Genomic DNA, 117,500 nt, shown 5'->3' on the forward strand with positions numbered 1-117,500 from the left:
CTTAGTAGTTAGTTAAAGCAAGACTAAAAGTTTTTGTACCTTAAAATAATGCTTCCAAAATCATTTCAGTGGTTCATCAACTCGTAACTGGTCACTTCTGCGTTCACGTCGCAGCCTATATTGGCTATAACCGCACAATGTAAGTTTACCAGATTGGGTAGCGGATCTCAACAGAATGAGACATACAGTAAGAAACAAATCTGACTTTGATGTCGAACTCGCAATACATCATACTTTTGCAAAATCATGCAACATACTCTACCCTGTCTGTGGACATCGTTATTTGCTGGATAAACAAATAGGGTGCTTGCGACAGCAGAAACAAGTGCTTTAGTGTTGTTTTAGATTAAGAAGTACGTACTTTGGGCATTTGAAGTAACTGCACATGAATGATGGCTGTTTAGCTGATCAGTAGGTCAGTAAAATCGAAAAGAAAGTGTCTTTTGGACTGTTGATATCTTCAATCAGCTAAACATTTTTTTTTTGCATAAAAAACATTTACATTTTTTTTTTGTATATTTACATTTGGTTAAACCGCTGACAGTCAAAGCTCTATAGTAGCAGTGGTGGGTTAACATCTGCTGTGAAAAGAAATCACAAATCAGTGTGCTTCTCCAGAAGCTGTGTTACGGAAAATAGTACATTCTTAATCCTTTAGGGGAAAAAATGAATGCTTGTGTGTATTTGGTGCGTTGTGAAACGTTCCAGCTTCCATACTTCACTGGACAGATGTTGGTTCAAAGCCTCAGGCAACTTCCAAGAATTGTGTACCACTTTTGTCTATAGTCTGTAACAAACACAAGATATATCAGTCATTAGTCTTTTCCATCTGCAAATCAATGAACAGCGTTAACTGTAATCGAAGAACAGTCCCTTCCAAATACATTTTCAAATCCAAAATTCACTTCAAATGCTGAAAATACATCTAGAATGGCTGGATGGAAACATAGCTGGTGATTTGGTAAATCCCTAGAGATGGCTGCCATGCTGGTGTGGATGAATGTAAGTCTAACACGGGCTCTCTTTCTGTTCCTCTCAGTTGGACCCCCAGACCCTCCAGGGCAAAGACTGGCAGAGGACTGTCATTCCTATGAATGGGGTGAGTGCACCGCACCACACACACACACACACACACACACACACACACACACACACACACACACACACACACACACGACACACATACAGAAAGAGAGAGAGAGAGAGGGAGACACACACGCATCCTAAGGCACAAAATGTGGCCAATTAGCTCATGTCTCCAACTGTTTCTACGGATTAGCAATCTTAAGCAAGCTTAAATGCAGCTGCTCATGACATTTCAGCGCCATGCCTTATCATTTCCTATACATTATAAAGTACAGTCCATTTCTTATAGGCACTCAGGGTCACTCAGGTGCATTTGTATGCTGTGTTTCAGATTGAGGTGAAGCTGTCCATGAAGTTCACCAGCCGTGAGTTCAGCCTGAAGAGGATGCCTTCATGCAGGGAGCTGGGCGTGTTCGGGGTCAAGATCTCCGCAGTGACCAAGTGAGTAAAACACAACGAGGACAGAAATCGTCAAACGACACTGTGTCACACTTATTCACATGTCTTCATTAGTTAGGTGGCAGTTCCAGAATAAATAACTGTGTAGCAATAGTCTGTGTAGCAACACTCAATCCCCTCTGACTAACCACAGGGGGGTCATGGAACTGTGCTAGGCACCTGTGAGGAGTGTTAGCACCTGCTTAGGGCTTTTCTGTGCGAGTGGCCCGGTGTGCTGGCCTTAGGTGTCGAGTGATTGGCCGGCTCCGCGCCAGGCAGGTGTATCCCAGGAGTGCATGTGCCGGCCACTCACAGGGCCAGCTGGCCGGCGCTGATCTGATCCCATCCAAGCCGACAGCCCTAATCTGAGAGCCAAACAAAGCTACGGGGACGAGCACCAACCTCAGGCAACCCTGGCCTCCACCACCACCACCACCACCTCTGCACCACTCTCTGCCCCCACCCTACCCACTGCACTCATCACCTCCCTGAGCCTCTCAGGCCTGGATAATCCCCTCAATATTCCCATGCCACTCAGCCGCCTACTCTTATACCTCCACCCACCTCACCCCCACCTCTGTCCCCCCTCCCTGCCCAGGCAGGGCCCCTCTCTGTCAGCAGCTCCTGCTTCCCCAGTGTCTGTGGATAAGGGCCTGTGCGGCAGCCAAGTGCAACACAAGGCCAGTCACTTAGAGGCTCCGGGGCTAAAGAGAAGCTAATTGGCTGCTGTTAGCGGTCACATGGAAAATGATTAAATGGTGCTCTTCTGGATGTATTTGCACAGAACATGGTGTGTAAATGGAGTTTGCCTTGAGAGTTTTATAACAGAGAAACGGTACTATTTGAAAGGAGGCAATGTAGGAACGTAGAGATATGTTTTTGGATGTATGATTTTGTGTATGATCAAGTTCAAAGTGTGCGTTGCATACAGACAAGTTTGTGGAGGTGTGTGTGAGTGGGGGTGGGGGGTGGGGGTCTGTCTATCTGTCTGTGTGTGTGTGCGTGCACGCAGACTTTATAGTGTCAGTGTTTTGAAAGTGTATGTGAGAGAGAGAGAGTGTGTTGATGATTGACGCTAATGAAGATTGCTGGTAATGAGCACTTTAATAGTTTTAGAACACAAAGCTCATTAAGAGTGTAGAGACAACATGTCACTATCACCACCAACAAGAGCCGCACTTGTACCAAGGCTGTGTGCTGTCGAGCAGAAAAGGTTAAACTGTCCAACGGCCAAGAACGTGGCATTGTGCACTCCCGCACACACAGTGTGAGGTACTCTCTTAAGTATGTCTGCAATTAAGAGATGATCTTCTCCACAGTGCACAGTTGAATTCACACAGTGTCTATCTGAATTATTGTTGTTCATACAGACGTACTGTGGACAAAATAACAAAGCTGGATGTAGCGTATATTTTGTCAATAGGCTGCTCTGTCATTTGTTATGGATTAATGATATGAATCAAATCTGCTTTGTGACGCTAATTATCTGTGTGCAAATAAAAAGATAATCTACGTCTGTTCTGTTGAATTCACATGAATGCATGCAGTACAGTACATTCGCATACTGAACATACATACTGACTGAGAGATACAATTTTGATTAGTCTAACCGTACATTTTATACAGTAATTTCCTGTGTATTAGCCACATTGTGAATAAGTCGCAGGACAGTGTTTTATGCAAGTTAAAAGAAACAAAAACATATTAATGCCATATTAACTGCCCCGCGTGCATTAACCTCATAGCGGAAGAAATGCAAAGTCAATGTATAAGTCGTGGCTAATAGTTGAGAAATTACGGTAAGCATTAATAATGATTGTATTATCGTCTTCCCCTCCAGGCGTGAGCGATCCAAGGTGCCCTACATCGTGCGTCAGTGCTTAGAAGAGATTGAAAGGCGGGGCATGGAGGAAGTGGGCATCTATCGCGTCTCTGGAGTGGCCACAGATATCCAGGCCCTGAAAACAGCCTTCGACACAAGTGAGTGCCGCCTCCTATGTCTTTCACAACATTGCTTATTTCTAGTTACCTATGAGCCAATTGTGTAATAGGTAATAAAAACACATGAATGATATAGTCCAAAGGTGAATCGTCAGGAAAGAACACCTCACCCTCTCTTTTGCAATGTTTTAAGGCCGTTCTCACTGCCCAAAATCTTTTAAGTGTGTATTTATATGCGCTATGAATATCTCATATCCGGGGGAGCTGTGGCGTACGTCAGCAATCCCACTCCACATGTAGGGCCCAGTGCTCCTGAGGACCCAGCTTTGAGTCTGGCCTGAGGTCCTCTCTGTCCCACACCTCATCTCTCACCCCTGTCCATTTGCTGTGTCCACTCCACTGTACTGTCAATAAATACCTTTATAAAATATCATACGCATTCTGTTCAAGGTATGAGTACTCTATGTTGGAGTGCAGGCCTTTCATCTTTACCCACCAGATTCCAAATTTTTGTTTAAGAATTCATTGTGTTATTTTTTGAGAAATCACGTTTTGTGAAACCAGAGAGGCATTCAGATTCCTTAAACAGAGACGAATGTTCGTGGCCAACATGTTTGTCTAAACATATACATTTCAATGATTTTCTGTAAACATACCATCTAAATGGTAACCACCCATCCAACTCACAACATGTTCACTGAGAACAACCTCTTGTGGATTGCGGAAAATTCAAGATAAACAGAAAAGTGTAACGTTGCCCTCTTTCTCTGTGCCATCCTCTCCCTCACAGATAATAAAGATGTGTCGGTCATGATGAGCGAGATGGATGTCAACGCCATCGCTGGCACACTCAAGCTGTATTTCCGGGAGCTTCCGGAGCCTCTTTTCACTGATGAGCTGTACCCCAACTTTGCTGGTGGCATCAGTGAGTACCTCCCTGCCCTCTCCGTCTTGTTGCTGTTGTTTAGTATAATACTCTTGTACTGCAATTGACCATGACTATGACCATGCCTATGTAGTGTACTTCAACTGACCATAATCCTAGTCGCCTATACTTGATACTCAGTGGTGACTCCTAATAGAAGCCAGCTAGAGGAGCTAGATTCCTCAGAATTAAACAAATTATTAAGTGAACATTTCTATAAAAGTATAAGTGAAAAGCAAACATTACTAAGACATTTGACACCAGTGTATACTTCAACTGACCATGACCTTGGTTTCCAACACTTGTTGTTCCAACACCATGTTTCTCACATAGTGATTTCATTTGTCTGTGTGTGCAGCCCTGTCTGATAGCGTTGCCAAGGAGAGCTGCATGCTGAACCTGCTGCTCTCTCTGCCGGAGCCCAACTTGGTCACCTTCCTGTTCCTGCTGGATCATTTGAAGAGGTACCCACACCCCCCATTTCACACCACAACACAAACTGTAATACATAACTGGATGCAATTATACACAGATGGACACACACCATATATGCAAAGCACTTGCTGTGCACCACAACATGGTCATTCATTTAACATGCAGAAAAGTCCAGCTTTGACAGCATGAGCACACTCACTCACTCAAAGAAAAAATGTTTTTTTATGTATCCACGATATTCATGCGCCAACTATGGGCGTGGCCAATACACTTCAGCGTTCAGAAAGCCAGTTTTCTGTTTCCAGCCCAAGCTGTGTTGTATTGATTTTAATGTGATGGTAGATAGTGCCTGACGGATCCTGATAAGCTATCTAAAAGTAAACATAGCCTATATTTATTCTGCTGGTCATATATTGCATAGAATATCCATAATAAATGCAGAACTATATGAGACTGCATTAAGTTATAATGTAAACAGAATGGACAGAAGATGGAAGCCGGATGGAAGTAGGGTCTCATGAATAATGTGGATAGGTAGAGTATGTGTTGCTGCAGAACACTGTTAACTTATCTGCTTTTGACGCTTGTGTCCTCAGGATTGCGGAGAAGGAGTGCGTCAATAAGATGTCCCTGCATAACCTGGCCACTGTCTTTGGCCCCACCCTCCTGCGGCCGTCCGAGAAGGACAGCAAGATCCCCACCAACCCCACCCAGCCCATCACCATGGGAGACAGCTGGTCACTAGAGGTCATGTCGCAGGTAAGCCCTCCCTCACAGTGACCCATCATCTCTTTCTCCATAATGTCTCTTCCTCTCTCTAACTACTTAGTCACTAGTTTGTTGAAATGTGTGCGAGGCTATTTGATAAATCATGTTTCAACACTCCAATGTATGACTGACTCTCCCATTCTCTCTCAGGTCCAGGTTCTGCTCTACTTCCTTCAGCTTGAAACCATCCCCACCCCGGACAGCAAACGGCAGAGCATCCTCTTCTCCACGGAGGTGTAGAGCGAGTGGCACCAACCTCTCCAGAACAGTAACCGCTAGATCAGGACACAAGGCTGGAGCACTTGCTGTGTGTGGCCACTGGTGTATAAGAAACAAGAGGCACAAACAAACTTCTCTCCTGCTTTTTTTGGAAGGCGCCAGGAAAACTTGTCAACTCGGACTGTAAGTTCCAGCCATGGCCACCAGATGGCGCCAGTTACCTCTGCACAGACCAGAAGAGGGCAGTGCTATTTCTCCCTCCTCCTCTTCCTCCTCCTCTTGACCCATCAACATGCCCATACGCACCAATCTCTCTCCCCCTCCTGTGACAAACACACCGCCACCGTCCGTGTGTCCGTGCGACTCTTCACACCGCATACAGACTATGGGTCTCCCAACATCCAACTGTGGCCCCAGGCTGCTTCGGTCAGTTAATGTCCGCTGTACAGGATGCCGTCGCCTCCGTCGTGTGTCTAGAGTAGGCTACTCTCTCACAGGCTCTCACAGGGCCTTGCTGAGCAGCTCATCGTGGTGGCTAGTTCGTTGCGTTTTAGTCCCGTGTCCCTTCTTTGGCTTTTCTTTTCTGGTGTCAGTCCGTGTGATATTTCTTGACTTACTGTAAAAGATAACTGGCCGGGAAAAAAAAGAAGCACTGCTCTTTTGCCTCCAGCATTGTAGTTCAGTACTGTACAGTGACATGTCACAAGTACTGGTGATTATATTTTGCCAAAGGGAGAAATCTGAGGGTTTCTTTTTTTTTTCATTGATTTGTGATCTCATTGATTCCGAGGGTTTATACGAAGAATTCAGGCGCTGAAGAGATTATGATTATGTGTATGGTATGAGTAACTATGGCATCCCACTTCATCCATGGGCACTCATTTGTAGAAGTCTATCAGAGTCGTTAACTCTCGTTATTTTTTTTTTGACAATCATCTTTAATGTAATAGTAGAGTCCACCTCCCCCCCACCCAATATAATGAAAAAATCCTGCACCATTTTGCCATTGAGTTAATGCAGTGCGTACTTTGCCAGTTGCTTTTCTTTGGACACAGCGAGGAGTTTGACACCACCATGAGGAGCTGCCATGCACATAAGACCTCAAAAGGATGACAAGGGAGTGACGAGCACTTGGGAAGCCGCTCCAATTAGGAGCGCAGGCCTGAGTCATCCCATGCAGTTTTGTTTGTTGAGCTCAGCCCTGGAGTTACAAGCCATTGTGAATGGGCTGCACAGACCGGTGACAGACACAAATGGGAAACAGGAGAAATGTGTGTGTGTGTGTGTGTGTGTGTGTGTATGTGTGTTTGGGTGTCTGTGGGTGTGTGTATCTGTGTGTGTTTGTGTGCATGTTTTGGTTTGTGTCGTAGGGGTGCTGAACTCAGTACAACAGGAGGACGAACATTGTACTTTCCCATTGCTGAGTGTCGGCATAGCATTGATCACGTTTCCATTTTTTTGTCAGTTAATCTAAAGCAGTGTCCTTTGCTCTGTCATTTAGTTTCTTTGTCTTGCAGGACACACCATCCCCACACAGAGATGCCTGAACGTATAGGAATTGTTCCACTTTGTGTTCAGCCCCTTTCTTAGGAGGCTTCTGAATCAATGTTCAACACCATTGTTGGATTTCTGTGATGGTCCTGCCAAAATGTTTTGTATTTTTATTTTAGAAAGAAGAAAAGCATCAGAATTGTGTCTGTACATAAGCATAAAAGCGTTACTTTTGTTTTTCATTTTTATTGTGTTATCTCATTGATAATTTATTATTTGGGATTTATATGAGATTGTAATGAAGGAAGTGATGAATAAGCCTCATTCATCTGAAGGAACTAAGTGAGTTGAAAAAAGAAAAAACAGGACCAATCTCTTTATTGTTACATTATGTTCACCGTGAAGTTTCGACTGGTTGGAGCAAAACGCTCTTTCTCCTCACCTTTGGAGGGATTGCTGTTAAGGGGACAAAACCCTTCACCTTTCCCCTATAAGCGGCCTAGTCTGTTCAGAGTGTTGTGTCCTCTTGGCTGTCACTATAGCACCACACCGATGCATTCTGACAGAAGAGAGACTGTGCACTTACTCCAGGCAATGGGGAGCGAGGACCAGCAAGCCCCTGCTGTTCCATATGATTGGCACTTATGTGTGTCTGCACAGTAGATGTTCCCCCCCTGTCTATGGATGAGGGGCAAACGCAGAGGCCTGGTTGTGTAAAACTTGTATGTCTTGCTCTGTGTTACTTCAATACAATACAATACAGCAGTGCCTCTGTCATTGTGTAAGACGTTTTAAGTGTTTAAGTAATGCTGTATATTAGACAATACTCTTTTTGTCAATGATATGAGGTGTCCTTTTTAGACAGACAGAGAGAGAGAAGTTGGAGAAGAGAACTGGATGCTTCATTGAGTTTTTTTTCTTTCTTTCGGAGGACAGTACAATCTTTGGCCCCGTTAACCTCTTGCAGTCTCCTTACTGTGCCAATACAGTGTCATGCTGCTCGATCCTCTCCTGACAAATGAACTCAGTTATAATAAGTTAACACTCCCTCACTTGTCCTACACTGTTTGTAAAATTGGATTGGACACATGACTGTGTCAGAGCTCCTGATTGGACAGGTTTGTGAGGAGATGCTGTCATTGGTTACTGGACATCAGAAGGAACTGCCTGGAATAGTGTGATATAAGGAAACAAGAGAGGCTTTAGTGATTTGGTTTAACATGCAGGCATGTTTATTAAAGAAGCTTTTCTTTCTCTCTTCTGTTCTGTGTTTTCTTAAACGTGTTGTCCTTCTGTATGATGTTCTAATGACACAGAATAAACCTACTGTATATTCGCTACTGTAGGATGATTTAAAAACAAACCTGGAAATCATTTGAGGTAACATCTGCAACAACAAGATGGAAAAGGAAAGAGATGATAATTTTTTTTGGTTTGCATACTGTTCTGACAGCTGTTAAGATGAAAGAAATACTGAAAGATATCTTCATGCTTCATATCATACTTAAAATGTCACTTTTTTGTTTAGCAGTGAAACCAACTGTATACTGTTGGAGTGCATTCCAAAATATACATTTTGAAGGAAACGAGTCTCTGTATTTTTTTGTTCCCTAATTGTCTTTCAAGTCACTAACCTTGTGTTTTATTAATGTTTCTGTTGGAACTAAGAGATGATTTTAAAAAAAGTTTACTGAATATCCTGAAAAAATATCAAACATCCATACAGTGCGACTTAGGCCACTGCAATGTGCTGATGTCAATAACAACCTATACCCTGCCTTGTGAACTGAAGAGTGAATACAGTCAGTCCTAGCTGCACGTGCATATTTAAAAACTCATGAAAGGGGCGATGAAGCGTGTGTGAGAATGAAAGCCTATGCATTCATCATTCATCTGCAGGCCCTTTGATCGGGATAATTGGAGCCCATTGAGCGTGAAGGTGCAGCCCTTCATCTCTGGTCTTGGCCCTCTGGTCCATCTGGTTCCCTACCATCCTAGACCTGACCTCAACACATCCCGAAAAAGACAAGACTGTGGAGGGGAGCGAGCTGGGGTGATGTCCCCCTCCCTCTGCTTGGGTGTAAGCTTTAAAAATGTTCCCACAGTTCATACGAAACATTACGTTTGTCAAAACATGTCAGGCCACATGTCCCATGCCCTGACTCTTTCTTCACACATGACATGTCTGAGGGTGAGGAGGAGGATATGTCATGTACTGTATGAGGGATGAGTCATATGATTTCCTGCTAGTCGACTAAGTAAGGGAAACATGATAACAAATGTGTTTCTCTTCTGACAGTATGTTAATGTTTTAGAATATCTTGACCATGTAGACATTTCAGTATTCCCTTTTTCCCCCATCATTCATCTGGGAAATTATCATCAACAGACTAAAATCAATCTTTTGAGATTAAACATTAGTCTGGAGAGTCTGCACTGTATTTTTACTGCACAAGAGGCGTGATCAATGGGCATAGTTCAAATGACTGTACTCTTTGATAGTCCTTCAGCCAATCAGGCCAATGATCTGGGTGCGTCTGTGGATAAGCCCATTTGTCAGTTTATGTTTGAGTTTTGGGAAAGAGTGAGAAAATTACTCATTACTCAGTCCACTCAGTTTCCCGACAAAACCTTTTAATCAATGTAGCTACAGTATATTATGCATCATGTGCATATTACTAGAGTTTTTCAACCAGTGCTCTGTGGTCTGTAAAGGCTGCTAGTGGTCCCTGACGCTGCATATAGTTTCACGGTGGAAATCTTTTTTTTTTTTTTACTCAGTGGTGAAATTTACCCAATTCAGAATGGTAGTTAGACAAAAATCTCTGGTCCACAGACAACAGTTCTCAGACATAAACTGTGAGTGTATGATGTAGGCCCAGTGTGTGTGTGTGTGTGTGTGTGTGTGTGTGTGTGTGTGTGTGCGCACGTGCACGTGTGTGTGTTTGTGTGTGTGTGTTTATTAAATTAATCTAAACAGAATGCAGCACAGCCTTAACAGTCAGCAAAATACAAATGTTTGGATTTCCTAAGGATTTTACTCTTATTTCTATAGGCTAGCTTTATGAAACACTATTACTTTAAGGATGAAGAAGCTCAAGTTAGGAATTTCCTGGTGGTTATTAGAATTTGTTCCCCTAGAGTCCTATTCTGATGCGGTGCATTGCTTTTCTTCTGACAGTAGGCCTAAAGATAGTTCCACCGAATAATATTGCAGAAATAGAACCATTAACAAACTGTGACTAAGTGATGCTATTCCGGTAGTGTAAGTGGATATGAGTAGGCTACGTGTGCTTGTAGCTCTCCAGTGAATGATGTGCACATTCAAGACAATCCAGGACGAAGCTCATTAGCGATGGCTTTCAGGGAGTTCAGAGTCGATATCCCACAATTCCATGCGTTCTCACTACGATCAGAGAGGCGAACGCTCTAGAATTGGGAAACATTCCCTTCTCCGGGAGTCCTGTCAAGGGATGGGAAGCGTATGCTGTCGCCACCGGCCTGCCTGGGTGTATGCGAGTGTGGATTTTAACATCACAGCACCGCACTTTTGATCATATAATTCAAAGTGGATTCCTTCTGTGCGCGAAAGGGAACTAACTGAGGTAACGTAGATAAAATGCCTGTCTTGTGTTGTGCTTCTCTAGCTCAGTAACATTAGCTATCTGCTTTTCATGCTGGATGTAAAGTCCAGGCCCAGTGAAAGTGAAACAACCGCTTTCAACATTTTTGTGTAGGTTGTTTAACCCGTAGTATGGCTTACAATTAGGTTTGGCAGTTTTGTATTCAGTAACCTGGGTTGTGTATCGTTTCCCATTAGCGTAGATTTGCTTTGGCTAGTCAGTTGTCGTCGTGCCTAGTCTTTTCCTTCGTTTTCTCTCTGCCGGGTAACGTTTACGTTAAGCTAAAACTAAACGTTATCTGAATTGCTGATAAGGTCATTCAAGATTGTATATCCGATAGTCCTTGCTCTCTTTGGAGATAAATGATCATCCAATATACCTGTTCTCTGCAATTAAGTTACACCTTAAAGATTACAGCATGCACTTCAAACAGCACCACCCCTCTTTGTGGTTAAATCAAGATTCTTCAGGGCATGTTTTAGCAGTAACCTGTCCAATGTTAACCAGTATGTTACACAGGCTGTGTTGACACCGCACTTTTAAGCCCCTTTTGTGATAAGTTTATTCTGCTCGCCCTTGTGGCAACCCATGGTTCTGAGAAATATTTTGTAGACCACCCACTTGAGCCCTATAATAGACCAGCTGGTTTCCACACAATATTTTGCACTCTTTGGGTAAGAACTCTAGTCATTAAAACTTCACTGACATTAACACAATCAACGACATTGTATCAGCCTAGTTGGCTACATTCATGCATGATGCGTTCATTTGATTAGTGGAGCATCGTGATATCCCATAATATGGATAGCAGCACTGACAGCTAGCAAGCTAGTTTTAAACCTAAAACGTGAATGAGGCCTGTTTAGTAAACTCCCGTGTTGACTCGAAGAGTGCACACAGCACATTCCACCCCTGCACAATGTCCCAAAACATCCCAGGCATCCTCCTCCCTGTGTGGACAAACACAGGGGAGTCGTGGCCCCACTATTATTCCAGCTCATCCAGCATTCATTTCAGTTGGGACCCCGCCACATTCACTGTGGACTGAGTGACTGGGGTCATGTTTAGGGGCAAAGCGTGGGGTTGGGTGTCATGGGAGGCATTTGCCGAGGGTGTTGTGTCTGTGGCTCATGGCTGTATTATTGAATTACGAAGATGTCTGTTGAATCTTTTTAGACCCAGTGTGCTCTGTGTCTGTGTCTGTGTCTATGTAGCCATACTATTTTTGCGGTTTTGTCTTGGTTGTGTGTGTATGTCCATGTGTTTGATTGTTTCATAGTGGAGCATATGACACAGAGGCCTGCCTCCAACACGGACACTAGGAATGTCTTGGGGTGCTATTATATCAGCCCCAGCTATTTGTCATCCCTACTCATTCATTGGCACAGCTGTGTCACAGTGTCAAGGGTGTAATCCAGGAGCAGCAGGCCTGCCTGCCACATCATTCCACCGGACTGCCCAGTGAGGGTGGACTTTTCACGCGGCCCGGTTGACGCGCTGACTGTCCCATACGTCCGTCCATCCCACACTGTCCACATGAGGTTACTCCAGCGCTTTGGAGGTGTCTGGTGATACTTCCGTCTGGTCCACCAAACTGCTTCCAAGCTGAACCTCATGTCACCACCATGGGCATCTGTGGACACAGACTAATGACAAGCTTCGGCCCATTTGTGGTTTTGGCCTGCAGATGGTCTTCTCAGTGCAGACATGCCCTGTCTCCCTCTCTCTCTCTGTGTGTGTCTCTCTCTCTCTCTCTCTCTCTCTCTCTCTCTCTCTCTCTCTCTCTCTCTCTCTTTCGCTCTCTCGCTCTCTGTCTCAGTCTTGGTCACTCTTTGTAATTTCTGTCACACTAGCCACATTAGCCTGCTTCTCATGCCAGTACACCAACAGAGCTTGAGGAGTGACTGTTTCTGGCAGCCCAGCTAGCCGATATCAAATGCAATCACTGTGAAACCACAACTCTAGTAGGCTACCATGTAGACTAGGCCATCACTGCCTGATCATGTTGAGGACGTGCTTTATCGTAAGATTAGGATGGGCATTTGGAATTCTTCCAGTCTGAGTGTGTAGTATGTGAATGTCTGTTCCCCCCCTTTGCCAAAAGTGTGTTTATAGATTAGTGAACCCCCCTCTGGGAGCTTTGATTGAGATATCTGCTATTGGGTTTAACGAGGTCGAGCGGATGTAGTAGCTGGCTCACGCAGTGGGGGGAATCCTGACCCAGATGTGTCTCCTCCTCCCCCGGCGACGTCCACTCTTGGACAAACCCTTTTGATAACCGACCTCTTTGCTCGCTGATTTCCTCCTAATTTTTAATGGACTGTTTAATGGTCAAAAATGCAAAAGATTTGCCTAATGTTTGCTTTTAGTGTAAGTGTATTTGTCACAATATCTTAGGGAACTACACTCCCCATCTGAGAAATGGTAGCTCCGTTCAGAGGAAGGTCAGATAATGAACTGAGATGACGAAACACTAAAAGGATCAATTCCGTGTCAGTTTCTGTCTCAAAGTTAATGTCAGATATTGCAAAACAACATTGAGGGGCTTCAACCAAACCCTGATTAGCTCCATCTTCCCTGAGGTTAAAAATAAACATCATTGTCAACAATTTGATCTCTGAGCAAGATGAAGTAACTCTTATTTTGGAACACTGAGGGATGTTCTCATTCGTTCAGGACGGCACGTCCAGATACCTGGATCCCTTTAACCCTGCTCTTCTCAAAGGAATTTACCCGCCCAAGTCCAGGCTCCTGACTGACCCCTGCGCTCACACAGGGTCTTATCTTATGTAACATGACTTATGGCCTGTCTTCACCTGTCGTTGTCGGCGTTTATTTGGAAGAAAAAAAACACTTTTCTGGAGTCGAAAGTATGAGTGGCGCCAGCGTAGCATGGGTCTGTTTGATATTTGATGGGACGCTGATAACTGTGAAGGTTTCCTCCGCAGCAGGCCAATGAAAAGCATTCCTGGTTGAGGTCTGTTTTCCTCTCTGCCTGTAATTGATGGTTGTCTAGTCTGGTGGATGGGGCCCACGTGAAATTTCCATAGAGAAGGTAAAAAAGAAGGTATTAGGGGTGTGTGTGTGTGTGTGTGTGTTAGAGACAGAGAGAGAGAGAGAGAGAATGCAAGGTATGCATTGGAATGGTGCTTAGGTTATGTTTATGTTACTCCTGTGTATATGTAGGCTGTGCAGTATGGAATTGAGTAGAAAAGTCCTAGCCTAGCTTTTATGAAACAATAGCATCACCTGGCATTGGTATGTGAATTTGGTCCTAGTTTTTGGCAAAGTCAGAAGAGGCCCGCTGACTTCAGCATATAGGCTAAACGTTTTCCTCAGGGCCCTCTGAAAGGAGCATGGTAAAGGTAGCAGGGCTGAGTCATAAATAGCTCTCGCGGACGTGACTTTCATGCGTTATTGGCTGCCCTGAGACCGACCAGGCAGCACAGGTCGAGGGCGGACTGAGGGAAGTCAGGATGAAGGTCAACGTTTAGTGGGTCAGCAGGAAGTTCCATCTGTGGGCTCGTGGGCATTGCAGTGGCCCTCCCTGCCACTAACCCCCTAAACCTACACACTGTACAGCGTCTGTTTTTCCTGTTCTGTGAAACAAACAAGGCCCTGTTTAAGAAACCTTCCCCTGGTGTTGAGCAGCATTAGGCATCCCCCCCCCCAACAGTCTTGGGAGGAAAAGCAATTTGGCATGTCTGTCTCACCCCCGTAGTCGGCAAATAAACACACAAACCACTTAAACACATGTGGCACAGTCAGTAGCACAACGTCTGCTGTTTGTGAACTAGGCTAAGCTTGAAAGAAAAAACGTGTGTGTTCGTGACTGTGTAGAAGCCATGTGACTAGTATTGAAGCCGCTTGGGGAAATTATTTGTCAGTTGAACTTGTGGTGTGGAATGTGTAAGAAGGGAGTATTGCTTTGTGAAAAGACACATGCAGGGCCTCTGAATATTGGGGGTGTAAGAGAGACTGGGATGACTGTAGTTTTGTCACTGCTGGGTCCTCCACATGACTGCAGAGCTCCCCTTTTCAGGGAAAAAAAATCAAGAAAAGGTCCTCTCACTCATTCATCTTCATTTAGGGTCTTAGGCTTAATTGGAATTTCAGAGGCAGACCAGTGCGTTTCTATTGTGAAATGCTCTTTTTGTTCGGCCCATTCTTGACTGAATGGACTTATCAGTGAAGAGAATGGTCTGGGACCACTGTATAGTACACAATTAAAGTGAGACTGACGAGGAGGCCATATTATTTGTGTATTGGATGAGTGGACATTGGACCTTACAAACTCTCCTCTCTCTCTCTCTCTCTCTCTCTCTCTCTCTCTCTCTCTCTCTCTCTCTCTCTCTCTCTCTCTCTCTCTCTCTCTCTCTCTCTCTCTCTCTCTCTCTCTCTCTCTCTCTCTCTCTCTCTCTCTCAAACATGCACACAAGGTTGTGATTGCTCCGACCAAATGGAGTTCCTTTACAGCGCTCTCACACAAAGACCTATTAGGTGGTCTTTTTTCCCCCAGGAGTCAGCTCCAAAGTGTGTGTGACTGTGCGTGTGTTAATACCTGCTTAATGTTAGGTGTCGATATTTCAGTGGTCTTGGAATGTGAGCACTGGAATGTGAATTAGTGTCTGCTGTAAGTGTGTTAAGCTGTTAAAAACATGTCCGTATACGTGTGTGTGTGTGTGTGTGTGTGTGTGTGGGTGCGTGCGTGCGCGTTTGTGCAAATGAGGCAGATTGACGAAGAATGGACAATGCTTTGGACATTGCCTCAGCCAATGTTTTGGTCTTCTCCAGTGTAGCATAATAATCCTAATTCAGAGTGCGTGTGTGTGTGTGCACGTGTGTGTTTTGGGGCCTGAGTTAGGTGGAACTGATGTAGCGAGTGTGAAATTGGAGATTGTTTCAGCCAGTATCCGATTTAATGGTATGAACCAGTATCTGAGCAGTATCTGTACATGTATCTGATTGTTCTTCATTGCACCTGGCTATGCATCATCAGTATGTAGCCTTAGGCTATATGGCTTTGGGTTTGTGACCGATGACAGTTTTGCTAGAGAAATTTGTCCTTACTTTGTTGAGATACAGTAAGAGTATGTCTAAGAGTATGTCTTCACTCTTCAGTTGTACATTTATATTCTGAGTAGAATTGTATGCAAATGAGTGGGTGCTCGAGGTCATCAGTGATTGTATTGTATGTGTCATCATGATATCTGCTTGTAATCATTGTGGTTTTCATACAGTACATGTGTAATAGGCTTTGAATGTGAAACTGTGTGTGTGTGTGTGACTCAGTGTAAGGCCGTAGGTTCTGGCAGTGTTGTACCGGCTGCGGTAGCGTCAGCAGCACGTGTCAGCTGCCCAAACCTCTCAGCTGAGCAATGTTACCCCGAGCCCTTCCCGACCCGACTCCCTCTGAGCATCTAGAATCTCAGCTCTATTATGATTTTCCAGCCTGTTATTGTCTGCTCCAGCCTCATAGGGGGAAATACTACTGGCAGGCATCCTGCACTTACACGCTCAGACCTCTAACCAAAAGCCTAGAAAAGACCGAATCGTCCACATTTAGTCGGTCATTTCGTTGTGCTTTTATTTTCCGACGAGTAGACAGGTTGTCTGTTTATGGTCGTCCGTGTATTTTTCTCTGACTTCGTTTTCTCACGACTTGGCTGCGTCGGTTTCTCACGCGTCTCGACCTGTGTGAGGTCGACTGAGCCAAAATTTTTGAAAATTTGTTTTGTTACGTTTCGTCTTTGTTTTGTCTTCAGATCAGGCAGATCGGCTTCAAAGGGAGCTGGTAAAAGAGAGGAAGATAGACATTCCCAGTTGGATACGGGCGTGTATCCTACGAGGAGACTTCTGTGAGCCCTTGTGTTGTTTTGGCGCGTCGGGGGGAGGGGGGCAAATGTCGGCCCCCCTTTCTTGGGGGTAGCCGACGGCTCTCTGGTGGTCGGAAATGTGGACTTGAAGGCTCTGAGCTTCTGGGTAGCAATGCCAAGACACCAGTGCCCCCCCACCATCCCTTGAACTCTATTGTAATCTATCTACTCGCTGACGATCAACACATAGCCTAGATTCTAATTATGCATCACCCAGTGCTGTGTGTAGGGTGTCATACTTTTCTCCCTTTCTGTGTTTCTTTTTCTGTCTGTCCGTCTGTCTGTCTGTCCGTCTGTCACCCAAACACGCACAAACACACAGACACACATACTCTCTCTCTCTCACTCACTCTTCTCTCGCTCTCACACACACACACACACACACACACATACACTTGGCCCAATCCCAGCAGGCTGTGTGGAAACAGATTTGAAGTCTTGAGCATGCGAGCGTCCTTTCTCAGGGCACCAGTATCTGACCCCCTCAGGCAGCAACGGCCAGTCTGCCCCTAGCAAGCCTTTTAAGGCCACAGCCCAAGTGGCCTCCCCCCCCCCCCCTTCCCCCTCTCCCTCTCCCTCTCCCTCTCCCGCTCTCTCTCACTCTCACTCCCTCTCTTCCCCTCCGCCCATGATGAGGTGATAAGAGAAACAGCTCTGTCTGGCCTAAGACCCTCCAATCAGCTGGTTTGTGTGTGTTCAAACCGGCGTCAGTTTGACAGTTCCCTCACCCTCCGTGTGAATTATGAAAATACGTGAATGAGAGAGACCGAGAGAGCACGCGTGTTTGAAACAACTCCGTAGGGACTTGAGAGTGAACATTATCCTTCACTGGACTTACTTAAGAACTTAAAGAGCATACTATACTTTATACACCAGCAATAGAATGTGTTCTCCCAAGAAGAAACCCACTACTGCGGGGATGAGGTAAACTGCCGGAGAATTAAACAGATTGGCTTATAACCAAAGCAAATGCGAATCGGCACCGTAAGAAGTTTCTGTTGCCGGTGATAATGTTTTGTCTGTGTTATGTCTGCTTAGCAGTCATTGTACCTGACAGTTTGATTACTACTGTTTGTAAGCTGCCGTGTAATAAGTATTGTGGTCTGTTAAGCGGCTGCTTGAAGAGAAACTGTACACACAGTTGGGTCTGAATGACATTAGATACGCCTTTGATGTGAGTAAGTGTAGCGTTCATGGTTGCGGTTGTCTTTACCTACTCGGGAGTGTTTTATTTATGTTGGCCATGTTGTTAGTCCGTGGAATAGACAATGTACTTTACTGTAGACAGTATGAATTCTTTTTGCAGCACTAAGTCTATTGGCTATCACATCATTCCATATTGATCGTGCCTTAATCTGCTATTTTATCTGGGTATTGTTCTTTAATCAATCAGCCTGGTGCTGGTTGTTATGGTGATCGTGAATGATATGACTCCATCTAGTGGTGGTCTGCTGGACCAAAGCCAAGGTCCTCTGGACACTGACTAGAGGATGTGTGTTGCCAGATAAGTCAGTTGAGGATCAGGACACAAGTGAAGGCCAAGAGAAGCAGAATAATGCTTCTGTGCCAACACAGATAGACTGAGGCACTTCAACATCTGCCAGAGTAAATATAATGACCTGATCATTAACTATGTCCTGTTCTCAGAAGATCAAGTGTACTGTTTGAAGTTGTTATTTAAACGCATGCCGATCTTATCGTCGCAGTTATATAAACGGCGACTTTTTTTTGGTGATGTTTCTCCTCAGATTGCGCAGTAAATGTATCAGAAGTCTGGAACCCAGCATGAAAAAGGCGAGCAGGCCGGCGGCTGCTACCACCAAGGCAGCAGGGGGCGCTAAAGCACAGCAGGCCGAGAAGGGCAAAGCCGAGGGTGCTGCCAACAGCATGGGCACAGGGGGCAAGAGCACAGCAAAGACTGCAGCCGCGGGACCACTAGCTAAGGTACATTTACCCCTCTCTTGTTATAGTATTGTACTAGGGGTTCTGAGCCAATCGGTTAATTGCTTGTGTTGTGAACTGTCTCCTTCGGCAGACAAAAAGCAGTGATGATCTGCCTGCTGCTACCACTGGAAGTGGAACGGCCGCAGTAGGAACCAACACCGGCACCAAGACCAAAAGGGCAGGCAGCACCACGTCCAACCCCAGCAACCCAGAGACCAAGACTAGAAGCACCTCAGGTGTCTTTTCTCTCTCGGAGAATAGTTGCCTCTGATGATGGCAGTTATAGACATTGGCCGGGTTTCCCAGATTCGTTAAGAAGCTCTTAAGTGCTAAGAACTTCTTAGGAGCGCTCTAAGAACGTTCTAGGAACGCTCCTAAGAAGTTCTTAGCACTTAAGAGCTTCTTAACGAATCTGGGGAACGCGGCCCTTTTCTATAGAGACGTTTTGTTATTGGCAGAGTTCATTTTCTTGGTTAGATTTTTACAATATCTCCTTGAATTGTATTTGATTATTTGTTCTACTTCATTTTTTTGAAGGCTCGATGAGCAGACGCGGTCCATCGTCTCAGTCGAAAGAGGCCGGCTCCAGCCGCGAGAGCCTGAGGGAGCGCTCTCGAGCCGGCGCCGCCAAGAAGGCCTCGGGTCCGTCGGACCCCGCCGCCCTGCCCAAGCGCTCGCGCTGCCGCGTGCTGGCCGAGTCCGAGTCGAGCCTCATGAGCAAGTCGCGCTCGGACGGCCAGATCAGCCAGAAGGCCCTGCTGGAGGCCCGGGTCAAGGACCTCCTGGGGCTGGCCAAGAGCAAGGACCTGGAGATCGTCCACCTGAGGGGTGAGCTGCGCAACATGCACTCCCAGCTCGGGATGCTGGAGCCCGGGCCCGACGAAACCAACGAAGGTGCGGCCAGCGAGGAGCCCGGCGGCGATTTAGCCAACGGCGTCGACGTCGGAGACGAAGACGAAGTCCCGGCGGCGGCGGCGGCGAAGGCGGCGCCCGAGAAGGAGCCGGCGGGTCCGTTCAGCGCGGCCGACGTGGAGTCGACGCTGCTGCTGCTGCAGGACCAGAACATGGGCATCCGCGGCGAGCTCAACCTGCTGAAGAGCGAGAACCGCATGCTGAAGGACCGGCTCAACGCGCTGGGCTTCTCCCTGGAGCGGCTGGACAGCCCGGACAAGGGCCTGCGCTGCGCCTCGCTCAGCCCGGAGCCCGGCACGGTCAGCAGCAGCGGCGGACCGGGCAGCGCCGGCACCAGAGCCTCCTCGGCCGAAGGCTCGGCCCGGGGCTCCACGGAGGACCTGCTGGCCGACCACCACCACCGGCGTCCGCGTCCGCTCTCCCCGGAGGCGGGCGACAGCGAGGGCAGCGAGGCCTACCAGCCGGCGGTCACGTCCAGCGACGACGCGCTGGACGCCCCCTCGGGCTCCTCGTCCGAGTCGGAGGGCTGCGGCAGCAGCGAGGTGTCGGTGGCGTGCCTGACCGAGCGCATCCACCAGATGGAGGAGAACCAGCACAGCACGTGCGAGGAGCTGCAGGCCACGCTCCAGGAGCTCGCCGACCTGCAGCAGATCGCCCAGGAGCTGAGCTCGGAGAACGAGCGGCTGGGCGAGGAGCGCGCGCTGCTGGTGGACTCGCTGTGCCAGCAGGGCGAGCGGCTGGAGCTCTACGGCCGGCAGCTGGAGCTGTTCCGCGGGCTGCTGGACGAGCACCGCGTGCCGTACGCCGGCGGGAACGGCGACCCGAGCGACCCGGACGCGCCGCCGCCGCACAAGAGCGGGCGGTATCTCGAGCTCGAGCGGCGCTACGGCGAGCTGGTCGAGGGCGCGCGCTGCGAACGCGAGCAGCTGCTCGGCGTCCAGCAGCAGCTGAGCGGCGCGCTCAAGATGGCCGAGCAGGAGAACGCCGAGGCCCAGGGGCTGGCGGGGGCGCTCAAGGAGCGCGTGCAGCGCGCCGAGCGGGCCGCCGAGGCCGAGCGGAGGCAGCGGGACGCGGCGGCGGCCGAGCTGGAGGCCCTGCGGGCCGCGTCCGGCGCGGACCACGCCGAGCTGGCGCGGTGCCGCGGGCAGCTGGAGCAGGAGCGGCAGAGGGTGGCCCAGCTGCTGGCCATGCACGGCGCCGGCGAGAAGAGCGACGTCCGCCAGCTGCTGGACAGCGAGCGCGTGGAGAAGGAGCGCGCGGAGAGCCGGGCCGCGCAGCTGCAGGAGGAGCTCGGACACACCAGAGGCCAGGCCGCACAGCTCCGAGAAGCCATCAGCAAGGTGAGGAGGAGGAGGAGGAGGAGGAGGATGCCAGCAGACACACACCAGCACACACACTATACTCATACGCATACATATGCATCATGTTCTCTCCCACACATTCAGATGTTAAAGGAGAAACTCAGCGATTCTTCACATAATATGTCTGTTTCTCAAGGTCACTGAGAGCTGTCAGCACGACAGAAAATGAAAACGATCGGTTTTACCGAGCTTGAGTTACTGCAGCCAGCAGTTACAGCTTTCAGACAGCTACAATGTTACAGATTGGGGCATACTCATCCCCATGTTCCCTGTGTTCATGCCCCCAGAGTGTAGTGCTGTAGCTGCCTGGCTGCATTAGCTTTCTATGTGAAAAAGCACCAGATTTCACCTTAAGGTCTGGAGAAATACCTAAAATGGGAATCGGAAAACAAGAACCTGATATTGAACTGTAGAATCTGAGGATTGAATCAATTTCTGGAGTTATTGTACTCTTGAATTATTATATTCTTGACTTGACTGAGTTTTGAATTTGAATTAACATTGAGTGAAATTGTGAAATGTTGTGCAATAGAACCACCAGGCACCAGCCGGTAGCTGGTAAAATGTGAAAGTGGTTGGAACACAGAGTAATGATTTACTATTGAGCGAATATGTGAACTATTGGTGAATTTTATCATTGGCTGGTACATTTCAAAAAGTTCATTTCCTCCTCCGTTCCCCCCCCTCTCAAAGCTGGAGAGCGACTTCGGTGCGTTCCGCGGCGAGGTCCAGCAGCAGCTGGCCGAGCAGAAGCGCGCACTGGAGAAGCAGCGTCTGGAGCTGCAGGACAAGGACGCCGACATCGCCAACATGAAGGAGACCATCTTCGAGCTGGAGGACGAGGTGGAGCAGCACCGCACCGTCAAGCTCCACGACAACCTCATCATCTCCGACCTGGAGAGTGAGTCCTGCCGCCGCCCTCCTCTCTTTCGTCTCACCTCTCACTGATCTGTTGCTCTCTCCCTCCTCTGCTCTACTGTATCCCTCCTTCACGGAAGGTCACATGGGCATTTATGGAGAAAATGGCACCCACATTTTACATCTCTAGAAATTTCACATCTCTAGAACCTGTTTATTTGTTACTTTCTGTTGTCGTTTACATATACATTTGGCCACTAGAGGGTGCTATCTGACAGGCATCTTGTTGGGACGTATCAGTCTCTAGGTGCAGGTGAAGCTGATTGTTGTCTCTCTCTCATCTCCTTTAGATACAGTCAAGAAGCTAACAGACCAAAGATATGATATGGAGAAGGAGATCAAAATCCTCAATCGCAAAATACGGGTTTGTATGACTTTTTCACATTGATAAGCCAGGGCTTTTTGTTATGTGTAGCGTGATCAGGGTTTATAAAGTGTGTGTGTGTGTGTGTGTGTGTGTGCAGGAGGAGTCTGCCGAGTGGCGGCAGTTTCAATCGGACCTGCAGACGGCGGTGGTCATCGCTAACGACATCAAGTCGGAGGCGCAGGAGGAGATCGGGGACCTGCGGCGACGCCTGCTGGAGGCTCAGGACAAGAACGAGAAGATGAGCAAAGAGCTGGACGAGCTCAAGAACCGCAAGTACGACAACGAGTGTGTGTGTGTGTGTGTGTGTGTGTGTGAATTTGTTTATGTGCAGGGTACATATTTACACGCCAACGTAAAAAATGTCAGTGTTTGATTGACAATATGCAAATGTATGCATATAGCGGTGAAACTGCATGAATGTGTAGCCTACCGCAGGGTATGTTATAACTATAAGGGAGAGATTGATTGTGTGTGTGTGTGTGTGTGCGTGTGTGTGTGTGTGTTCCAGGCAGGATGAGGAGCGCGGGCGTGTGTATAACTACATGAACGCTGTGGAGAGAGACCTGGCTGCACTGAGGCAGGGTATGGGCCTTAGCCGCCGCTCCTCCACTTCCTCTGAACCATCGCCCACTGTTAAAACACTCATCAAGAGCTTCGACAACGCCTCACAAGGTGTGAACACACTCACACTCTCACACATTCTCTCACACTCTCACACACACACACACACACACACACACCTACATAAATGCAATCTCGGATGCAAGCACAGATTACTTGCAAATAGCAAGTATGAGATGCTCAGCAAAGCACAAGTAGAAGATGACAGCGGAAAACCATGCACACACAGTACTGTATATAGACACTGTGCAGCAGAGGTTTACTGATGATAATCTTGTCGTGTGTGTGTGTGTGTGTTTTCACAGGACCTGTCCCCGCTGTTGTCCCTGCCGTTGCCGCCGCGGCAGCAATTCCGCGTACCCCTCTGAGCCCGAGCCCTCTGAAGACCCCTCCGGCTGCTGCCGTCTCTCCGATACAGGTGAGCTCGAGGTCACAGGGGTCAAAAGGTCACGACCGATGTCACATACTTGACCTCTTTTTAAAAATGAAGAAGACAGATGTGATTTCAATCCTGACCTGCACATGAGCAAACATGCCAGTATAACTTCAGCACTGGTCTGTGTCTGCTTTAGCCATCTTGGCTAGGTAGTACAATAAGCAACACATTTGGACCACCAACATGGTCGCCGACATTAAAGGAAGAGCTCGACATTCTAATCCACTTTTCAAATTCACCGAAGTGGTTCTTAGATTACTAGTTCTACCGGTAAGAGTATTAACTGTCTTTTTCATTGTCTGCCATCATAAAAAAAAAACTCAGCAAAGAAAAGTGCCTCAGACAGACCAAGCCATGACCAGAATGAATGGGATGCCTGTAATGTCTTTGGTAAACGCTTGTTGATATTTGAACTCTGCAGCCAGAGTGGTGGAGGGACTCACTCGTGAAGTGTTGCCGTCTCTAGCCAGAGTCTGTTTTACTCCAGTTGACTGATGGATTTGAGCCACCAACACACATCTGGCTCATGGAACAATTACATTGCTATTTTTGTGAGGGAGTAGTCAGCCTGGCGCAAGCTAGCGAGAGGTTACAGTCAACTGGATGGCATCCGTTCCCTCTACTTGGAACTCAACCACACGCAGTGTCATAAGACAGTAAGCTACAGTGGAATCCCGTGTCCGTTCCCGTGATCTCTGCGGGCAGAAACCTGATGTATCATATGAGGTAGATGGTGTTATGAAGAAATGTAGTCTGGCATAAACCCTATTGATGGGGAGGAAGGCTGGCCCATTGTTTTTCAGGGAAATTCCATAAGTTCCTGGACTCGACTTCTGAGAGCGCATGAGAACAAATCGGTTGTTAACGGCTGCCGTAAGGTCCTCATAACGTTGATTTATGTCACAGGAGAGAGTATGCCTCTCTGTCGTGCAAGGCAGTTATGTGAGGTTGTTCATGAGTTGATTTCAGGTTTTCATCCTGCTGGTTGTGTGTTCTGATAATGTGACAAACTCCTCTCCATGATTTCACCTTTCTGTTTGTACGTCGTGTGATGAGGCTGTGACTGCGATCAAAGGGGAGTTTATGTGGCTTTGACGTCCTAATGGAGTTAGCAGATGGATGGGATGTGTGCTCACACACGTGCACGTCATCTACATACAATACTGTGGATGCCTTGGCTCCAGGGGTAGTCCCTCTGTCTGTCTGTCTATGTCGGTTTGTCTCTCTGCCTCTGTCTCTCTCTCTCTCTCTCTCTCTCTCTCTCTCTCTCTCTCTCTCTCTCTCTCTCTCTCTCTCTCTCTCTCTCTCTCTCTCTCTCTCAGCTTAATGATAATTATCTCTCTCTCTCTCTGTCTCTCTCTCTCAGCTTAATGATAATTATCTCCCTCTCTTTCTCTCTCTCTCTTTCTCTCTCTTTCTCTCTCTCAGCTTAATGATAGTTATCTCTCTCTCTCTCTCTCTTTCTCTCTCTCTCTCCCTCTCTGTCTGTCTCTCTCTCTCCCAGAGGCTAGCTTTGACACCACACAGACAAGCGGTGGGCTGTGCAGGGACTGAGACAAGCAGAAATGAGAAATGTTAGCGCGCGGTGTGCGTACGGGATTTCCCTCCCAACCAACCCCCCCCCACCTCTCTCTGGACGCTCCGTAGGCGGATGTCCTCTAGAGAGACTCCTCCTTCAGCGCGCAGCTCAGGCTTCATTTACAATGCAAGCGCACCTTTTAATGGACAAAACAGGATGTTTGTGCTGAAAAAGAAACATGCAGAGCGGGGTATTGATAGTTATTTTCAGGTCTTCATTCTCTTGTTTGTTCTCTATTCGAGTGGGGAGAGGACTGTGTTGACCATGCAGAATGTCAGGGTAGATTAGTGGCGAAACTGCACTCGTGGCAGCCTTTCTTTTGGTATCATTCATTGCCTCCAGGACACAGTCACACACATACCGTGCCAATATGGCATTCAGCTAGAATCTTAATTCATGACAGCCAATGGGTTTGGTCCGTGAATGAAGATGGTGCTCTACTGTGGGGGAAAATGTCTCCCAGGGAGATTGATATTCCCAGGAAGCGCTGCAGTCCTTCATGGCTGCTCCTTTGGATGGTCATAAAAGCCGTGCAGAGGAAAAAGCTTGACCTCTCTTTCATGAAGGTCACACAGGTTTATTAAAGATGAAATATTCAGTGGTATGTCCAGACCACCGTCTCCGTCATGTGTCTGGACTGTGGACTCGTATGTGAGGATGGCGGAGTAGGGGAGGAGGAGGAGGAGGAGGAGGAGGATGGACATATGAGAGGAAGGAAACGGGTTTTCCTTGAGATTCCATAGAGAGGAGAGATGGCCTCCTCCTCCATCTGACATAATCACGGAAGCCCACAGCATCCCAGAGGTCCAGTAGAACAGCATTACAGATCTGTCCTGCTATGTGTGATGGACCAAATAAAACAAACAACAAACACACACACAGAAAGCACATTCAAGCTGTTCCATGAACTTACAGCCATTAACATGCAGAACTGGTGTTTTATATCCCTTATATCACGTTGTTTACACTAAATGTTTACACCTGCATGTCTTCATCCTCAATCTGGTTAAATTCATCACTGTGAGACTTGGTCATTTTACGAGCGCTTCAAATACACACAGTGTCTGGAAATAGACGCTTCTTCCGCAAGGATGATGATCTACACATCCTTAATCTGTTTAGCGATTTCATTCGATTTCATTTGTCGTCGAGAGCCAAAAAACGAACAGACACTGGGACTCGCTGGATGTCTGTGCGCCCATCCAGTAAAGCCCAGAAGATGCCCTGTGGAGACAAACGCTTCGCATACCTCGGCGGAACGAGCGTCTGTGCGTAATTCAGTTAGGGAGTGTGTGTGTGTGCGTAAGAGTCCCAGAAGTCATGGTGCTCGACATGACCACAGGGCAATAAATCCCACTCATCTGAGCTGTGATGAATATGAGCATTGTGGATGCAAACAAGCGCTCCCTTATGATGGTGTGTTTGTAGCTGCGTTAGCCACAAGTAATTGACGCGTATTTTTAGGACTTTATTACTCAGATGATTGGACACTGTCGCACTTAGGGGAAAGCTGAAGGTCTTAAATTCAGTCCGTGTAAACCGCACCACTGTCTAGGAAGTTTGTTTGAGGACACTGCTGCGACCTTTGACCTCCATCTTGTTTGTGCTATGTGCTAATATCAGCTGATAAACGCAAGCTTTATTTCGTTCCAAAGAAAGGTTATGATATCTATGTGAAATGGTCTTGACCTGCGCTGTCTTGGTTTGCAGCGGCACTCTGCGACCACGCCCAAACCCCTCTCCTCTCTGGTGGACAAAAGACCAAGCTACTCCGACCTCAGTATGCCAGGTATGTTCCTCCCTGCACCCCACCGGGCCCCATCACACACACACACACACACACACACACACACACACGCACGCACACACACTGTAAAGCAGATGGGAATCTCTCTCAGGAATCTGAAACAGGTGTGTAGCAGACCTTGCCTCAGATCCTACACAAACCATACCATATGCAAGACTGTTTTTGGGAGGTAGGGTGAGTTCAGGAGGGCTTGGGGTTATATAAATATACCATATACTGAAGGTTTTGAAGTATTGGTATTGTCTTTACATTTGTCTCCTGTCTCCGTGCGTGCGTGCGTTTGGGTGTTCTGTTCCATTATTATGGACACACCAGCCTACCTGCAGGCCTCTTGGTTCCCCACTGTTCCAATAAAACATGAAACTAAAACCCAATATAGTGTACATCTGTGTGCATGTGTGTGTGTCTGTGTATATCTCTGTGTGTGTATATCCTTGTGTGTGTGTTTGTTTGTTTTTGTTTGTTTGTTAATGTGTGTGTGTGTGTGGTGTGTGTGTGTGTGTGTTAACCCATCAGGAGAGCACCTTCTCCGTACTTCACCGGGCACACGTTCAGGCTCAGCCCTCCAGCGGGTGCCCAACATTGACTCGTCCAAATCCATCTCAGGTGTGTGTACGATTGTGTGCCGTTTGTGTGCCATCTGTCGTTTGCTGCTGTTGGTATCAATGGCTGTGTTTCCATACACTCTATATCCCCCTTAAGGTCCATATTCTGGTTACAGCAGTATTCAGAATATGATGTTTCCATGTGCATCAGAAAAGGGGATATTCTTGTTTACATGTTAATCAGTATATTTGGAATAAATAGCCATGTGCAGTTGAGCTAGTATCTGCATCATGACCTTAACAGCCTCTGTCCCCAAATTTAATTCATGAAGATGAAATACAGGTGAAATTGGCCAGATTAGAGCCGTTAATGTCTTGCATTTTAGCCTTATAATTGGCCGCTTTGTGGCGATTCCTCATTTGTCAGATGTGCGCGGTGGTGCGCCAAACCTTCTTTGAGCATTACGATGCATTCACCCATTGTGAAATTCCTTCATGACTTATAAACGTTCAGGTTTTAATGCATAAATTTACATCAAACATCATCTTTCCTCTCTACAAGTGCAAACTTTTTGCCACACTTTTCCCTACGTTTGCCAAGTGTCAGAGCATCAAACCTACTGTAGCTACCTAAATTCCTTGCATGAACATGTTCAGACGGAATTTGATATTCTAAAAGGGGCATTTTCTGTCCAATGTGTTTACATTCCACAATATTCCAGTTAAAAGAGGCATTTATTAGGGGTTCGGAATATGAGCTTAATCCTGTTATGGCAGCTGGAATAAGGTGTTTACATGACTCATGCGCAGTCGGAATATTGTAATTATTCCAGAATATGGTGTACATGGAAATGTAGTAATTGTTGTCATTGATGTTTTGTCTCATTATAGCAGTTAAGTGGTGATTAGTGTCTCTGTGATTAGTGGGTTTCAGCTGTGTTTGTGTGTGTGCGTGTGTGTGCGTGTGTGCGTGTGTGTGTGTGTGTGTGTGTGTGTGTGCGTGTGTGCGTGTGTGTGCGTGTGTGTGTGCGTGCGTGTGCGCGTGTGTGTGTCTGCGTGTGTGTGCTCAGTTTGTTTGCTGACTCTCCTGTTGTGTTTCTCAGTGTCTCGGCGTAGCAGTGAAGAGCTGAAGAGGGACCTGTCCGTCACGGACAACAGCGGCTCCACCCCCCTGATTACGCTTGGACCCGCCTCCCCTCAGCTGTCACTCACCTCAAGCTCCTCCCCCACAGCATCAGTCACCCCCACAGCCAGAGGACGCTTAAGGTAAAGAACAAAACCACCCGGCCCTGTGTTATGGCTCGTTTCATTGGCCTCGGATATAGCTGCTGACAATTGCATCCGACACCCAAGTTGACTATGTTCCAGTTGTGATAAGTCAGAAGAACAAGTTTATAACCATGAGATGCAAATATGACAAAACTGCTTATAAACAATACAATGCAATACAATATGGCTTTCCTTTACGGTTGATGGGCGCAGGCATCTTGACATTTTCAAACTCAGGCTTGAATCATGAACATCCTCCCTAACAACAAACACAGTTTTGGGAGGAACTGTGTTTGCAGCATAACAAAATAAAACTCAATGGAGTGCAGTGCCTGAAGACATCCCAGACTGATGGTTTTGTTAAAGATGGGAACCCCAGATATGCAGAAATAGAAGCATCATTGATACATATGATGAAGTTATTGCCTGTGATTCAGTATTGCGGGTTGAATTGTAAAATTTGATGGAGTGTATGAAAGTGACCAAATCCAGTACAGAGTAGAATGTTGAGTCCTCCTCTGTTAGATTTACAGTCTCCGTCCCCGTTTGACTGACTCTGTCATACACATTGTTGTTCTCTCCCCAAATGCAGTGCAGGTCACAGAATTGTCAACCATTATTTGTGCAAAACAAAATCCTCAAATATAGTCATTTGCCGTTTGATTTTGCACTGTGAGTATTTGTACTCCGAAACGGTTGACACTCTTCTTCAGTGAACACATTCTGTCACTTCCGCTTTCTTTTCTCGTCACCTGTTCGTTTGCACTTTCTGCATGGCTGTGTTTCTGAGGTCTATATTTGTTATTGGTCTCTTCATCCTCTCTCTCTGTCACACTTGAGTGTCCTCTCCTGCCTCTGTAGGTCTCTCTCTCTGTGTTCTTCCTGCCTGACTTCCTGTCTCACTTCCTGTGTGGCACACCTGTTGCCCTGACTATTGGAGCTGCCCGTGTATCTACCTGTCTCTCTGCCTGCCAGCCTGTGTGTCTGTATGTGAGTCTTATAATCAGAGAGGGTTAAAGATGGTAATCAAGGATCTTTGTTATAATCTCTCCTTTTCCCGTCTGTGGGGGCCTGACGGTAATAGGTACAGTACCTGTTACAGTAAGTCTCAGTCTTATGGGCGCTGCATGATTGAGGTTTGTCATCGCGTCTTTACATTGAGCTGGCTGTAGGTACTCAGTGTTGCGCAACAGTAGGTGTCCAGTTTCTCGATGACGATGACAGACGTGTCATCGGAGCCCAGGAATGATGGGAAGGCAACTCGGGAGCTGAATGGCCCCCTCCAAGAGGGGACGAGGTGACCGGAACAAAAGCTCAGCTGTAGGCGTTTTTTAGAGATATGAAGAGAGAGAGAGAGAGAGAGGAAACAGTGCATCACTGTACCTGGCCAAGCGCAATCGCTGTAATTCGACCACGGCGGCCTCGGTCCAGTCTGGACGGACCAACTAAGCACAAACAAAGTGGTCAGTAAAGTGAGACCCTGCCTGGGGCCCTCTGGTCGTCATGTCCCTCTTGATGCCCCCCTAATGCCCCCTTCTCATCCTCTTCTCTTGCTCTCATCCCTTTTCTCCCGTCCCATTGTCTCCCTGTCTGTGTTATTGACATCTCTCCTCCGCCCACCCCCTCATCCGATGACGAGGCTAATGACGCATCTAGAGTGACGGCTGTGTTGAATATGCATCAGTGTACAGTACGCTTATCATCACTGCCATAGACCCCCCCCACACATACACACACACACACACACACATAACACACACACACACACACACAACACACACACTCCTCCTCCTCCAGACTCTCTACAGTCCATCTGGCAGAGGCGTAAGCGGTCCGTTGTGATAATGCTCCCGATAATTGGGTCATGTCACACTCGGAGTGCACCCTCGATCCAATAATTATGGGTTTGTTGAGGAAATTACTGGGGCTGTATTGATTGCTGATGTGGTGTTAGCGAGATTGTCGGTTAATCACTTTGTTTCTCTCTTTCTTTCTTTTGCTCTCTCTCTCTCTCTCTCTCTCTCTCTCTCTGTGTGTATGGTAGGGAGGAGAGGAAGGACCCCTTGGCCGCCCTGTCCAGGGAATATGGCGGCTCCAAGAGGAACGCTCTGCTGAAGTGGTGTCAGAAGAAGACGGAAGGCTATCCGGTATGCATCCCTCCTACACTCAAACATGACCCACACACACACACACACACACACACTTGCCCGCAGACTCATAAACTGCTCTTCACAAGCCCTCTTCTAGTCATTAAATATGTATGACAAAGAGTGCACCACGTGCACTTAACCATTGATATTCAAATGAGACATCGGGGGTTCAGTCAGTGCACTTGGACTACTGATCATAATCGAACACTTCCTCAAGCTGTAGTCAGGCCCGTACAAGATGACCACACGCACACACACACACACACACACACACACATGCCAGGAGAGAGAGAATGTAAAGAGCAGGCTGTGATGGACAGGGAGAATAAGAGTGATATTCTTGCCAGGCGAGCTGCAGACCACTTCCTTCCTCTCTCTTCTTCGCTTCCCTCTCTGGCCCCCGTAATGTGTTTACTGATCAGCCAAGACGGACGGGCAGCCCTGCCACGTTGCCATGGCTCCCATTGAGGCTGGCACCTACCAGGAAGTGTGCCAGATTTCACCGCCCGTCCACTCTCTCACACACACACACACACACACACAGCCACACACCAACCAACCCCAGGGGTCGGTCAGTGGCCCTAGTTCGGCCAATGGGGAGCGAGAGCGACTCATGGGGGGGTTCCCATGGGGTCATGGGAGAGAGATCTGCATTTTGGGTCACCTTTTCTAGGGAGAGGTATTTTTAGGTCGCCTCGTTCCACTTAAAAGTCACTACCCGGTGACTGGCGCCTTGAGGTCTTCCTCTGTTGTCCTTCTAAATGCACCTTTCTAGCCCGCTCCAAATCTTATAAGCTCTTTTGATCCAGCAGCATATACAGTACATCCCCCCTCTCTCTCTCTCTCTCTCTCTCTCTCTCTCTCTCTCTCTCTCTCTCTCTCTCTCTCTCTCTCTCTCTCTCTCTCTCTTTGTCTGTCTGTCTGTTTTCTGTTTCTTTTTGCCCCTCTCCGTCTCCCCCTCTCCTATGATGAATGGTAATGGCCGCGGTGGGATAGTGCTCGTTTGTCACCGGCCTGCCTAATGTGTTCATTACAAGTGCTCTGGCTGTGCGCATAGAGTGCTCTCTCTTTCTCTCTCTCTCTTTCTTTCTCTCTCTCTCTCTCTCTCTCTCTCTCTCTCTGTCCCTCTCTCTGTCTGTCTCTCTCTCCCCCCTCCTCTCTCGCTCCCTCTCTCTGAGTCACCACGCAATAGCACTCATCCAGGCCTCTCTCTTTCCTCTTCTCTTCCTTTCCTCCTCTTTTTTTTTTTATTTTTCTCACTTTTTTTTTTCCGTTTCCACATAGATGATCTTTCATGCGCTCCACGGGGCCTTTTCCTGCTTGTGTGCGTATACACACACACACACAACCGCTTCTCATTACCAGTCCCATCATCACCGCCACCAGAAGGGCGCAGTAGCCGCCGTGTGTGTGTGTGTGCGTGTGTGTGTGTGTGTTTGCGCGTGCACTCACATGTGTGCGTGCCTCTGTTGTTTGCATGACTCATTGACTCCGTAGCAACGCAGCGCCTTCTTCAGGGGCATTAGCGTGTTCCAAGAAGAGAAACTGGTCACTTGTAAAGGCAGGTGTTTTCTATTCTGCTTGTTATGGTTGTTTTTTTTGCCCCTTTTTATTATATGGAAAGTTGCCTGGCACTGGTCTCGATGCACTTGATGGCTATAGAGAGGTGAAGCTTAAAGGGTAATAAAGAATGAGATGGATTCTGAAAACATGCTCTTTCCACGGTGCAATTATGTTCGTTGCGCTCACAACAAGCGGCTAGTCGTAGTTAATACCCGACGAGGCGGAGTGCCCACTGTGGAAGGAAGGAAGGACACATTACTGTCCTCTGCTGATTTTCTGACCGCTCAGTTAAGGTCATGTGACCTCTCTCTCTGTCTCTGTCTCGCTTTCTCTCTCGCTCTCTCCCTTTTTTTCTCTCTCTCTTGCTCTCTCTCTCTCTCTCTGTCTGTCTGTCTGTCTCTCTCTCTCTTTCTCTCTCTCTGGGCCTATGGCTCTCATGCCTGAGACAGAATGTTGTTGAGTGTTGGAGTGTCTAGCAGTGCGTTTGGTGGAATGTTCCAGAACGTCAGAGAATGTCCATAGTACGCACTGTGCTGCCTGCTTTTATGGTTGCCATGATGAATACTCTCCGATACAAGCCAGCTCACTCAGATGAATCGTTTTGCATTTGCAGAAGAAGCTACTGCTGCTGATTCACTGCAGATGTTCGCTTTGTCACTGAAGGACGACGTGGAATGTTAGATTAGCCATTGCTGTGGGCATGTTGTATGTCTGTAATGTATGCATCTTCAGTGCTAAGGTGCCCCTGAATGAAGAGCAGGTACCCCCCCCCCCCCACATACACACACACACACACACACACTTATCGTATCTGTTTATTTCTTTGAAATTCTTAACTTTTAGACACTGCGGGATTATGTCACTGTCTCACTTGCAACATGAGAGCAAGACAAGACTGGCACCTCTGATTGGCTGTGGTCTGGCACCTCTTATTTGTGCGTGTGTGTGTGTGTGTGTGTGTGTGTGTGCGCATGCGCCCCGTGCCCGTGTGTGTGCGCGCCTGTGCCCGTGTGTGTGTGCCCTGTATGAAGCCATGAGCTCATCACCAGAGTGTGTGTGTTCTCCAAGGTCTGTAGAGTTTCTGCTGATATGCCTCAAGTCAGCCAGTGAGCCCAAACTCACACACACGTGTCAAGAGGGAGCTTACTGAATGAGGCCCTTGTGATTGTGATAACAGCATGAAGATGTTGCATTGTCTGTTGTCATGTCTCCATCTCTTGTCTATGGTGGTGGTTGTAGTGCCATTTACCATTTGTGGTTGGAGCCATTTTATTCTGATCAAAAAGTGAAAGTGTGTGTGTGTATGTGTGCACCTGTGCAGGTCTAACGCGGTGTGAAATAGGGGAGAGCGAGAGGTGTGAATTAGTCGAATCTCTCACTCTTGAATCTGTGATAACAAGATATTAGCATCCATCTGTGGGACGTTCTCTCTCTCTCTCTCTCTCTCTCTCGCTCTCTTGCTCTTGCTCTCTTGCTCTCGCTCTCTCACTCTTTCTCTCTCTCTCTGAGGAGCCTGCGCTGTGCTCAGTCTCACCGCGTGACTTGTGCTCTGCATCCCAGCTTGCCCGCTGATCTGGGATCAGCTCGTCGCCCTCACACACAACACAACACTCCCTCTGGCCCAGCCTCCATCCCCCCCCCCCCCCCCCCCCCCCTGCTGCTGCTGCTGCTTCATCGCGGCTGGAGCAATTTTCACCGTCCATTCCCGGTGGTGCTTGTCCCAGTGTGACTCTTCTTTCTCAGAGCTCTGGTGCTCTTCTCAGAAGGGAAATGTCACTAAGCACACTTGGCTTACCCCTGTCACCTTAAAATCCGACATGGGGGGAAAAAAAAGACTGGGTTGAGAAGAGACTCCGAGAACTCTGTGAGGCAAGGAAAACGAGGCTTACTATTCACAGGGAGTTTAAAATATTCAGAATGGTGAATACAGCAAAAAAAAGTGCCTCAAAAGATCTTATTAACTTATTCTTGACTACGCAACAATGAATAGAAAGGCCACAGTATGCACTCTTGCTTTAGATCCCTTCTCTTCAAGACGGCAGATATCCTGTCAAGCTTTAAGGACAATGTAGAATGGCTCTCTGGACACTAATTCATTAATAGTGATTGGCCAATAGGAATGCACTGAATCCGGCATTCGGTTTTGGATTCGGCCGAATGTTGGACTTTTTTGACGGGGTTTGGTTTCTGCCGAACCTTAGAACCTGTCTGGTCATTTAAATACTCCTGGCCAGCAGTCACATTTCATTTACTGTAATTCACACAGACAAGCATAACTTCTGGCAGCCATTACCGGTAAACTCTTTGTTCTCAGTATTAATATTTTAAGAATTTTGACTGAAAATAGGAGATATTCTCCTGTCAGTTTCTCATCCCTGCCACTATCAATCGATGTCTGTGAACTTGTTGAACATAACCGAGCACTTCCGTGCAGTAGTTGGCTCCAGACATAATCGTTTATAATAGCTCACGCTTCCATTAGGCAGCCATTATCATATAAGTCACTCTGCTCATGGCCCATGGGGAGCGTTCGGAGATCGGACCATCCTCCAGTCAAAGCCTGTTCATAAACTAAATGAATCTGCATGGAACGTGTCCCCTGCTGCACTATGACTGAACTATAAAGAGATGGCAGTGCTCATTGGCTTTTGGTATACGCCAAATCGTGTGTGTGTGTGTGTGTGTGTGTGTGTGTGTGTGTATGTGTGTGTGTCTGTGTATGTGTGTATATGTCATCAGTGCAGATGAATTGTCCTTGAGCAAACATGGCAGTAAAGAAGGATGTAAACATTACCAGACACACGTGCGCACACACACTCGCGTCACAAGCCACTCCTTACCAGTGAAACCTCTCCTGTCATTTGAGTGGTTGACCATGGGCAAACAAACACATATGGCTGTTGTATTTTCTCAGTTGTGTGGTCGGCGGCAAGTCAATGAAGTCCAGATAAGCATCCACTCTTATGTGTTATTGTCCCCCGAGCACAATGCCACACTGATCCAGCACCTCATTTGCCTGTCGGATCAACACAGAGCTCTATGCAACAAAGGATTTTAAGTGCTGATGGTTCCTTGTTTGGGCTTCATGTTATTCTCGTAATTCAGGTGGCTTTGTCAGACTCTGGGAAATAAATGTTGACAATAGCAATTCCGTCGTTACTACACAAGGCAAGTCATTCTCATCTGTCTGTTTCACAAACACAACACCGTAATTTGATGACGGCTGCTAATATGATTGTATACACTGATATATATACTCTTCTTTTCTCTGTTTCTCTTTCTCTTTCTCTCTTGATCTGTCTATCTGTCTATCTGTCTGTCTTCATTCTCCAGAATATCGACATCACTAACTTCAGTAGTAGCTGGAACGATGGTCTGGCGTTCTGCGCTGTCCTCCACACGTACCTCCCGGCACACATCCCCTACCAGGAGCTCACCAGCCAGGACAAGGTCAGGAGGCCGTCGCACATCACCCCATCACCTATCTCCCTTCACACTCAACCTCAGCCACAATCTCAGACCACACACACACACACACACACACACACACACACACACAGACAAAATATGTTTTATTTTGTCCAAAAACAGATCCTTTGAGTCGAGTCAAGTCAACTTTTATTTATAAAGCACATTTCATACACACACATTTCATAGAGGTTTCTCAATGTGCTTTACATAAACACAAGCAAACACACTGAGTGTCTATCTCCCTTCCGTTTCGTCCACAGAGGAGAAACTTCACCCTGGCCTTCCAGGCTGCGGAGAGCGTGGGGATCAAGTCCACACTGGTTAGTGTTCTACATCAGACCCTAGCTAAACGCTTAACTGCTAGAAGTATGCTCGACGCGTCCGACCTGTCGTGTGACAATGTGACGTCAAAATTACGTAATTTCCTGTGTCGCGCTCCAGATTTGAGCCTTGCGCTGATGTGTCGTGCACAGAAGATTTTATATCAACGGCGCACGACAACATTGCACAACAACTAGGAAGAGATTGAGCCAAGCTCACGGAGCCAGTGTCCTTCTATAGCCATCAACCACATACTGTAAACCACATTCAGGCATTATCAATATAGCCTATCCCACATCTTAAATAAGCCCATTAATTTTTTTAAACTGTAGTCATGAATAATGAGAATAATAGTCAGTTTGAGAAGTGGGAAGTTAACTTGGCTAGGCTGCAGCGAGAGTTGCCATTCGGATGACTGATTTGTTTACAGTTGTGAACTACATTGGATAAGTTAACGAAGTTACCAGTGAGAGTTGCAACAGGAGGAATTAAGGGGAAAGAACTAGGGCCGAGGCACATAAGCATTCCAGCAAAAGGTAACAAAGAGATTTATTTATCTTATTATCTTATTTATTTTAACTAAAGGATATCTGCTAAGACCTAAAAAAAATCTCTTTCCATTTAGGGAGATTACACAAACTCATCTCATTAGCTAGCTGCACACAACTTAGAAACTAGATGGTAATGTCCCCCAGTTGTGAATAGCAGCAAGCTAAGTCTGAAATATCATCAAAGAAGCTAGTTGCTACTGCCATTAACGTCAATGGATACCCTGCCTCTGTTCAGGAGAATACTGCAAATAGTGTCGCAATCACCACGCGCAAGTATACATGGTTACAACGTTCCCCGTGACGTCACATTGTCGCACGACAAGTCGGGTGCGCGGACTGTACCGGGACCTTGACTGCGATCCTATCCGCTGGTATTAACGACATGTTTAGGTGCTATGGAGGGTGCTGAGAGCGTGAGGTCTTTATTTGGGTATAGGGAAGGGGTGCGACTGTGTTCAAAGGAGAGCAGCCTTGAAAGTGTCGAGGTTTCATGGCCTTAAAAGACTATATGCTCAGGCCCAAACAGATAGGCAGAGTTATTTTGCAGTCGGCGTCTAGGAGACAGAGCTGAGGTTACCCTGGTCTTTGTTCCTGAGTGACACACCACTGTTCATCACTGTCATTCATCTGTTTTTTTCCCTCCTCTCTCTCTCTGCCCCATCCCTTTTTGTTTTGTCTGTCTGCTGTTTCTTCTCTTTCTCCATCCAATCTCATGTCTGTCTATCTACATCTCTCACTCTCTCTCTCTCTCTCTCTCTCCCACTCTCTCTCTCTCTCTTGCGCTCTCTCTCTCTCTGTCTATACTACCTATTTCTCAGGACATCGGTGAAATGGTGCACACAGAGAGACCCGACTGGCAGAGTGTCATGACCTACGTCACAGCCATCTACAAGTACTTTGAGACCTGAAGACCCTCCACCAACACCCCCACCCCTCCCAGCCTGGGCTTTTATTCAGAACCTCAGAGACGCCCAGCCCTCAAGCACACCCCTCTCCATGAAGGGGCCTACTACCTTACAAGACAAGAAACAAGTCAACGGCAAGAAACGATACCGAAACCATCCACGGGTTCAGCTTCCGCGGCGGTTGCGTGTGGCGTGTGTAGCGTCTCGCCTCCTCCTCCTCCTCCTCCTCCTCCTCAGACAACCTGAACTTCCTGCGCCCGTGCCGCGCTGTTGCACACAAGAGAACACTGCAGCATGCTTATCACCTGACCATCAGCACACTGCACCAAGACAGGCACTCTGTGCAGGCGTAGTGGTTTCACGACCACAGAGTGTGTCTGTGTGTGTGTGTGTGTGTGTGTGTGTGTGTGTGTGTGTGTGTGTGTGTGTGTGTGTGTGTGTGTGTGTGTGTGTGTGTGTGTGTGAGAGTTATCGTGTGCTATTCGAGTATGTATGTGCGATGTGAATATGACTACACAAACGGGCCTTTTTGTTATTTCCCTCCCAGCACAGACCCTCTCTCACTTCCTGTCTACCTAGGCTGCCTGTCCTCGTGCACCCTACCCACCACCACCACCACCACCACCACCAGCCTGTTTGGCCGACTTTCACACGCAACGCCCTCACAACTCACAACGCACACTATTAAGAAAAGAAAAGAAAAGAAAAAAAAGGACTGAACTCAACAGTGAAGCGCTGAGATCAGAGTTGCAGGCGTCCTCTTTTCGGTGCCAAACGAGCGCCGTGCCAGATGACCACAGGGGATCGCATTTTCCTCTCTGTGGCATCGTTGTGGTGATCGTGCCTTACCCCGACCCGTCAGTTCAGTCTCAGCTCATTGGGCACAACGTGCTTCCTAAATCCGTCAGACAGAAATAGATTTTTTTTTTTTTTTTTTTTTGTGGCAATAAGCTCATTTCTCTTTTTTTTTTTTCTCAGAGAGTGAGACACTGACGATTGTTTTGGTCAGCTGATGTTCCACCCAGTGCCAAATTAAGTCTGTGACGGCTCTGTTGAAATCATTGATACCACGGAAATGGTTGTTGCGCCTGTTGGTGTACTTGTATTGTGTATTGTATTTGCCAAGCTTTGAAGTCTTAACACTCCTCATTAGGCATCTAAAAGGGACTCTCTACTACACACTACAGTGACCACAACATATACCAAGTTCTCTATGTGTGTATGAAAACGAATGATTTCCATTACAATTGTATATACCAAGCACACTACCTAGTGGCTTTTTTTGTGCAATGTTCAAGCTACAGCTTAAGTGTTCAAATAGAACACATACCTTGGAATGATTGTCGCACACATTCTATGGGCTGTTGATCTTTCCCGTTTGCCTTTGTCCTACCACAATGCCTGTCACTACCACCCCCTGAGCTGATCAATTATGGCGGTCTTTAGCCTCTCAGTTCTACTGCTGTACCCTCAAAAGTTGCCATTACTTCACCTCGATGCTAAACTAGCCTTTCCTCTACACGTTAATCCTCTGAAATAACTTTGCTAAGTAATCTGATCACCCAAAACAAAGCTCCTTCATCAAGGCATTTTTTTCTCTCTCTAGCCTAGCAGTTATGCTGAAGCTCTGTGGGATTTCCATGATCACGCTCTCTCCACCAGCTCTCCACAAAACACTTTGGGAAAAAAAGGATTTTGAATCCCTGTTTGGCATTCCATTCCATCCCTCATCTCGGATCTCATGCTCCCAGATTTTAAAGCACAAGTAGGACGGAAGTGGACCAAGCGCTCTCATTTTTTTTGTCATTCTTTTGGCCATTTTCTCCTCTTTGTACTTCTCCACACCTAATGGAGTTTGTTTATCTTAAGTGCAGAGCTAGGCCAAAGCCCTATGAACTCATCCAGAAATACAAGAGGCACTAGCCTTGATTGGTTGTGATGAACTGCATCGCTGCACTATTGTGAACGCAATTGCATAGGCTGCACTATTCTAAAGTTTATTCTGGAGCTGGTCTTGAGAAATCGTACAAGTAGTACTCCGATGCGAGCGCACAGCAGCACCGAATCACGTGTACTGGTCTGTCGGAGAAGGACGCCTCAGACCTTTTTGCTCTCGGGTTGGATGCCTTATTCTACTGGTAATCTCTCTTGTCTAATGTGCTTTGAACCCCACTGACACAGACTTCCTGGATCCAGTGTTGAATAGGTTGTCCGTACAAAACAATGTAAACATTCTACAGAACAAATAATATCGGTTGTGCCAAACTCAATATTGTTCAAGAACTGTTCTCATTTTGGGCTTCACACGACATGGTTGAGATGATTGGTTTTCCCTTGAGATGATGGCTTTAAAATATCTACAGGGGGGGAAAGGCCACATGGAAAGACCTGGTATCATTCATATTGAAACTGATGATGCACAAGGGGAAGATAGTTCAACCTCAAGTTCAGATTGGGATCTCCACGCTATCTTGGTCCATCGCCTAGCTCACCCCGTATTGCACACAATCATGGGATCATGACCAAGCCCTTATGGTGACATTTCTGTAAGGACTCCTGATATTTGGGTGTCCCAAACCCAGTCATTTGTTTGTCTGACATTTGCAGATGTAAGCACATGATGTTTTTTTTTTTATTATTGCTATTATTATTATTATTATTTCATAAATGAACATGTTTGGACATATTGGCTTGAGAACAAAGGCATATGCTTTAAATGCTAATCTGCACCTCAAGATGAATTCAAAACTTCTAAGAGCAACAGATGGTAGGTTCAGTGATTTAGTAGACCCTTAACAAGTCATCTGACATGGCTGTGACTAAAATCTTCGGAGAGCTTGACAAAGAGAGTTTTCGGAGAGTGTTATGCGTATTTATATGAAATTTGTCTGTCTTTTCATGGCTTTGTGTTTCAAAGGAAACCCCAAGGCATGGATGTGAGGTTTTTTGTTGAGGTGTTTGATTTGTCAGAGGCTTGTGAGCATGTATGAAAGGGCAAGGAGCTCAAGCGAAACTGTGGTTCGTTAAACAGATAAATGAAGATAATTTGCCTCTGTTTAAACAATTTTTTAAAAGTTTACAGTTTTTTAGTGCTATTTACGCTGAGAATTATCACCCAATCCTTATCATGCCGTTTATTTGTGTCATTTTCAAATAAAACTAATCTACTGTATGTCAACATGTTGAACTGTTTTCACTCTCACTTTTTTCCCTGGATTAGTCCAGAGCCTGGACAAAGGTTGTTTGTTTCAGAGTCTGGGAGAATTTTGTTTATCCCCACCACAAATGGGGAAACACGGAAAATGTGAGGTTGCAGTCTGACAATTAGGGATAGGTGGTGTGGTCAGGTTGACTGGTGTCATATTGTATAGCTCTAAAATTATGATTTTCCTGTCAAAATGAACTTTGCATTTTTTCATTTCCCTTGATCAAAACAAACAAACAAAACAAATAGCCTCTTTTAGTTGACTGACTTGGATATATCAGAAGAGTTTCTCTTATTGAAGTTGGAGTGATTAGAATAAAAAATACACCCAGTGGTTATTTGCTTTTCTCAATTTCCTCTACATGAAACACCATCTATTCAGATGTTACGTCATTACTATTATGTTAGGGAAATTCTACTGATCGTCACAGATAAAAATTCTAAAAGAATTGTGTTGCAGTTGCAACAGTGGAAAGGCCAGTAGAATGAGTCCATGTTGGTCCTTTCAAAGGTAGCCAGGTAACCTAAACTCGGTGACACACCCATTCGCACAAGAGATTTCATCAGATGCAAAGCGTACTAATTGAATGTGTACCCGAACCTGAACCTACTATAATACTGCCATTGTTTGGAACAGAGATTCACTTCCAAGTTCAGGATGCCTGTAGGGCATTATCAGGTCTGCAGCAGATAATTTGGCAGTGTGGTGTCCTCAGCCAGGCCTTGCCATTGATCATTCCCTCAGCTGATATCCAACAGAGGTCTTCATTGTGATGGTCTTACTTAAACGACACCAGATTAATGTTGATTACTGGGCCAGTAAAGCAGATGAGGTTTAATCTGATCTAAAGATGCTAAAAGTCACATTTGTTTTACAGCCACACAATGGAAGAATCTTGTATATTGTAGGCCCATAGGCTAGAGATTATTATCCCAAAAACTTAAATGCACAGTTTCACTCTGAAATATTGAGGGGATTTAGTGAGTCTCAAAATATGGACTAGAGCAGTGATTCTCAAAGCCTATTCTGATCCGTGAGCAGATGTGGTCAAATCTAATGTTTCATATCAGTGTTTCTCAGAGGCCTACGCAAGTCCTCGGAGCTATATGGACTATAGGAATCTTATAGTATTTTGACACAAGAATATGGTAGCCTAATCTATAGGCTACCCAGTGAAAAAATATTATATAAATCCTACATTTTGAGACATAGGGCTAGGCAACTATAGTAAGTAAGAGGGTTATTACAGAGGTATTACAGAACACCATAGAAGTATACTCTGCCATGGAACTAGAAATCATACAGTATTCTGATTCATTTTTCATGAGGGGTGAGCGGTTCTCAATAACGGATTAGTGGCTTAATATAAGGTCAGTGAAATGCCCTTGAGCACCATTCTTTTTATTAAGATGGCAACAGGGACAATAAATAATGCCCAAATAGTTTGCTTTGCTTGTAAAGAATTGATTTGGCTGCAGTTTGTAGGCTGATACACTGTTGAAGTTGCAGGCCTTCTGTTTGTTAGTTAGTTTGTTTTTCCCCCCCCGTGATATTTACAGTTAGGCTATATGGTCCATGAGCTTTTTTAGGCCTATAATTGGGTGGCTAAGTGGTCCTTGGTCCGAGCAAGTTTAAGAAACACTGGTCTAGAGCACTACGCTAGGCTAAAACTAACAATGCGCAACATCATGCGAACGAGTTGCATATCAGACACAAATGAAACGTTGAAGCATCAGACAGAAGTCTATAGGTCTGACGACTATTTATGGAGAAAGTGTGATTAGGCGTACACTGTAAAACCTAATAAGTTAACTTTACTTGAAAAAATTGTGGAAACCGATTACCTGGAAAAAATTAAGTAAAGGAACTGATCTATTTAAGTTACAATAAGTTACTTGTTCAATTAAAAGAAACTAGCAAACAGTGAGTAGGCAATACTCAGTTCCCTTCAGTTGTGAAAATAAAAAAAACTAAGTTAAGTGTACTTTGAATACTGAAGTAAAGTGAACTTAGCTCAAATAAAGGCGCTTACCAAACTAAACTAAGTTCTCATAACTCAAGTACATGAGTAGAAAGCAATCAGCAATACTACATTTTTCAGAGTAGAGTGAACTCACATTACCTGCAATTGTAAGTTGTGTGAACTTGGATAAAATGAGGAAACCGATTACCTGGAAATACTTAAGTTTATTGAACTTGTGAGCAGTGAGCAATGAACAGCAGGCACACAAATACAACAAAGTTAAGTGCACGTTGAATACTGCAGGCACACAAATACAACAACATCACTGTTGACTCAGGATGTTACATTAAGGCTTGTGGAAAACACAATCAAGGGTAAAACATACCCAATATGTAGCAACAAAAATGTTCTTTAAAAAATCGGAAAAAAATTGCATGACTTTGAAAACTCAAAATTATTAACTAAACCAAAACATGGCACATGGTTTTTCACATGACTTATCAGACCAATCCGAAAACATAAATGGACTTTTGTCTGACAAATGGTTGACTTTCAAAACTCAAGATTATAAACTAAACCAAAGCATGGCACAAAAAAAACATGCTTTGGTTTATTCAACCATTTCTCCGTTTTATTCAACCATTTCTTCATTTTACAATCTTTCTGCATTAAATTGATTGGTCTGATCAGATATTACTATTATATCAAAACCAAGTTTTTAAACAACATACTGTAATAATGTTTATCAGACCAATCCAAAGACACCATGGTCTCACTCAAATGTTTACTATATTTTCTAAAAAAAAAAAAGAAGAAGAAAGAAACCTAGAAAATTCCCTGCCTGGAATGGGATGAACAAACTTGTGGAATTTCAAAAAGATCGTAAAAGTAGCATGGCACATGGAAACATAATCAACTTTTGTTGGAGAAATGGTTGACGTGACAACTTCTGCTTACATGCCCTGTGCTTATGAGCTCATGAGAGCATTTTTTAAGGTTTGCATTTTTGGACTGAGCTTGTTTTGCCCAATATCCAAAAGGATTTTCTGAATGAACTCAAATGAATACTTCATTGATGTGGGGTAGTCAAGGTGCAATGCATAAATAAGTCCAAACAAAAGACAAAACGCCTCTGGATATGAAGACAAGTCATCCAAGACTAGGTCACCCTCAAGAATTACCGCAAAGCTGGCAGGGTGCAAGTGCAGAGTAGCAGCATCTGGCTCTGGGACGACGGTAAGTATGCCCACTGGGACCTGGGCGAAGTCCTCTCCGGTGTCCGAGTCCTGCGTAGAATTCAACACAATACTGTGTGAGCCAATAGTCGAGGACAGAATAAATGAATTAGTGAAAACATGCATGAGATGATGAGTAAGCATGTGTGTGCAAGTCAGAGAGAGAGAGAGAGAGAGAAATCCATCAGTAAGCAAATGTGAGTAATTGTTGGCTATGTAGTAACTGTGATCCTAAGATGTCCAGCTGTCTTCACAAAAATAGCAGCGTGTTAAAAAGAAGTGAATAGGTGAAAATAAGGCCTATTATACACTATTGGCAAAAGTATTGAGTCACCTGCCTTGACCCCCATATGAACTTCAGTCACATCCTATTCTTAATCCATAGGGTTTAACATGACGTTGGTCCACTCTATGTAGCTATAAGAGCTTCAACTCTTCTAGAAAGGCTTTCCACAAGGTTTAGGAGTGTGTTAATGGGGATTTTTGACCATTCTTCCAGAAGTGCATTTGTGAGGTCACACACTGATGTTGGACGAGGGGACTGGCTCTCAGTCTGCACTCTAATTCATCTCAAAAGGTGTTCATGGCCACTTCCTGTTCCAACATGACTGTGTACCAGTGCACCAAGCAAGGTCCATACAGACATGGATGACAGAGTTTGGTATGGAAGAACTTGACTGGCCTGCACAGAGTCCTGACCTCAACCCAATAGAACACCGTTGGGATGAATTAAAGGGGAGACTGAGAGCCAGTCTCCTCGTCAAACATTAGTGTGTGACTTCACAAATGTGCTTCTGAAAGAATGGTCAAAAAGGCCCATAAACACACTCCTAAACCTTGTGGAAAGCCTTCCCAGAAGAGTTGAAGCTCTTATAGCTACAAAGGATAGAACAATGTCATATTAAGCCCTATGGATTAAGAATAGGATGTGACTGAAGTTCATATGGGGGTCAAGGCAAGTGACCCGATACTTTTGGCAATATAGTGTATTTGCACACTTACAAAGCATTGGAGGCATTCTATAGTCAATTCTCTATCAAACCTTTTCGTATTCTTCTTCATAAATCAGGTATATCAGTTCTAAGGTAGTGTTTGTGAAGAATATGTTAAAAGATACTTACAAAACATGTCCTGCAGAAGTCACTGTCATCATCTCCAAGAAACACTGGGAGACATCTCAGCACAACGGTCCGTGTCGCAGTGATGTTCTAGACAATTCCAGGGGGAAATTAGTATATTTCTTTACAGATAACAATTGCTTCAAATGCATTATCACAAAAAGGACAAATTGAATTCAAAAAGAACATTTGCGAAGCCTTTTAGAGAAGCTGAGCAGTAGAACATTTTGTCAATGTGATTGTATTGATACCGTCTACAGGATGGGAAATGACCATCACCTTAGTATCAATCTGGTGGAGAAAGCCTTCAAGAGATTGGCCCACTTCTCTTTTAGCCTTCAGCATTTGAATCAGGCTGGGCGTGTGACGGTCCAATGTTTCATAGAACTGTTGACGAAGGTTCTTGCTGGCAACTCTTGAGAACTCATCATAAATCTGTAAAACATACACAAACAACTTTAAGCAACAACATTTTAAGGGTATGACTAAGGTTGGTATAAACTTCACTTACAATAATTTATGCACAGTCTCTTACTTGAGTTTCCGTGAATAGCGCTGGCCAGCGCACCACCATTCTGGTCACAGGTGGTTGCTCCTCCACAATTTCCTTTCGTCTAAGTGCGAAGGTCTGATCCATCTTCTTCCTAATGCCAATCACATCAGGTAGGCTTTTCTTAGCTTCCATTTCCAGCTCACGCCTTATTGCCTCAAGAGAAACTTCATCCTCACCATCAGGGAAATTGGGCAAAAAGTTAGTCTCATTCCTTTTAGCCTTCATGATGTTGCGGCTTGGCGGATCGTCGTCTGGGAAATCCCTCCTCCTTCTGCAGCCGTTCAAAGTGACATCAGCCATTCCAGATCTCCTTAATTTGGTGCGGTAGTTTGCCATCTTAAACTTCAACCAATTCTTCCATCCACAATATCCCCTATAGTATTCAGGCTCCACCAAACAGGGGTGTTTCTTGACAAGACCAGCTGCAACTTCATCAAAGTGATAATCTAGGGGGTACGCCATATACTTATACATGGCCTCTGCAAGTTTTTCTAGGATTGCATGTTTCATGTCCCGAGACATTTGTAACAGAGTGCCATCTCTCATGTAGACAAGGTCACCTTGTCTTAGCCTGAAATTGATGTCCACAGAGAATTCTGGGATCTCAAATTCAGAAGGCCAAGGATCATGTCTGTGGTCTGTATCTTTGTTTCTTGGGCTCAGGATTTCTGTGCTGCATGTGCTCAACAAAGGTGATTGGTTGCGGGCTGGAGAATGGGCTAGATGACTAATGATCTTGATTGTAGATCGTTCTGGTAAGTCTGACATATCAGTCAGGTTGCACAGGGCATTACTAAACAGAGGATCTTCATATTGCAAAGTGAAATCATACAGTAGGCCCAATTTAGATTTCAGATCAGAGAGCAACGTTTCAACATTGCTTGGTTTTCCATCTAAGGTGACCTTTCTGATATCTTCATTAGTCACAATTACTCTAACATGCCATTTGTCTTCCATAATCCTGTAAAACAGAATATTTACATTGTGACATATTTACATTACAAATATAATGAGGTTGGCAATACAACATTTAACACTTAAGGGAAGATCTGGTGAGAAGAGATAATGTGCAGGACTTACAAGGCCAATGCCTTTCTTCTAATCTGATTCTGCGACAAAAGAAAAAAGAGAAAGGCTCATTACAACACTGATTAGTGATTACACTAATAATGGAACTAGCCCAAATATAATCTATAACATAGCTATTCATGGGTTTCATCGGGTCCCTTTCCACAGGTGTATTAATCAAGCACCATGCAGTCTGCATTGATAATCAAGTAGCTTGATTGTATACACCTGTGGAAAGGGACCTAATGAAACCCATGAATAGTAACAGCTTATTTCTACACAACGTGGCAAATGTGGCTTCATATGACCATTTAAGCACAGTAATTATAGGCTAAAAGCAAGTAAAATCCACAAGCAATTGACTGAACTCGACCAAAAATACAAATGACAAATGACACAAATGACAACTGTTGTATCTTTCCCCCCCTCTGGGAGTGGGAAGTTGAACAAGTTTGAGAATAGCTAAGCTAGATTGGGCTAACTGTTCAAATTTGAATACATCACAAAACGTTAGTATGATAATGTACGCAATTTACCTCCCTACGGTTTAGCACTGAAGTGACATTGCATGGTGCATTGCACGTATACAGCATTTAGCTGCCATAGACAGTAGCTGCGAGTAGGTGGATAGAAAACTATATTAACTGAACAATACGTTTAGTACAAATGTGCATTAGCCGCAACCAAAGGCAAACCGTCTTGATTTAGCATTTCTGATGTTGTTTGCCTTAAAATGCTAGCGTTTATTGCTTGATTGCTAGCTGCTAACAATCAAGCAATAAACGTTAGCATTTGAAGGCAAACAACATAGAAAATTGCAGTGCTACGTACTGTATGTTATTTAAAAAAGCGTGTTACTTACCAGCAAACCAACGATAGACTACTGCACCATCCAAGACACCATTTGAAGTCCAAAACCAAAATTGGCCGAAATGCACTGAAATTGTGGAGGGAAGCTCCTTGCCCAAGTCACAGTGCTAGTATGCACGAGCGCGAAATCAGCCTTGACGTCACCGTTGGTAGTGATTCAAATATCCCGTGCACCTGTTCAGTTTGCTGCTGTATGAAGTTGTTCATTTTATGTTTCAACCCTACCAATTTCCATGGACATGTTTACACAAATTTACAAGACCAAGAGTCTACTTAGAGTGAGTGGGCTCTGGCTGTCTTACGGTTATAGGTTGTGCGGTTAGAGTCTTTAAAACTGTAGTGAAATCCAAAAGCAAATGTCTTAGGCCTGTTAAAAGTTAAATAATCAAAACCAGCAAAATAGAAAGCTAGATGACCAACACTATCGCTATTATGATAGAATGGAATGGACTTGGGCTTGCACAAACTTTAGAAAATCAAGCAGCCTCCACGAATTTAGGATAGCCTATTTATTAAATAAAGTAAAAATTCAAAGCAGTTTGACATAGTTGGTAAAGCTTGAAATCAAATAGCCAATCGATCCTAGACCAACCTAAAGCCATTTGTAGGCTAATTGATTTGACTGAGAGCAGTCTAGCCTAGCAAATAAATTAGGCAAGTTCAAGTAGGCTAAATAGGATGTGAGTATATTTTACTCAATATTTAGGTGTCATGTTACAGTGGCAAAGCTTGTAGCACAGAGTAAGCAGTTTAAGTGTAATTGACTTTATTTCAGTGAGTAATTTAACTTGTATTTGAAGCTTGTAGCACAAACTTAAGCAAACTCAAGCAGTTTAAGTGTGCTTTACTAGATTGAACTGAGTTTATTAACTTTTTCACACAAAAAGTTAACAACACTCAGGTTAGGCAAGTATACTCAACAAAAAACAAAAACTGAGTTCAATTTATTAAACGTTTTGAGTAAGGACGGTTGTTACGTTTTACAGTGTAGGCCTATTGCGGTAGACTATCAGTGTGATTCTACAGTGTTGGTCTATTTGCTGTTTCAACAGAAATGACATCATCAAAGTGTCGGAAATTACCAAGAGGGACTACGGGGGGTCGCTTCACCTACATGAGATGCAAATACTACGACATGCAAATAAAATATAAAGTATTTTACAACTTTAACCCATAAGCAAGTAGCCATAGACGTGACAGGCTGTATCAGACTTCATGCAGAATTGTTCTCATGTTATTCACGGTTCATGGATGGGCAAAATGAATAGTAGTCTACAGTTTGACGATACTTGTCCAAAAAAAACATAGGCCTGTTTGCTGCAAATTTTGGAATACATAACCATATCACCTGCCCGGAGCACACTGACATGGCTAGGGTCACAATCCGGAAAATTTGATTTTTTTGATAAGGAAAGGGTACTACATGCAGAGTGCAGACGCTTCGTTTACCACGTGCGACTCTCCGCTGCATCAGGCACTATTGCGCGCAGTCGGCACTCGGCAGGCACACCGACGCAAAGCGTGGGGTACTGGAGGCAGTGTTTTCCTCCTGTGGACTAATCATTTAGAACTATCTCTAATACGCAAGGTCTTTCGGGTTGGGCTAACGAAACTTTTCTAATCTCACAGAATTTATGAATCGCTACACATTTTTTCTGCTGGATATTCTTTTTTAACGATACAGTTTCCTTCACAAGTTTGCCTACCCTCTGTAAGTACTTTTTAATATAAATATACAGTATGAACTCTGGTGATTACTGCAGCGACTCTTTCTTTATTTCTTTAGTCTTGTGACCAAGTCTGTAATTTTATGGAATCGATTATCTAAATAGCTATCCCACCAGTATAGTGGCTTGTTTCCAATTGTTACATTTGCGTAATGTTGGTTAAAGTAGTCTGGTAGATCACGGTTCGTTGTGCTTGTACTCCGCAGTACGTCGTAGCCTACTGTTTCATTGTCAATTTCACACATTCAGTTTCATGGACGACATGGAGTTTTATGTTTAAATTCAATTTGCAGTGCTGTAGTGTGTTGACTTTGACACCACCCATTCGTCTCACCCAGTGTTATCTTGTCAAGTGATTGACACAATAGATGCGTAAGCATTGTTAAATTATCGAACCTGCTTGTTCTCACTCACTCACACACGCACAAGTTTAGAGCGGGAGAGTGAAAGGGCTTTATGTGGTAGTTAACTTAATTCTTCTGAGCTTCCATGTACCTTTACATCCAGTGCAAATTCTTTGAGCTGCGGGCAGTGTGACAAACTATTTTTATGTAGCACTGCTGTTTTTGACTGACGGCTTCCTGATAGCGTTCAACCCACAGCCGTGCTTTGGCTTTTTATCGTCTTCCACAGGGCTCCCGAGGTCCCCACAGAGTCTGATAGCCAAACGCAGTACCAACACAGACTAGCAGGATAATCATAATATCATTCCCGTCCCTGAGCCTTTTATAGAGCTAAATTGGGTCCTCCTCTGGCAGCCGCCCTGCTATTCAGATGCGTTCTCTATACTGGGCAGCTGGCATCTATTAGAGCAAAAGCCCTCTGAATAGAACCAGCCCTCCTTACTTGTATTTTCGGGTACTAGGCAATGTTGAAAACATGAAAAGTTCCCAGGGAGAAGTGTTTCAAGACTTACAGTACATATATGTCATGTATTGCCTAAAACCATCTTCTCACAGATGTGACAGCAAATCTTCCACCCGTTTTGTAGGGCATGTCAGGGAGCATACATCCATTTGAGAACTTGGGTGGCATATTACTCCCAGGAAGTCTTTATTCTTTATGTGAACCTACGTGCATGTGCATCACAGGAATCCCCCTTGTTGAATCATAATCTGCCTCTTCAGCATCACCGCGCAAGACCAGCAGACATGTGGTCAGTCTTCTAAATGTCTGATATTGCAGGCTAACAACAGTGGAATTAGTGCTTCCATTCAACAATGGAGGGTTCACAGTTGCAAGGGAGAGTTGCAAGAATAATTGTTGACGCAATAAATTATTTATATATTAATAATGAGATTGTGTACATCGGTCATGCAAGATAAAGGGAATTCATGGTGATGCTTGAATCAATGAAAAACTCATACAAGTCATTGGTGATTAGGCACCAGCAGATGGGGTGAACTAGGGACAGGATAGGCTAATAATAAACTGACCCACTAAAGCCTTCTTGACAAGTCCTGGCAGATTAGTTAATCAATATTTCAGGTCTCACTTGTTTTGTTAAAGAGCCCAGTGAGCATTGAGCACAGGGAAGTGACTGTCAGGCTTTGTTGGTGACTCAGGGCATAATAGGACATGTCTTTGGTAAGCCTCAACAGATCCCTCTTCAGCGCTGCTGATAGTGTAGCTCATCAGGTACGGCTGCCGGGAACCTACAGATTACCCTGGAGGAATTCCATGATGACACACACACACCCTCTCTCTCTCTCTCTCTCTCTCTCTCACACACACACACACACACACACACACACACACACACACATAGATACAACACATCTTATCACACACAGCACAGAGATGCCCCTGGGGGGCTGGCCTTTGAAGACATCCAGACAGGCCGCCGATGGCAGCGCAAGCGAAGCCAAAGAGAACAGCGGCCTTGTTCCGTCTGATAGATGGCTAATTTGTTGAGGTATGTTTTGTGAACTGTGGCTGCCAAAGTCTCTTGGCTGCACAAAACAAACTGCCTGCCTGCCTGCCTGTCTGAATGGGGGCCAAACGCTGTTTTCTCAGCCCTCAGCCCTGTGAACATGAATGCTTGGAGTAGAGAGAGAGAGAGAGAAATAGATGAACAAATCAATTGTAATATTTTAACATCCCTTCTCAGGGTTTGCCAAGTATTTTGAGTTCATTGAATGTCGGTTTATCTTTTCCTCTTAATGCGTTATGCTTATTCACATTGACCTACATCTGTGTTTAGCACAGTGGTTATGGGGTTAACACTGTGGGCATTCTCAGAGTTCCCCAACCCATTAAACAGTTTATTGTCATTTGGCTTGAGTGGCATGAAGGTTTGGTTTTACTTTTTTTGTTCCAGTTAGCCCATTTATAATAACCTGGTCCGGGGGTAGTGACTGGACTTGCATTAATAGTTCATGTAGAGTCGACCGGGGATAATATTTCAAAATAATATTTCGCAAAACAAAATGTGGCCTCTGAAAATACCTTGAGATGGGTTTGTGCTTTGTTTTGTGCAAACACAGAGATGTACCTTCCTTTGAAAAAGGCTCGCAAGCACTAAGCAGAGTCATGTGAGTGCAAGCACAATCGAGGGCTTGTGCTAAGAAATCTGAGCCAATTATAGTAAAAATCTTTGCAGTGCTGAACTGTACATTTCCTGGAGATTTGTCGAGGTCAAGGAAGTGGAGCACAGGGTCTTGTGATGAATGGCAAAGGCATACGTTCCCTTCTGTACGTGGGGGAAGGACTTCTTAAAATAAAACCCGCCATTGTTGGACTTTCTTCTTGTGTGGGAAATTGACCTCCCGGTTTGAAAGATAGATGGCTTATTTGACCCAGCATGATTGTGTGTGCGTGCAACGCCTCTGCATGCATGCGTGCATCATTGGGGGTTTGTGTGTGGGGGCGTATAGATGCGTTGTACTATATGTGTGTGTGCATTGACGCAATAGCCCTATACAGATTCTTGGTTTTCTTTTCTCTGATCTATTGCACCCTTCTTCCTCTTTCTTTCTTTCTTTCTTTCTTTCTTTCTTTCTTTCTTTCTCTCTCTCTCTCTCTCTCTCTATCTAACTCTCTGACACTCTCGACCTTTTGCTCTGTCTGCAGGGCTTGTAAGTGGCAAGTGGCATCATACGGCTCCCCCCCGAAAACGCTCTCCGCTCCCAACAAAGTGATCAGGACGAAGAGCAGCAGAGGTCACACCCAGATTTGGGCGTTTGGCAGAGGAGTCCAGAGTGGAGTCCAGGTGCTTTACAGCAACGGGCACGCTTTCAGGCAGAGCCCATCATTCACTCGCCGCACCGGTGCAGCCTCCAGCAACTCCCACCCTCCTCTTAGGGATCCTCCCCTCCCTCCAGACTTGCACCAGAGCAAAATTAGGCTCCGCACCCAGAGGGAGAGCATCAGTAGAATGTCCAGTGGGTCCAATGTAGACGCCGACGCGCCGAGGATCTGATTTCTTTTTTTGTATTTCTTCTAAACAACGGACATCACACTGGCATGGGACTCTCGCTGGCGTCTACGCCGGGCACTCCTCCTCCGCCTCCGGTCGGTGCCCTGAGGAGCAGCCATGCTCCTGCCCACTGACGCGCGCCCCTCTTCCCTCCCTGATCCCGGTCTCCCTGGTCCCGGTCCCCCCGGCTGCCGCCCCCCCCGGCCATGCCTCTGCCTCCGCTCGAGGAGGAGCTCCCTCCGCACCTCCTCCCCGGCACCTCCTCCACCCTGAACAACGTCTACATCGGCCTGGAGCTGCTCATCGCGCTGCTGGCCGTGGCGGGCAACGTGCTGGTCTGCTGGGCCGTGTCGCTCAACAGCAACCTGCAGAGCATCACCAACTACTTCGTGGTGTCGCTGGCCGTGGCTGACATCGCCGTGGGCCTGCTGGCCATCCCGTTCGCCGTGGCCATCAGCACGGGCTTCTGCTCGCACTTCCACGGCTGCCTGTTCATCGCCTGCTTCGTGCTGGTGCTGACGCAGGGCTCCATCTTCAGCCTGCTGGCCATCGCCATCGACCGCTACATCGCCATCAAGATCCCCCTCAGGTGAGCTCAGGTGACTGACCGGTGGTAGCAGTGCTGTGCTGGTGGTGAGAATTGAAACTAACAATGCGGGCAGACATATGCTACAGTATGACTGCTTAGTTGTTGTTTTTACTCAGGTTTAGGTGTTAATTCCTGTTTCTATTTCTGTATTTTCTTTGTTATTCTTCCTTTCTGTTTATCTATTTGTCTGTTTCCTTTGTGTCATGTTGTGTTGCACTGATGTGTGTGGTACAGTAAGCAGCTGTGAGTGGCTCTGTACTGTAGGCCCAAGACAAATTTCCCTCCTGGGACAATAAAGTTGATTATCTTATACGTTATCGTATCTTATACACCAGGATCTTTGTTAGTATCAATGACAAGATTAAAGTTGAAATAAGAGAATACCGCACACTGAAAGTAGTTCAAAATAACATTTAATAGACTAACATAATTTCTTCTTTCAAGTTTAGTACCTTTGTGAACTGATCATTGATTCATGGAGTATGTGTTTGTTTTGACATTTAGGAGTGTTCAGAAGTATATCAGAGCCTCTTCCATCCTCTATGTGCCTTTATAAGTTATTTTTGTTGTGTATTGGTTAGATCAAGAAGTTGTGATATCTAAACAACATTTGTACAAACAGTAGATCATATTTATGCTGATGCATGACTATGCTGAGCTGGGTGTAAATGGCGCCAAACATAAGTGTTGCTCTTTTTTCTCAAGTCAACGATGAACATAAAGCATATGGAGAAACAAACTCGCCTACTGTAGGTTAGCTGCGTGCGCCTGTAGTCATAGGAATGTGTGCGTGTTTGTAGTAACCACAGGGATAAATCTCTGTTTGTCTGAGGATTTAAATAAAGCGGTAGGTTGTGAGTCACTATCATGTTGAGGTTGAATGTGCTCAGATCACAAGGCTATCTTTCCACACTGCATTTGTTGAGTTGCCAAGCAGAGTGTAGATACAAATGTGTGGTGTTTGTAAGCAGTTTTAGAACAGAGCTCAGTGGACTGTTGATCAGTAACGATCAGCCAGCACTGTTGTGGTTCTCGGTATGGATACTGGCATGGTCTTTGTTATATTGCCGGTTAAAACTATGAAGTTAATTGGAATTGGAAGTTCAAGAATTGAGCAATGGATCCAGCAATGAAAATAATTACCTAAGTGTGTGTATGTACTGTATTTGTATATGCAAAGAAAAGTAACATCTTCATTTATCAGAGCAATCCTCACTTTCTCTTTCTTTCTTTCTTTTTTTCTTAATTTCTCTGTCTCTGTCTCTTTCTCTGTCTCTGTCTCTGTCTCTGTCTCTGTCTCTGTCTCTGTCTCTGTCTCTGTCTCTGTCTCTGTCTCTGTCTCTGTCTCTTCTTACACACCCACCCACCCACACACACACACATGCACCCACACACACATGCATGCACGCACGCACGCACTGTCTTCATTTTCATACATTGTCATTGTCATCCACCAATTTTGTGAATAAAAGAGAACCATAAAGACGATATAACCTTCATGCAGATAAACGTGGCACCAATCTGCTGATACTGCAGTCAGGGGAAACCACAAAGTAGACTATGCAAAACCCAACTAACTATACCGAGGGCCTTCTCCAACAGCAGTGACAGTGATAGGCACCCAAATATATTGTAATTTTTGGTTGAATATCAGAAGGATGGCACCAAGCTTTTTGAATACCCTTGCGTGGTCAGTCTCTTCCTCCTCATATTTTTGCATGGAGACGAGAGGATATTGGCTAATTACAGTTTATGGTTAGCGTGGCAAGCCAAACTATACAGAGAAAGCCGCTAGGGTGCGTCTAGATTTCTAGGCTAGTTTATGGTGGTAAAATGGCAACAATTTGTCAGTCAAATGCATACTACGCAGCCATGAGATACTGTATGCACACACACACACACACGCAGATACTGTATGCACACACACACACACCCTGACACAGAATGAGCGAAATCTAAAATTAGCCTTCGAGCTTTCCAAAACAGCCAGCTCGAATAAGTGCACCTATATGTGCGAAGCTCTAGCCGTTCCCTGGAAGCCCCGCGGTCGGGCGTTGTCTTCCCTAGAAAACAGGTGTTGATTGCATAAGGAGGCTGGATGATGAGTGTGAACAGGGCTGTAGCAGCAGTGGGGCCGCTGTAAGACCGGCAGCTTTAACCGAGCCGGGGAGCGATCTGCAGCGCAGCACAGCGGGGAAACATCATCTGGGGTGAGTCAGCTGGGATTAGCTGACCCATCCGTCCAGTCTCTCGACCACCCCCTGGGGAGCTTCACTCTCCCCACAGTCTCCTGTCCGTCAGCAGGGTGGACAGGGGCTCGTGTTCTGGTCAGGCTGCATGAGCGCTCACACACTTCCATGTTCTGTGGATTTCTGTCTTTCTGTCTTCTGTCTCCGTCAAAGGTACTGTAGCTCAGGAGACATCTTTGATGTACTTTGGGAACATTACAATAGAAGTGCATGATCACAAACTAGCATCAGTCCAAAATGCTCCTTCACCTAGAACAAAGACAGAAATCCACAGAATCAGATTCTGATTCTGATTCTGATTCTGATTCTGATTCTGATTCTGATTCTGATTCTGTGGATTTCTGTCTTTGTTCTAGGTGTGTTTTGGACTGATGTTAGTTTGCGAACATGCACTTCACTTCTCTGTTCCCAGAGTACGTCAAAGATGTCTCCTGAGCTATGGTGAACTTTGGTCTTGGTGTTTTCTTATGACCCCCTGGAGGGTACAGGTTGGCCCACACAAAGGCAGCGAAAGCCTGTCTGGCTGTACATTTTCTAAGTTATAGCCATACATGTCTCCATCCGCTAATTCATCAAAGCAGGTCGTTTAAGAAACAATAGCAATTTCCTTAACACTAACAGTGGGACCAGGAGTACATGTTTTTGAAAACACAGCAACTCCCTAGGATGTGTTCCAGATTTATTGTGATAGAACTGAACAGTACCTCATGGTGCTGCTTTTGAGGGCTTTTTGCGTCTTTATGCACCAGTATCAAATGTGTTCATGTCAACGTTGTTAACTATTGAAATGTTGAATGTCAATCAATATGATACATACTATTCTCTCAACATAATACTCTCTGTTTGTGTGTGTGTGTGTGTGTGTGTGTGTGTGTGGGCTTGTGCGTGTGCGTGTGTGTGTGTATGTCTTTGTCTGTGTCTGTTCGATATCAAACAGGTACAACAGTCTGGTGACTGGCCGAAGAGCCAAGGGCATCATTGCCATTTGCTGGATACTCTCTGTTGTCATCGGCCTGACGCCAATGTTGGGGTGGAACAAGGGCCTCAACGCCACTGCCCCTGCCCTTGCCAACATCAACGCCAACGCCAATGCGTCCTCGCCCGTGTGCCCAGCGGGCATGACCAGGTGCCTGTTTGAGGATGTGGTCAGCATGGACTACATGGTCTACTTCAACTTCTTCGGCTGCGTGCTGGCGCCCCTGCTGGCCATGCTGGGCATCTACACGCGCATCTTCATGGCGGCGCGGAGGCAGCTGCGCCTCATGGACCTCAAGCTGGCCAACGTGCCCCGCCACATCCACCAGATGGGGGCCGGCCCGGCATCCTCCTCGGCGGCAACCTCCTCCTCCTCCTCCTCCGCCTCGCGCTCCACCCTCCAGAAGGAGGTCCACGCGGCCAAGTGCCTGGCCATCATCGTGGGCCTGTTCGCCGTGTGCTGGCTGCCCGTGCACATCCTCAACTGCCTGACCCTCTTCTGCGGGCCGCACCAGCGGCCCGAGTGGATCATCTACCTGGCCATCATCCTGTCGCACGGCAACTCGGTGGTCAACCCGTTCATCTACGCGTACCGCATCCGCGAGTTCCGCCACACGTTCCGGCGGATCATCCGGCAGAACCTCCTGCCGGGCCGGAGCCGGCGGCTGGGCGGGCTGGGAGGAGGGGCGATCAGCCGGATCGGCAACACGTCGTCGCCGGCGGTCAGCATGGTGGACTCCACCTGCACGGTGGTGAACGGCTACGCGCTGGAGCCCAGTCCCAAGCTCGGCCCCAGCCCCGGGGCGAGTCCGGCCCCTCGAGACGGCCGCCGGCTGGGCTACCTGCAGGAGGGCTCCGCGGGGCTTCCCCGCTGGGACGGTAGCCTGGGCGTGGTGCTCGTGGGCTACACGAACAATGGCCGCGGCGCCGGCTCCGACGACACCAACGGCAGCGGCGGCGGCTTCCTGCACACGCCCCAGCTGACCCCGCAGGCTGCCCACCGCGCCAGGGGCTGTGCCTGGCGACACGAGCGCGAGGGCAGCCCGCCGCCCAGGGCAGCCGAGGTCGTGGAAGTGAAGGATTGCGGGACGGTTTCGCCAGCGGACGTCAGATCACTGTTCTCCGTAAGGACTAACCTCCCCACAGAGCTCACGCGGGTCTCGTGATAATCACAGTGGTCCCGATGACTACATGAAGGAAACGTTCAAGGAACGTTCAAATGAACCACTGAAATCCGCACAATACTGGTGCGGTGGACTCTGGGTGGACTACATGACACATCTATAGGTCCAGGTCAGGGTGTGATGGACAACTTGAAACATTAAGTCATGGACATTTCAGACCACTTTCCTCATGAACTTGGGACTGACCATTGATACCACATAGACACTTGTATCTGCTCTGCAAAAACTGCTAGGAAACTGTTAGTGATGTACTGTGAAGTATTCTCATTTCTTTACAACACTGGCTTTACACAGACCAGGTGATAGCAAACTCTCCCCCAGATTACTTATCGACTCTGGATTGTCTGAGTCTTTGCACTTGTCATTGATCATATTGACTGACCGTTCTAAGTAAGCATGTTTATTGTATCTCAGTCCCTGACATCATCTTGTTTTGGTGTTGACTATACAGTATGTGACCAAATATACCATTTGAACTAAGCTTGTTGTTCAGTCTGCATTATTAGTCATGAACATGAGAACAAAACCAAAGTCATCCTCACACAATCATCCAGCAACTCTGAAACCTCAGTGCTTACACGGGTAGTCTCTAAACATGTGCAGTTTTGTGGTTTTCACAGTAGTTAGTTATAAGTAGATCTCTGCAAGGCATTCATTTCTCAGTCCTCAGAGAACTCGTGACATTTCCGCTTAAGCCTTGAATGAATTGCATTAATGATGATCAGTATGTAGTATACTAATACTGCAGGAAGATTCGCCCAGAGCATTGTAGTCACTGTCCAAATTAGGCTGTAAGAAGGCTGGACAGAAGAGGACAGATGTTTTTATTTCCCCCAGTTTACCACAACAGGCTTAGTCTGGAAGCCATTAGCACATGGGGCTGATATTTTGTTGTACTCCATTATTTGTGTCTATTTATGTTTAAACTTCTGTATTCCAGAGGAGACCCAATATATTGTTTACAGTCAACCTGAATGAATCAGGGATTTTTCAGACTTTCTACAATCCAAAGTTATTACCAATGACCACAATTAAACTACGCCATCTAGTCTTTGCATATTATTAAACATAGTATTTTAATTATATTTGTGCTAATGTCTAAGAATGCTGCATTCAATTAAATGAATAAGAGACTATGTACAGTAAAGATAGAACTACACTGCCTATGCCCTTGCTCCCTAGCTAAACTCAGAACAGGTCAATAACATGGTCATGATGGAATTTATTCACAGGAAGTATACACCCTGGCAGACAATATATTTCCCCTGCGCTGTAAGTCAGTGGATGTCTGCATATAAGGTTAGAAAAAGAGGACAGCTTTATGTTGCCATAATAGTAGGTGGATCTTAGTCAGCGATACTGAATATGTCAGCTTTTTGTACAAGTGGGCCAATCTGCAAGTATATCATTTACAGGTCCATCACTGCCGCTCACGGAGCATTAGCCTCATATAACTTATGGCAGTTTCGCTCTGCATATGCATTTCACAGTAGGAAACAATGCGTCAGTTATTGAACTCTGTTATTTACCACTCACACGCACAGCTACACACGACTCACAGCTTACATCATCTCCCAGCGTCCTATTACTGTGTTGACAGAGTTGCTGCTGACGCCAGTCTACGGGCTTAATGCAATGGAAATCAAATGAAGGGGGCATTTGATGGTATCTTTTATAGAGCCATTATGCCCCGCCACTCCTCATTACATTGGGCTTTGGTGGGAAAACCGCATTAAACAAAACAGCATTAAAGTGAGCCGGGAGGCCAAGAAGAGGTGTTGTGATGGAGGGGGCGATGAAAGGACGGGGGTGGGGGTGGGGGTGGGGGTGATTATTATTCCCCTCAAGGCCTGGTATACAGCATGCCAAACGTCCTTTGTACAGACAAAAGGTGTATGTGGCGGGGGGAGCACAAAATGGAGTTGATTCTGATACAATGGTTTTACAGTATGTTTATTGATGAGATTTAAAGAAATGTTTACATGGTCCCCAGCATGCTCAACTCTCACCAAACTGTGTTAGCTGGACTGGAGTGTTTATTAGTGGTGAAGTGAGCAATTATGACCCTCACACAACACCCTAGAATAATGGATAGAATAAATGGATTAGTTTTATAATATGACCCAAGACTTTCTTTTTACTTTAGCAGGGATGCATCCTTTGAGTGGAGACTATACAACTACAGGTAAATGATGGCTCTTGGGTTTAATGATTAAACTGTGTGCTGTGTGTGTGTGTGTGTGTGTGTGTGTGTGTGTGTGTGTGTGTGTGTGTGTGTGTGTGTGTGTGTTCTTCTTTGGAAAGCTATTGTTATGTGTTAGGTGTTGTGTGAACCAGGCCTGTTGAGCTCACTGCACAAACAGGACATCACTATAATCTTCCCCAAACCACTTCCTGAAATGACATTAGCTTTGTGGGTCTGTGTTTGAGTTGGCCACTGATCATCCGTACTAGCGGATGATCGAGGCCAATGTTTGGTGTCTCTCTGTGTGTGTGTATAGTAGTATAGTATAGTGTGTATATATATATATATATATATATATACAGTATATGTGTGTGTGTGTGTGTGTGTGTGTGTGTGTGTGAGAAAGAGAGAGTGAGAGAGAAAGAGAGAGGGGGAAAAAAGGAAGAGAGTGTTAGATTGGTGGTCTGCGTGTTTTGGTGACAGATATAACCTCTGCCAAGATTAACAAGGGTGCCGTTCTCATGATGATTCATTGACGAGAAAAGATAAAGAACGGGAATTTATATAATCAGAATTATATGCAGCCCTTTGCAGAAAATAGGTTTCTGTTCCTTCTCTCATTGACACTGAGATCCAGAGCCCATCTGATGAAGAGCTGATCTGTGATGAACTTTCCTGAACTTGACTTCTGTTTACTTTTTCTGTCACTGATATGACCTCATGTATCACCTCAATGTGGTGACTCAGTCACTTTGGTCCGAATGGTCAGCGAATACAATCCTGTCTCCAAAAGCAACTGACACTACATCCCCGAGGGCAAAATCAACTAGCTGTCTTTAATGTCTCACAAAAGAAACAAGGGCTGTTAAACAAACAAACAAACAACAACAAAAAACAGTTTGTCTCATTGTGCTATCAACTTGTGGTCTGTGATGGTGCTGAAACGTAAGTATGTGTGGAGTTAACAAAACACCCAGCGCTGACATGGATCTTTGGTGCCCTGACACCTTCTGTTTCACGGCAAAATGAGTTTTCGCCTTTGTGACACCAAAGCCTGAGTTAGAGCGCAATCAGCAGTCAGCTTGGCTGGTCTGTGATCTGAAGATCAGTCTGCGTTATCAGACAGCTGCATGGCTCTGTGGCCCAGCACTCTCCTGGCGGCTGGCTTCACAGAAGGCCAGAGCTACTGAGGCTTAGCAGAGCTGCATCCAGGCCCCATCCCTGCCCCCCATACACATACACAGTACACACACACACACACACACACACACACACACACACATACACATTACACACACACACACACACACACAGGTCATTTGAGACCACAGTGGCAAGCATGAGAATGGCAGACATCTTTCATTGGGTGTGGACCGCTAACCTCAATCAGTCTGGGAAAAGCTTGACTCTTGATTCTTAGGAAAGGATAGATATAAACTTTATTGATCCCCAAGGGGAAATTCAAAATGTGTAGTCATTTTGGGTTGATGCTTTTTGCATTGATCTTCACTAGATGATGGAGAGTTTTGGAAGCCAGTGAGTATCAGGATACCGGTGATGCTCACCGCTTTCCCTGACTCATCCCCGACTCGTCCCTCATATGGTCCCCTGGGGACATAATATTTATGTCTCTGTGTGTCCCTGTGACCCCACAGCTCTGTTTTACTTCTGAGGAACTAACACACCCCTGAGTCATATTGAATGCCATGTTGTCATGATGTGAATCTACAGTACATCCATGTTTATGTGTAGTGTACTGTTCCCTGAACCTATTGCCTTCCCACATCTACGCCACGGTTCGTTGTCATGATGTGAATTTACATCCATGTTTACGTGTACTGTTCCCTGAACCTATTGAACATGCCTTCCCACATTTACTCCCTCACCTAGAGCCATTTGGTGAAGGATCGGCATTCCAAGTGTTGAGGAAAGACATTCAGCAGAGCAGGTGATTGCACAATCACAAGAATGTCCTTGATGATCATCTTCAAGCCGTCCATTTACGACATGTTGATTGCATTTTACAATCTGCACAACTAATTTGAAATACTTATCATGGTAAAGATTGTCTTTATCAAAACTTCTGTTGATCTCTTTTTTTGATGTTCAATATTTTCTCCTGCCCTCTGCCTGTCTCTAGCTTTTGTGGCTGCTTAATAAGACTGTGTGAGAGAAAGCAAGAGAAGCATTTCTGTGACAGTGTGTATTTATTTTTATTGCTTCATCAATACGATTACTGTGTTGCGACAAGTAAACCTGTCAGCTGAGTTTCATTGCCTTGTGAAATCTGTCTCCATGGTGCAAGTCTCACATAGGAGAAAAAAGGTCTGTTTTCCAATGAGTTTTACGTTGTGTAAATAAGTGCACACAAAACCTTTTACTTATACCATTCTTTGTTAACACACTGACAAGTCAATGATATCACCATATTAACTCAGTGACTTTTTCGTAATTTCTGACTTTGTTGTCTTCTTTGGGAACAGGATAGCTGACAAGCCTGTGTGTGAGAATAGCAGTAATCTTATCTCTTTGATTTCCTCTCTGGATCAGCCATATCAAAAACAACTGCAGTCATCCAGTTATTTGGCCACGAACCTATGGCAATACCTCAGATACAATGTTCTTTTCTCTATAGGCACTATGTAACACACACACACACACACACACACACACACACACACACACAGAGAGAGAGAGAGAGAGAGAGAGAGAGAGAGAGAGAGACAGATAGCAAACAGAAGTATATCTTGTCACCAGCCTCTCAGTTCTCATTTGTTTTTTCATGTATATCCTACTGCAAAAAACAACTGTAAAACTGTATACATCTTATTTATAATTAATGACAGATAGCAAGACGACTTTGTCCCTTAAAAAAAAGAAGCAATAGTGCTTTATGATCTGGCCTTCCATGACTTATGTTATGTTCCATAAAGAGCTGCACACTGCCCCCTACTGTAAAGGGAGGGGAGTCATATCAAGGTTTGTTTTTTACCTGCATCATTCAGATAGGACAATGAAGAAAAATATGAAATGGTAGTCTTGTCTGTTTAGAACTTGGTTTCAGGTGCACTGACATATAGGAGTATATAAAATGACAGGCTACCAAGCCACGCATCAACATGCTTCATCATGTGTGTGAATCATTCTGTTTACTCTTCTCTTAGGATCTTGCCTGCAATTGTTAATGGCTCAGACAACATTGTCCCTTGTGACCATCACTATAATCCATAGGCCAATAAAATTACATGCACTCAAGGCAATCTAACTCTTTCTATTTATTTTATCTATTCTTTTGTCTATTTTTCTTTTCCTCCCCCTTCATGCTGCAGACAATCTGTCAAATACTTTTTTCAACACCTTCTTTCCTCCTACTCATATATATATATATATATATATATATAGAGAGAGAGAGAGAGAGAGAGAGAGAGAGAGAGAGTATACAGCATATATACAGCCTGACTACATCATCCTCAATTCTTATCAGAATGTGACTTCCCTGCAGAAAAATCACACACACACACACACACACACACACACACACACACACACACACACACACACACACACAATATTATATTATATTCATTTAGATTGAGGAGTTGAGTTTTGTGAGTTATGGCTACTGCCGATCTCTTGGCAATCTACTCCAATCTCTTTTGGATTATAGGCTATAATAGGATATATTAAACTGCATTTCTGTTTGTTTGTTTGTTTGTTTGTAAAATAAATAAATAAAAGAAAAAAGGTCCTTATTTCTAGTTTAACCACTGGCCCAAAATGTTCGTCCCAAAGATAGCCTGCTTGGTGCCGCATAGTCTAAATTCATTCCACTCCAACAGGGGGTGGTGTTCTTACGAAGTAAGTGGTTTCTGACAACAACAATAAAGCAAGCAAGAACGACATAGTGCATTGTGGGTAGCAAGCGCGAACAAGGAACGACAAGGAACAGAGCCACAACTCTTTGACAAAGTGAAAGATCTGAAATTCCAAACGAGAGGCTAATCTTGTTCATTCAAAGGTAAGACGACGTGTTTAAGGAATTACTTAATGGACTATGTATTACTGATTTGTGTTTAAACTTCACTTGGGAGATTATAGCTGCCATGTTAGCTCGTCTCACTAACGCTAAGTTAGCTCATAGCTGTTAGCCTGCTATGCATGGGTAAAATGTGTTGTCTACAGCCTATAATGAGGTGGTTTGAGTTTGGCTAGCTGATGATGCACTGGCTGTTGTTAACACCGCGCTAACGCTAACGTTATTTTCTTTCTTTACAGGCTTGAAGAAGTTGAGTGCACGTTTATCTACCCAAAATGTCTATCGGCGTACCCATAAAGGTTCTGCATGAAGCGGAGGGACACATTGTCACTTGCGAAACCAACAGTGGGGAGGTGTACAGAGGAAAGTTGGTGGAAGCGGAGGACAACATGAACTGCCAGGTAACGTTAACCCACGTAGTGGAGTTTTTCCAAAGCTGAAATGTTTCTGATGATTATTTATTGCACGTGTTGATTGTAGGCCTACTGCCAGTAGACCTCACGTGAAGACGTTCTTCACGCTTCCCAAGCTTTTTGGGGACAAAAGTGCTCCACCTCACCAAAACCACAGTTCAAAGATGGATTAAAACATGTAAACATGTAAACATTTTGACGTCCCACGCCCGTATTAGTTATTAGACTGGCCAACAGCAGACTGAACAGTAGGTAGTAGAGGTATAACCATCTTAAAATTAGGCTGATGGGAGCACTTTAAAGGAGGACAAAAGGGCCCCTCGACTTAGACCGCAGTCTGTGAGCCGTAGCCTAGGCTTACTCGGTGGAAACAAAACCACGTTGTTCATTGAAGATGTTCTATAACTAAGATGAAGGACAACTGGTTTGAGTGAGTGCCCCCACAAACCACCACCTGGCACATGGAAAATGATTGAATATGTGGTGCGATTTTGAATTAGCACCATGTTGGCCGTGCGTATGTTTTCTCCGAGTTGTGGCCACCTGTGAGGGACGCCTCATACCTTAGAACCACAATTGGATTTATGTTTAGTCAAGTTTAGATATGTTTAGTTGACTGTAAGGGTGGAAAGTCTCCCTTGTGTAAGGCCTGACCACAACTTGGAAAAACAGTTCCCTGTTGTGCACACTAGTGAAAGCAATGGAAAGTACATCCTTTAATACAATAATAAATACATTGATAAATAGTCTCATAAGATTGGTCAATCTAGGCCCTCTATCCCACTGAAGTAAGGATCGAGGATGATTTGGCTTCATAAGCTTTGTATTGAATATGCTTTTTTATTTCTACTTCTCACAGTGGTGATGGAACTTGGTCCTTACGTTTTTGTCATATTTAAGCAGTTCTTTGTCATTTTAATTCAGAAATGTAATCACTATCAGTTTCAAGACGCACATACCTGTCTTTACCCACCAGATGGCCAACCTCACCGTGACCTACCGAGATGGCAGAGTGTCTCAGCTTGAACAGGTATACATTCGTGGCAGCAAAATCCGCTTCCTCATTCTGCCGGACATGTTGAAGAACGCACCCATGTTGAAGAGCATGAAAAACAAGAATCAAGCAGCTGGAGCTGGCAGAGGGAAAGCTGCCATCCTCAAAGCGCAAGGTGGAGGAAGAATCCCTTTATTTAGGAGTCATGGTTAGACTCACATCCATTTATAATCTCATAACATTATTTTTCTCTCTTTTTTTTGCAGTGGCAGCAAGAGGCCGTGGAAGAGGAGGTGGTGGCCGAGGGAATATCTTCCAAAAGAGGCGATGATTCCATTTTGTGTGTTCCGTTTCTTTCTTTTTTTTTTTTTTTAAATGCTCAAAGAATGACACACCTCCCTTCTCTTTCTATTTTTTCCCCCATATCATTTCCTAGCATTTTTTTGGTCATGTCGATGTGTTTTTATTTGTATTAAACAAAGTTCTGAAAGCTGTAAAATAGTCAGTGTATCTTTTTTTGCAGTACATCTTCACCTTTAACACTTTATGAATGTTCTCCCAACCATATGTGGAATGATGCCTGAATGTTGTTGGCTCTTAAAGATCCATCTGTTATTTGCATATACTCTACACTGCGTCTACCATAACTTTAAAGGGTTAACTTTCTTCTAAGTTTGATTTGATTCATCTGTTATGAATGAACACACTGGCCGAATCCCTTATCGCACTCACTGTTTTTGCGGGTTGCAAGAACTTTGCTGTCCCACTGCAAAATTGACGTTCATGAGGGCTTGCTCACTCCCTTTCTGTGCCCTATCTGGAAGTTGCATCAATGCAGACTTAACTCAAAGGAATTGGCAACGATTATAGCATTGTGACGTGAAACACGTGATTACTCAAATGGAGGCAAAACCTCATTAAGAAACTGCCATTAAACGTAAATGTATTTGGAACACATTTTTGGTGTTGTCAATTTACATGAACAATGTATACATTTACTATTTTCCAGCTATTATATAGCATAGCTAGCTATTGCCAGCAATCAAGTGTTTTGAGTTCTATATCATTGCAGTCATTTTATCTTATGTGGTCCTAAAATCAAGTTGGTCCAGAGGGAAAAGTACATACAGGTGGGTGTCAAAAAAAAAAGTAATATTGCGAACTAATTTATTTCAAAAAGTTAATCTTTAATATATTCTAGATTATAAAATATTTCAAGCTGCTTTAATCTTGATTATGGTTTACAGTAATCTATTTCCAGCCCAGGTTTATAGCACACGAAAACCAAAAATCCCTATCTCAAAATAAAATGAAGAGGTTATCAACCTTTTCAAAAATAAATAACTAATCAGGCCTTAAAGTCGTTCATTTATACACTACATATTCTCAGGCTCAGTCTGAGTCTCAGTTTGCATAGATTAATACATCAATGTGCCATGGTAAAGAGGCAATCACTCTGTGGCACTGCTAAGGTGTTATGGAAGCCCAGGTTAGTCAGGTAGTCATTTGTATTGTGTCTGGTGTCTGTCATTGTTGTCTTGACAATAAACCAGATTCTCTGGAGTTCAGGTTAAGAGGAGTTGTCTGGACAATCAAGCACACTTGATTTGAAAATGAAATGAGTGTTTATTTTTGTGCGTGGAGGAGCTTCGCCCAGTTCTGTCCTTAGCTCAGGTAAAGCCTACCTTACACTGACCGACTCACTTTGACAAGATTTGGGAAAGATTCTTGAAAGATTGTAGTCTTTTGAGCAAAGCTTGAATGAGGGGCATTAACTTACAAGCCTACAATCTTTCAAGAATCTTTCCCAAGTCTTGTCAAAGTCTGTCAGTGTAAGGTAGGCTTTTCAAGATGCTCTAACCTTGTCTCTGATTCTGGGATGGCTTAAGTAGTAAGCCCCTCATAGCCAGCCTCAGTTCACCCCTTGTCAAGTTCCCCATGTTCTTGAATTTGCTTGACAAATCTCTCAAGGCTGCGATCCTTGTTGCTTGCACACCTTTCGCTACCACACTTTTCCCTTCCCATGGATATGCTTTGATAGAGCACTCTGAACCAGACCAAGAGATCAAAGGCTCAGGAAGTCAACATTTATTACAAAATCTAAAATCTAACATGACATTTTGATTTTCATGAGCTGTAAGCCATAATCTACACTAAAACAAAAATGGCTTGACATAATTTACTCTACTTAACTAATCTAGACTATATGAACGATTCACTGTTTGAAATAAATTGTATTATATATGAAATATACACAATATACTTTGTGTATATATCTTGGTCAGGAGTGGCAGACTCATGCAGTGGGATTTGTTAGAATGAGACCTTATGGGGGCCGTCATTATGATCATCATTTTTCTGCATAAATATCAAACTGTTGTTTGATGATATAGGCCTACTCCTTTACTAAACCCATATGGGCATACAAATACAAATCGTCATAACATGTTTGTGATCTTCCTTCCAGAGGATGGTTTGTAGAAGGTTTAATCAATGTCACAGAGATATTGCTTGTTACACATCATTTGTGGTATACATCAAGGGACCTCTCTATCCACTAACTTATCTGATTGGCTGTAGCAACGGTTATTTTGGGTTAAGTCTTCTTGTCAAGTCTTAAATTATTCATGGTCCATCAAGGTTAATGGACAATGTTAGGGAAACAGTTCTATGTAACTATTTGGATGAACATTTGTGTTCAAGGATGCTCAGGACATGCCAGCATTATCGCCCATACAGACACATTACATATCACATCACATGTAGGCTAGAGTATGCAGCTGAAACATATTCCAGTATAAGAAAATCTATGTTAAATGAACATACTTCCACCTATGTTAAATAAATATATTTCTCTATTTTATCAATATATTTAAAAATATCAGTAAATATTCAATATTGACCACTTTATTATGTTCTGCATATAATTAAATATATTTAGCATAGACTTATATGCAAGATATCCAAATGTTGGGCTCCACTGTTTATGAAACATGAAATGTTGGAATACAAAAATGAAAAAGGAAATATTTTCTTTTCTTTTAAAATATGTTCTTATCTAATAATCACATTCAAGGACCTATGTCTCCGATATAGAGAGTGTCATAGTAGAGTCTTCCTCCTTCTCCCTCTGGGTTGTCCTCACATTGTTGAGGGACCTGAAATAGTTCACATCTTTGCAATTAGCCTCAATGAAAATAGGCTGGACACATCTTAAGTAGGCTATTTCACCATTTGCGGAGACGCGCACAAGCTTTCAGTTGTATGAAATAGGCTACTCTGTCGGCTACTGATTTAATGTTTAACTACCAATTGCAACAAAATCACTTACCACGCAATCGGACTTCTTTGGATGATTGCATAATTCTTCGATAGGAGAGGGCCCCTCTTCAAACAACTCTTCCATACTGCTGCATATCACCTGAACGCGACCGTATACACATCCATAAACCCGCTTGTCTTCCACGCATAACATGAGAATCAGTTGGTCACTGGAATTCGGCGTGAAGTTACCAAGTGTGCCGATAATTTCCATCCCAGTGGCATAATGGTTGAGTCTCATCCATTCTTCCAGTAAGTTCTTGTTTTCTTTGAACGCGGTCTCAGCTAACCCTCCAATTTTCCACTTGCATGCATTCAACCCCATCAACTCAATTTCTTTACCACGATGCATGGAAACCACGTCTGCTATGGCGGCTGTAAATGGTCAAAAGGGGGAAAAAATGTTGTTCTGATCTTGGGAGATATTGAAAAATTACTTTATGAATGATTCATAGCCTACCTCTAGTCATGGTGCCTCCCACGTTTAGAAAGTCATCTATGATATTCGAACTGATAAATAATGATCCAAAGTTAGGTTATATTAGACTTTATTCAACAGATTAATGCACCATTGTAAAGAAATTATATCCTTCTACAGCCCAATGTAGGCCTATTGCTCTCACCTCATATTCAACTCTGCTGCACAGAGGTAAATCCAGTTGACAATTCTGCGTGAAATGGCATACACTTTCATATGCAAGACATGATACATAATTGCAGCTGCATTAACATCTGTTGTGGAACTGTTCATACAGTATGTTCCTCATTTTACAACACACACTTACCTATACTCTTGAGTGTGACAGCATAGGGTTAGCCCAGAGCCATATTAAATCAATGCGTTTCAATGGAAGTACATCAAATGATTGTCAATGATATGGTATGATGGAAGTATCTAAATGCATGCCAAGTCACATGAGGAAGATATTGACCTTTAGACAACATATCAAGTGAGTTGGCATGCACTGAGATACTTCCATCATACCATATCATTGACAATCATTTGCTCTATAATGTACTTCCATTGAAACGCATTGATTTCGACTTGACTTGATTTCCTCATTTCTAAGGTGATATGTAGTAATATCAAATATTCCCTTTGCATAGGCTTTTGGTATCCAATATAGAAGCAAAATGCAGCAATTATTTTGAAGCTGACTGTACCTATTGTTCAGATTTAGTTTTCTAGAAATATATGCAAATTATTGCATATTTAGGTAAAACTGGTCTCATTTGCATATCTAAACATCACATTTCAGAAAACTTGCAATACAAAAAATATTTGCCTTAATGTGAGTAAACAAATGTGAAAGTTTAAATTTGATATCTAGTTTAAAATTTTACCCATTTCACCTGTAGTAAATCCCAATGGCAAAATGCATTGGAAATTGCTACCTTTGACCTTGAAAAAAAGTATGTTCCACTAAATATAAATTGGTAGATTTTTTTATATGTTAATTAGATATACCTAGGGATCACAAAAAACTTGGAATGATTACTATTGCAATTAGTTATGGGTCAAACGCTAGATTGACTGGCCTACCAGTTCTTCTGCAGCGTACTACTTCAGCTGACTTCTACGGCGGCAAAGCTAAGTCCCAGCCTTTCGCCGTGCCAAACACCGTTACCTATCACTACCACTCTGGTCTCTAAGTACAAGAAAGGCTATGCGGATTAGCATAACAATTTATTTGTCAGGTACAAGTTAAGAATTTAATACATTACAAGAAGCAAGCATCTAAATTAATAATATGAAAGTTACGAAAAACAGGTTAAAGAAATACTTAGGCTATCATACAAAAAACAGACAGAGAATGAAACATACTTTACCAGCTCAGAGAAAGATGACTACACACCTAAGTGTGGGAGTCCTAGCTAATAGTGACTCCTTGAATGATGGGTTGTCTACCCTTATATAGGCTACAAAGTGTGTGATTGGTTCAGACAGTGATAGAGGTTACATGAATGGAGATCACATGATGAGTAGGCTACTGTAGGTGAAACTGAGACCATTGTTGTAGTGAAACCACTTGAGTAAATCAATCAAGACATGACAATACATTTGGTTACATTTCCTGGTCCAAGTTAACTTCTGAGGACCTTGGACAACATGTGACAGGAGGTACACAATAGGCCCACACTTATAGCTAATCAAGAGTCCACAATGATTGAAAGGGATGTCATCAGCCTGGGAATGGAGAGTTTACATATGATTGAAATGAATGTCATCAGCCTGAGAATTTAGATCCTTACAATATGGTGCGTTCATGCACATGGGGGAAAACAAATTCCCCACTGAAAACGTAATTGTGAACGTCTCATGTGGGAATAACTGGTGGGAAATTGGGGGAAGAGTTTGCTAACAGAGTTGCCCAGTTGTAGTCTTGTCCCTACTTTTGTCATCACGTTGTAGGCCTAGTTCATTTGTAATCTCCACATAAGCCGACAATTTTAATTTGAACTTGGGAATTTGCTGTTTTTATCACTTGAAAGCTGCATATGCTTCTTTCAGAAGTGTCTTACACCATGCCTTTGAGAACCTTGAAGAAACGTTTCTTTAATGTTTTAACCTTTGCTGTGGCGTTCATGTTTTTCACACATTCTGACAGCAAAGCACATGAACACTCACAGTAGAAAAAATAGCTTAATCATGAGGGCGGTCCCTAATATCCGCAGATGTCATGAACATGCTGCGTTCGATGGCAATGGGACGTGGGACTTATCCTACCTGAAGTGTACTAGCTCCTACTTTAAAGCGTTCCAGGTAATTGAAGTGGAATGTAAACAAAAAGCATGGACACACTGGGTAACATTGGTTGACACATAGCGGTCTTCTAACTAAAACATCTTCACCAAGCGCTGCATATCGCTATGTAGGGTAACTGGGTATAATTTTACCCATATGTTTTAATTCTAACAGGTATAATGGCAACATTTCACGCCATAATATGAAAAAAACAAGTTGTGTTAAAATTGCATTGTCTAAAACAACCCTATACGTAGAGAAACAACGTTTATAGCCTATTCGTTGAAGTTTTATCTTTCACAATGAGTGACTCCATGGTCGTTGCCATTAACGCCATTTAATTTGGTGAGGTCGGGGTAGGTCGAGCTCCCCCGACTTCGCCAGTTGGAGGTTCCACTTCGACAGGCATTCCAGTGCACTTTTCTTAGTTGGAGGTAGGATAAGTCCCGCGTCCCATATGCCGTCGAACGCAACATAATTATCCCCTCAATTATTCTCACTGTGGTACGGGTACCACTGGTGGTACGCGGACTGTTGTCGTACTCAGTCTCCAAGATGTTTTTTTTTTCATGAAGACAAAATAATCACTTCAAATTATATATAAGAAAAATCATTACATCTAGAGGGGAAAAAAACATGTACAATGTAAAATATATAAGTAGGCCTACGCTGCCGTATTTTAATGCTGCTAATGGTGGTACTTGGATATTTAATTGTTCTCTGAGGTGGTACGAGAACCACTGCTGTAGGGGAAGCTCTGCAGAGATACCCGCAAGCGTACAACGAGCGAAAACGAAACGCGAAAGCGAAACTGGTAAAGAAATCGCCCAACCTGTATAGCTTCCTTTAATTTAGTAATCGTATGAGTACCTTGAGAGTTCCCCAAAACTGTATTCAGTGTACTGTCTATGTAACTGGAAATTATTGATGACTAAAAGCAGACCCTAGCAGGCTCGGCTCTACGGGGGACGAAGGTGGGCAGGGCCCCCTCCCCCTGCCACATCACTAGTCCACATATTTATGAAGGGAAGTGAAAGGGAAAAATGCAAGCGCATAAATGTAACAAGAAATGCACAAATTCCTGGACTTCATGCCAATTCACTATTCAATGTTCATTCGTAAAGTAGCGAAAGCCTTTGGCTCTATCTGTAGCAGACATGCTGTATCTGACTGGGGCCCAGATCTGCATCAGATAGCCTACAGTAGAGTTTTCAGCTCTGCTTGCCGTGTAGTTTTTTTCACCGGCTTACAGATTTGTCTCACGTCCCTTTTTCGCAACTCAACCTAACGTCAGGAGATCTGTTTAAAATACAAGACACTGATTTGGCCCAAATTCATATCTATGAGACAACTAGTTCTACCTCAGGCCCACTGGTCCAGGTGGTAATAATGACATTAGTAAAGGTCCTGAATGTGCTAAATTGAACAGTGACTTCACTAAGGTGTCAAACCTGAACTTTCCCTATTTCATGTCAAATGGCTGCTGAGGAAAAGGGATGTTGGAATGGCACAAATTATGGGGGCACACTCTGTGCCTACTGGCCACTTATTTTGCCACAATATTAGTGAGTGAAGCTAAACCAGGGGATCCACCTAGCCTACTTCAGACGTCTTATATGCAAATGTTTAACCTTTCCACAAAATTTTAATCGTCCCGCATGGCACTTTGTGAGTAGTTTGTGGTTTGTTTTTGACTGTAAATAGGCTTGAATGTAGATAGAAATCCCCTACCTATCACGAGGAATGTACTATATTTCTTGTAATGCTTCCCACAAACAAACAATAACAACAGAATAGGGACAACATCTCCTTTCTTTTATAAGTCACCAATGAAATCACCAATGCCTCAGAGTCCAAGATTGTCTTTTTTCATTCTTAAAGCTAAAAGATAAAGATATTTATCCAAAGCACCTTAGCATCAAAACAGCAAAAGGGACAATACGTCTGGTATGATTACATTACTGTAATAATGACGATGATGACAACTACTACTACTACAACTATACAAATAATGATAATAATTCTAATAAAATAATAAGAAGAAGAATGAAAGAAAGTGGCATGCTGCGAATTGTTAATGAATTGTTAATGAAAGAATTGAACAGATTGTTATTGAAAGAATTGAAATGGGAAACAAAGTCCTGACAATGCTGGAGATGTGACAATGTGGGTTATTTTTTGTTTGTTTTATCAGGGCTCCTGACACTATGGAAAAGGTGGTGGTTCTGACACAAGTTCCATACCAAATATGAGGGAAACTCTGAACTGTTCAAACAGTCTTTTAACTGTTGAGATCAATTAGAGGTCAGTGTTACAGATTGTAAACCGTAACTTTCTCCTTAAATGAGGCAACCTGTTTAATGTCAGCTGTTTGAGTTAACACCGGCTTCATCTGAATTTCCTGGTAGTCCCCAACATCTGCTGAATCGTTATCATCTTCCCCACTGCAGCATTGTCTGTGGAATGGCAAAAGATGAGAAGTATGAATTGTTCCATGATTAACCAACAACATTAGTGGAAGGGTTCTGAATTCGCCTTTTGATCCATTTGCTTACATCAGACAGCAAAAAAGAGAGAGAAATCCACAAATTTGCATACATTTTTAAAAGAAAAAACAATACTTTATCAGGAAATAATTATTTCCTATCAAAGTCTCAGGTGCTATAATTATTGGCACCCCTAGAACAAGAAAATAAATAAATAAATAAATAATTCTGAATTGTGTTCGATGCTGTTGAAAATAAATTTCATTCTGGCCATATAGGGAGCCAATGACAAGTAGAAGAGAAGTTTCATTTGTTGCAATGATCTTACAAGCAGGCAGGCCAGTTAACAGTGAATTACAATAGTTGTTTACCATGGTACCATGGCCTGTACCAGAAGTCGTGTGGAATCTTGTGTCAAATAAGATCTGATCTTCCTAATGTTGTAAAGGAGAAACCGACATGATTTTGCAATTGAGGCATTGTGCTCAGAGAAATTAATCAATTATAACGCCCAAGTTACGTGCTAGTTGGGGTTAGTGAAGATGGGTCAAGATGGATGTTAATCTGTTGGGGAATAGCTGTTTTAGCTGGAAACACCAGAAGCTCAGTTTTTGAGCTCACGTGTACCATGCCAGAGTATGCATAAACCAACATCAAAAGTAACTTGGTGACTGTAGAGATATGTTGGACCACCGTTCTTACATGGTTTTCTCGCTACGTCTATGCTGTATAGCTAGGTGAACGATTCACCAATTACAAGTTTGTTTACCATCAAATTGGCTTAAGGTAAAAATCTTGCATAGTATGCCTTTAATGGTTTAGGCCTAATACACACTTCTAATCCAATACACTTTTAGGGCTACATTTAAGTGATCTGCGACGCACAGTCTGAAGTGGATGGTTTAAATCTACATTTAGGGTGTGGCCAATCCAAAATCTCTATTTTGAAAGTGTAGGCCTAATAATTTGCTAGACAACAACACGGTGCATTGTTCAAGGGTTGTTCTCATGTTTCTTCAGTCATGGGTGTTTGAGTGTAACACCCTCTAAACATCAATGAGTGACGTCTGTCATTCCCTTTATGAGCAACCAACGTCAAATAGTGTGTTGCCATTTTAAGAGTCAGTGTATATGAAGGAAGCTTGCACGCGAGACTGCGTATGCAACACCAGGATTCCACTAAACCTTGCTTTACTAAAACGTGTGTCTAGCAGAGAATAGCCTACCTACATGCCATACAGACATACAGCACAGACTCTTCAGACTAATGTTCAATCTTAAAATATTGAGCTTAGTTTGGTGATAGCCAGGCTAGTGCCAGACAACATTCTGCAAAACGTTAAAACAAAAATAAATGCATGAATAAATTTTAAGGTCAACATTTTGTAGTAAATATGAAGGGTTTGGAGTTGGAAAGAAAAGTGAAGCCCAACTTTTGATTGCCTCTGCACAAACTAGTAGGCTACATCATGTAATATAGTTTTTTGAAGAAACATAAAACATGGCCTGAAGTCTTTACCTGGCAAGAGAATCCTCAGTCACTCCAGTAGCATGGATGAAACAAGTCCTGTCTGACAATTAAACATTTGGGGAATTTTAACAAAATACACTGGGGGAAATTCACAAGACAATATGCAGTTTTAATAAACACGTTTTCTACTACTGTCTACTACTCTTTCTACTTAATAAGCCCAACAATGTTTATTCTAAGCATTTATTAAGATAACTAGCCTACTCAAACTAATACAAGGTATCCTACTAAGGATAAGTTACCACTTCTGACTTAGCATAGTCAGAACGACCACATGTTGCATCTTACCCAAGAGATTACTTTGCTGCACACTGCAGCGGCAAATCTGGCTCAAGATCTGGTTTGGCCTTGGAGACCGTGTCGCAGGTGCCATCTCGTTGGAGGGAGCCTTTAGCGGTGGATTGTCCATCTTGTCTATTTATGATGGCCTCCGCAGTGTCGCATTCTATCTGTAGCCAAGGATGCTCCAAACATTCGACAACTTTAAGACGCTTCTTGGGATCAGGATGAAGTATTCTGTATATAAGGTCTTTGCACGGGGGCGATACTACCATTGACTTAGGAAATGTCAACCGATGCGCTTTTTGAACTTTGATCATTTTCTTGACGTTTGAGTCGTCGAATGGCATGGATCCGGATATCATAACGAACAAAACGATACCCATGCTCCAAACGTCGCCAAGTTTTGGATCGTAAGGAATGCCTTGAAGCACTTCAGGTGCAGCGTAGCCTTCAGAGCCACAGAATGTCTTACTGAGCTCCATCACTCCATCACTGTCCGAGAGCCTCCGGCTGAATCCAAAATCAGCTATCTTCAAATTAAAATCTTTATCGAGGAGAAGGTTCTCACATTTTATATCTCGGTGAACTATGTCTTGGTCATGGATAAATTTAATGGCGCGCGCCAGCTGACGAAAGAGTTTCTTGCAGAATTCTGGGGGTAACGCACCTCGGAAGTCGATGAATTCCAGCAGGTTGCCTTGCACGCCGAGCTCCATCACCATGTACACCTTCCCACTTGAGGTTTCAAATATTTCATAGGTTTTTATGATGTTCCTATGGTTTAGGCATGCCAGGATATCAAGTTCACGGGGTAGGAAATTGTCCAAGAAGTCTTTGGGTGCCCTCTGCTTGTTGATGATCTTAACAGCGACATTCATTTTTAGGCGGTCAGAATAGGCTGATTTGACCTTTGCATAAGATCCTTCCCCTATACTAATACCTTGGGTATAGCCCCGTTTTTTCAAAACCTGGGAATCGTCCATGGTGGAACACCTGCGATGGCGGCCTGGCTCGGTTAACTGGGCATGACACCCAGATTTTAGCTGACAACAAAAGCAGTTGAAATTACTTTTGATGTGTCTGCTCTTAATTCAGTTTAATCCATTCTGATGTGTACATGACGTAGGTTATTGAACAATCACACGTCATAATAACTGATATAGGCTACGTTAAAGCAGAGATGGAGGAAGTCGTAAATTGAAAGCATCAAATTTGGCGTCAAAACGTTTTGAATGAGTAGCCTATCTTTAATTTGTGCATTGACATTTTGTATTTACTGTATATGTTATTTTTGCATAAATTATATTGTATTTGTATCTGTAAATATAATAACTTGGGTCAATGTTAGGCATATGACAATTGTTCAAATGTAGGTCATAACCACAATAATGGACTGCCAATGCCAGATGTGAATCTGTGTGTGACTGACTGCTTATGCCAGATTTATACCGCATTTTTAGGGGATTTACTCAAAATTAAATGTGTTTCATCAACTGAACTGCAGTTTCTGTTCAACACCTTAGTCATTCTGAAGAACAGTGTAATGTTTTGGGGGACACACCTGGGAATCTGTGTTTTGCTGAATTGTACAATGAGAAATGTGTTTTTAAGTCGCCACATTATTGGATTTGAAAGTAAATAAATCATAAAATCTTTTCTCAATGATCGTCCAAGTGTCCTTTACAAGATATATAATTTTAACCAGGTTTACAGTATGGTAAGAAGTTCAAGTTCCACGAAACACAGAAAAATCCTTAATCAATAATTAAGAAGACATTGTATAACAGACGTTGCTTGCTTTGAACTGTAATAAAAACAAGAAGACACTATTACAATACATATTGCTTTGCATACACTAATAAATACACATTGCTTTGCATGCACTACAGATAAACTTTGGCTGTAATGATTGTTTGTTTATTGATCTCTTAATTTATGGAACTGATTGGTCCTGAATAGGGCTCAGTCAGAGTTCAAATTCGTACCCATCTTGAATTAACTATAGATATGTTTGTGTAAATCATTTAAACTGCATGAAATGTTCTATATTGAGAGTAATTGATGGATGGGCTGTATAGAGAGAAATGAGGAGAAGACTGTTTTTCCACTTTCACATAGCCTACCTGTGAGAAAAGCTCTTTCTTGAGCTACACATATAATGGGATTTGTGGGGTAAACTGAAGTTTTGGCCACTCTGTGGCCTTCATGTGAATTACAAGCCATTTTTAAACTGCAGCGGTTGTCGTCAGTTTGCTGCTCTGCAGACAGATATGTATCGATGTTTTGGGAGCCTCAATGTGGATCATATACTGTACTAGACTCAAATAGGCATCTGCAAAAATAATTAGCAATTGATGATAATTGTGAGGTGCAAAAATAGTTTACAATTGATAATAATTGTGAGGTGCAAATTAGATTATTTTTTATCTTATTATAAGGAACTTAAAAGACAGATGTTTTAGAAGAATTTGCATGTAAGTGGCTGATGACTGATGTGACTCTTTATTTTTTATATTATTTTTTACGTTTTGAGTGATTTTACATGCACATGGTGGTGCTGTTGTGACAGTCAAATTTCCTTTGGGGTGAATTAAATACTTTGTATCTTCTACTTATGATTGTTTACAGAAGATACGTCATATGTCATTGGCATGGATTGTGTTTAGGGTCCTTCTTGCTGCCATAGGGAATCCACAGAGCCCCCCTCATCACCTCCCTCTTAATGCTGCCAACCCAGCAAACCATAACAACCATAGCGTCAGCAAGTGTTTCCTACTACAGACAAATGACCCCAGCCTCATCTGCCAGGACATTGCCCCTTCCTGGGAAAAAGTGCTTTGCTGAGTCCAGCCTATCATCCAGCTGCAATCCCAGGTACTTTCAGGTCTCAACCAACTCAGTGGGTGCCTCTCAACATCTCTCCTCGGTCCTCCATGTAGGTCCTCCAGGCTCGTTCCCACTGATCTATAACTAATACTGGATAGACTATCCCATTGTTGCCGCCCCATCATTCTTTATGTAGATCAGTGAGGACAAGGACAGAGGAAGGAAGGGAGGATGTGTAAAAGACGAATGAGAGGCATCCCATATCAACCAGTATCAAATGTGCAGTCCCTCAGCATGACATGATGAGGTGGTATATGAGTCCATCTTACCTCTGTCAGCTCGTCTCTCTGTAGGAGGGACTGCATAGTGTTGAAGGTGCTGGAGAAGTTAAAGACCGTAATCCTCACAGCACATGCTCCCCCTGTCCAGGTGAGAGTGTAACAATAGGATGCCATCTGAAACCATATCCACCGTCTGGCAAGCGAACTGCATTATATTGAGTTCAGGTGGCCCTGGGGTATAAAGAGATGGAGCAGGAACTGTTCCAATATTTTTTGCTATGTGATGTCAAGGCAACAACAGGCCTGTCCTGAAGCTGAAATATATGGGCTTTGCCTGAGAACTCTGGGATTCAGCTACAGTAGTCCAGGCCTACAGGGGCCCTCCTGTCTCAGGTTATACATTTACACACACCGGTCTGTAGGCTATTATACAGGTTTAAACACAGTATAGCCAGGTATAAACCTCTGCCCTCTTTCCCCAACAACGCAAGAGGCCCATGGGCTTCTTGTAGTCTATGCAAACGTATGATCTGATATAATCCTAACAAATCTCCCGGGACGCAAAGTTAAAACAATACTTTATGGTAGAGAACACGGAGGCCACTGTCGCTTACATACAAAGATGCAACCCTGAGATAGTCTTCCCAGTCCGTATCATCCACTGGTGCAAGAGGCTGTGTTACGTCGAGCAGGATTGGTTTGGTTTCATGATGCATGCAGCCTATCAGAGAAGTGCTGCTTCTCCCATTCTCCCTGTACGGACATCTACAAGGCACAAGCTACCCTGCGAAGTAGAACGATAGAAACACGCAGCTTTGACGGGTACACGGGTATGCCAACAAGGTAACATTATTATTATAATTTAGGATAACAACAATGTCAAATTGCCACGCTATTTTGTGTCTAGTCGTTTTGTTAAAGCTGCACAGTCTGGTTTGTAACGCGTAGGCGAAACAGTCGTCGCTACATTGGGCTCCAATACGCGTTTGACATGTGGAACTAACATTAACGTAGGCTGGGCACATCACATGATAAAATGTGGTAGTTTTGCCCCTTATCGAAATGTTTTAGTCTAGATATCCTCCAACAGCGTACTAATATTACCATACAACAATAGCAAGTTGCCGAGTCCAATGTGCGGAAATGGGGGTGACTTATCTTGGCGATTCAAGTAAGATAGAAACATTGCCTTCGTACAGCAAGCTGCTGATGCAACCCAGTCTGCTGGGGAATATTGTCGGTGGTGCTAAGGATTGCATCTACTGGTACCAAACCTTTGGTTGTGTGATTTCAGATTGTGAATGTGAGGCCCTTATGTTGCGTTTAGTAGTATGATATTGCATAATTAATGAATTTGGTTTGCTTTCGCAAATATGAGATCGCATAGTCTATATTTCATAATCAAATCGAAACTACTAAAAAATGTAGGAAATGCTGATTGTTTTGATGTTCGAAACCTATACTGTACGACATTGTTGATGTGTCCGTCAGGTCCTAGGGTCCCATGTGTTTTCCTTACTTGGCGACTGACAGAAACGGGTCATCGACAGTATTTCCTCATCTGGGTACCATCTAAAATGGTGTCTCGGCGTTGAATGCTTGTTTTCAGTGTTAACGTCCAAGTCCCTCAGATTCAGCGTAGAATAAATCTCATCCCGGGTTCCGTCTTATATCACTGGTTGCAGTCACGATTTGTAAAGCCCCTTGATTAACAATGAATTTTCCTGTGCCAGAGAACTGTCTTTCTTGTCTGTGGCGCGAGTGTGCGCTGTTGCCAATAGCATATTGATAGTTTTTCAGGTGTGTTTTAAATTGAGGTAACTAACTGACTGAATTAATGAATTGTCGCCCGATTATTATTTCTCTTTATACCTACTGTTTTACTCTTGAGCCTACTGCTCACATTGACTTGTATGGCAGTGTTTCCCTGTTTGTCATTCTGACGCATATCAGAAGCCTGTGCGTGTCTCATTTAATGCAAATGTTCAGAAGATTCCTCAGCTCCAGATGGTGCCATGGTCTGCCTTTACGCACGTATTAGGCCCACTGCCCTGAGACCCCCACCCTTTCCCACACTATCTATCCCGATACCACCCCCACCCTGCCTCGCCTATCTCACTGCTTTCCCACACTATCTATCCCGATACCACCCCCACCCTGCCTCGCCTATCTCACTGTACGAGGGAAGCTTAGTCACGTGATGGCGTCTACTGTATATGCTAAACCGCTGGCATCTGGAGCACAGCAGCATCTGTTTTGTTTCTGGGGCAAGATTGGAAGCCATGGTGGGCAGGCCCACAGTGCTTAATTGGAGGTCTTGATCACTACTGTCATTGTCATCAGGGCTTTAGGCTGGGTTCAGGGTTTTATGATGCCCACCCAAGCACGTCCACACAAACACTCCCACACATACCCCTAGATCAGTACAGATGTGTTTGTTATTGTTTTCTGTAATCTGCAAGGCCTTTGCATGTCTAACTTTTGTAATATTACTGAGCGACAGTCAGTCCCCCCTCTCTTCCTGGCATAAATATCTCTCTCGCTCTGTGTGTGTGTGTGTGTGTGTAAGATGGAGGAGTGTTTTTGTTGGCTAAGTATGGAGTGATCTTGAGCAAGGATTACGCGTTCATATTTTGTGCATTCTAACTGAAATAGTTGCACACTGTGCCATGCCATCCATCAAAGATCAAACTAGGTCAGGCAGAGAAAGCAACTGCTCACAGATTAAAATAGCTCACTTGGGAAGCTACGGCGTTTGGCTATGTCTTGTCCCGCATCTTACACAGTACATGTCCCCAATTCCTTTACTCTTATTTATCACAACTACCATTGTGATAAATAAGAGCGAGGGAAGAGAGAGAACAGGATTGAGTACAAGCAGGACAGCAGGCAGTGTAGGTTGCGTTGTCCATAGAGGATTGTGTTTTGGTTTGAAAGGAGTGAGAGCTAGAGCAAGAAAGAAGAGGGGTGTGTGGGAGAGCGACGAACAGACCTCACTGAAAGAATTCTCAGCCAGGCCTGCAGTTTCTCATCTCGAGATTGTTGTGGGTTTTTTTTTTTTGGTCTGGCTGTGGAGTCAGCACATGGGTAGCAGGGCCAGGAACCTGAGTGGAAAGGGTACGCCTGGACCGTATCCTGGAGGTCAGGGATGCCACGTAAAGCTTATGTCAGACATGGGAGTAAGGTCCCTGATGCATGTTGGAAAAACTTGTTTGCTGTTGTTATGAATATGCATATATGAGATCTCAAATATTGGCAAGTTTTGCACTTCTGAATGCATATAATTTAAATAATAACAATAAAAACACAAACTTTCCACATTGGTAGTGCAGTCAGAAGGGTTGCCACCTAATTCTCCCCCGGACAGATATCTTATGGCCTGACCTTGTAGAGAGCTCTGTGCCTCTGGGTCAATATTAGAGGAAGCCAAAAAAGGTCTCAATTACTGGCATGTCCTCATTAGTCTTTTCCTTCCCTGTTCCCTCTCCTCACTCCTGCTGCCTCGGCTCTGTGGCTTTCCACACACTCTGGGTTGGGACACACTGCGGGGGGAGTGTGTGTGTGTGTGTGTGTGTGTGGGCTGTAGGGGCCCTCATCAGCCTAAACTAGGCTACACTGTCATGTCTGTGAAGACACAGCCACGACTGACTCTAAGGATGGGGGGTTGTTGCTTTATTCAGTGTCGCTTCTGCAGAGTTTTTAGTCTGTCTTGCATAACGTGTTTGCCTGGCGGCGGGGGGGCATTGCCACCTGGATTGTGTGTGTGTGTGTGTGTGTGTGTGTGTGTGTGTGTGTGTGTGTGTGTGTGTGTGTGTGTGTGTGTGTTTGTCTGTTTTTGTGTCGTGTCTGTGTCTGTGTATGATTCAGTGGTGAGGAAGGGGGTGTGTTAAGTGTGTAGGCGTTTTGGGGTAGGGGCTCTCGACGGGGTCATGAGAACGTCCAGACTTAGTTCAAACAAGTCAAGCGTACAAGCTGTGAGGACTGATGATCGGTGGTGGTGGTGGTGGTGGTGGTGTTGGTGGGGGGTGTTGCTGGGTGAGCTGAGACAGCCATTCACTCACTCTCCTCTATGTGGGAGGCTTGACGAGGGAGAAAGAATTCAAGAAATAGAAAGTGAGAAAGATGGAAAGAGAGGACTGAGAAAGTGGTGTATAATGAAAGAAGAGACTCCGAGAGAGAGAGAGAGAGAGAGAGAGAGAGATAGAAGATAGAGAAAACAGAGGTTGGTTTAAAAGGATCGAGGACGACATGGAGAGAGAGAAAAAGAAAGAAAGAAAGGATAGCCTCGGAGAGGAGGAGTGCTGAAACGAGGCCATGGTTGGAGGAGGTGGAGCGGGAGGAGGAGGGGGTGTGTGTGTGAGTGTGTAGGCCTGCCCGCTCCATCCCTGCTGCTTGGTGGCTTGTGGAGTGATGAATGTGTCTGTTCTTCCAGCAAGGTCTTTATTTTTTCTGTATCTCTCAGGCCCACACAGCACCCACACGCTGTCTTCTTCCCAAACGCGGCGCGATAACAGCCCACGGCCACCGCTGCACGGCTCAAGGCTGGGCCATATGCAGAAGGCAAGGTAAAAAAGCACCACAGAGATCCTTGGGAAGATTAGCTTGCTCTATGTAGGCGTTGTGAACTCATTTAAAATGTGTTTGTGTGTGCGTGTGTGTGTGAGAGACTGTTTGTGTGAGTGTCTGTGAGTGTGTGTGTGTGTAGTCGTGATGTAACGGTGCATGTGCAGTTACATTTATTCTGTGCCCTTTGATGTGCCAGCTGTGGGAGTGTGTGTGAGATTTGTGCCTGTGTGAAAATTTGAAGTTGAAGTTCTTTCTGTTTTTCTTTCTGTTTGTCTGCTGGTTCTTTCTTTCATTCTTTCTTTCTGTCTTCCTTTCTCTCTGTCTCTTTCTTTCTTTCTTTCTGTCTTTCTTTCACAGTTTGGCCCAGTGAGTTCCTGATGGAGGGGCAGCCTCAGGGCTTTTGGTTAGGACGCCATGTTTCCCTGTGTCTCCTCCTGGCCCGCTTCTGATTCGCCGGCCACTGCCGGCGGCGCCAGTGGCAACCATGCCCCGTCTCCCCTGGCGTCCCCGACTGCCCCTCACGCGCCGCTCGCGTCTGCCCAGCAGCAGCCCCCTCCTCCTCAGCCTCTGCCCGACCTGCTGTGCAGCTGCTCAGTAGCGCCCCCTGCCCACCACCCGCCGCCGGTGCACATGGAGTCGCTCATCGTGGTGACCGAGTACGAGCCCAGCGGGCCGTCCGAGGACAGGATGGGCGGCGACGACGAGGACGAACCGGAGGACATGGACAGCTCGGAGACGCCCGACCTGCCGGGGTCAGCGGCGGGGGGGTCCGTGCCGCCGTTCCGGATGGCCTCGTGCGACCTCTTGTCGCACGCGGTGGGCCGTCCCGAGGCGCTCTTCCCCGAGCCGCAGGAGACGCGCGGGCGCCTGCACCTGTCGGACAGGAAGCTGTCGCTGCAGGAGCGCTCGCAGACGCTGTCCTCGCCGTGCGGCTCGCCCGGCATCAACGGCCGCTACATCTACCCGTCGCTGCCCTACTCGCCCATCACCTCGCCGCATTCGTCCCCGCGCCTGCCCCGCCGCCCCACCGTCGAGTCCCACCGGGTGTCCATCACTGACCTGCAGGTACAGACCAGGGATTACCCATCATGACGTTAATACACTCTTCTCACATAGCATGATATGGGTCAGGACAATACAAACGGCACACCGGCTACACACAGAGACAGCTCGGTCGCATCCAAAAGAGGTGACATTTAGGAGACAGCACACCCTAACAGACCTATAGTAGAGTTCACTTCATTTTCAGCTTAAGCCAGGTTAGACTAGTCTAGATGAGCTACTACCACTTAGATATATACAGTTGGCCATACCTCAATAAGAAATGAATGTATTGAAGGACAAATATATTGAATATAGCTGAACACAATATCCAGATTTCCATAACAAACCCGTTAAGGCTGTAAAACAATTACAGAATGATACTGAAATATGTCATTGTTCCCCACTCTTTATCATGAAGGCTGCTAACTGAGAGAGAATGAACCAGAGGTGAGATTGCAGTTAGGACTTCTGTGTGATAGAGATTCAAGAGATGTGTGTACAGTAGTAGATCAGCTGTGTGTAGATCCTCTCCCTGGCAGAAGATAGTAGTTAGATAATAGGATTACACAACGTGCCTTTATGTAATTGGCCATACTATTTCTTGAAGTGGGTCTGTATACTACAGTAGAACCCTGTAATGGGCCATTCATCTCTACATTTGTTTTTATATGAACTTTGCATCCGGTAGAGATTTTAGACATTTATTATTACTATTTATTGTTAGTCGACTGTTAGTTTGATTATTTTTGGGTGTCTTTTTTTGTTGGTACCACATTTGTGTTGTCTTTCCGCAGGACTGTGTTCAGCTCAACCAGTACAAGCTGAAGGACGAGATCGGAAAGGTACTGGCACCGCGTCTGTCTGTGATTTAACCCGACACTACCGAGTGACGTCTGAAAGCGCTCCTAGAGTACAGTCATCTTTGTCCTCGTCTTCCCTTCTGACATCCCCACCATCCACCCCCCACCCCCACCCCCACCCCCTGTGTGTCTGTAGAGCTAAGTCAAGGCGAACAGAGCCGAGCTTTTAAACGAAGAGTTTAGGCAAGAAATAGCCGCTAGCTAGCGTGTCACTGAGGATGAGAGGGTGCATTGGAGCGGGGTGAAGGGGAGTGTGTGTGTGTGTGTGTTGGGGGGGGGGGGGGGGGGGGGTATGCGCAGAGGAGGAGGTCTGCTGGAGCAGTTTGGGAGATTCCTGCTCCCTCCCTGCCTCTCCACCCTGAGCCTGTGGGCCGAAGCCCCCTGCTGCACCTCCAGTCTGTTCTCCCAGCTGCCACTGCTGTGTGTGTGTGTGTGTGTGTGTGTGTGTGTGTGTGTGTGTGTGTGTGTGTGTGTGTGTGTGTGTGTGTGTGTGTGTGTGTGTGTGTGTGTGTGTGTGTGTGTGTGTGTGTGTGTGTGTGTGTGTGTGTGTGTGTGTGTGTGTGTGTGCATGCACGCGAGTGAAAGAGTTAGAGGGTATGTGTGTGTGTGTGTGTGGGAGAGAGAGTAATTTCAAATGGCTATGAAATGTATGAAAATTGAGTTTTCCCAGTCTTTAGAAATATGATAATTAGAATGCTAATAATGCAGAAAGCACAGAGGTGTGTGTGGATGTGAGTATGTGTGTGTGTGTGTGTGTGTGTGTGTGTGTGTGTGTCAGTGACAGAACAATTGCCAAACAGCTGCCAGATCTCTTCTGACTCGTTTCATGTCTTTGTTTCTGGAACAAGGGCTCCTACGGAGTTGTCAAGCTGGCGTATAATGAAGACGACAACACCTACTACGTGAGTGCCAATTTCTCTGCCTGCCTGCCTTCCTGTATCTCTCTCCTTCTCTTCTCTCATATGTAACAGAATCTCCATCCCACAGCCATCATCCCTACAATCACCTCCCTTTTCTCTGATCCTGTTAAACCACTGATGTGTACTTAAAAAGTCAACGCCCCCCCCCCTCCAAAAAGGAGAGAAAAATTCGATATATATCCATATTGTATCTGTAGCTGTACAGTTTCCCTAAGGATTAGGAAATAGGGGATTTAAATTATGCCTGTCTCGAGTCAATCTCTCAATGTCAAACTATCACAATGTGGTGTTCACAATCTGGAGTGTAAGTAGAATGTTTCTAATTTTTCAAAATCAAAATAAAAACATGTAATTCTTTGCAAAAATAACCTCCTTAAGCACCGTATTTGGCTTGAATTTTACATTACATACAGTAATTACCTGTGTATTGGCCACATTAATACCATTTTAACTGCCCCTGTGTGTATTAACCTCATAGCTGAGGAAATTTTGCAAAATCAGTGTATAAGCCGCGAGAAATAGTTGGAAAATTGCGGTAGTCATCTTTCACCTAACAAATAACCTTTTAAAAGCATAGAAAATATTTAGTACAGGCATAATAACTTTACTGAAAAGTGAAATAGAAAACTAGAAATAGTTATATATAGTCTTTGGCGGCCTCTGGTGGGCAAAAATACTCAAGCCGTGAGAAGTCTGAACAACGCGGGTAAATATTCCAGATTTATGGTTACTGATGTAATTCAGGATTATGCATTGCAAATATCTCTCCAGATATTTGCAATTTCTCTCCAACTTAAAAAATAGAAATACATGGTTGAGCTATATGTATACAATAGTAATTTTTTGTATTCACCGGACTGTGCCTTTTAGGGGAAATTATATTCTATTTTTATGTGGTGTAAAAACATCAGTGGACCAGAATTGCACCAGAATTGTACCGAGTCTTAAATGGTCTGTTGGTTTTGCCTAAATAAAGGCTACGGAAGGCTTTGCATGTCTTTGCACTCTTCATGACATTGGATTTCCCCCACCCATCTCCCTCCCTCTCTCTCTCTCTCTCTCTCTCGCTCTCTCTCTCTCTCTCTCTCTCTCTCTCTCTCTCTCCTTCCCTATCTCTTTGTTTTTAATCCACTCCCTCCCCTCGTCTTGCTCTCTGTCTTCTGCAGGCGATGAAAGTCCTATCCAAAAAGCGGCTGATGAGACAGGCTGGTTTCCCACGTAAGTGTGTCTGAAAGCAGATGGAGGGCCCAGCAGGGTGTGTGTGTGTGTGTGTGTGTGTGTGTGTGTGTGTGCGCGCATGTGTTTCTATGTGTGCTTTACTCAATCAGAGCCAGCTGAATAACCAACACTCATCCTCTCTCCCTCTTTTTTTTCTCGGAATGTCTATCCTTTTAACTCCATCATCTGTTTTTCGGCTCTGCTGTCACTCTGTCCCCTCCCTCTCTCTCCGACTATCTTCTCTCGCCTTAATCCACTCCGAACCCCCACCTGCAATTTTCCCTCGCTTCTCCTTCCTTCCCTGATGGCTTCTGGGTGTCACAGGTCGTCCGCCCCCACGTGGTGCCAAAGGGGCCCCCGAGGGTCCTCCGCAGCCCAAAGGACCCCTGGAGAGGGTCTACCAGGAGATCGCCATCTTAAAAAAGCTGGACCACCCCAACGTGGTCAAACTGGTGGAGGTGCGGCACATTTTAACATAGAGAGAGAGAGAGAGAAAAAGAGAGAGAGAGAGAGAGAGAGTATGTTGTATGTTGCGGTACATTTTAACATGGAGAGAGAGAGAGTCTGCCATTCTCAGCTTGTCATGGTTGTTGTTTTGTATATAGCCTGTGTGTGTGTGTGTGTGTGTGTGTGTGTGTGTGTGTGTGTGTGTGTGTGTGTGTGTGAGTGTGTGAGTGTGTGAGTGTGTGAGTGTGTGAGTGTGTGAGTGTGTGAGTGTGTGAGTGTGTGTGTGTGTGTGTGTGAGATTCTCAGCTTTTCATGGTTGTTGTTTTGTGTATAGCCTGTATGATGTTCTGAGGTTCTCATGTTTATTTGTAAAGGTCTTGGATGACCCTGGTGAAGATCATCTGTACATGGGTAACAAGTTCCACACAATTGCATAAACACACACACATAGTCATATCTTCAGACCAATATATACAGTATGTTCCATACATGACAATATGAGATCATGTATGGAACATACCAAACATACTATGTCCTATTACTAAAGAAAATACAAAGTAAATTACATGATTATACTAATCCATGATGTGTTCTGTTCGCAGTGTTTGAACTGGTTAAACAAGGGTGAGTAAGAATTCGCTCAGTGTTGTACTTTAAACATACTGTATTTCACTGTATTTTGCATACATGTCCTTTTCTAAAATATGTGTGTGTGTATGTGTGTCTTTGCGTTTAGTGCAGTGATGGAGGTGCCCACAGATAAGCCCTTGAATGAGGACCAAGCGCGATTCTACTTCCAGGACCTGCTGAGGGGGATTGAGTATTGTGAGTGGAGCTCCACTCCAACCGTTTCTACCACCTGTTTAATTTCCTCTACACACTGTTCGCACTCTCTCTCTCTCTCTCTCTCTCACACTCTCTCTCTCTCTCTCTCTCTCTCTCTCATCCGGCAACAGCCTTTTTCTCTGCTGAATTCATTGGCTGAAGTGTAGGCCGCCTTAAGGGCTCTTCAGTTCTCATTTCCTTCTCTTGTCACTCGGAGGCCCTTCAGTTGGCACCAGGAAAAACACCTTCCATAGAATCTCCACCCCCCTCATGTTCCATTGATTTGACCTTTGAAATGTATACTTGCATATATCCTCTATCATTGAAACTGACTCTCAGGATAAACATAAATGTGGGTAAAAGCAAAAAAAGCAACGGTAAGCTGCTGTGTCCACCAATCGCGTTTTTTACACTGAGAGCGTAAAAAAACGCTTTCCTCTGCGCTTCGAGAAGTGTTTATTGTTGCTAAGTTACCAAAACCGGAGACGGTTTATAACGAGAAGTGACATTGACGAGCCCGGCGCTGTTCTAAAAGTCGCACAGATTTCAACTTTGAGCGGTCTGAGCGCTGCGGTAAAAAACGTCAGCGCCGAGAGCTCTTTTCCACCGAGGGTGCTCAGCGCTGTGAACGTTGGGCTACATAGACTTTATATTGAAAATGGTCGCCGTCGGCGCAAAAAATGCGATTGGTGGACACAGGGCCTAAAAGCAACAACATTTTATTTCGATGTTTTTTGGTCGTTTTAATATACATGGGTTTAACATATAATATGGGTTTAAAAAGCATTCCACAAGTGATTCTGCATGTTAATGATAATGAATGTTTCTGTTATCATTCTCCCCAGTGCATTACCAAAAGATCATCCATCGCGACGTCAAACCCTCCAACCTGCTGGTGGGTGAAGGTGGCCACATAAAGATCGCGGACTTCGGCGTGAGCAATCAGTTTGAGGGCACCGATGCGCTGCTGACCAGCACAGTGGGAACGCCGGCTTTCCTTGCTCCCGAGACGCTGTCCGAGACCCGCAAGAACTTCTCCGGAAAGGTGGGATGGTTTTCCCCCACGCTGTGAGCTCCAGAGCCCATATCTCTCTGTTTTTTTTTCAGATATGTTAATGAATTGTGTTGTAGGTCGTAGTGTTGTTAGCCATGTAAATCTCTCTGAAAATGATTGGAAACGGGCTGTTGTGGTGAGGGATAATTGTGCCCTTGAGCTGCAGATAGTGTGTGGAGATGACGCTGATCCTGTCCCTCTGGTGTGTGTGTTTGTTTGTTTGTTTGTTTGTTTGTTTACTCAGGCTTTGGATGTGTGGGCAATGGGGGTCACCCTGTACTGCTTTGTCTTTGGAGTGGTAAGTCTCTGTATTCCACGCACAACAGAGACTAAACAAACATAAACACACACAGACACGCATGCACGCACACACACACACACACACACACACACACACACACACACACACACACACACACACACACACATACATATACACACACACACACACACACACACACAAATGGAGTACAAACATTACATTACACACGCACGCACGCACACATGCGCACGCACATACACACACACACACACACACACGCGCGCACACACACAAATGGAGTACAAACATTACATTGCAAGCACACACACACACACGCACAAACAAATTGAGTACACAAGCATTGTGCCATCCTAAGAGAAATGTGTGAAGATTAAGTTCATTGACATAAAAAATGTAAGATTTAGATAGATCATTTTAAGATCGATAGTTTTGTTCATCCCAGCTATTTGCATTCTCCTTTTTAAGATTACACAAGAGAGTTACATGTAAAAGTGCATTGTGCTCTCTCTATCACTCTACAGTATCTTCACTCGAGTCACTCAATTCAAAAAGTCACTCAAGTCACAAAGATTTACTCACACCCAGAGGTGGACATCTCAGTTCCAGAAAGTAAAAGTCCTGCCATATATTCTTTCTACCTGTGCATTGATCAGATAACTAATTATCTGATCTACCTGGTTGCTAATCAGGATTAAGCTGGTTTACTAAACGTCCGGATCAAATACTTGGCAGGACTTTTTGAACCCCGGATGTCTGCCTCTGTTCACACCTACAGATTGACCGCACAGCGCAGGTTAGGTTCAGTTGTTGTGTTTTCATTTTTAGTTTGATCAGTGGTTTAATGACCCTGTTTGTGTTCTTTTTCTGCATGAGAGAGAAACATTATAAGGATTGGAGTGTGACAGATGCAGGATGTGTGGATAAGAGGATTGGTTTGGAATCTGATGTTTTTTTCTCTCTCTTTAAATGGCGAAGCAACACATTAGTTGTTCTATTCAGAACTAAAACAGACTACACAGAAACTATTTGGATCAAACTGATTTGAGAGGAAATATTTTCACCGCCCATGTTTATTGCCATCTGCTGTCATTGTCCGTCTCAGAAAAAAAAGAGTATGTTTGTGTTTTCAATGTGTTTTCTCATTTTGCACACACACACACACACACACACAAACTCACCCTTCTCTCTCTTCCAGTGTCCCTTCATGGACGAGCGAATCCTCAGCCTCCATCAGAAGATCAAAACCCAGCCTGTGGAATTGCCCGAGCAGTGAGTCTCCGCCTTGATTTTCCCACCCATTCACTCCGGATGCACTCCAATGTCTCACACAGCCACATCCATCTTTTATGCATAACACATTATCATGCACACAATCTCATTCGCACAGTCGAGCGTTGCGCACACCGGCGCCGACCTAAGTGTACGACATGAAACCCCATTATTCTCAGTGTAACCCCGCACACCAGCGGCGTCTAACTCTTTGCTGGTGTGTGGAGAATATAATGTTGTCTACTGTACATAATTGAAAGTCGAAAGCGGAGTGTTCCGCACTCGTGTCGGCGCCGGTGTCTGTCTGCAAACCTTCAGTGGGGTGAACTGTGAGGGCTATAGATGAGAAGGAACAGATAGGCGTTCCTCACAGCCAGTAGGGGCTCAACGGTGTTGAGAAATGACAAATGATGCATGAGAGCTATAGATGAGAGGGAGAAGACAGGCGTTCCTCAGCCAGTAGGGGTTAACAGTGTTGAGAAATGACAAATGACGCATGAGAGCTATAGATGAGAGGGAGAAGACAGGCGTTCCTCATAATCAGTAGGGGGTTAACAGTGTTGAGAAACGACAAATGACGCATGAGCTGTATGAGATGAAAAAGGAAAAGACAGCCGTGTTCACAGTGACCCCATGACCGAAGTTGTTAAATGCATTCATATGTTGAAGAGATGATCGTCATTTCAAAATAATAAAGACGGTGGTATGTACATTGTGTTGTCCTCCACTTGTTTATGGCTCTTGTAATGAGCCCTCCCTGATTTGAGTGTCCTTGACTGTCTTTACAGTGCAGACGTGTCGGATGATCTGAAGGATCTGCTCCTTAAGATGCTGGACAAGAATCCTGAGACCAGAATAACAGTGCCACAAATGAAGGTAGGACAAAGAGGACACTTGTAGGACAGAATTGGACACTGTTTCTGTCCCTCTGTGTCATGCTAAGTGGGTTAATTCAGCACACAATATGTTTGCATTCTCTAATTAATTGCGAACAAATCCCGGATCATTTTTTTTATGGGTGAGAGGAAAATAGATAGATAGAGTCTTTATTGTCCTATAAAGGGGCATGAGAATTGTTGGACATGGGGGTTGGTTTTGTAGTATAAGCATGAGATTGCAAAAATCATTCTCCCTTTAAAACCCCAGGCCCAGGCAGTGTTCTGTTTGTCGTGTTTGTGTCATGTCGCTTGTCATCCAATCCAATGACTTCGCTATTGTATTTTCTCTAAATGACACAAATATGTTAAATATCACCACTTAATAAATACACAAAGATGTTGGGGGATGGGATTAATAAATTAGCATACTACATACAATCTCCCATTTCCCTGTCATTCAGTAATAGTAAACTACTGCTGGTGTAACACATGATTTTACAACACAATGTATGCAGTACAGATGTTTTAAAGTTTTGTTTTTGCAAACACAATGCAAAAATGTTTTCTAATATTTAGCGTATTGAAAAGTTCTGATGAGGATGGGATATTGTGTTTAAATAGTCATATTTGGTATCCTATTGAAAGGCTTGTATACGAATGTGTATACAATACATTCTGAAATAATTATAGGTCTCTCAGGCTCTCGCACTGCAACCTTGACCCAGCTAAAGAATAGAAGGGATGACTTTTTAATTTCGCTTTATGCGAGCCTTTCTGTGCAAAAGTACATCGAAAAGACCAGTTGACATTCATTATTTGTGTTTAAAAGGAGAAGTGGAGGCTAAATGTGTACTTTAAAATAGCAGAAATAGTGTGACCACCAGCCAGACTCTGAAAAAAAGGAGGACAGGTTGGCCAAAATGAGGACACCCCCCAATTTCTGCTCATAGGCCTATTCTAATTTAGCACCCCTGATAACAGGTTAGAGCAGCCACACTTCCTCCATCATATCCGTGCCTCAGGGGTGGCTCAAACCGCGCTGCAACGGCAACCCAGCTAGACGCCTATTTTTTACGCAAGTATTTCTGTGCGGAAATACATTGAAATAGGGACCAACCAGACTATGGAAAGGAGGACTAGTTGTGAGGACAAACGTGAGGACAAATTCAGCAAAATGAGGACACAGTTTGACCTTATAGTTAGAGGCTATGTTTATCTTTGACCACTGTGCACTATTTTACATTGAGCAAATCTTTGGGCCATTAACTCAACCCTGCGCTATCTAGCAGCGAGTGCAGTGCAAGGTGCTTATTTGAAGTCCCTTTGTATGCATCCGCAGAAAACGCATTTCTTTGATATTGTTCAATTAGATTTAGTCACTCCCCTGACCCACATTTTCCTACCAGTAGGAAAGTCAGATTCCCTAACTAGTAGGCTAGTAAGTTGTCCCCTGCATTCGTATGGGTGGTTAGGTGTTTCACTGTAAGTAATTGTGGCTGCTGTTGCCTGTGCTCACTAAACACCTCTGTTTGTGTGTGTTTGTGTGTCTGTGTGTGTGTGTGTGTGTGTGTGTGTGTGTGTGTGTGTGTGTGTGTGTGTGTGTGTGTGTGTGTGTGTGTGTTTGTGTTACGTGTGTGTGTGTGTGTGTGGTGCTTCTTCAGGTGCACCCGTGGGTGACGCGGCACGGTGCCGAGCCCCTCCCTCCGGAGGATGACAACTGTTGCTCCCTTATCGAGGTGACGGAGGAGGAAGTAGAGAACTCTGTCAAGCACATCCCCAGCCTGGCCACCGTGGTGAGTGTGTGTGTGTGTGTGTGTGTGTGTGTGTGTGTGTGTGTGTGTGTGTGTGTGTGTACGCTCACCTGGGAGACACTGTGTATCAGAGGATAAAAAGCGCTAACATATTGTGTCATTGCTGCATTAACTGCAGTTCCTATGACTGATTTGAACAGAAACGTGCGTGCGTGCGTCCGTGAGTGCCTAGAGAGCTGTGTATTAGGGGATAGAGTCAATGCATTCTTCACTGATCATTGATAAGTGGCCGAAATTATTAACTTGTACAAGAAAGCCTCCCGTCCATAACCTTCTCTCTCCCTCCCACTCTCTCTTTTTCTCTCTCTCACTAACTCACACACTCTCTCTCTGTCTATGTCTCTCCCTCTCCCTCTCCCTCTCCTCCTCTGTTGTACTCTGTGTAGATCCTGGTGAGGACCATGCTACGCAAGCGGTCGTTTGGCCACCCGTTTGACTGGAGCCGCCGAGAGGAGAGAAGCTTGTCCACACCTGGGCCCATGCTGACGTGAGTGGCTTCACACCCCTGACAAACACACACACACACACACACACACACACACACACTCACACACTAACATACTAACACGCTCTCGGTGCATAATGCTGCAAGGCAAAACATAAAACCACAGCCACCCCAGTAAGTTGTCTGAGCTTGTTTATCCTATTTTTGCTCCATTTGTGGATAAAAATCCATGAGATTAAAGGGCTATGAGCTGTTAATAATCTCCATACACTATATTTTGGCATCCAGAGAGGAAGAAACACTTGCAGCTGTCATAAGAATATTTCAGTGTTTTCCGAGCGGAGCATAAATAAACAAGCTCGCTGTGTATCCAGGGCTTTGAACAATAAAAGTGATAAAATCCAATTCAGTTTGATAATCCCATAATAGCACATTTAGAAAGTAAATGAGGTGCTGATTAGTTCTCTAATGGTTCTCATTGAAAACCCACTCTGTCTCTCCCCCCCCTCCTCCCTGTGTTACACTCTCCAGAAAAGGCAGAGCAGGCAGTCTGAAATACTGCTACATTCATGGTCACTCCAGGTAACTGACCACTGGGCCTCGGTGGTACCTGCCTGCCTGCCTGCCTGCCACTGCATTTGACCAGTGACATGCACTGGCCATTGCATCTGACCAGTAACATGCACTGGATAAGTTGAATGAATTAATGTGTGCACTGCATTGAACGTGATATGTTCGGGATGTCTGGTTAAGCTTTAATGAGTAGAGAAACTGTGTGCTTTTATGCATTGTGTGCTCGCCTAGGGTTACTAGAGTTTAGTCTCAGCCTTAATGCGAACTTGGATCTTTGTGGTGTTTTGCTGGCATAAAAATCCATGTTGCATTCCTTCCTGTTGAAATTCAGACATATTGCCAGGGTTTGCTAGCCTGGCAAGCTAGGGTGTGTCTAAATTTCTAGGCTAAGGGTTTGCGTTTCAGTTGACTGCATTTATGCTTTGAAGAAATGGTTCAGTAGGGTGAAAAAAAATCCAAGTAGCGAGTTTGCTCCAAGTAAGTGCCTGATAATTATAAAGCACTTACCAAGAGATGGATCAAACAGGTAAGTGAACCTTGATGGAGAAGTCACTAGACATCAAGAATTTCAACAGCAAGTCAATCAGTCACACTGATATTTTGCAAGTTGCTTGGACAGTGTGTGCCTTGCCTCCTGGCTACTATTGGACTATGCCACCCCTGTAGATCCTGACTGCATGAGTGTGCACATGAACGAGTCAAGTGAGAGAGAGAGAGAGAGAGAAAGACAGAGAGAGAGGCAGAGACAGAGAGAGAGATAGAGAGAGAGAGGCAGAGAGAAAGAGAGCCCACGCTGCCTATTAGCACTAATAGCCGCCCACTTCAGCTCTCTCTCTCTCTCTCTCTCTCTCTCACTCACACACATTCTGGTAATATTCAGAGTCAAGTGTGCACTGGATTGCAGTTTGAGCTTTTGTGCCTGCATTGATCATTGATGAGGAATGTCACAGAGCATGGAAATGTTCTTGCATGCAGCAGGACTTCTACACCCTCCCCCCCTCCCCCAAATCACATGCCAGTGAATAACTATCACGTCTTCACTGTCATGTGTTCTGAACATGATGATGCTCACATGTTGTGTGTTGTGTTATTTTCCTCTTAGCCTACTAAGGACTGGCTGAATGCTGATGCTGAATTTCTTGCCCTCTTTTTCCATTCACTGTAATGCCTCTAAAATAACGATTGTGTCCAGTAAGTGCAACTAGCCACCTCTGTCAGCCCCGGAGTATCAGATGGACAGACAGACGCGTGGAAGAACGTGATGCTTAATTTAACTGGAGCTTTTTTTTCCCTTTGTCCCGTTTCCTAGGAAACAAGAGAGCGGGGAGGGCATGCGAAGCATGGAGCTGCCCTTCGTGGGCGAGGACGAAGTGCTGTCCTGATCGGCGGGGCTCTCTCGGCCAGCGTGCCGGCTTGGGTCTGACAGAGACGCCCTGGCGAGGAGTAAAACGAAAAAACAGGGGTGGGACGTGGAAGTGCCGCCATGTTGCAGTTTGGCAGGAGATGGGAAGAGAGATGGTGAAGAGCAGCAGTGGGACACACACGTACACACACACACACACACACACACACACACAACACGCAACACACACGGTAATGGAGCGTTACTAATGTAATTACACATTGAGGGTGTTTATGTGGGTGTACAGTATGTGTGTGTGAGGGGAGGAGGGGGGGTGTTGGATGTAGGATTGATTTTTTAAGAGAGAGACCCCCCCCCTCCACTCATTCCTACACTCACTCCCCTCTGTCTCTGCAGTTCATGTTGCCACTGCCACATCATGCATGTGTGTACAGACCTGCAGTAGCATGCAGCCTCCGACACCAGGCCTCTGCTCTCAGGGCCTGCCAGTGACATCAAGGGTTTTTTTCCTTCTCTTCTCTTCTTGGTCTTGCTCCTTCCTTCCTTCTTTCCGCACCTTCACATTGCACTTTTTTTTTGGTTTTCTTCTGATGCAGCACAGCGGTGAAATTCATCCCGGTGCTGAAGCGTTAAGGGTAGCTGGCCGTGATCCTCCCGAACTAGGGCTAGTGTCGTCTTTTTTCTTCCTTTACAATTATCCAAAAAGGGAAAAATATGTCACTTGTGTACGTGATGTAAAAAGAAATGTGCTAATCCAAATTTCTAACTTGTACTTCCTTACAAGGTTTGTTGAAGTATCCAATTTGAAAATGAATGGCATTGATTTAACACAGAAGTGTGTTGTTGGTGCCCAAATGTTAAGACATGGTGAGCAATAGATTTGCCAGAAACTAATTGTCTTTTTTTAAAACAAAGAAAATGTACAGTTTGCTTTTTTTGAAGGAGAGAAAATTCAGGTAATCATGATAGTATAGTACTGTGTTGTGAGGAGATTTTCAATGGCATTTTTGTGAAGCATTTTTACGATACTGAAGCCCCAAACCAAAATAGTTAACATCGTGTATGCACATTCACAAGACTGGCATTGGCTCATCTCAGACTGCCAACACGGTTCAAAAGGTTGAGCATTAACATTGGCCGTCAACATGCAGTTGTTTTAGGTTAGTCATGACCACCACAGATTTGCATACTTCTGTGTGTAAAGCTCACTAAAGAGTATATTTTTGTACATTTCCAAGTGCATCAGTGTGAGATCTAGCAAAAATTTCGTATTTGTTTTACCTAGTTTGCAGATCTTAAGGGAATTCCAATACATTTTTGCAATCTATGCATGGCGTCATGTAATGAATTATTAAAGGTTTGACTGATAACAAATTATATGCCTTACATTTCATATTTACACCCTTTATCGTAGGTCATCACTACAGTATCTTAGGTAATGCAGAAGTGTAGATGGATAGATTGAGGAAGTAGGCACACACTGTAGTGTGCTTGCTTAGTAGTTTCAGATATTGCCTGCTTTAGAGTAAGGAATGAAGTCCAAGCACATGTAGTGTTGACTAAAAAAACCTGATCAACCCAAAGCCTACTGAGATACCATATAGTATGTTCAGTGTGCCATACAGATATGGGCAAGTTTGCTTGGTTTCTTTAACTCCCTTGCTCCCTTGCTTAGTGTAGGAGTAGTTTTAGGAACTCCGTAGTGTAGATACAGTACAATCACTTGATTTAGAGAAGATCTTAAAGGCATATAGAACACTCACTTTTGATGCTTCCACATACTGTAAGTTCTTTCAGCACTTTATGTGTTGAATGTATATAATGAAAGGGGATTGGAGTCTGCTAGGCAGTGACACAGACTTCAACCGTTTGTTTTTTTATATTGTAACTCCTGCTCCCCGGACACACACACACACACACACACACCTTTTTCTCCTGTTGCATGCTACATCACTGTATTGGAAATATCTCTCTGACTTGTACGTTGTGTGTTTTTTAAGACTTATTACTATGCATAAGACATTTCACTCTGTGGTGCAATTTTGGATTTTGACAGTCTGTTGTGTTTTCTTTTTGTATTATGTTTTTTTTTTTTGTCTTTTTTTGTTGTTGACACTGTTGGACTTAAAGCTGTGTTTCTGGAAGCTGGTTACCATGGATATGTAAGATACGCAGGTGCATTATCTAACAGTAAATGTACACAAACTATCAGGGGGGAATTCATTTGGAACGTCTCTGATGGTGTCATTCCTAAAAATAAAGAATGACGTTCTAAAACTTTGGTAACTTTACCTTTTGACATTACATTCACATCAGTTTTAAAAAACTACCTCAGTCAAATAGGCCTGCAAGATTAAATTCAGCCGATTACATTATGGCATCAGTTAAAGAAGGCATGACAACCCTACAACCATTTCAAATGGTACGAGTAAATACATTATGAAGGATAACATTTCAATTCAATGACCAAAATTATCGATCTGTATTGTTAGTTATTAATATTCATTATATGCACAATGGAGTTTTTACAAACACTTGCAAGAGTGATTTGAGATTGACAAGGTTTGGAACCGACAGAATGCTGTAAAATAAATGTATTTATGACATTTTTAAATTCAATCTTATTTGTTCATGGTTTCTGCCCAGTTTCACCCAAAGGGCTATGAAAATGTTGCCGTTTTATATCACTTAGCCTAACATGTTTTAGTCATTGTAGTGAGAACAGTTTACAGCTAAATGACCACTTAATTGCATGCCATCTCAAACATTACATTTGAATTTCTAGCATGATTAAGCTCTTCATCAGATCTGCAATGATCTCAAGGTTAATCACTTCAGATATATTATATCCTGTTTAATATTTGAATAAATTAAAGTTGCCTTTCTCTTGTCCATGTCTCAGTGGCCTCCTCGATTTTGTCCAATTTTGTGGGCGGGGTAAACTTAGGCTGGCTTCCAGGCTGTCCAATTGTCGGAACCTGGCATGCTTTTTTGCCTTTGTGGGGTAGAGTAGGGTCACTACTTAACATAACTGCCCTCTACTTGAACTCTGGGAACATCTTACTGATGTGTTCTAATGTTTATAGAGATGACAAATAACAAATCATCCTGATTCATAGTTCACATTTCACAGCTCAGAGGTTCACAGTATCCTGCAGCTGACCTGTGGTTCTCAAATGGTCAGACAGAGTTAATTACCAGTAGACCTATTTTTCAAGAAGATGGTTGTTTGACCAGCTGCTATTGAACTTAAGACAGACACTCAGTATCACAGTTTCACTGTGGTCAACAGTCCCTAACAAAATAGAACTTTAGGAATCTTATAGCATTTGGGACAAAATATTATAGTGATCTTAGGAACAATATTATAGGAATCGTATACTTTGTAGGACATACTAGAAGTACTATTTGGACGTACTATAAGAAAAAGAGGTATTACAGAGGCATTGTAGAAATCTCAAAAAAAGACTCAAAATACTTTCTTTCAAGAATATTTCCCAAATCGTGAGAAGCTTGTTGTTACTGTATATTCAACAGTGAGTAAGCCTAGTGAGGAAACATGTATGACAAAGAAATTTATATATTTATCATTATGAACTTCATTTGTGTGCGTCAAAGTTATAATCCACACTTTCATATGTGTGTTCAAAGTTGCTATTCACAGTTTCACATGGGAACCTCACAGGAACGCTATGCACCTGCAGATAAGAAACTGGACATGAGCGAGAGGAGGATTTTAGGGAGGTTTCGACCAAGGTCATGCTGACTTGTTTTGCTCTCTGCTTTTCTTTAATAAAAGAGCCTCTTTGCGTCCAAGAGCTCAGAGACTGTTTCGGAGAGGTAAAGCAAGTCCTCTCTATGTCTCTCCTCTTGGCGCCAGAGTATACTGAAAATTATACTACTTGTCTGTGGTTCTTGTGTCATAATATTGGGAAGATTTTCCTAACATTCTTTGGTCCTTCGAAGCCGGTTGTCAATATATCCTTTCTGGAACTGATCGTCGGAAGTTGAAGACTGCAGCAGCCCGCGGACTACAACCGTGGAAAAGCCCCATACGGTGAATTCCGTGCAGGCCAGCCGACGGCGACCAGCTCCTAGACTGGATTGACGACTTCCGAACTACAGAGCAGAACCATAACAGTGTGAGTATAATTTCATAGGCCTAGGGAAAAGTCGCATTAAGTTGCCGTTCCCAAGGGAAAAGTCGCATTAAGTTGCCGTTCTCTTAATACAGCTGTAAAATTAGATAAACTTTCCAGGGGGGTTTCAGTCCCGCCTGATGTAAAGGGGCTATGGATGCCGCTTAAAGGGGCTATGGATGCCGCTTAGTTTATCTGATGTAAAGGGGCTATGGATGCCGCTTGAAGGGGCTATGGATGCCGCTTAGTTTATCTGATGTAAAGGGGCTATGGATGCCGCTTGAAGGGGCTATGGATGCCGCTTAGTTTATCAGATGTAAAGGGGCTATGGATGCCGCTTAGTTTATCTTTAAAACAGGGGGCCTGAAGTCCCACCTGAGCTGGGGGGCCTGAAGTCCCACCTAAGCTATCAAAGAAGGAGTGTGACTGAGAAGTGTGTGTGAAGGGATTGTCTGTGAGTTAAAACGAACAACAGAGCCTGTGAGAGATAAAACACCCAGGGGAAGCCGGACTAAGGTCTAGAAGCTCGCTTCCCAGGCTTGTTGTTTGCCCTAAGAGGACGACACAGAACAATCTCTTATTTGTGCAAAATGGAGAATACTCAAGATAAAGGACAACTTTTGAAAGGCGATGCCAAATTCATAGCTAGAGTCCATCCAGGAACTGAAAATTGGCTATTACGATGGAAAAATAAATTCAAATTTGCAAACTAAAACCAAAATTATCATCATGCCATGCAGAAGTGCACCTGTATGACGATGATGATGATTACGGTAAAACTCCAAATTGGCCCCCACCGCCGCCTCCGGTGGAGGCATTTCCAATGGTAGAACTGCCCAATCCAACATTTAAGCCAGACGTGGCTGAGGGTCAAAATAATCCACGGTTAATGTAAAGACGTGTTTAAAAAACATTGCAATTACCAAAATACACGCCACCACACAGAAAGATGATGAAGATGTCTGGAAGTTTAGAGACAGATTTGAAAACGTTTTTAAAGCCTATAACGGCCTGAAGTCAGGGAGTGCAGAAGATAAGATAATTTATGGACAGCAATTAAAACAAGCATTACTCCAAAGTTTTAGACCAGAGATAAAAGGCTGGATAGAGAAACATTTTGTTACTTTCAGAACTACAGAACTGCCAGATTTTATGGAACATGCTAAACATGCAGAGAAAACAGTGAAAAATAAAAAGAAAGTAAGAGAAAAGAAAGACTCAGAGAAAGTAGGGGAAGCATTTGTGATGGCGTTACAAGGCAGAAATGGGTCAGAACAGAGAGATTGTGAAAATGAAGATGATGATAGCAACAACTGTTTGAGGTGTGGGGGTCGCGGGCATTGGTCTCGTGACTGCGCCACCAAAGATGAGAAAGAACAAAGATACGATAGTGACTAAGTGACTAAGTAAGTGGAGAAGGAGAAGTAAGTGGAGAAGGAGAAGAGCTAGAAATGTTTGAAGAATTTCTAGACTAGAGCTAATGTGTGTTTAAATGACTAAGAAAGTGATAGCCTACATATTTAAACTGAACATTTAAATTAGATATTTCAATTCTGTTGAAGTTGTGTTTTTTCACCCATTCACTGTGAAAATCCCACATGCCGTCTCCCTACTGCTGTTACAAACTAACATGACATTCTTATCTCGTATGACAGTATTGTTATCACAACCACACATTAAATATGGTGTAAACAAAGCAGCTTATGCAGTGACTAACTGCTAAATTAGAAGTTAAACTTTTGTCTGCCACATGCTCTGCACAGGTAGCATGTGAGCTTTTTGCCAAAAAGAAAGTGACAATATTCACAGACAGCCAATATGCCTTTGCTGCGTCTCACATTGCTGAAATCAATGTACAAATGGGTAGCAATTTTGAGTCATGGGCAGAGCCATGTCTCAACAGGAGGAATATGTGGACACGGATACTGCTCCCTCTCTCTCTGTTTTTCCACAGGATCCCAGAGTGAAACCAGAAGATTGGGTGTTCATCAAAGTCATAAAGAAAAAGTGCTGGTCTGACTCGCGTTGGGAAGGACCCCACCGAATCATCCTATCTACACCCACTGCAGTGAAGGAAGAGGGCCGGACCGCTGGACGCATCTCTCTCACTGTAAGGTTCCAGTCAACCGCTGAGGAGGGGAAGCCCGACTGCAAAGGGGATTAGAGGTTTAGAATCTAGTCGTCTCAACGTCGGTGAAGATTTTGGATCCTCCTAAGCTTAGTGACGATGCCTTGAGATAACAGACTTTTAGTGTGGAGGATGGTCCTGGGAGTGGCTATCACTCTCACCTTGCTAACACTTTGGTTACAAGGACTGAACAAAGACTTTTTGCTGAGCAACAAAGAAAGCCGAAACAAAAGATGGATTTTGTCAGAGGACGTGCACACTTACAACATCACACATGTGTATCATTTAAATTCATGGTATCGTTATGCTCAAATGCTGGTTGATTTGAATAATGTGTGCTATGTGTGTTCTCTGATGCCAATATCTGCTTATCATTCCCGTTTAACAGCCGTAAAAATTCCTCATGGACAGAGCTTGTGTATAGGTGAAGGGAAGTCTGGCAAAGATGACTTATAATTCATCCCACATGACAATACATAAAAATGGTATTAACATGATCTGTGAACCTTGTGCAGGGACACACCCTTTGAAGTACATAAAGTGTAGTGTAACATTGACCCCTTACTGTATGCCACTGTTAAACCTAGAACAAGATTCCCACTGTGTTTTTTTCAGAGATGGTTCTGTGCCGGTGGGGAGTTTGCCTCTCTACAGGTGTTATCAGTATTAAGCTTTGATTATTTGAGGATTAGCCCTCATTGCATATAGCCCATCAAAATGTTGATGTGAATTTGCTTGCTTGATTGTTGTGATAATATGGGGCTGGGAAAAACATATGTGTAGTAGAAGGTGAGTTTTTCTCCTTTTGCTTGTGTACACAAGTGCCGCTGCTATAGCAGGGTAATGGAAGAATTTTTCCTTCAACGGTTTTCTCCTCAAATTAAGATCAATCATGACTGAGGTTTTCCGTTAAGGTTTTCGCTTCCATCAAAAGGTTTGAAACTTGCTATTCGAGTTGGTAATAATTACTACACGCTTTGATTTGATTTATGGTTGAATCTACAGTATGTAGCAATTGAACAAATGATTGTGAAGTTTACTAATGATAAACAGGAGGGAAATGACAAAGAAATTTATATATTTATCATTATGAACTTCATTTGTGTGCGTCAAAGTTATAATCCACACTTTCATATGTGTGTTCAAAGTTGCTATTCACAGTTTCACATGGGAACCTCACAGGAACGCTATGCACCTGCAGATAAGAAACTGGACATGAGCGAGAGGAGGATTTTAGGGAGGTTTCGACCAAGGTCATGCTGACTTGTTTTGCTCTCTGCTTTTCTTTAATAAAAGAGCCTCTTTGCGTCCAAGAGCTCAGAGACTGTTTCGGAGAGGTAAAGCAAGTCCTCTCTATGTCTCTCCTCTTGGCGCCAGAGTATACTGAAAATTATACTACTTGTCTGTGGTTCTTGTGTCATAATATTGGGAAGATTTTCCTAACAATGTACTACATGAATTCACCACTAGAGAGAGTTGTAGCTCAGTCCAAGTCCATACACAGTGCTTTTGAACATGCATTAAAGTAAAGCAGCACTATGCAAGTTTTGGTCTGAAACTAGTGATCTAGTTACCTAAAAGGCATGCAAAACCTTGCAAATGTCACCCAAAGCCTACTGGCACTGCCAGAAGCTTGGTCCTCTGACAATGAAGTCAGCAATGTGATGCGGTGAAAGGTTTTCTTTCATTTTTGTATGTGTTCCAGCCCAGAAAGAGGGCATATTTTGGATGGCTGATGGGAAGAACACGTGTTGATCTGTCTTTCACATGATCATATGACCTACTATCAAGATATTTGTTTTAAGACAAATGGCCTGATAAAAGCATATTTCAACAAACAGGCAAAATGTTGCAAAGCAATTAGAAATTGTTCAGCTCAGCAGTAAATAGACTGTAGGCTAATTGTGATATGCATTTTTACAATTAGCTTGCTATGCATGGTCTATTTTTATTGCAAATGCATATCTACAATTACCATTTTAGACAAACAAAGAAGTTTTGGTAACTTCTGCATGAAAAACTTTGCATGCTCTGAAATTGTAAACACATTTTCTTTAATTGAACATTTTCAATTAGAGAAATTTGAGGTCTCTTTTTAAAGTCTGTGTGATAGGTTGACCAAGGTTTTTTCCCCTTTCTTTTTAACTTACTAAACCTATTTCAAAATGTCAAGCAAGCAACTACTCAAAATCAGCATAACACACGCAAGACCTTCATTCCACCACCACCTCCACCACCACTACCAATGACAGCATCAACAAAAACCTAGACACGATAGATAAAACACAATACAACATGGCTCTAAATTGAGTTGTCTACATCTGTTGATAGCGCAAATACACCTTATGCGTTCCCAAGGCAACTGATCTAACATCTATCCCCTAGCTCAGTGTATCCAGAGGCGCGGAACAGCAGGGAACGCGCTCATTGGTCAGCTGAAGCTCAGGATCGAACGCGTTTTGCTCCAACAGCAGTGGAGTCCACGGTGAAGCCACGGAAACGTTACAGTCACCGAGAATTTACATTGTAACGCTTATAACTTTACCAAAAACACTGGAGTCGTTGGCATCAATAGGATTTCCTGCCAGGAACTGTTGCATTTCACACCATTACTGTAAGTAGTCTACAGACATATTTAGAGAGAGCTTGCTATCGATTCATTTGGCAGACTCGCTTTACTTTGATCTCCTTGTGATGCGATGCCTAGATGTCTTTTAATGTCTAGATGACAACATTGTTGACTAGGGTTTAAGTCTCTTGCCTTTTATCCGCTGTCTTTTAGTCGAACGGACACGAATCCGTATTAGTAGATTGCAGCAAATAACTGTAGGCTATATATATTTGCAATGTAAACATGCCACGGTAATGAGAGATGCTAATGTTTTTTTCTACATTCAATGGAAGCACTAGGCCTAAGCTACTACATCACCGTGTGTTGTTGGCGGTGGTTAATGTATTTTTGCAGTTGGAGAGATTTCTGTGTTTGTTGTTACATTTGTCATAGGGTTTAAGCATGGCCCTCTCAAATGTTATACTGCTTCTCAGGCTGTTTCTATCTAAAGTGTTGCAACAGTTTGTGCAGTGTACTGTATTTCCATGCCACTTGTTCAACTTCAATTGTTGTGTGTCTGTGTGTCTGTGCGTGTGCTTTGATTTCAGTTGCTAAGCTTGATCATAATGACTTGTTTTGCCATGTGTGTTTGTATTATGTGTTTTTAGCATCTGTGTCTGTGTGTGGTTTTTCAGTCGCTGTATCAGGGACCCCGCTTGTGGCTTGGCTTCTGTATGTGTTTGTGAGTTCTGCTCCCCTCACCATCTTCCGAAGATGCATATGAACAGCCTGCTGAACCGTTGGAGTAAGTAGCAGCAACCATCCCCACAAAAAAAGAAAAGAAAAGAAAAGAGAAAAAAAAGCCTGCCGCCAAACCGACTACTCCCTTTCCTTCCCTCTCTCCAGCCCTACCTGTGTACTTTTCCGTTCTTCACAGACTTTGTCTGCCATTTTAATTTCGCTTTTCTTCATTCAGTGTAAGGACAGTGAGATAAAGACATACAGTATATTATATGTCATTTTGGCATGTACATGTAGCCCAGGTCATATTATGCACTGTGCACTACTGATATAGATATGGTGATGTCTATCTGCAGGGGCTGGTCACTTTCTGAGTGCTCGCAGTTAAAAAAGAAATGTGGGTTGTATGAATGGTCCACTCCAAAATTAGATGTTATGTCAGTAGCGTTCTCAGTATAGTATGAAAAGTAGAAATTACATAACTCAAGTGAGTTAACCGCGTCAGCTGTTGCACGTAGACTAACAGATTAAGAACATTTAAACAGAAAAGGAAGAAAGAAAAACTACCGCTGAAAGACTGAGGGACGATTGATTATTTTTTTTATTTCCAAAAGTGGGCCAGTTCTCTTCTGCCTCTTTGTTGCAATTTTCTCTTGCAAGTATAGCAGTATATCTGATGATCAGCTCCAATTTTATTTTATTAATTTCTTTTAATGAATAGACAGTGTGGAACATTTGTGACTCACCTCAACACCTCATCCCCAGGATGGGCTCCAGCCTGTGTTTGTATTCAGGGGAACTGTGCAAATGTTAGCTGTGTTTGTGAATACAAGGAGAGTCAAGGGTGTTTTTTTTTGTTGTTGCCATGCATTGCCTCTGCCCTGGAACACAGTGGACAGATAGATGCCATAGAGGCGTACAGGTTGTAGAGACGGAAAAAAAGCAACAGGGCCTCTCATAAATCAGTTATTTATACCAGGCAATGCAGGACTGACAGACATTAGATAGAGGGGCAGGTGGGTTGTTAGACAGTCAAAGAGGAAATTACGAAACATCATTTATTGGCCGGTATCAGTTGTCTTGTCATGGCGCATGGCTCTTTTTAAGTTTGTTATGCGACATGTTGGAAGAACATTTGACACTCTGAAAGTCTGACAGTTTGCAGAGTCTATATTTGCCATGGTGTTGCTTGGCACTTTACAGTGTTTGAGATCCTGCGTTTGTTCACCAATGTGGATTACTGGTACGAACGTCGTCTTAAAGAGTGAGCTGTATGTGTGAACTCTGCGGGCGCATTTCACTGCTGTCCTAAGTTACGATGAGCCTCTTTCAGTTGTCTGAGATTTCTCCTTCTATCTCTTCTGTGCCAGTTCACAGGTAGCTTTCAGAGCATTTTACAGAGAAACAAACACAGCCACAGAGAAACACAGCCGAAGCAAAGCAAACAAGGTTGACTCTTTCTGGATTTCTCTCTCTTTCTCTCTCTCTCTCTCTCCCTCTCTGCCAGTCAGGACATTAAAAACGGTCCAATGTTACCCCAGTGTTACAGGGAGTGCCAGTGTTAGGAGGGGGCAAGAAGATTGGCCCATCAGTGTCCTCATTAGATGAAGGACGTCATGGCTTTTTTTTGAGAGAGAGAGAGGGATGCTGCTGCATGAGCGGTGTACTGTTGCCTCTTTGCGCACGTGTTTGGGATGGAATGGAAGTATGATCGCCCTATGTGTGTTTGTAGGTGTAGGAGTGACTTTGTACCCTCAGTGTGTGTGTGTGTGTGTGTGTGTGTGTGTGTGTGTGTGTGTGAGAGAGGGAGATATGTCCATATGCCAGACTCTGAATGGTGAGTGTACAGAGGTCACCCACAGTACCTTGTGCGCTGAAGCCCTCTGCCCGGGAAACAAAGCAAACGGGTGAACAAGGGGAGTGATTCATGCAGGGCTTATTGCCCAGAGTTAGCAGTCCGTGGTGTTGGAGAGTAGACACGCAAACCTCATGCGAGTGCCTCATCTCATGGAAGCCCCCCACGCTTTCATCACTGTCACACAGGAGTATTCCAAGTCCACAGGCTGTGCTACAAAAGAAACAAGTTGCGGTACTTTTTTAGAACTTGAGGTTTGTCACGGGTTCATCGAGTACAGAGCTGAATAGGTACACCGCGTGACAGAAATGTAGCCTTCAGGGGGGAAGGAACAAAAAAAATGTCAACAATGTAATGGCCTATATTGTCAGTTGTCAAAAATGTCATAGGAATGGAATGACGGATGGTGTTAACTACTTCTTCAGAATGCCGTAGCGCATTCTGAGCGATGACAAAGTGGCTTGAAAACAAGTGACAAACTATGACAGTGTTCCCAAGATATTTGTCTTGGCTGTCACAGCTAGTGCACCCTTTTCCCCATGAAGCTTTATTTACTAGCAGACGATTGCATTGTTTACAAAGACTAATTGCTATAAAGCAAAAATGCTAAGCTTTGAATAATATTAATCACGTCACGTGACGGTCAGTGGCATAATCTCAGATTGCCACCCTGATTGAACTTTTGGACTGCTGGGCTCTCTGACCATGTTCCTGTGCAGCACGTGAGGCGGAGAGTGCTGGCTGCCTCCTTTTGAAGGAGCGCCGGTTGACGTCAGATGCGGGCAAAGGCCCCTAAACCCCTTTAGCGTGTGAAATATCGCAGGGTGGTGTGGGACCAGGTGGAAACAAGAGGAGTTTGTTTCTGAACTCACCTACCTGATTGTTTTTCGCTATTGGGGTGTGCTATTCAGAGTCTGGGATGCGTGACGATAAGGTTTTTCTCAGGTGTTTTTGTCCAAAAGTACAGTTAATCCTTCTTTATCTTCAGTGTTCATCCCCATATTCTTTAATGCAGAATGTGTGGTGGTGGTCCAATTATCGTCTTGAAGGGTTCAGTCATTTGTTAGCACTTGTTTTAGTTGAGTGCTATTTCTAATGTCTTAATTCTAGTGTCCAAGTCCTAATTCTGTCATAATTCACATAATGGATAGGTTTGAGGATTAGAAAGCAGTGGAGGAAAGTCGAAAGACTACCACTCAGACAGCATTCTTATTCTCACTAAGCTCAAAGTGGGTGGTGCTGAAAGGCTTTCGTTCTGTTGCAACTGAGAAATATATTATATATTATGCACAGTATATAAAAAAGAATATTACTCAAACAACTCTGTAGACCCTCTCTAACCCCCTTGGCTCAGGGCTGGTATTTTTAATGAGTGGAAAGGTACTCCAGCCTCATAACTGGGCTGTTGTTGGCCCGGTGTTGTCCTGAGTTTGTTTACAGTGCTAGCTCAGGCTTTTGGGTGTCAGGGTGGAGAAACGGCTCGGGCCAGTGGAGCGGCCGTGCCGCGTGCAGAACGTGTAAATTATGCAGTGGTCCGGTCCTGATCCCCTGGCTTAAGACGACTTATTCCAGCCATTCACCAGCTCCAAAGAAGTCCACTGGGGCAAGGTGTCTCCAGGCAAATGGATTTCAAAGAAATGCCCCGATTACGGAGGAGCCCTATATGAGTTGCTGCACCACAGCGATCTTTCTTTTAAAGATCTTTAGCATGAGTTAGAGAGAGAGAGGGTGTGTTTTGACTGACAGAAACTGAAGGTTCTGATTTGAGGCTATGCATCCTCTTAAGATGTATGTCAGCCTTTTGTTTTAGCCTAGGGGTGCACAGAGGAGGCGGTGTCGGAGGGAGTTAATTGACTCTATAATTAGTGATTTCAACTTGTCTTTCTTTTCCTGTTCACTCTGTTTCCTTCCCCTGTCCCTCATATATACGCGCTGCCTGTGTCTAGTTTAGACATGCACACACTACACTTGGGAGATCACTGGATCGGACGTGACCCCACACAGCTGTCGTCACGTTTGGTAACTTAATAAAGGTAAACTGAGAGAGCAGAGATCTGCACGAGAGGGAGTGAGAGAGAGATAGAAATAGAGAGAGAAAGAGCATGAGAGTGCTCGCTTTACACTAAATAATTCACCACTGGACCCAGAGAGTGAAGATTAGATTTTGTTTTGTTCTCTCTGTCTTGTGTGATTCACAGCAGGAGTGCGAACAAGCCCCCGTTCCGTCAGAACACAGCCTCATGTGGGTCTGTTTCCCATTAGCACCGATTATTTATTTCATTCAGTTTTGACCCCAAATTGCACTGAATTGTAAAATGTTATTTGCCACTGCACAAAGCAGTCATTGTGTCAGATGGTGATTGTGATTCTTTCTTTCTTTCTTTCTTTCTTTCTTTCTTTCTTTATTTCCTCTCTAAGAGCATAAACAAGTGTTATGAAATGAAGTGCCTCTGAGGAGAAGGCTTGTTGGATTGTCTGCGGATGGCGGATTGCCCTCACTGACCTATAGAGGCTTAGCGCTGCTTCACCCACCATTGTATTTTTATCTCTCTCTCTCTCTCACACTCTCTCTCTCTCTCGCTCTCTCTCTTTATCTCCCTCACTCTCTCTCTCTTTCTCTCTCCCTCCCTCTCTCTCCATTTTCTCTCTCTCTCCATTTTCTCTCTCGGTCTCTCTCTCTCTCTCTCTCTTTCTTTCTCTCTCTCTGCCTGCTGGAAGTTAATGTATGCTCCACAACGCCCACCTTCAGCCCTGCACAGGCATGGGTTTGGAGGCACCGGGACCCACACAGACGCGTAGTCATGAGCACAGAAGGCAGGTTGTGCTGTAATGGAGCGCCATGCATCCCACACAGCTGCAGCAGAGCTGCTGTAAGAGCGAGTGCCTCTGAGGAGGTACCTTGGAGCCCGTCTACACCGCAACAAAGGACAACTAGCGCTCAGAGAACATAACCGCTGCCTGGATCCAGGCGGTGATCCGGATCACTCCCAAAATGTCATGGCTTCTTCCTTGGATCATTTTAGACCTTCCCTGAAAATTTAATCGAAATCCATCCATACGTTTTTGAGTTATCTTGTGAACAAACAAACAAACAAACAAACAAACAAACAAACAAACAAACAAACAAACAGACAGACAAACAAACCCCGATGAAAATATAACCTCCTTGGCAGAGGTAATTATGTTTTACTGTGATATGTTTTTTTGATATCGCCAATGCCTGAAAAAGAGAATAGCTTTTCATTTTACCAGGCCACACGTGTGAATTTGGTCGAACTTGACACCAGGCACAGTGAAGCCGCAGCAGAGGTGTCAGGTGGCTGTGTTGAAAACGTCACCTCACAGTACATTTGAGATGAAAGGAGGACTTGCCGTATGTGTGTGTGTGTGTGTGTGTGTGAGAATCAGCGTCTTTTGTATCTGCATCTTTACGTTTGCTGCCAACAATTGTTGAATTGCCGATAGTCCTGCGTCATTCCGAGAGCAAAAGTGTTTGGTTGCAGTGTCCCTTGACCAGTATCATCTAACAATCTTTACAGCGACTTGTTTACCAGTCCCTAACTGGTAGCTGATTTTTGAATAGGTAGATCTGCCACAAAGAGTGAAATGTGTCACAGTCAGTTGACTAGATCGGGTCTGAAAAAAAAAAAGTGTTCCAATTGGTCACGGTCGGTCGGTTAAGCACCAGTTGGCTGATTCTCAGAAGGGAGAGGGATTTTATCTGTGCCATCTGCTATCGCGCCATCTCCGCTGCAGTGATAGATGAGTTCATGTCAGTCCGTGCTGCGTGCGGTGATGAGAGTGCAGTGCTGTTGAAATGGGCATCTGATGGGCTGCCGAGTTGACCCTCCGACCCACTCTAGAATATTCTACAGAGTGCTGGAGTTTTGGGTGGGCAGCTAAGGGAAGGGACGGGAGGGGGGTGAGCCACAGGGAACAAAAGCACTTCTCTCTCTCTCGCGATTCCACTTTATCTCTCTCTCTCACTTATTCTCTCTATCTCTCTATCTCTCTCACTTACTCTCTCTCTCTATCTCTCTCTCTCTCACACACACACACACACAAGCACACACTCTCTCTCTTGCTCTCTCTCTCTCTCTTTCACACACACACACACACACACACACACACACACAAGCACACACTCTCTCTCTCTCTCTCTCTCACACTCAGTGCCTCTCTCTGTCCTTTACTCTTTCAATCCCCTCATTTCACTCTGAACTGTAATGACTCTGGACTCTGGATTGGTATTTAAGTATGTTATCTAACACTCAGTTGTAGCCTTAACTGCACATACTGTATATGCTAATTCTACATCCATTTCCCCTTTGTTTTGCCGAATGCCGTCATTCTTGCTTTTTTTTTGTCCGTTAGGGATAAGCTGTTCTGAGCAGAATTCTCGTCTGTATGCTTAAAAGTGCCAAAGTCCAACAAACCAGCTTCCCGTAGCAATCCCTCTTATCCTGGTGAGGAACAATGAAAAAGAAGACGATGACGATGATGAAGATGTCCCGGCTTATCTCCTTATGATTTAGGCAGATGTTTGATGGTTTTGTAACCGTATTGGTGATTAAGACGACGGGGTGATGTCACCGCTCATCTCTCTGCGGCTGTAGGCAGCTGTTTTAGGTGGTTTTGTAACAATTAATGTGCTCGTCTGACAGAGTTGACTCTGGAGGTCGGATTTAGGGAAATGTGCTCATTGATGGGATCTGGGAGAATTAAAACTGGGCCGTCACCAAACGGAGCCAGGCCTGAGGCCGAGGTAATGAACCCAAAGCGTAGCCGTTGGCCCGGAGAGGAGGCGGAGGCGGGCCGGCCTCCCCTGAGCTGGCCGGTGCTGAAAAGGTTGGAAGGTCAGCCTTTGTGTGTGTGTTCGCAAAATGCTGCCGTGATGTAACGGCCTGCAGGCACGGAAAGCCGTGCGTGTTGACAAATATACGAGGGACAAACACATGCACGCTCACACGCGAAAACACGCTCACACACAAATATAGGGGGGGCGGCATGCTTTCACCTTGTCCTCACTTTCTGGAAGCGCTCCTTTCTTCATTAATTTAGTAATTAGGCCAAATTGTGGCCTAAAATTGTTTAACAATGGCTAATCACATTAAAATTCAGCATTTGAGAAAAAGAGGCAGGAGATTGCTGTAAAGCCATGTTACAGTATGTCATGCAAACATAGCCATTTGGGTTCCATTTGTGTGCCAAGTTATGCACAGACAAATGATTTAGTCCTTACAAACTATGTGGACCACAGTATGTTATTTGTCACATCACCGTGAAATAGTTATTTTCGAGATGCTGTTTTGCAGAGCCGTGACCGCGATAGCAGAGTAGGCCAGAGTCTGAATAGGGAGTGAGCTCATGTTTACTGGTGACTTCATCTCAAACCTCAGGAGCTGTGGTTGACATGTGGGTGTGTGTTTGTGGTTTGGAGATGAGGAGGGGGTTGGTGTGTGCTACCAGCACTTATATACAGGAAACCTGATAGATGAGCTAACTAGAGCAACCCTCTTATAGCGCCCACGTCATGCAGTCAGAGCTCCAGGCATAGCTGGGCAGAGAGGGGTGGACGGACCGGACGGCGGTGGGGACGGCGTGCTAGAGAGAGAGAGAGAAAGAGAGAGAGGACAAGCTGATCAAACGAGAGTGCTGCGTGCAGTGCACACATGCAATGTGACCCTGCTGTTTGATCTGAGCCTGGCGGAGTGTGTTGAAATGGTATACAAAAGCCCTCACGCTACAGGTGACGGAAACAATGGCACACTGATGTCACGTTTTTGAGTTCAAGTATGCATTGCACATGGAGATATGATAGTATTGCAGAGACCAGTGTTTTGCAGTATTGGTCCATGTTCGCTTTGATATGATCAACATCGAGCTCTTATTCATAGGCTTACCCCAGGCCTATTTTGATTATTATACTGTACAAATGACTTACCAAACATGAAAAGTGACAATGATGTCATCACTTAATGATGATATCAGTATTACCACTGTTGCTATGACTAATATATTTGCAAACAGCTGTGAAGTAATTATGCACCTTCAAGCAATGTTCATCCATATAACATTTTTATGTGAGGGTGGGAACCCAGAGGGGAAGGAAGGTGTTTATATAGAGAGCAGGAGCAGAGAGTATAGGTCACCTAGCAAGGTTCTCATAACCACAGTTCTGGGATTACCACCTGCCATCTCCCTGTATTTTTAGCCGTGAAAAATAATGCTCCAAAACTGATCCAAGGCCTGCACTGGGGTGCCATTTTCTGCACCGCGGTGTGAAGTCATTTAGGGACGACACTTCCAGTCAGAGAGTGCCCTCTGTCTGGGGCACTGATGACCTCTCATTGGGCTGGAAGTGTGTGTCAGCGAGGTGTGTGTGTGTGTGTGTGTGTGTGTGTGTGTGTGTGTGTGTGTGTGTGTGTGTGTGTGTGTGTGTGTGTGTGTGTGTGTGTGTGTGTGTGTGTGTGTGTGTGTGTGTGTGTGTGTGTGTGTGTGTCTCCACTCCAGACCCAGGGACAGTCAGGCCTGAGTTCATCGGGGTTCACTCTCTCTCTCTCTCGCTGTCACATGATTGTGGGCAACGTCCCACAGTCTAACTCAGGCCAGGTGTGTTTTCTGGGCAGAGACCCCTGTGTCTGTCCATGCTGATGGATGCCAGTGTGGTTCCTGCACTAAGCCAGCTGTGAAATTGTTTTCCTTAATATATCTGGACATCTCGGCCTTGATTCCCAGGAGAGAACGATGGCGTAGTGCGTGAATAACATTCCCGGTGAAGCGTTTTTTGTTAACAAACCCATGACATTTTCTTCCAGCTTTGCATAACACTCTACGTGCCATATTTTCTGAGGCTTTTAAGACAGAAAATAAACGATTAACAGTATAGTTGCCCTACCTCTGCGGATACACTTGTAAAAATCCTCAGTTGCTACAAAAAAGGAAATAAACATGAGTCATTTTCCTGTCAGCAGTGTTGTCATGGAGCTGAGAGAAGAAGGAAGACAGAAGCAGATTCACTTGCCTCTGACAGACAGCTCTGCTTTGTCATTTTGTTGTTATTGTTGTCTGAGGCATGTAAACATAACAAAAACACGTCTCTTTTAAGTGACAAACTAAAGGATGATTGTGTATTGTATGTAGAGCAGTTGAACAGTTGAGTTTTGAGTCAAAACAATGTCTCTTTCATGTCTGAGCAAATGTTTTTGAGGTGGCATGCCTATTTTTCACTTGAAGTTTGTTTTCACCCAGAATTTATTTTTGCACTCACACCAAATGTTATATTTATTCACCAAATAATGGACTAGGTGTAAATTATCAACTGTTTGTGTCGCTAGAGTTCTGCAATTTTAAAAGGTAAGCGTTTGTATTTCGAACCTTACTGGAGAGGAGCTGCAGGAAGATATTTGTATATTCCTTCCCACTCCTTATCGGATGTATTTTTGTAAACACCCACATTGTTGCTGTCCCCATCATGCGATCTCCCTCCATCTCTTGAGCGTGCATCTCCTACTTTTCCATCGAACGGGGGGGGGGGGGCCTTTTACGCACAGGGGGACCGCCCGTGCAACAGTTTCCACCAATTACTCTTTTAGAAAAGAGCGGAAACAATGGCCGCCGCGGCACTGACGTTCAGTTTCCCCCCCGTGAATCAGTGGCGCATGAGACAAGCGGAGGAATCGGAATTGAGGAAATGAAGATCTCTGGAAGGCCCTCGTTGTGCTCAAGCTCCTCCAAACCTGCAGTGCAGCTCTGGCAGGCGCAGGGAGAGCACACACACATGCCTCATCGGGTTATGCAATAAGCAATACCTGCAATCATCTGTCACTGACAAGACTGTGCTGTAGAAGTGCAGAAACGGTGGGACGTTGAGTCAAGTCTCGGGTAGTTGGTCGCAGGATAGTTTGCGCGTCAGTTGAAGACTCCGAGCGAAAGGGAAGATATATGCCGTCGGCGAGACACTTTTGAGACCAGTACGGTAGAGGAATTTTAACTGTGGATTAACTGAGCGTTTGGTGTGTGGCAGAAGAGGTGCATGATGATGTTTGTTGAGTCTGTGAGAAGAGACGAGGGTGTCAAAGAGAAAGCAGGTTGGTGAAGTCCTTTGTGCCTAAGAGTGTATCCATGTTTTTTATGAGATAGAACAGGTCTGTGTGTGTGTGTGTGTGTGTGTGTGTGTCTGCTAGTTGCTAGTGACCCATTGTAACCCTCCTGCCTCTATCTCTCTCTCTCTCTTTTTGTCTCCTGCCCCCTTCACCCAACCTGCAGACGAGATCTCCAGGATGTGTGAAGTGGACGTGGTCACCCCGGAGCCCCAGAGCCCCACGCTCCTGAGCGAGTCCACGGACAGCTACTGCCAGGTGGACCGCTGGCACCGCCTCCGCACCACCGTCCGCAAGCTGGAATTCTGGGAGGACTTCAGCGCCGAGCTCATCGGCTCCGGCTTCTTCTCTAAGGTTTACAAGGTAAGACCGCACGCTATGACCTACTGCTTTGGTCAGGACAGTGGACAATGGGACACTGGGATATGTAGTGTTAATGAGCAAGGCCTATTGACCAAATCTGTTGTTGTATTCAGTTCCATAGGAACCGAACGATCCATTGTTTTTGGTTCGGGTTGCATAATAGCTCAGTGCCATGGAGAAATCTATTCAAAGGACTCGACAAAGGCAAACAGAGGGGGCATAAATGGCCTAAATAGCCAAATCAAAAAGAACCCTACTGTTCCACATGTTCAGGCATGCATAAGTAACAGTCAATGTTGACATGTACTGTACCCGAACAGTTCAGTCGAGGACACGAAAACAATTACAGAAAGAAAAAAAACAAACAAGCAAAAAAAAAACAGGCGTGCTGTGATCTTTCAACTGAATCCAGTCTGCACCGTGAAAAGACGTATATGGGTAGGAAGTCGTCAAAGATATCTTTGAATGAAGTGTCACACCTCTGGTAATTCCCACAGCAGACGTGTCAAAGCCAGGGTAATTATACGACTAACATGCCCTCTCATGCACGTAAATTACCCCCAACAGGAGCAACCAAAACATCAGATCGGTCTCCACCCAAAGGGCACACAACGGTGTGTAGCATGAGATAACTGCCAACCATGTAAACCACCACAGTGAGATAAGCGATGAGATATGCTGGTGTGGATCGCGAAGACATTATCTCATATGTTTCCGTGGCGGTAATCAAAACAGTGATTATCTCTTCGCTCGCCGTATTGTCCTGCGATCCAGGAGAATCATTTCCTCCCTTCAACTAGTGGCTCGGAGCGTTTTGTAGGAATCAATCTGTAACTGGAACCGGAGAGTTTCAATCTCGAGACGTCTGTATTTTTTTGTTATTTGTGTTTGCTCGTTTCGCATGGCCGCTGCATTTGCAGCACGGCATAGCAGAGATGATCAGATAAACCATCACACACTCCTTCTCCATTACCGCGGTGGCTTCTCACCAGAACTGGTCAGACGGCTGATCCGGGGCCGCTTCGGGTCGTAGTTGAGCCAGGGCTCCGAGTCGTCTTCCTGCTATTGTTGCCTCGTGTGTGCGCGCTCTGGAATGCCGTTGCAGATTCTGGGCCGGATAAGCATTGTCAAGAGTGACAAGCGCTGTCGCACACCGAAACGGAATCTGATGTATTGCTGAGCACTTGGCTGTGACCGTTCACACAGGCTGGGCCAAGCAAGTACATGCCAAGGGATGCCATGGATAGAGAGAGAGAGAGAGACAGAGAGAGGGAGAGACATAGAGAG

The 117,500-nt window shown here is 44.4% G+C and overlaps 7 protein-coding genes across 11 annotated transcripts in view; 6 read left to right on the plus strand and 1 right to left on the minus strand.

The window, feature by feature from the left end:
- The window catches only part of bcr (BCR activator of RhoGEF and GTPase), a 95,395-nt gene extending 86,512 nt beyond the window's left edge, over positions 1 to 8,883 (plus strand). For both annotated transcript variants that reach the window (XM_062554500.1, XM_062554501.1), the window contains exons 17-23: positions 1,040 to 1,099; positions 1,418 to 1,527; positions 3,365 to 3,504; positions 4,256 to 4,390; positions 4,749 to 4,854; positions 5,422 to 5,584; positions 5,744 to 8,883. In XM_062554500.1, the coding sequence (XP_062410484.1) occupies positions 1,040 to 1,099; positions 1,418 to 1,527; positions 3,365 to 3,504; positions 4,256 to 4,390; positions 4,749 to 4,854; positions 5,422 to 5,584; positions 5,744 to 5,833 (804 nt within the window). In that variant the 3' untranslated portion in view covers positions 5,834 to 8,883. The remainder of the gene's footprint in view (positions 1 to 1,039; positions 1,100 to 1,417; positions 1,528 to 3,364; positions 3,505 to 4,255; positions 4,391 to 4,748; positions 4,855 to 5,421; positions 5,585 to 5,743) is intronic.
- Positions 8,884 to 10,739: 1,856 nt separating this feature from the next.
- specc1lb (sperm antigen with calponin homology and coiled-coil domains 1-like b) lies at positions 10,740 to 40,703 on the plus strand. The gene is made up of 16 exons (XM_062554407.1): positions 10,740 to 10,908; positions 18,551 to 18,746; positions 18,838 to 18,982; positions 19,284 to 20,998; positions 21,713 to 21,920; positions 22,228 to 22,301; positions 22,402 to 22,577; positions 22,813 to 22,976; positions 23,231 to 23,343; positions 26,651 to 26,729; positions 27,264 to 27,353; positions 28,396 to 28,558; positions 30,606 to 30,708; positions 35,608 to 35,724; positions 36,006 to 36,065; positions 37,436 to 40,703. Exons 2-16 carry the CDS (start codon positions 18,588 to 18,590, stop codon positions 37,523 to 37,525), a joined length of 3,456 nt encoding a protein of 1,151 aa, XP_062410391.1. The 5' UTR covers positions 10,740 to 10,908; positions 18,551 to 18,587; the 3' UTR covers positions 37,526 to 40,703.
- Positions 40,704 to 49,030: 8,327 nt separating this feature from the next.
- Positions 49,031 to 58,148, plus strand: LOC134101385 (adenosine receptor A2b-like). Its single transcript, XM_062555020.1, has 3 exons — positions 49,031 to 49,246; positions 52,335 to 53,269; positions 56,456 to 58,148. Exons 2-3 carry the CDS (start codon positions 52,887 to 52,889, stop codon positions 57,657 to 57,659), a joined length of 1,587 nt encoding a protein of 528 aa, XP_062411004.1. The 5' UTR covers positions 49,031 to 49,246; positions 52,335 to 52,886; the 3' UTR covers positions 57,660 to 58,148.
- A 5,590-nt stretch (positions 58,149 to 63,738) lies between these two features.
- On the plus strand, positions 63,739 to 65,668 carry snrpd3l (small nuclear ribonucleoprotein D3 polypeptide, like). The gene is made up of 4 exons (XM_062553532.1): positions 63,739 to 63,880; positions 64,138 to 64,299; positions 65,288 to 65,480; positions 65,572 to 65,668. The coding sequence occupies exons 2-4, from the start codon at positions 64,174 to 64,176 to the stop codon at positions 65,634 to 65,636; spliced, it is 384 nt and encodes a 127-aa protein (XP_062409516.1). The 5' UTR covers positions 63,739 to 63,880; positions 64,138 to 64,173; the 3' UTR covers positions 65,637 to 65,668.
- A 7,919-nt stretch (positions 65,669 to 73,587) lies between these two features.
- LOC134100362 (testis-specific serine/threonine-protein kinase 1-like) lies at positions 73,588 to 76,724 on the minus strand. The gene is made up of 3 exons (XM_062553533.1): positions 75,678 to 76,724; positions 75,378 to 75,429; positions 73,588 to 73,828 (listed from the first exon to the last, which is right to left on the minus strand). The coding sequence occupies exon 1, from the start codon at positions 76,652 to 76,654 to the stop codon at positions 75,686 to 75,688; it is 969 nt and encodes a 322-aa protein (XP_062409517.1). The 5' UTR covers positions 76,655 to 76,724; the 3' UTR covers positions 73,588 to 73,828; positions 75,378 to 75,429; positions 75,678 to 75,685.
- A 2,793-nt stretch (positions 76,725 to 79,517) lies between these two features.
- On the plus strand, positions 79,518 to 99,224 carry LOC134100363 (calcium/calmodulin-dependent protein kinase kinase 2). Of its 2 annotated transcripts, XM_062553534.1 has the most exons (18): positions 79,518 to 79,621; positions 83,241 to 83,343; positions 83,702 to 84,409; positions 85,183 to 85,230; positions 86,097 to 86,150; positions 87,335 to 87,386; positions 87,711 to 87,844; positions 88,208 to 88,244; positions 88,436 to 88,457; positions 88,570 to 88,658; positions 89,504 to 89,703; positions 89,957 to 90,010; positions 91,191 to 91,264; positions 92,053 to 92,140; positions 93,804 to 93,935; positions 94,340 to 94,440; positions 94,930 to 94,980; positions 96,281 to 99,224. In XM_062553534.1, exons 3-18 carry the CDS (start codon positions 83,759 to 83,761, stop codon positions 96,351 to 96,353), a joined length of 1,860 nt encoding a protein of 619 aa, XP_062409518.1. In that variant the 5' UTR covers positions 79,518 to 79,621; positions 83,241 to 83,343; positions 83,702 to 83,758; the 3' UTR covers positions 96,354 to 99,224. The 2 variants fall into 2 exon arrangements, with proteins under 2 accessions (XP_062409518.1, XP_062409520.1); XM_062553536.1 differs by lacking the exon at positions 94,930 to 94,980.
- Positions 99,225 to 105,034: 5,810 nt separating this feature from the next.
- Positions 105,035 to 117,500, plus strand: part of zgc:113162 (uncharacterized protein LOC553743 homolog) — a 27,251-nt gene continuing 14,785 nt past the window's right edge. The window contains exons 1-3 of one of the 3 annotated variants that reach the window (XM_062554271.1): positions 105,035 to 105,215; positions 105,848 to 105,957; positions 116,017 to 116,213. In XM_062554271.1, the coding sequence (XP_062410255.1) occupies positions 105,927 to 105,957; positions 116,017 to 116,213 (228 nt within the window). In that variant the 5' untranslated portion in view covers positions 105,035 to 105,215; positions 105,848 to 105,926. Of the gene's footprint in view, positions 105,216 to 105,440; positions 105,464 to 105,847; positions 105,958 to 115,482; positions 115,839 to 116,016; positions 116,214 to 117,500 lie in introns of those variants that run through there. The other 2 variants (XM_062554269.1, XM_062554270.1) reach the window with 2 other exon arrangements.

This window comes from Sardina pilchardus, chromosome 14 (assembly GCF_963854185.1).
Source record: "Sardina pilchardus chromosome 14, fSarPil1.1, whole genome shotgun sequence".
In the NCBI taxonomy this organism is placed as follows: Eukaryota; Metazoa; Chordata; class Actinopteri; order Clupeiformes; family Clupeidae; genus Sardina; species Sardina pilchardus.

Excerpts from the sequence above, each read along its gene's own strand:
- LOC134100363 (XM_062553534.1), top strand. The coding sequence starts at position 83,759 with ATGTTTCCCTGTGTCTCCTCCTGGCCCGCTTCTGATTCGCCGGCCACT. Across the intron at positions 90,011-91,190 it reads ACTGCTTTGTCTTTGGAGTG|TGTCCCTTCATGGACGAGCG; the intron begins GTAAGTCTCTGT and ends TCTCTCTTCCAG. Across the intron at positions 93,936-94,339 it reads TCCCCAGCCTGGCCACCGTG|ATCCTGGTGAGGACCATGCT; the intron begins GTGAGTGTGTGT and ends TACTCTGTGTAG.
- specc1lb (XM_062554407.1), top strand. The coding sequence starts at position 18,588 with ATGAAAAAGGCGAGCAGGCCGGCGGCTGCTACCACCAAGGCAGCAGGG. Across the intron at positions 18,983-19,283 it reads CAAGACTAGAAGCACCTCAG|GCTCGATGAGCAGACGCGGT; the intron begins GTGTCTTTTCTC and ends ATTTTTTTGAAG. Across the intron at positions 36,066-37,435 it reads TGGGGATCAAGTCCACACTG|GACATCGGTGAAATGGTGCA; the intron begins GTTAGTGTTCTA and ends CCTATTTCTCAG.
- LOC134101385 (XM_062555020.1), top strand. The coding sequence starts at position 52,887 with ATGCCTCTGCCTCCGCTCGAGGAGGAGCTCCCTCCGCACCTCCTCCCC. Across the intron at positions 53,270-56,455 it reads GCCATCAAGATCCCCCTCAG|GTACAACAGTCTGGTGACTG; the intron begins GTGAGCTCAGGT and ends GATATCAAACAG.
- snrpd3l (XM_062553532.1), top strand. The coding sequence starts at position 64,174 with ATGTCTATCGGCGTACCCATAAAGGTTCTGCATGAAGCGGAGGGACAC. Across the intron at positions 64,300-65,287 it reads AGGACAACATGAACTGCCAG|ATGGCCAACCTCACCGTGAC; the intron begins GTAACGTTAACC and ends TTTACCCACCAG. Across the intron at positions 65,481-65,571 it reads TGCCATCCTCAAAGCGCAAG|TGGCAGCAAGAGGCCGTGGA; the intron begins GTGGAGGAAGAA and ends TTTTTTTTGCAG.
- LOC134100362 (XM_062553533.1), bottom strand. The coding sequence starts at position 76,654 with ATGGACGATTCCCAGGTTTTGAAAAAACGGGGCTATACCCAAGGTATT.